This window comes from Octopus bimaculoides, chromosome 2 (genome assembly GCF_046866305.1).
Source record: "Octopus bimaculoides isolate indiv1 chromosome 2, ASM4686630v1, whole genome shotgun sequence".
NCBI lineage: Eukaryota > Metazoa > Mollusca > Cephalopoda > Octopoda > Octopodidae > Octopus > Octopus bimaculoides.
This window is the reverse complement of record NC_142929.1, coordinates 106,891,751-107,035,929: the sequence shown is the minus strand read 5'-3', so window position 1 is coordinate 107,035,929 and position 144,179 is coordinate 106,891,751. Positions and strand designations below refer to the sequence as shown.

General features: G+C 35.3%; 5 protein-coding genes and 1 long non-coding RNA gene across 16 annotated transcripts in view; 2 read left to right on the top strand and 4 right to left on the bottom strand.

The window, feature by feature from the left end:
• Positions 1-12,876: 12,876 nt before the first annotated feature.
• On the top strand, positions 12,877-15,628 carry LOC106870380 (uncharacterized). Of its 3 annotated transcripts, none has more exons than XM_089347428.1 (2): positions 12,877-13,015; positions 14,051-15,628. In XM_089347428.1, exons 1-2 carry the CDS (start codon positions 12,978-12,980, stop codon positions 15,144-15,146), a joined length of 1,134 nt encoding a protein of 377 aa, XP_089203554.1. In that variant the 5' UTR covers positions 12,877-12,977; the 3' UTR covers positions 15,147-15,628. The 3 variants fall into 3 exon arrangements, with proteins under 3 accessions (XP_089203554.1, XP_014771905.1, XP_014771906.1); XM_014916419.3 differs by lacking the exon at positions 12,877-13,015 and adding an exon at positions 13,043-13,222; XM_014916420.3 differs by lacking the exon at positions 12,877-13,015 and adding an exon at positions 13,043-13,228.
• Positions 15,629-27,602: 11,974 nt separating this feature from the next.
• On the bottom strand, positions 27,603-28,712 carry LOC106870381 (RNA-binding protein PNO1). Its single transcript, XM_014916421.3, has one exon. It carries the CDS (start codon positions 28,544-28,546, stop codon positions 27,818-27,820), a length of 729 nt encoding a protein of 242 aa, XP_014771907.1. The 5' UTR covers positions 28,547-28,712; the 3' UTR covers positions 27,603-27,817.
• A 12,669-nt stretch (positions 28,713-41,381) lies between these two features.
• LOC106870388 (uncharacterized) lies at positions 41,382-91,090 on the bottom strand. Of its 4 annotated transcripts, XM_089347444.1 has the most exons (21): positions 91,020-91,090; positions 80,153-80,264; positions 77,029-77,192; positions 75,658-75,795; positions 75,274-75,342; positions 73,016-73,159; positions 68,012-68,266; positions 67,214-67,403; positions 66,343-66,459; positions 64,626-64,734; positions 64,233-64,298; positions 62,902-63,085; positions 60,071-60,188; positions 58,935-59,095; positions 58,691-58,758; positions 56,170-56,320; positions 54,063-54,137; positions 50,070-50,210; positions 48,472-48,569; positions 43,546-43,609; positions 41,382-41,515 (listed from the first exon to the last, which is right to left on the bottom strand). In XM_089347444.1, exons 1-20 carry the CDS (start codon positions 91,056-91,058, stop codon positions 43,573-43,575), a joined length of 2,436 nt encoding a protein of 811 aa, XP_089203570.1. In that variant the 5' UTR covers positions 91,059-91,090; the 3' UTR covers positions 41,382-41,515; positions 43,546-43,572. The 4 variants fall into 4 exon arrangements, with proteins under 4 accessions (XP_089203570.1, XP_089203567.1, XP_089203568.1 ...); XM_089347441.1 differs by lacking the exon at positions 41,382-41,515 and having other exon boundaries at positions 41,561-46,834; XM_089347443.1 differs by lacking the exon at positions 41,382-41,515 and having other exon boundaries at positions 43,433-43,609.
• A 208-nt stretch (positions 91,091-91,298) lies between these two features.
• Positions 91,299-117,500, top strand: LOC106870382 (deformed epidermal autoregulatory factor 1 homolog). Of its 4 annotated transcripts, none has more exons than XM_014916423.3 (7): positions 91,299-91,968; positions 101,205-101,410; positions 103,487-103,613; positions 105,775-105,891; positions 107,446-107,549; positions 109,088-109,219; positions 114,968-117,500. In XM_014916423.3, the coding sequence occupies exons 1-7, from the start codon at positions 91,533-91,535 to the stop codon at positions 115,220-115,222; spliced, it is 1,377 nt and encodes a 458-aa protein (XP_014771909.1). In that variant the 5' UTR covers positions 91,299-91,532; the 3' UTR covers positions 115,223-117,500. The 4 variants fall into 4 exon arrangements, with proteins under 4 accessions (XP_014771909.1, XP_089203571.1, XP_014771908.1 ...); XM_089347445.1 differs by having other exon boundaries at positions 109,088-109,247; XM_014916422.3 differs by having other exon boundaries at positions 105,772-105,891.
• LOC149137187 (uncharacterized) lies at positions 112,507-125,933 on the bottom strand. The gene is made up of 2 exons (XR_016240710.1): positions 125,563-125,933; positions 112,507-114,040 (listed from the first exon to the last, which is right to left on the bottom strand). It is a non-coding gene; the product is annotated as an uncharacterized LOC149137187 (long non-coding RNA).
• Positions 125,934-133,047: 7,114 nt separating this feature from the next.
• LOC106870387 (tetraspanin-33) overlaps positions 133,048-144,179 on the bottom strand; it is a 176,815-nt gene continuing 165,683 nt past the window's right edge. For all 3 annotated transcript variants that reach the window (XM_014916430.3, XM_014916431.3, XM_052978563.2), the window contains one exon: positions 133,048-141,219. In XM_014916430.3, the coding sequence (XP_014771916.1) occupies positions 141,136-141,219 (84 nt within the window). In that variant the 3' untranslated portion in view covers positions 133,048-141,135. The remainder of the gene's footprint in view (positions 141,220-144,179) is intronic.

Genomic DNA, 144,179 nt, shown 5'->3' with positions numbered 1-144,179 from the left:
TATATTTAGATAGTGAGGTATCATTTTTCCTGTTTGGATTACCGAAAAGTATGCCTGAGTTGGTTGTATCGTGTCTTGAACTGGTTTGTTGAAGATCCTATATATGTGAATGTAATAGTTGGTGTAGCGTTTGTGGTTACAGTTGCGCTATAAACAATATTGCTTGTGAGACAGTTTCCTTTTGGAGGGCAGGACGAAGGGGTTCTGAAGTTGCAGTTGTTGCTGTTATGAGTGTTGTTTTGGTTTTCACTTTTAGGCTCATTTTGCTGGTTGGAATTGGCTGCAGTTTTTTTTTAAATCGTTAGTTCAGGAATATGAGAATTTTGTGTTGTTTTTATTTCTTAGTTTGTGATGTTTGTAGTTGGGGTGAAAGTGTTTGGAGAGTATTCTGAAAAATAATTTAGATATTAATGTAGGGGCTTGTATGTTGATGGGAGATTGAACCAGAAAATGTTCCTTCTATTCTTCTGTTTTTTATTTATTGTAGATATGGTATTGTTTATATACTGCACTTTTTTCTTGTAACCGCTATAATTGAGTTTTGCTGTATGGAGTTGTTATTTCGTTGAGTATTTATCATTGGAAGGTAAAGAAAGTCATAGCGATAAATTCCTTAATAGGTTTTAATCATGCTTTGGGATGGTTGGATTGTTAATGAATATTGGAGATTTTCGTTATCTTTCTTGTAGCGTTCTAATTCGAATGTAACGTGAAAGTTGACTGAATGTGCTTCAACTGCAATAGAGAAACTTATGTTTTTAAGGAAGTGATATAGTTCTTTCCTAAACTTATCGGTTTTTGTAGGTTGTAGTTTCTTAATAAGAGTAAACCGTTGTCCCTGTAGAGACCACCTGAGACGAATGGAAATTTGTTCTGTAAGTTTGCTAATGTATAAAGGCCGACAATGTTGCTTACCGCTGCTGAATCCTTTGATCCATGCTTGCGTCAAACGGTTCTTTAGTTTTTTTTTCTTAGTCTGGAAAGTATTGTTGTGCAAGGGGGCAGATTTCTTTGCTTATAATATTATTTCTATTTCAGCGTCATTTATTTGTGATTATAGTCTTTGCAATGTTTAAAGCAGCCATAAGAATAGGTCTTGCGATTGACGCATATATATTTATATGTGTGTGTGTGTGTGTGTGTGTGTGTGTGTGTGTGTGTGTGTGTGTGTGTGTGTGTGTGTGTGTGTGTGTGTGTGTGTGTGTGTATACTGAGGGTGATAAATTGAATATTAATTTAATTAACATCAATTTAAAACCAGTGGCCTAGCATATAAAAAATCTGAAAATTCAGAAAAATTGTACTACATGCGTATAAGGGATTACCACTAAGTGGACATCCGATATGCTAGAAAGAGGTCATCAACGACCCAACCACAAAGAAAAATAATGTTCTCCAGAAAAAATTCAGCAAACACCAGAACATAAGCGGCCAAGACAAATGAAAAATATACAAAATAAAGAATTAATTGTTGGTTTCTCCATCAGCTTTTTACTTACGTAAAAACGTCCGTGGTTCATCAGTACAATCGTTCTAAATTCAATATAATTTGCAGAACTAAACACGAATTGTCTTCATAAAATTTGACGTGCGTACAGTTCTACCGATGATGAACCACGGACGTTTTTACGTAAGTAAAAATATTGATGGGGGAAACCTACGATTAATTCTTTATTTTGTATATTTTTCATTTGTCTTGCCCGCTTATGTTCTGGTGTTTGCTAAATTTTTTCTGGAGAACATTATTTTTCTTTGTGGTTGGGTCGTTGATGACCTCTTTCTAGCATATCGGATGTCCGCTTAGTGGTCATGCCTTCTTATACGCATATATATATATATATATATATATATATATATATATATATATATATATATATATATATATATATATATATATGTATATGTATATATATATTCTTATTCTTTCTTTTATTCTTTTATTTGTTTCAGTCATTTGATTGCGGCCATGCTGGAGCACCGCCTGCCGAACCGATAGGTTGTGGGGACGTAAACACACCAACATTGGCTTCACGCGATGATGGGGGTACAAACACAGACACACAAACATATCCAAGCACACACACACATACATGTGTATCATATATACATAGACAGACAGACAGACGGACAGATAGATAGATAGATAGATAGATAGATAGATAGATAGATAGATAGATAGATAGATAGACAGATAGCCAAGAGGCAAATCAGTGCTCATGGCTCATTGTAGATCCCCCAAGACTGGTGGGACAGAGAATGAAGGTACCCGCAAACTGGCGACTTGTCTCGAATGCTCGTAACAGAGCAAACTCTGCTAAATGAACCCACGATAGCAGATGATTGTGTGAAAGTGGATGACGAATTTAGCCTACGATCCAAGTAGTCAATGAAGGGGTTTGAACTCATAAAAGAAAAAAGCTGGATTAAGTAATTATTTTGATGGACCACGAAACGATGGGAGTTGAACTCGGGAAGTCAGAACAGATACCGTGAAGCATTCTATACGGCTCTCTAACGTCTCCGCCAATTCTCTGCCTACTACTCTAGATTTCGTTCAGGTGACTGCAGTAATCTGCAATAAGAGGGAACGAAATGATACAGAGTAAGGATACTTGGTGTTTATAGCCTTTCAACAATATGGCCAGATATTACGACCTTCATATTTCAGAGAAATCTTTGAAGAGACGTGATTGGTAACATCTGGCCATGTTATTGTTGTTGCTGGCACTCCGTCGCTTGCGACGTCGAGGGTTCCAGTTGACCCGATCAACGGAACAGCCTGCTCGTGAAATTAACGTGCAAGTGACTGAGCACTCCACAGACACGTGTACCCTTAACGTAGTTCTCGGGAATATTCAGCGTGACACAGTGTGACAAGGCTGACCCTTTGAATTACAGGCACAACAGAAACAGGAAGTAAGAGTGAGAGAAAGTTGTGGTGGAAGAGTACAGCAGGGTTCGCCACCATCCCCTGCCGGAGCCTCGTAGAGCTTTTGTGTTTTCGCTCAATAAGCACTCACAACGCCCGGTCTGGGAATCGAAACCGCGATCCTATGACCGCAAGTCCGCTGCCCTAACCACTGGGCCATTGCGCCTCCACTGGCCATGTTGTAAGAAGACACTAACCACCAAATATACATAAGTGTGTGTGTGTGTGTGTGTGTGTGTGTGTGTGTGTGTGTGTGTGTGTACGCGCGCTACAAAAATAATTGGTGTTTTTAACCATTGACTTTAAAGGAGTGTATCTCAGCTCAGAAATTACATTGTCTAATGTCTTCTTTTTTTTATGATGGTATTAGGCGGCGAGTTAGCAGAAACGTTAGCACGCCGGGCGAAATGCTTAGCGGTATTTCGTCTAACTTTACATTCTGAGTTCAAATTCCGCCGAGGTCGACTTTGCCTTTGACCCTTTCGGGGTCGATAAATTGCAATAAATCGCGTACTGGGGTCGATCTAATCGACTGGCCCCCTACCCCCAAAACTTCGAGCTTTGTGCCTAGAGTAGAAAAGAAAAGCAAAATATACCTACTATTTCTAGCTCATCATGTAACCATGTAGAAGCCAGTTGAATATTTTATTTGAAATTTCTACCAGTATTTTTTAAAGGTTCAGATGTTAGATGTTGTTTGATAGCTCTACCCTGACAAACTTGCATTCAAAAACTTTAAAACCATGATGCAGTAGCACCTATTCATTTATTATGTACGTTACGTACTCAAGCATAGCATATTCAACGATTTGTTCTACTTCTTGATAGCACTGTAAGCGGGTCGAACAGTTGGCTTTAGACTGAACAGTCCTGCTTTTAACATTCTGTTTTCCAGCCATTCTGAGTTGTATCCTGTCGCTGGGTTTTTTGGGTTTTTTTTTTTTTTTTTTTTTTTAGACCAAAAAGAATTATGTATGAACTACAAAAATTGTTTAAACTATAGGGTATCAAAGATCACCGTAACTACTATGCTCTTCGTCATGAAGCTCCCTTCACCTCTTTACGCTCTGGTTTTAATTGCAGCCGGTGTTTTAATTCATAAATTATGCAAATGACCAGACAAAAAGAAACGATTTATGGGCATAGTTATTATCCATAAATATTCGTGATCATAAGACCACATATATCGATTTTCTTTCACCCCTTGTAGCAAGAATTCAATCATCCCTTATTAATCATTCTGTTTATCGGTACAGACACTGTAAAGGGTTTGTGATTAATTCCAAGCCTTCTTTTGGCAACCAAGTAAAACAAAAATTTATTTTTAAAAAAAGCCTTGGAAACATATTTCCAGTTGCATAACGTTGCAAATAAACAAGAGAAAAAGAAAACACGAGCATTAAATACTCAAAGAAACGTATAAACCAAAACCTTAGAACACGATTAGCTAACGCTGAAATTTCTATGCTTCATCTTAACCGACTTGAAATAGCAGACTGATATCCCTCAAACCACACTCTGTTGTCTTAAAATGGAATGGCACATTATATGAAGTAATCCTAGATATCCTTAACAGTACAGAATGGACAAGATCGGAAAGTCTTTGGTCATAGATTTGCGTTAGGTAACACAACCTTCGAACGGAGAAATTACTTGTGAAAGGAAATTTCTGTTTCACGCCGCCGGTGAATATTCAAATGACTTAAGAGATAACCTCAATGATGCGTTTTTTATAAGTACATGCGTTTGTTTGTTCGTTTGTGAGCGCATATATGTGTGTGTGTGCGCGTATCAGTGTTATGTGCTGCATTCTGCTCCTAATGGTATGTGTGTGTGTGTTAGTATGTGCGTGCGTGTGTGCGCGCGCACTTTTAAGCATTTTCAGTTATAAATTAAGTTTGTCTAAAATGATTGAAGATTCCACTTTGACTGCAGCGTTAAATTCTAAAATGAATTGAAAATTAATTTTATTAAACATAAGGAAACAAACAGTTGATAAATATATATAAGTTTTGCTTCCGGGTACTATTGGCTTTTCGCAGACCTAATTTTTATTTCCTCTGTGTGTGTGTGTGTGTGTGTGTGTGTGTGTGTGTGTGTGTGTGTGTGTGTGTGTGTGTGTGTGTGTGTGTGTGTGTGTTTGTGTGTGTGTGCGCGTGTGTGTGTGTGTGTGTTTCATTATTCGAAATATTGGTGCTGGTTTTGTTGTTTCTTGTCTTTCATTATCTAAGGAGTACATTTTCCATTTGTAATATTGGTGTTGAATTTTATGACTCATGTTCAGATCTTTGATTTATCTTTCAGCATTTCTAAATCAAAGTAATTTATAAAATAGAATCCCTAAATTTTACATACATCTCCATTTTCAAAAAGTATATTGATGTCATCTTTATCTCAAACTGTTAAAAAATCATGTCTTGGTTTCAAGCCATTCAGACGAATTTATTTGGCGAAATGGTTATTTAAGAAGCACGATGCATATTACATCATTTTACACTATTCTGCATGTATGATTCCATTTCATGTTTTTTGTACGTATCAAAATCTTTCGAAATTGTCAGTTAATAATGAAACTTTTTATATTTCCCATAATTTTTTCTACTATAGGCACAAGACCTGGAATTTAGTGGGATGTGGCAAGTCGATTACATTGATCTCAGTACTTGACTGGTACTTATTTTATCGACCCCCGGAATGATAAAAGGCAAAGTCAACCTCAGCAAAATTTGACCTCAAAGCATAAAGACGGACGAAATAACGCTAAGCATATTGTCCAGCGTGCTAACGATTCTACCAGCTCGCCGATTTATATATTTCTACAGAAAGAAAAACTAGAGCCGCGAAAAGTATACAATACTTTTGGATCTAAGGTTTTATTGGTCGCGAGCAATAGCAGAGAATGTGTATTCAATGAAGAAAATATTAGTAGAGTGCCATTTCACTTAAAATTTGAATTGCTGTTTTTTTTATTCAATTTTTTTGAAGATGAAATGTAATAATAAATGCAAACATATATTTACACATCAATATTAATATATATGGTCATCATTTGAATTGCAAACATCGTGAGTATATATATGAGTGCTTACACTTGTTTTACGTCGTCTCTTTACTTTTACTTTATTTTCACACACTCCCTTTCTCTCTTTAATCTCTCACACATTCTTACCCTTTTTTTTTATCTTTGCTCTGAGATAAAGGAAGGTGAATAGGTAAGGAAAGAAAAGAGTGTGAAAGACGTCCTCATTATTTGCTCGACATAAAGAAAAGTAAAGTAACTAGTATTCTTTTCTGCTACAGGCACAAGGTCCGAAATTTTGGGGTAGGGGGCCAGTCGATTCGATTACACCTACCAGTATACAACTGGTGCTTAATTTATCGACCCCGAAAGGATGAAAGGTAAAGTCGACCACGGCGGAATTTGAAATCAGAACATAAAGACAGATGAAATACCGCTAAGCATTTCGCCCGACGTACTAACGTTTCTTATTTCTTTATTGCCCACAAGGGGCTGAACATAGAGGGGGACAAACAATGCGATTAAGTCGATTACATCGACCCCAGTGCGTAACCGGTATTTAATTTATCGACCCCAAAAGGATGAAAGGCAAAGTTGACCTCGGCGGAATTTGAACTCAGAACGTAACGGCAGACGAAATACCGCAAAGCATTTGGCCCAGCGTGCTAACGTTTCTGCCAGCTCGCCGCCTTAGTAAAGTAACTACTATGTAAGATCAAATAACTCAAATACAGATATGGCTCTCTCAGTCTTCATTGGTTACCCAACGATTCATTAGGAAGTTATATAATCACTCTATATATAATAATTTCACTCTATATATAATAATAACTATATTTAAGATCTCTATGTATCAATATATGTGTTTGTGTGTGTTATGGAGCTATCCATTGACAATTGTATATAGGTCCATAATCTATAAATATAAGTGTACGTTGTGTTGGAGTAACTATCGACACGTATATAAGTTTGTACTGAGTCTGAAGTATAGTCTATTAATAGATACGGCTCAAGTCGTAGGCGAAACAATATATTTTGTCAAACAAACGATTATAGACGAAACATTTTTATTAGCTCTCAGACTTATCTTTCAGTACTTTGTTCTAAGTGACCACACACACATATACATTTATTTTTACACTTACTTTAGTAATATTTCTTTTATACTATATCAATGTGATGCGGGAAAATACAGTTCAATAAAATGCTACCCTAGATAAGCAAGCAGATAATTTCTAATCCTTTTTTTTTTACCCAAATACATCACCTAATTTAGGAGCTGTCTTTTCTAGAACTTTCTTTTGTGTTCCCAGGTACATTACCTAATTTAGGAGTTATCTTTTATCTGTTTCAGTCACTGGACAACGGCCATGCTGGGGCACTCCCTTGAAGGGTTTTAGTTGAACAAATCAACCCAAGTAATTTTTTAAGCCTTCTTATTCTATCAGTCTCTTTTATCGAACCGCTAAGTTACAGGGACGCAAAGAAACCAACAGCGGTGATGGTGACAGACACAAACATAAAGATACGCACATAGGTATGTACAAACAAGACAGGCTTCTTTCAGTTTCCGTCTACCAAATACACTCATAAGGCTTTGGGCGGTCCGTGACTGTTGTAGCATGCACTTCCCCCAAGGTGCCGCACGGTGAAACTGAACCCAAAGCCACATGGTTGGAGAACAAGCTTCTTAACCACACAGCCACGCCTGATGCAAAATTTTTTTAAATGCTTCATAGTGTGAAGCGCTTTTAAACTATACAGAAATATAAGTGTTGACTATGAAGTAGACTTCGAAAAAGACGTATACAATATTCCATCAATAGTGAAGTGTGCAGTATGTGGAGAATCTAAGCTAAAAAAAGATATGCTTAGAATATTCAGACATATTCTACACAAAAGTATGTGCGGTGCTGTTTTTAGATAGCAATTGTTGTCTATATACTTAAATGATATTTGAAGTCTACTGCAGAAATAAGGAATTATAAAATATAAGAAATCAAAGATCTGAATCTGAATGAATTATGTGTAATTATCACTGACAGTACAAGGGTTTCTTAATCACGTTCTTATTATAAGCAGACAGAATCGTTAGAGCATTAGACAAAATGCTTTGCAATGTTTCTTCTGCCCAAGGAGACGAGCTGGCAGAATCGTTAAGAAGTCGGGTAAAATGCTTTCTGGTATTTCGTCCGTCTTTACATTTTGCGTTCAAATCCCACCAAGGTCGACTTTGCCTTTCATCCTTTCGAGGGCGATAAAAAAAAGTGCCAGTTGAACACTGAGGTCGATGTAATCGACTTAGCGCCTCCACCAAACTTGTTGACCTTGTACCAAATTTTGAAACCAGTATTTCTTCTGCTTCTTTACATCTTTCATTTCATATCCCACTTTGCCTTTCATCTCTCCGGAGTCGATAAAATCAAATGCCAGTCAAGTACTGGGGTCGAGGCTATCGATTATCCTCCTCAAAATGGCCTTGCGCCTAAACCGGAAAACATTACAGACATCGAGTTGGCATAAACTTTAGAGTGTCGGGAAAAATGCTTTGCACCCTTTACATTCTGAATTAAAATCCCACTGAGATCAGCTTTGCCTTTCATTCCTCCTGGGTCGATACAATAAAGTACCGATCAAGCACTTGGTTCGATGGTATCGACTAATCCTCTCCCTTTTAAACTGCTGGCCTTGTGCCAAAATGAGACAATTATTATTATCATTATTATTATTATTATTGTTTCTTTTTATCACAGGTTTTGTTGGAACTTCTGGAGTCTTGCATGCGTAGCGGGTTTGCTACCTGCAGCCTACGGTACCATGCTATCCGTTCTTTTCAGCTACCTAATACTTTCATAAGGACCCAAACCTTTTGTAACAGTCCTTGTTCTTATTATTATTATTATTATTATTATTATTATTATTACTATTATTATTATTATTATTATTATTATTTTATATTTGATTTTTGTTTTGCATTTGTACAAGTTGGATCCAAGTCTCACCCAGAGACCTCAAGAGACAAGTTAGAAGTTCATGTAGGTGTTATGCCTAGGGTACCATATATTTGGATTTGTACAGTTTTGTTCAAGTGAATGTTTAAGAAACCATAAGAAAATTATGTGTTTGCTTTAAAATTTGAGATCACATAGACAGTATTTTACGTAGGATATGGGCAGTTCCCATGAGCACTATCTTTTGAACTTCAGCTATTTTGGGGTTTCCTAGTATCTGAGCTAGGTAGTAATCAGCCCGTTTTGCTGTCATTCCCAGGGCACCTATGACAATAGGTATTGTTTTCGTCTTCAGATTCCACATTTTGCTAATTTCTATTTCAAGATCTTTATATTTGCTCAGTTTTTGGTAGGTCTTGACAGATACGTTTATATCGATTGGGACAGTCATATCAATGAGGAGGCATGATTTTTGTCTGAAGTCTTTCAGTATGATGTCTGGCCTATTTGCGTCTATCTTTCTGTCAGTTTGAATGGTGAAGTTCCAGAGTGCAATGTGATCATTTTCAAGTACTGGGGGTGGTTTGTGTTCCCACCAGTTTTTATCATGGGACAAGTCCAGGTTTTTGCATATTACCCAGTGAATATATTGTGCAGCTTTATCATGCCTGTTGAGATACTCCGTAGGCGCAAGCATATTATTATTATTATTATTATTATTATTATTATTATTCAGTAGTTTTATTTTTATAACGTGCTTTCACTTCACTACCGAGCGCAGCTCTGTGCGCCTTGGGTATGTGCTGTGGTTTGCTGTGGTGCTCTTATGTTTACTGTATTGAAAGTGTTTTGCGTAGAATGTGTGCAGTACCCAGTAGTGCAATTTTCTGTATGTTATATATATTTGTAAGTCCTGCTATTTTTGTTATGTATTTGTCTGAATATTTTTTTATTATACCTAAGTCACCTACTATGATAGGAATTGTTTCTGTTTTTAGATTCCACATTCGAGTTATCTCTATTTCCAGGTCTTTGTATTTTGAAAGTTTTTCCATTTCTTTTAGAGAAACGTTGTCATCTGCTGGTATTGATACATCAATTAGAAAGCATTTTTTTTCTTCATGATCTTTGACAACTATATCTGGTCTATTTGCCTTAATTTCCCTATCTGTGTGTATTGGCATATCCCAGAGTATGGTTGCTTTCTCGTTTTCTGTGACCTTTTCTGGCGTGTGTTTATACCATCTTTTTTCTGTTGTTATTCCATAATGTTGGCATAGCTTCCAGTGTATATAGGTCCCAGCTCTGTCGTGTCTGTGGATATATTCCTTCTTAGCCAGGACTGGGCAGCCAGAGATAATATGATTTATTGTTTCTTGTCGATCTCCACATATTCTACAGTTACTTGTTATATTTCTTTTCATTATGTGTTTTTGGTAATTTCTGGTGGGGAGGCTTTGGTCTTGTGCAGCAATTAAAAATCCTTCAGTCTCTGCTTTGAGTCCTGAGCTTCTCAGCCATTGCTGGGATTTTTCTCTGTCTATTTCTTTCGCATTTAGTTTAGCCCAGTATTTACCATGTTATTATTATTATTATTATTATTATTATTATTATTATTATTATTATTATTATTAAGGCGATAAGCTGGCATAATCGTTAGCACGCAGGGCGAAATGCTTGGCGGTATTTCGTCTGCTGCTACGTTCTGAGTTCAAATTCCGCCGAGGTTGACTTTGCTTTTCATCCTTTCAGGGTCGATTAAATAAGTTCTAGTTACGCACTGGGGTTGATGTAATCGACTTTATACCCTGTCCCAAGCTGCCCTTGTGACAAAAATTTGAAATCAAATTACAGAAGATTGGTAAACGGTGTAAATAATTGAATATTGAAGATTTGCTTTCTGTGAGAGTACCAGTTTCGAGTCGGTCTACAAGACTAGAGACTAGAGAATGGTCGAATGATTAAGAAGTTTACTTCACAATCGTAAGAGCACCGATTCAATCCTGTTATGTGCCATCTCGGACAAGTGTGCTTTTACTAAGACCTCGGATCATTCCAAGCCTTATTGAGTGAAATTAGTAGACACAGATTGAGTTTACATCTGTGTTGCGCGATTCTGCGTTTGGATTATGTTTAGAGAACAAGTGACAGAGGAGTAAACAGGGAACGCTGTAATTCAATGACTATGCAGTTCAGTTGATCAAACAACTGGAATATACGACGTAGAAACCGAAACCCGATACATGTGTGTGTGTGTTTAAACGCACACACACATATACAGAAGGCCTCCCAGAGAAATTTGACAAGGTGGTGATAGCGAGGTCCTTTCAAAATTAAAACGGTGCTGAGCCTTTTTTAGGGAGAAGCTCAGCAGATAGTAATGAATCAATCCTTGCCTCTCCCTACCTTTTTATAGGCCATGCGCGCGTGTGTGTGTGTGCGTGTGTCTGTCTGTCTGTGTGCGGGGGGTGCATACAAACGCACACGTTTACATGCACACATTCATCAGATAGATAGATAGATAGATAGATAGATAGATATCGAAAATGAGCATATCTGGGAAAATAGGTAGAAAATAAATTAACAAATACAGGCTAGTGAGCATAAATTTAATTAGCTTCTATGACAAAGAAAAAATTGTTTTCTTTATGTAACAAATAAAAATCAGTTTTCCCAAATGTAATCACCTTATCTTAAATTATCAATATTTCTTGTATCGCTTACTGGATCTGATAAAATAATATTTTACTAGAAAATATTGGAAAGACTTCCGTCCTCCGTCCCCACATTTTCTCGCAAATTTTTTTTTTTTTTTTTTTTTTTTTCAAAGACCCATGTTTTCGGATACGGAGATTCCGGAAAATTGTAAAAGAAATCGGAGTTTTGAAATTCCCCGCCTCCAATTTCTTCATTTATATTTTCACTTTTTTTTTCCGTAACCCTAACCCTAAGTAGAAAAATTGGGGGAAATTTGTTTCAGAATCATAATCACCGTGTTTTTCCGCATATTTTGACAAAAAAAAAAATTATGAAAAAAAAAATTTTACAAAAATTTTCGGATACGGAGATTCCGGAAAATTGCAAAAAAAAATCGGAGTTTTTACATTTTTTGCACCCCTCCCCCTCCAATTTCTTCATCTTTTTTTTTTTCACTTTTTTTCCGTAACCCTAACCCTAAAACCTCAACCCTAACCCTAACCCTAAGTAGAAAAATTGGGGGAAATTTTTTTCAGAATCATCATCTCCGTATTTTTCTGCATATTTTGAAAGAAAAAAAATTCTGAAAAAAGTTTAAAATGAATAATTTAGGCGGGGTGGTAATTTCAAAATGCCAATTTTTTTGCAGATTTGTATCCTCCGTAGCCGAAAACGGGGGTTTGTGCAGAAAAAAAAAAAAAAAAGATTTTTAAAAAGGGGTGTTTGGCAGGGTACAAAAGGATATCTTGCCACAAAAGGAAGTTTTGCCAAAATATTATGTTTATTTGTCAATTGCTTAACCTTATGCAACTTTCGTGACACTCCAGTTGATCCGATCAACGGAACAGCCTGCTCGTGAAATTAACGTGCAAGTGGCTAAGCACTCCACAGACACGTGTACCCTCAACGTAGTTCTCCGTGATATTCAGCGTGACACAGTGTGACAAGGCTGACCCTTTGAATTGCAGGCAGTAAGAGTGAGAGAAAGTTGTGGTGAAAGAGTACAGCAGGGTTCGCCACCATCCCCTGCCGGAGCCCCGTGGAGCTTTAGGTGTTTTCGCTCAATAAACACTCACAACGCCAGGTTTGGGAATCGAAACCGCGATCCTATGACCACGAGTCCACTGCCCTAACCACTGGGCCATTGCGCCTCCACTTATGCAACTTTAATATCATATTATTCACCTCTATTATTCATTTCATTTATTAGTTACAAATTATTTGCATATTCCCATCAATTTAAAGAATTATTTGTTGTATAGAGAAAATAACATTCCTACTGTTTTATTTTATATATTTAAAAAATACTTCATGCTTCCTTTCTTAAAAAATCAAAGCCTTATCTCTTCTCATTGGAGGGAAGAGGAAAAGCGGGGGGAAAATGTTCTTTTTTTCAATTAATACGGTGGTAATATTAAGGTATATTAATAACTGGGTAATATTTTAGTCGACACCGTCAGTTTGTCGGGTTCTGTTTCACATGACTTACGTTTTCTTCGTATTTTTGCATCCTTATAAAACTATTTAAACATATATGTATATATATCCTAAAAGACCAGATCACTCATTCCACCTCAAAAAAAAAAGGAAGGCATAGAAAAAGCATATAACATTCCTTTGTAATTTGTGAGTGTGTGTATTTTTTGGTTGTGTCTGTCTACTGACTTATTGCTTTATATATTATATATATATATCTACTAACTGCCAATGCTGAAACAAGAAACAGCGTCGATCACAAATATATTTAAACAAAAACAGATTTAATATTTACAAAAATACAGACGAAAATGCTTCGTTTGAAAAGTGTTTCGATAAATTTCGTATAAACGGAGCACTGCCATAATCTATATTGTTGTTGTAGTGTTGCTTACTAACCGAAATTCGATTTTTTTGTTTGTCTTTTAGTTAGTTTTTGTTTTCGTTTTTATTTCGTAATGCAATCTATTATTGTTGTGTTGTTTGCTTCGCTTCAAACGTATCTTTACTATTAAAACTGTATATTTCCTTTGTTCCTGTGTTTGACTTTATTTTTTGAAAAGAAAGAGATTATTGTTTATTTCTACTAAATTTTCTTTCAAAGTTATAAATTTAATTCTGTCCAATCTTGCTGAGGGATTATGTTATTAATTCAGTAAAAAATAATTAATAAATAATAATTTGCATATAACTACCGGAAGAATATATTTTTTTCCTTCATATATTTCTGATAATATTTAAAATAGTGTTAAAAATTACTTTAGAAAACTATGTTATCCTATACTTCGAAAATGATAATATCCTAAATGAACCTTATTAACTGGTTTTATTTATTTATCTATTTTTTTAAATATTCATAATAATTACTCAGTAATTTTGAAAGAATTTTACATTCACCTTTATTATTATTATTATTATCATTATTATTATTATTATTTGCATGTAATGACTTGTGTAAATCACTGATTTACATTCTAGGAAAACCATTATCACAGGACAGCTCAGAAACATGGGTAATAACACATCTCAGTGGTACAGTTGTGTTCCAAAGCATGTATTAACATCGTGTACACTTCCAACGGAGCCTCCCTGGCAGGAACAACAGAGTTTAAATAATAATCACAAGCAACACATCCCATCAGATCAAGCAACAGATAACCTACTTCAAGCTATCGTAATGGATGATTGCAGTGAACTACAGCAGCTAATGGATACCAATATTGACTTGAATATACCACTAAATGACAACAATGAAACAGCATTAATACTGGCTGTTCGTTTGGGACATACTAATCAGGTGAAAACACTCATCAACCAGCCATCTTGTGATAAGAATAAACTGAATATAAAAAATTGTTCTACTTTTGATATTGCACTAATCTATGCCTACAATCAATGTACAGAAGTTGAAGATAATGTGAACTATTGGGAAATCATCAAAATTCTTATGTCAACTAGCTTTGATCCCATCTGCAAAGATGCCATGTTGTACGTGGTAAGAACTGCTTTGAAATATGGAAACACTGACTTCATTAACCAACTTTCTGAAATAGCAATCAAGTATTGCACATCGTGCAAATTTCATGAGCTTCTTCTCCTGCAGCTACACCGACACCAACCAGTTTTTGAAGGGCCAATGGATGATATTTTTACAACACTTTCCAAATTTACAATCAAACTATTATGTGAATGCAGTGGCTCAGAACTTGTACCAATTGTGAATTCCATGAAATATTACTTGGAATCTCATTGGCATGATAAACAAAACAAACTACATGTGTCTAAGAAATTAGCATTATATGCCACTGCATCTGGTTGGCATTGGTCAACTCAGTATATTGATTATATCTCTAGAGTGGACCCTTATCTCAGCAGTTGGTGTGTAATGACATCTAAAACTGTTCCTTCTCTACATCATCTTTGTCGCTGTGCCTACCGTAAAACACTCACATGTTCTGTAAGTATATCCTTTGAGAAGTTTCCACAAGCTATCCCTAGAGTCATTCAAGAATACATTTGTTTGAAAGATGTAGAGTTATTATGTAGAAAAAATCTTCAATCAATTACTTTCTAAATATTTTCCTCTGTGTTAATCTTTCATCCATCAATGCATGATTAAACTTCAATATTAAAGCAATAAATCATTACCCATAATCTCAGACTTTTATATAAAACATACTTACAAATGAGGCCTTACTACTAACATTTAGTAGTAAAACTGCACATGTGCATGTGTTTGTTAATATTACATGTATAAATTATCCAGGTATGCGTTTGTCCACTCACAGATGAGTGTATGTATACATGCATACATATATATATATGTATATATATATATATATGTATATATATATATATATATATATATATATATATATATATAAATTTTTATACTCCAGATGACTTTTGCTCATTAAGTGGTACTGTATCTTGCTATTTTGAAATTACTCTGGCTGCTATTCAAGAGGAAATATTTATCCAATTGAAGAAGTATAGCAACTGCTGTGAAGTTAAGTTTCTGTACTGTTAACCAAATAAACATAAATTCAAAACCTTGTTGTGTGTCCTTGGTTTACCTTTCCTTTTTTTCCATCTGTCTTGCTAACAAGTTCCACTCCTACTTCTTGAAGGAATGAATATTCAGCAATAGGAAGAGCATAGAACCAAAAATTCTTGCTCCTAAGAAAATGTGTAAATGTCTTTTAACAAAATAATGAAGAAATACACAATTCTCATTTAAATATTTTGATGTGACTGTACAGACACATATAGTTAATCAGGAATGAGCTAAATGGCTTGATTTAAATGTATAAATATAATAGTAATGATAATAATGATTATATATATACCCTAGAAACTATATGGTTTCCCTTTTAACAATTTACTATTCATGTTAACCTGCCAGAAAGGATGGAGTGGGTTGTATAGATATTTTCCTATAGTAAATCTTTTGTCATGTTCTTTAACAGCTGAGTGCCTGTCCTATTGCTAAACACTCAACCATGAAGTGGGAGTGGGACCTGTTGTTAGCTAAGCAGACAAAGGAACAATGCAATATCTGTAATATGCATGTAACTTCATGCCCATTGTACTTCTTTTCATATGTGTATGTATAATATATGTATCATCATCATCATATTATGTCCATTTTCCAAAATGGGTCAGAGGACTGCATTTCATTCTTAAGTTCCATTTTGGCCTGATGCCCTTCCTAACATCAACCATTTTACCAAGTGTACTTAGTGTATTTTTTTTTCATGGCACTGGTACTACTAAGGTTGCTATCTTCAAACAAGTCTGGAATCTCTCAACCCCACACCTGACAGTCAACAGGGTGCATTTTATTGTAGCACCAGCACGAGAGAGAAAAGATATTGAAGCATGATAAAGCAACAAGTGGGTAAATAGGGAGAGTGAAAGGTATCAACACCAAACAACCAGAGGAGGAGTGAAGATTTTACCATGAATAAATTTTAGTAATGTTTAACTAAGATACCCTAATTGAGAATGAATTCTTTAGTGAGGACACAAAAGACCAATAAGTAGTTGACTTAATGTATCAGCTGATTTTACACCACCACCTGGTTTTGAGGTACCTTCAGCAGAGCTGACTATATTGCAAACTTACCAGACAATTCTTCAGTTTGTGATTAACTTCCTCCCTCCTTCCTTTCATCCCAAAAGGTGCTAGTTTCCTTCATAGGTCATATGTGCTAGTTTTCCTTCTGAAAAAGATAATGTGTTATAAGAATCTCTATCGTACACATGCATGATATGCATTTTATCCCTTACGGTGTATATTTATTATTAAATTCTACAAGCAATATTATTTATATCCAAGTTGTACTTGTTTTGGTAAGTGGCTTAATTTGAGATTGTCTGTTAAAACTGAAACAATTACAGCAAGAGTCATTTAGCCACTTAGAAATACTCAAAAATCATATTTGAGAATGGAGGTGTAAATATGGATGTAGGTATGCATGTATGTATGTCAAGGCACAGTAAGGGTGAATAGTTAAGAAGTTCATTTTGCAGTCATGAGATTTGGTTTCAATTCCACAGCATGGCATCTTGAGTAAATGTCATTTTGTAATGCCTCAGATAAATTCATAGTCTGTGAGTGAAATTGGGTAGATGGAAACTGAATGGAAGCCCCAGATGGATTATACTTGTAATTCAAAATTCCAGCTTTGTCACTGACAAAATCATTAGCAGGCCAACAACATACTTAGCAGCATTTCATCTGAGCTCAAATTCCACTGAGGTCGATTTTGCCTTTCAACTTTTCAGGGTTGATAAAATAAGTGCCAGTTAAGCATTGGGGTTCATTGTAATTGACTTACTCCACCCCAAAATTGCAGGCCTTGTGCTAAAATTTGATGATGATAATGATTATTATTATTATTATTATTATTATGTTGTTGTTTTTTCTTTCTTCAAATTTTCTTCCATTTCTTGCCAAGTGTTTTCCGTACACCTAGGGCAGAGAAACTCATTGTATGCATTCCCAGTTGTTTATTATTATTATTATTATTAATATTAATATTAAGGCAGCAAGCTGGCAGCAATGTTAGCATGTCAGGCAAAATGCTTAGTGGCATTTTGTCCATCTGCACATTCTGAGTTCAAATTTTGCCATGGTCAACTTTACCTTTCACCTTTTTTCTGTGTCGATAAAATAAGTACCAATTGAGTACTGTGATTAATGCAATCAGCTTAGCCCCTTCTCTGAAACTGCTGACCTTGTACCAAACTTTAAAACCATTATTATTATTATTATTATTATTATTATTATTATTATTATTAACCCACTACCTACCAGTGATCTCATATGAGATCACTTAAAAATTACAAATTTCGTAATTATCTGTCAATATTTACACATATCTAACCTTTTTGCTATATCTACTAGATATATTTCTCTGATATTCAAATGAGGTTTGCTAATTTTTCACCCAATATCTTGCTTATTTCCATTTAAAATGTTATTTTGATCATTCCAGCATGTTTCTAAGGCTGTTTTATACTAGAAATCAAAGTTTCATAAAACAATTCCAGTTAATAGAATTATGGGAAGTAATGGGTTAAGGCAGTGAATTGGCAGAATTGTTAGCACACCAGGCAAAATGCTTAGTGTCTTTTCATCCGTCTTTACATTCTGAATTCTGAATTCAAATTCTGTTGACTTTGACTTTGCCTTTCATCCTTTGAGGATTGATAAAATAAGTACCAGTTGAGCACTGGGGGTCGATCTAATTGACTTGTGCCCCCACCCCCCAACCACAATCGCTGGCCTTGTGCCAAAATTTGAAACCATTATTATTAGTAGTAGTAAGGTGGCAGGCAAGCTGGCAGAATCGTTAGCACGTCAGGCAAGATGCTTAGCGGTCCTTCTCCTGTTGCTACATTCTGAGTTCAAGTTCCAGCGAGGTCGACTTTGCTTTTCATCCTTTTGGGATCAATAAATTAAGTACCAGTTGAGTACTTGGGTCGATGTAATTGACTTGAAACCTGCCCCCCCCCCAAATTTCAGGACCTGTGCCTATAGTAGAAAGGATTATTATTATTATTATTAGTAGTAGTAGTAGTAGTAAGAAAGGCAAAAAGAATTAAAACAGTTATAGTGTGACAGAGTGATCAATTTTGCCTTGCTTTTGAAACTCCATTAAAACTATTTCATTTCACTTCTCTTCCATATTAAGAAAGGCCTGAAAGCCACATAACTTCATTTCTTCTTCACTCGTAAGTATGAGACTTTATCACTGGCTGTCATGTGAAACAATTATCACCGTCGACGTCAGTGTCTATAGTCATGTTCTACCTGTTGGTCTTGTAGTCAGCAGCCCAGCACCATAACCACTCACCATAACCATACATCAATTACATCAGTGGTTCTCAAGAAGGATCCAGATAAGATTTTCTTGTTAAAATTTATGTGCAATAAATTGGTTATACTTCTACAATACACAAAATATTTTAATAATTTTTTATACAATTCGCTGTTTCAATATATTAGCGAGTTCGTTGCCAGTACCCCTGGACTGGCTCCCGTGCAGGTGGTACGTAAAATACACCATTTCGAGCGTGGCCGTTGCCAGTACCTTCTGACTGGCCTTCGTGCCAGTGACACGTAAAAGCACCCACTACACTCTCTGAGTGGTTGGCGTTAGGAAGGGCATCCAGCTGTAGAAACTCTGCCAAATCAGATTGGAACCTGGTGTAGCCATGTGGTTCACCAGTCCTCGGCCAAATCGTCCAACCCATGCTAGCATGAAAAGCGGACGTTAAACGATGATGATGAATAAATTAAGTATTAATTGTAGGATTTTATCTATTTAATTGACTATATCCCCCCACTCCCAGAATTTTTAGCTGTGCCACTATGAGAAATACAATTAAATCGTTGCGAATCCTATATACGTACATCTGATAAAAAAGTAATTTGTGTACTCTCTTTTATAGCGCGGGTAACAGTGCGTTATAAATACCCCCGAAGAGATATTTTAGATTTAATGTACATATTTTATTTCATATTTTCTATCGTTAAACTATTATATTCAATTTTTTATGAATTAATTTAACATCGAAAAAGAATATTTTTGAGTTCTAGAAGGAAATAATTTCTATGATAGGGAAAATCTTAACGTAAAAGTCTTACAAAATAATAGACTTTTCTATTTAACGTTTCCGGTTGCGGTCATCAAAAAAATAAGTGCCTAATATAATGCAAGGGAGATAACTCTTTCCAACACGGGAATTCGCAATTCCCTTTACTGATTGACAAATTCCTTCGTGGATATACTCTTTAATTAACGTCCCAACAACTTCAATGTAGTGCATGTTTTGGGGGTGGGGAAGGGCATTGGTAACAACGATGTTTAATAGCTACAACCGGAAATTCATACCAGGTTTCAAAACTCGACTCAGTGGACGTATCACAGAATAAAATTGGTTAAACTCACAACACTGGTGTGCATTGTATTTCCTTGAGATATACCAAGAGGAGTTGGCTATTAGATGCCAAGATGCTACTCTGCACCTAATAATTAAGTCAAATGGATAAGAAAAATCAAAAGCATCGAGAGTACAGTTCAGATTTCGAATCCTGCGTATCAAATTATAACCATGCCTTTCTTGTATTCCATAGTTGAAGGAAAGGTATTTGTGCTTATATATGCTTTAGGTCATTTTTTTCTCAACTTCAAAGTATAAATGAACAAATTATGAGAGAGATGGGGAGGGGATAATCAATTAAAACAACCAAATCATGTCCATAGTTGTCTCCCATACTTACCAAAAAGAATTATTTGCATTTCACTTTTTTTTCTTTCTTTCATCACAAATTACAACCAGTTCGATTAGTAATGCTCCTTGTATAAATTATATTTATGTTAATCTTAACTAAAGCGTCTAATTTTTGCGACAGTAACACTACGTTATTTAAAATGTATTTCACAAAAAATATCCTGGGTGCAGGTATGACTGTGCTAAGAACGCTCAACAAAAACGTGCTTTTTGGATTCACTCCCACTGCTCGGCATGTTTTCTAATACTTTTTGAATAAATTTCATAATTGGAAACTGTGTGGAAGCCGGTCGTATATGTCTTTGTGTTTGTTCTCTGCAACCAATTTGCTTGACTAAACACGTCAAGGCGGTGCCCCAGCATGGCCGCATTCCAATAACTGACACAGATAAAAGATCCGATGTGTAGTGCCAACGCTATGATTAAAAACTAACGTTTATATACTCCAGTCAATTACAATTCACTGTACAGCAACTCAGTCAAGGTAAGATGTAAATAGATGACGAATTGCGAGAGCCCCTTATGCGATGCATAAAATATTCTTTAATACAACTTTATCACCTTATATCACAACAGATATCACAGACGTTTAATCCCCTTTGATTTTTTAAAATTTCAGTATGATATATATATTAGAGGTTTTCCTGAACCTGTCCTACAACCAAAGGTCTTTAATTTCAAGTGAGTTAAAATTTGGATTAAAGATGTAGACAAGATATGGAAGACTCACAAAAGACGATATTATTTTACTTATTTTACGATGTTTACGTAACTTGTTCACTTACGCAGCACCGATAAACAACTTTGTGGTGTACCTATAAATGCTAATGTACGCGTTTAAAAGACCAACAAATATGGCTATCTGCCAAACTAAAATTTTCGCTAATTTGAATATTATTTCCCTAAAATTGCATATGGCCAGTTACTCAACAGAGACTTTGTCTGGCCATTTGACCTGCTAGAAATAATAGCCAAATTTCTCTTAAATCACGCCTTACTACCTTTAAAAAATAACATTGCAGAATGTAGCTGTGGATATCCAGACATTTTCTATTTATTCTAGATTTGATAAATTAGAGTTGACCTAGTGCTGAATAACATAACGTCACATATCTGTAAAACTACCCCGAAAACAAAAATCTGTTCATACATGGCTGTATGCTTAAGAAGTTTGCATTGCAAGCACGTAGTTTTGGGTTCAGTTGCACTGCACGGCACCTATAGCTCCAGACCTATTTATGCTTTGTCAATGAATTTAGTAGACGGAAATTATATGTAAGCCCATCGTATTCATATATATATAAAGGAGACCACTAGGTGGACTGTTATTGTGCTAGAAGAAGATCACAGTCCACCTAGTGGTCTCCTTTATATATATATATATATATATATATATATATACAATAATCCTTTGACATCTCAGATATTTTTTCTGAATCTCCATGATTCTTTTAATGTGCTTGTTCCCTGGTATTAAATTGATATTAATTAATATCCAATTTTTTTACCCTACTGTTATATATATATACGCTTTGTTTGCAATGTCCTGTACCCAGATATGCATCTATATATACAAGTAGATGTAAGTATGTACATACATGTACGTATATATGCATATACTCATTTATTATTTGTATTATATATATAAAGATATATATATATATATATATATATATATATGTCATTGTGTTTGTGTACCATCCCAGCTAGACAATCAGTGCTGGTTTGTTTACGTCCTCATAACTCACCGGTTCAACAAAAGTAACCAATATAACAAGTACTAGATTTTTGTTTTTTTAATAAAAATGTAAGTACTGGGAGCAATTTGCACAACTAAACCGTTACCCATTTTGATTTCTCAAGTTACATATTCAGCACAAAAACCATAATCCAATAAGATAACTGTTATGAGATTAGTCAAAAGTTTTGTTGTTGTTTATGTTTTGTTTCTTTTATTATTATTATTACATTGCTTTACATTAAATATCTGAAACTTAATAAGGACAGCTTCAAAATTTTCCGGGAGGTCAATTGGTCCAAGGGAGATAACCTAAAATAATCTAGAATATATAAGGAGTTTTTTTCGGCGATAGGTTTACTACTAAAACTAAATGGAAAACTGACTTATTCAAGTGATGCCAAACGTTTTGCTTTTCCATTTTTACTTTAATCTATATCTAAAATAATCTATGAACTTGGCGTGTATTTAAGTGAAATATTTATTTGGCACTTGGTCAGTTTTAGTCATAAATGAAGATAATTAATTTAAATACTCAACTCTGATACTCTTAATGTACAATCTTTACTGTCAAAATAAACTAATAAAAAAAAATTAATTGTGAGAGTGAATGAGTATGCATGTATGATTATTACTTCCACTTTACTTCGCTAAAGCGGAGGTATTGTTTTTCAGTTGTGTTTGTTTGTCCGTGGACAAGATATCTCAAAAACCGCTGGATTGATTGGTGAAACTTTCAGGGATGTTTGGTCTCATGACTGTCACGAACTGATTAGATTTTGGAATCGATTTTTGTATTACCTATGAAAGGCTACATAGAAATTGAGACAAAACAAACACAAACTCGGTGAACTAAAAATTACAAAAAAAGAGATAGAATCAGCAGAAAAAATACAACGAATGATAATATGAAAAAATGAAAATGAGGCGTAATGCCCACTAGTTTACGTATATACATTTTTCCTTTTTTTTTTTCTCAAAATTTACATTGGATTTTTCCATATATTTTTCTTAAAATTAAATGTCCGATGTTATTTCTATTCTTTTCAACTCTTCATATTCGATCACAGGAGGTGGAATCTCACGCAACCGACATAGTAGTTCTTAAATTCCTCTGTTATGACCTTGAGTACTATAAAGAGTAGTAGAGAATTGAGAACCAAGCCCTGGTGAACTCATATGAACACAAAAATTGTAGCTAACTCTTGCTTAATTGAAAGCATCTCTGTATATGGCTTGTTTTTGTTTTCTTTTTCCTCTCATATTGCCGTTCTCCAAAATCTTTTTTCTACATGACAAAAATAAAACGAATTTATTAAGCTGCTAAAAATATAAAACCAGTGTTCATTATGTTGGTTTGTGTACGTCCCCACAAGAGACCAACAGAATAAGCACCAAACTTTAAAAAAATTACTGGAGTCAATTCATTCAACTAAAACCCCTGCACGGAGGTATCCCAGCAAAGCTGGTGGAATTCTGACTTAATCACCCCATAGAACTCATTTTATTTTTCTGGAATTTTCAGAAAATTTTTGTGAAATTGTGTTCTACACACAGGAATTCATACAAAAATTTTCTGAAAATTGCAAAATATAAAAAAGTTATTGGGGACTACAGGTGGTGATTAAACCAGAGTTCCGCTAAGTTTTTTTTTTTTTTTGCTTAAATCCCAGCAATGGACCAACCTTGGACACATTATTCCATTCGATGTGTTTATGAAGAGAAAGCTATTTCTTTGCATAATCATATGAATTACCATGTGTAGAACACAGGAGTGGTTGTGTGGTAGGTAGGTAGCTAGCTTACCAACCACATGGTTCCGGGTTCATCCCCACTGCGTGGCACCTTGGGCAAGTGTCTTCTACTATAGCCCCGGGCCAACCAAAGCCTTGTGAGTGGATTTGGTAGACGGAAACTGAAAGAAGCCTGTCGTATATATGTATATATATATATATATATATATATATATGTATGTGCGTGTATATGTTTGTCCCTCCAACATCGCTTGACAACCGATGGTGGTGTGTTTGTCCCCCGTAACTTAGCGGTTCGGCAAAAGAGACTGATAGAATAAGTACTAGGCTTCTAAAAAGAATAAGTCCTGGGGTCGATTTGCTCGACTAAAGGCGGTGCTCCAGCATGGCCGCAGTCAAATGACTGAAACAAGTAAAAGAGTAGACATTTTCTGAAAATTCCAAAAGATAAAAGAATTTATGAAGAGTATTATGGGGTGCTTAAACCAGAATTCCACCAAAGGTGGACAGGGCCCATGACTGTTCAGGACCTCTGAAACAGATGAGAGGAAGTTATCTTCTGAATAGGCAGGACGTCAGGTGTTCATAGAATTAAGAGACCACTCAAGGAATATAGATGTAGAAAATATTTGTTGATGCAGCAAAGGTCTCTGCTTTTGTACCATCAGTGTGACTGAAAAGTAAAATCCATCATTAACACAACCACTAATATAAATTAGTTTATCATCATCATCATTTAGCATCTGTTTCCATGCTGGCATGGGTTAAGCAATCTGATCAGAGCTGGTAAGCAGCACCAGGCTTCAGTCTGTTATGGCTTGGTTTTCATGGCTGGATGCCCTTCCTAACACCAACTACCTCACAGTGTACTGGGTGGCCAACACTAGCCATGACATTTATTTCACTTAGCTTGATGTCTTCTCAAGCACAGCAAATTGCCAAAAGGTCTGTCACTTATCTTTGTGAGACTCAACATCCAAAAATCATATTTCACCACCTCATCCCACATCTTGGGTCTATCTTTTCCACAGGTTCCTTCCAGTTAGCAATCAGCACTTCTTTACAGAGTTATCCTCCTCCATATACGTTAGATAATCTCTTTTCTGAGACAGTTCTATATGATCTGAAATACTTTTAAGGAATTCTGAGGTGACAAGAATCCAAATTGGGGTGTGTGTGTGTGTGTGTGTAATTGTCTCCATGGAATCAGTTCCATATGGATCAACAAACGAGTTTAGTGCAATGTGATCCCAGCACTTATTTTTGTCTGGTACTTATCCTATCAGTCTCTTCAGATAAAGCACTAAGTTATGGGAATGTAAACAAACCAACACTGGTTGTCAAGTCATGGTGGAGGACAGACATATACATATGCAATGGGCTTCTTCCAGTTTCCATCTCCCATGTCCACTAACAAGGCTTTGGTTGACTCAAGGCACCACACTGAGACTGAACTTGAAACAATATTAGTTGGGAAGCAAACTTCTTACCCATACAGCCATGCCTGCTCTATGTAACACAGCTACACCTGGGGTCTCAGCCCAATGACTGAAACAAGACAAAAGGGCTGACTTCTGATTTAAGCACCCCATATAACACTTCAATTTTTTAATTTTTGGAATTTTCATAAAAGTCTTACAAATTTGTGTTCTACACACAGGAATTTTTTTTTTTTTCATCTTTTTAATCCTCACCCCATTTCAATCCTAAAATTTCAACTCTCTTCAAAATTTTGTTTTGGTCAATATAAAGATCCTCGCCCGGGAACAAAAAGAGAAATTAACCAGCCTGGGGGGGGGGGGTTAATAAGTGCGTGGAAAACGTATATGAAAACAAAAAATGTGCGCTGACGACCCTGGGAGTGGGGAGGGGACTTTCAGAAAATTTACAAGATCTGATTTTTCAGTCATAATTTGGGGTAAAATGGATATATATTGATTTTTTTTGTACGGAATCCCATGTTTTTGGTTATGGAGGATCCGATTCTGAAAAAATTTTCAAAATTTCATTATGTTATTGCAGTTTTGTGATATTTGGCTGTTATTTCTAGCATGTGGATAGCTTGCTTAAAGACCTGAGGGTATATATTCTCTCTTTTACTCTTGTTTCAGTCATTTGACTGCGGCCATGCTGGAGCACCGCCTTTAGTCGAGCAAATCGACCCCAGGACTTATTCTTTCTAAGCCTAGTACTTATTCTATCGGTCCTTTTTGCCGAACCGCAAAGTTACAGGGACGTAAACACACCACCGTCGGTTGTCAAGCGATGTTGGTGGAACAAACACACACACATATATATACGACAGGCTTCTTTCAGTTTCTGTCTACCAAATCCACTCACAAGGCTTTGGTCGGCCCGAGGCTATAGTAGAAGACACTTGCCCAAGGTGCCACGCAGTGAGACTGAACCCGGAACCATGTGGTTGGTAAGCAAGCTACTTACCACACAGCCACTCCTGTATTTTTTATTTTTCTTGTTGAAAAATTACAAACAAATTTTTTTCAGAATCGTAATCTTCGCATTTTTTCTACGTATTTCGCCAAAAGACATAAATTTCCGGAAAAAGTGAAAAACGAAGGGAAGGAGGAAGGGTTAGAATTTAAAAAAAACTTTTTCCAGAATCGGATCCTCCATAACCAAAAACGTGGGGATTCCGTAAAATATATATTGACCGTTAATGGGTTGTACGTCTGTTCTTGTGTGGGTGCGTGCTTGTTCTTTGATGCGACATATCTACATTCCACACACATAAATACATAAAAACAGAAGCAGCACACACACACAGAGTTGAAATTTTAGGATTTATTGGGAGGGAGTTTTAAAAAAAAAACTTGCACAATCGTATGAATTAAAAAGGCGAAGACGGACTATATGTAATCTGAACCTTCCCCCCCCACCTTATTTATTAATTTTTTTTTTTACGGAATCCCACGTTTTAGGCTATGGAGATTCCGATTCTGAAAAAAAATTATTTGAAAAATTTCAATTCTCCCACCACCACCAAGCAGGCTATTTACATGCTAGAAATAACAGCCAAATAACAGCCCGGAGATTATTCACACACTTCGATTATACATTTTGATGAGGTACAAATTGTCATCCCCCACCACTTTTTTCGCATCAAATTCCGATACATAATTGTAATCTACGACATGAAACGCTTTTTGAAAATGGTATTTAAAAATATCCAATTTTTTGCCCAGAGCTCTGCAGAGTCATTACATAATTCACAATACACCGGTTGAAAAAGACTGACACCGTTACGACACCGGGGAGGCTTTCTGCGGTGGGTCAAACTGCTGGAAATAACAGCTAAATCTCCATAAATGTTAATGTAAACCTGTATGCAGTCTTAACAAAAATGGGAAAATTTCGACTAGATTAGCTCTGCATATCAACAATTGGGATTCATTCCAACAGGACATTTAGGTTGCTTAGAAGTATTAGAAAACTAAGAGATGATGATGAAGCAAAAACTTCGAAATGTTAAAACCTAGTAAACGCAATTATTGTTTTCGTTTCAGTATTTCATGTACATCGCTTTCTTTTTCTTTCTTTCTACCTTTTTTGTCTTTTTCAAACAATCCCTATTTTTTGTTAGAAATTAGGCCGCAATTCTCACAATTTATATTTTAGTAACGTAACCTTACTTTCATTTATGTGGACACATATGTGGATACAAGTATCTTATTTGAACCGATTAAATTTTTGAATATTGAACAAAAGATTAAAATGACTTTGCAAAATTTAATGAAGCACTTTTAAATAAATAACTTGACAAAAATAATTTTAATTTTTACTGTTCTTTCATTTGTACACATCTGAATTGAATGTTCCAATCATTTATTGATAATTCATACAAGAATTTATCAATAAATTCCGGTAAAGTCTTGGGCATGGGATCTAAAATGATTCCATTTAAATCGTACTTGACTGTTTCAGTCCCCATCAGAAACTTTCAGATGTTCGTGAAGCTATAGTGCGTAACTTACCGTATATTTTTGAAGGTGGACTACCCAAAATCAAATTACAAATAGCTCTTCGTGCAGTTTTGATATTCTGAAAAGAACCTAACAAATGAATTTTTGTATCAGCTAAAACAATCCTTGTTTTGGTAACATTCTCGATGGTAAATTTAGTTTTGCCGTTCCGGCCAGCCAGTCGACCAACAGCACGTCCTAAATGATCTCCTTTTAAAGGTTTCACGTCAGTAACATCGAACGATTCCAAATAAAGTTCTTCCAGACGAAGTAAAGCTAAAGAATCATCAATGTCAAAACCGAGAGTAAACGCACGTACGAAATCCGCTCCTCTCTGTAGTGCTCCTATTTCTGTGGTGCTTTTACAAGTACGCAGTTCTACATTTCTCGTCTTTACATTGAATCGTATTTGTAATTTCAGCTGTTCAACTACAGGAGTGTAAATTTTCAACCAATTTTCCTTAAGAGGTGTATATCTATGTGGTGGAACTGGGATTTTACGCCTTTCTGATTTACCAGTTGCCGAAGCTGCTGATATTGGAGGATACTGTGGTTTCTTTGGCGGTGATATATCTACTGATTCATCGTTAGTGGTGCAATCTTTCATTTCAACATCGCTGTCTAGAGGTTTTTTCCGTTTTCTTGAGTTCACATCAACAGAGTCAACCTCAACATTAGCTTCCACGGGTTTTTCCATGTTTTTAAATCAATTCAAATTGACAAATATATATATATATCCACGTGTCTGTAAAAAAATAAGTGATATTAAATGAATCTGTAATAACACCACGTGCACATCATCAAAGTATTCTCATGAACTTCCGGAATACAAGCATTTCCTAAGGGAGATAACTCAACTGACTAAATGTATTAGCCTACTGCAAGAAGAGTTAGTTTCTCATCTCCCCATACGAATTCATATAAAAATAGAACATCTAATTTTACTTCACAAATTTAAGTTTTAGACTGTAAGAGTTCATGAAATAGTTACTTTAAAATGCTACAACTTTACATAGTTGTTAAGAATTTCGTGGAGGAATTCAATGATTAGGTAGAAAATATGTTTTTTTTTTTCAACTGTCCTCTGGATTTCGTTTTAATTTAGTGTTTTAGATTCTCTGAAGCAAAAATTTATTACAGAGTTGTACTTGCTTGTTAAGTACCTTGAAATGAGATTGTGTTGGTGCTTCATATATATTTAAAAGACAGACATATTTTCATATTCATATTTGTGATAATAACAGTGGGGTACCACCTTGAAGGTACACACACATCGATATATATACATAAAGATAGATTAACAGACAGATAGATAGATTGACAACTTGTTCCATATATATAAGCCTGGTACTTATTCCCTCAATATATAGGTCTAAAGAAAAAAGTGCTGGGGTCAATTCATTCCACCAAAGATTCTTCAAGATTGTGCCCCAGCATGGTCGCAGTCTAATGACTGAAACAAGTAAAAGGTAATATATATGTATGGAATTACTCTGAGTTTCCTGTCCATAAAGGATTCAACTTTATGGTATATCATCAGACCCCAAAACCTGTTGGCCTAAGACCTCTTCAAAATATGGAGGAGGAAAGGCCTCATTACGAATATAAATATGGGGAATATCTCTTTGCCATTGGCTATCGACTATCGACTTCTAGCTGTGCAGCCATCTTGCGGATTCCAAAACACTAGCAGGAATCTCCTAAAATGCAAACATGGTCCAAAAATTTCTGTTCTGGAGTTAAGGATGCTCCCTGGCTTGAGCAAGTCTTTTAGGATTCTCGTGGTTGATGTAGGGGCCTAGGTTTTCAAGGATTTTCCATGAGATCAAGTGTGGGATTCCGCCGTCTCTTAGTTGCCAGACATGACTGGTTAGCAATGTTACATATCTCTTTTCCAGGACCCTGAAGGAGGATTATGGTTGGAAATGCGTCGCTTGAGAGAATTCCCAGTACATCCAATGTATTTCCAAAAGCACATAATATTGGCACTGCACCTATTACTGTTGCATCTGTTGTTGCTGCCATCGCCGATGATACTGTTGTTGTTGTTGTTGTTGTTGATGCTGGAGCTGGGGCTGCTGGTGTTGATATCGCTGGAGATGGTGGTGGCATTGGTAATGTGTTACCAGTGGTGCACCTGTTGTTGTTACTGTTGCTGTCATTATTGCTGCTGATGTCGTCAATATTGCTGTTGTTGGAGATGGTGCAGGTAGTTGGAGATGGTGCAGGTAGTTGGTAATGCAATTGTCAAGACTTAATCAGCACGATTGCCTCCATCAGATTGAAGATCACCATAGAGACCAACCTAACAACAGCGGACTTCTTAGACGTCATGCTCGACTTGGGCTCCAGACCCTACTGCAAACCAAATGAGAGGCTAACGTGCATCAATACAGCCTCTTCTCATCCACCCATCATGTTCAAGAACCTGTTAAAGGATGTTAGTAAGAGGATTTTGAGCCTTTCCTCAAACCAAGAGGCCCTCGACGCAGTGGCCCTGTACTATAATGAGGTCCTAGTTGCCATCGGGTTTAGGGACCGCATCTCCTATATTCTGAAACCCAACAGCCACAGAAGGAAGCACCACAGAAATACAATTTGGTTTGCACCCCCTTCACCCTTAACACAATAATACCCACAGGTAGACTATTCCTTAAATTAATAGACAAGCACTTCATTAGGTCCCATTTTCAGCAGGTACAACGTTACTGTCTCATCTGTGACCCCAATATTAAGAGCATCCTAGTCAGCACCCCTAAGCCACGGGGAGAGGTAGGTTGTTCATGCAGTAACTGCAACAGTTGCCCAGTAGGAGGCCGTTGCGAAACCAAAGGGGTCATCTATCAAGCCAAAGTACTAGCGAACCCTGCCAATACCACCGGCAGAAGTAATAGCAGCCATAGAGACGAGAACAGAGCCAACAACACCGCCACAGTGGACACATTAACAACGTCAACAATAGCAGCACCAACGACTACATTGACACCCTCGGCACCATAACTAACATCAACAACAGTAACATTGCCATCAACACCAGTAGCAGACCTGACAGTGTCCACACTAGCAAACTTGACAGCCCCTATAGTAGCAGCAGAAACAGGTCCAGTGCCATCACCAGCCATAATGGCAACAACAACGGCTGCAGCCCTAGCAGAAGCACCAGCATAAACACAGCCATGTGGTCAGAAGCAAACTATTTACCATACAGCCACACCTGCACCTGTATGTGTGTGAAGCCTGATGGTGTTTATCTGCATTACTACCACCATATCAGCTCATTTTGGATTTCTCTTATAGCCACTCTTGACGCCATGGATGAAGAATTCGGATTCTAAGTTAAAATTCATCTGAGCACTACTACATGTTTTCCGTACTGAGCATGTCTAGCTCTCACCTATTGCCTGTGTGTGTGTGTGTGTGTATATATATATATATATATATATATATATATATATATGTATAATAGGACTCTCCAAGCTACAGACTTATCACACGGGACAATATCCATATTCATCAAATTACTAGATAAACCAGTGAAAAAAAAAAAAATAAGGATTTGCTCTGTTCTGTATTTACAACAACCTCACAAAAAGAAGACTTAGAGTACTGTGCATAATTGATCAAACAATATGTATTTTACTTTCAGAATACTTGGCATTGCCTAAGTAACTGTAAATAGCCCAGAATTGTTCTTAAAGAAGGAATATTCAGTTTCATAGAACACCACTAAATTTCTCTTGAAAAGTAATCTTCCATGTAGAAATTAAAATGGCTTTGTACTACATTTATAGATAGTCCCATATTTAATGCACTCAATATGTATAGTATATTTCATAATTATGCAAATGACATATACATAATTCACGCTTATTAAATAAGAACATAGGAGTGAAAGTGAACACATTTTTTTAAACTCTGAGCATAATTATTTTGCTTGTTATTCTTCATATTCTTTAAATCTCAAAATGAGAGGAAATCAGAATATCAAGCAGTAAACTAATGCTGTAAATAAAATAACCCCTAAAAGATATGGAAACCAAGGTGTTCAGGTGAAATTTACATGTGCAAATATTAGAACTGGCCCAGATCAATAAAGAAATGACATTGTTCCATGAAGCATAATTGGTATATATAATTTGAATTATTTTAATATACACTACCGGAGCTGAAATTACCGCAGCTGCTGGTATCAGACTTGCCCTCTGGTCGATCCTCGTTAATGGATCACTGGCAGGGTCTAAGGATATCATTTGACCCCTAATGTTACACAAATCCTCATTTCACCCCTAAGGTCACACAAATCCAGAGCTTTCTCATTGTGCATTCATCCCCAACATCTCTTGATCTGCCTACTTACTGAATTCTTGGCAATGTTGTAAGCAGGCACAAGAGCTTGAAAACTGAATGTTACTGTATGTCTCTCACAAAGAAGTATGGCAGTGCTACTTGAAACAACTGCAAGCTATGTTGATAGACTTGGGCAAGCAATAAATTAATCAAGAATGTCTTCTCAATACCACAAAGCAAGTAAATTCTAGCTTCTTGTTACCAAAGCCTGTCGAAAATAGTAAGAGACTAGGCTCTGGTCAAATGTAGGACTCAAAATTTCTGTTGATAAATTAACTTTGATGCAGTTAATTTGAAGGAAGGCATATTTTTCAAGTTCTTGGCCATTTAATGGCCAATGAGAGCTGCATTATAGATTTCATCTATGTAAACTATTTCCATACTAGAGTGCATCACTTGGGCTGGATTCTTCAAACACTTGCAAGGTCACAATACTTAGACCAAAATTGCAGCTGATTGGATTGGTTCACAGCATTTTAACAGCATAGCAAAAAGATTCTAGATTGTTTGAGATAGACATTTGAGACAGTGTTGCATCCTATTGGGGAACATTCTTTAATCCAAGTCAAAAAGCATGCCTCTCATGCAAGTGGTGAAACCATGCCAAAGCCAACACTGGAGCATCATGCAGATGATGGACCCATCAGATCCTGTCAAACAATTTTACCTGTGTTGGCATGGAACAAGAGCATTAAATGATCAATTTGAATTAATTCTATAAATTAAAATATTAATCAAGTATAAACTAAACCACACTTATATGAACTTCAAAGAAAAACAAACCATTTCCATGACTCAATAATTTTATTAAATTTATAACAAGGCATATAAATTGCTGTAATTAATTTCTGCTTAAGCCCCATCATACAAAATACCAGTATACAATTGGTGCAAATATTACAAGACATCTTAAGTGTACAAACTTATGCTTGCAATTCCAAAAATTTATCCACTTTACTCTGAAAATACTTTTACATTAATTAATTATTGAAATATATTGATATCAAATAAATTCCTTGCCTCAGCTTACAAGTTACTATCACAATTTTTCCATTTATTTCATCCATTTAAAAGTACCTTTAAATAGCCAGATTTGGCAATATTTTCAAAATTCAAAAATGATAGTCAACAAAAATAGGTAAAATGTCAATATTTGTATAGAATGCTGACTTGAACAAAATGAATGTGTGGCTACTCAGAGTTTGCTAAGAGTCAATTGCCTCTTAATTGCATTGCTAAGTTTAAATTTGTCATGCTGTTTTGTTTGTGGAGTTTATTTCATTATATTGAAAAAATTGTTTTAATATCCACCCAGTTTTAAGTATCAAAAACAATTCTTATGAATATCAGTTAAGTTTGGGGAAATGCATTTGTCAAATGAACAATACTTAACTTGGTTGGGTCATGAGTTAGTGGAAGTCATATACTTTGGGCAAGACAATTCGATAGTACTTGCTTAAATTACTGGTGCTCTCTTGTCAAGAAATTATCAAGTTAATAAAACCACTTTCAAGAGAGTTTTATTTTGTTCACTTTTCACTACAAGGTTACTACTTAATCTTGACAGAATTCGTTGAAAAATTCAAATTTACAAACACTTTCAGTAAATTATATGGCAGTCAATTCAAATATATTGAGTTATTGAAATAAAACATTCAAATTATTTAAATGTTTGATGAGAAAGAACAAACCACAGCTTTGTAGAATGTGACTAAATCACAGCAGAAACAATGCCAAGTCAGAAATTTATATAAATTTCAGACAAATTAATGTCTTGTATGCAAATAAATAATTTATTCAAAGTTAATATAGTAATAAGAGTCATAGATAGAGGAGTTGGCATGATGCTGGCTTACCAATAGAAAGATCAACATCTTTTGTTTAGTCACTAGTGCTGTGCATCTGAAAAGGTCAGTAGACTCTGGGCCAATTCAGTTGTCCTTTCATAGTGGGTGGTGAGAATAGTTCACTATTGTTAGCAACAAGGGTACTTTATAATTGGCTAGTGTTTTGTTAGCTTGCAATGATCTCAAATTTCCTCATGGGACTGGCAAAGGCAGTAGGAATCCTTTCTCCCCTGGAAGATGAATATCCCTACTAAAGTCAACAGGTTTAACCTGCCATGGATCAATATCACTGGTTAGGAATATTCAAACAATGATGTATTGCACACTTTCATGTTAAAAATAAGGTAATATGTGACATGTTGATCTATTTAATAAGTATTTGAAATTTCAGATATTGCAAACTCTAAAATTAAAAATGGAAGTTAGAAATCAAGGTATCCTAAGTAATATTTAGTAGGATGACCTTGATTATTTTACATGTGTTTATATGCCTCTTCATAATTCTGAATATTTTATGAAATTAACTGAATAAATTCGATGTGTAAATACCAAAGAATACATGGAGAAATATATCTGTCCTTAAAAAGGGATAAAATTTAAGTAAAAACGAGTATGAGTGTAAATTTGTTGGGTTCAGGAGTTGCATTTGACCAAGTAGTTTATGTCCTGTCACTGTGGTCATAGCAAAAATATCGTATTCTCACCACTAAATAGGTTGATACAGCTCACTACTTTAAGCAGTGAAAGAACTACATAAACATTTCAATAATTGCTGCGTTTAAATCATGAGTATGTTGGGAGGTATGGGTTTTGTTAGACTCACTAGCTCTTGTCACATTGCAACTCATACTTATGGATACTTAACCAGATGAAATATCAATCAAGTAGAAAAGATTAAGGTAACAGTATGAAAAATTTGTTAAATATTAATAATGATATTGAATATTTATATATCTCTGTAATATGAAACCTTTAAAGAAGCATCACATCTGTTAATTTACAAAATATGAAGCAAATTTTTATGAAAAATAATTTTGTAATAAAAATACACATTAATACTTCCTTTTGGATTAGCTAAAATACAATAAAAACCACTAGATCTGACAAGATTAGAACCACATGACAATGTCTTGCTAGAACAAGATCAATAAAAGTTGGATTACACAAGGGGGGGGGGGGGAACTCAACTTTTATCTTCCCAATACCAAACCACCTCTTGTTAAGTATTTATGCATAAATTAAAACCTCCAATTATAACTTTATGTAAGAACCTTTTGTTGTTTTTGAAACACCAAGTTAAAATGACAAAATTATTTCACTAAAGTCCTCCAAATTGTTGATTATATTCAAAATGAAGCACCATCAGTGTATTTCAATTAAATCATGAAAAAGGGTTAAAACATGGATTTGTTGTAAACTTGCAATAAAATTTCATTAAGAGAGATACGGAGTGAATTTTTAAACCAACTACCAATCAATTTACCCTTTTTCATTGCTCTTCTAAACACAGGAAATCTATACACTTAGAATGTCTAGCTTCTAAATATTCTGTAAGCCGAATATCAATTTTAGTTTTATATAAAGATTCCTTTCAAACATCTATGGTGTTATGTTTATTTTATTACATTTAATTTCACATAAACCATACTTGTTCAGTGTTCATCTGAAAGATAAACATTGTACGAAATTAAACAATAGCCATATTTGATATGTAGACTCATAAGTGAAACCTCTGTAAAGGTCCAATAATATTTAGAATTTTGTAATCAGGTCAAAGAAACACTTTATATGACAGATGCTTGAACAAAACCAAGGGGTGAAAACAATAAATACACAATCTAGACAATTTAAAAAGATCATTATATATCAGGTTATAATTTCAGCAGCAAATTGTTGACTAGATTAAATACTGACCACTCATCTCACCACCTTTTAGCTTTCAATTTGAAGTTGCTTGTAGAACTGAAGTATAAACATAATTGATGGCCACCTATTAATGTCGAAAAATCCTTCTTATATTATATGTATATATTTTTATAACTCATACAAAATTGTTACATTTTTGGGGAATTCATCAGGAATGTAGCAGTACTAGTCCTGTAAGAGTCACTAAATTAATATACCATCTAATTAATGTATTAAGTACCTGACTTTGTGGTTCTTTCCATTTTAAATGAAATCTCCAACTAGTTATATACATATGCAGGCATGCACGCACACACAGAAGACATAGCAAAATAAGGAGCACTTCTTTTGACAGGTAATCTCAAACCCCAAAATAAATCCTTGAAGAAATAACTTTATAAAAATACAATCCAAATCATTGACTAAATAGAAACCATCAACAGTGTTTTGGCCATACAAATAATATACAATGGAACTGTATTTGCAGAAAGAAGTAGATTTACTTTATCTGCTCCAATTCACAAAAGATTATCTAATGTAAATACTTGTCATTTGCTGAAAGGTAGAAATTCAACAATGCAAAGTATATTTTCAGAATATTTACTCATTGACATTAAAATGGTTTTAATATTTGTGAAAAGATTTGAAGGAAACAAAGTGTAAAAATAACTGAGATAATTAAGAAAATTTTTAGGAACAATACTTAATTAGAAAAGGATTTCAATACCATTTATCTTTCTTTTTTTTTTTTTTCAGAGATAAGAATTTTATATATTTCGATGATCTTATTTGAATTATTCATGTTAAGCTGCCAAAAATAAAAGCATGCATAAATGGAAAATGAGTTTTGGTGGATGGCTGAGCTTGAAAATCAACAAGTATAATAGTTCTGAGAAATGGATAATCATATGAAATGAGACTGAGAAAGTGGAAATTTATTATTGCGTTGAAATCAATGAATCAAAGCTTTATACAATGAAATATTGAATTCAAAGTTTTAAGGCATTAATATTTGATATAGTTTAGAGATTGTAATAGTGAGTTTTTTTGTTTTTTTTAAATCATGATTGTTCTAACTTTCAAGTATTGAATAATAACACTTATTTCTAACAGGTTTTATACATAAACTATTACTTACATTGAATATAGAACCCAAGTGGAAAAAAAAGAACAAAAAAAAATAATCTTAGTCAAATCAAGTCTTCTTCACAAAGTGTTGCTTGGAATCATAAATGATCTCAATTCCAGCATGAACTATTTAGGAATGAACAACTCCAAAAAATTCTATCCTAAAATTCACTGAAAGGTGTTAATAAAGCAGTGTATATCCTTGAAGCAAAGGATGATTATAGAATTTTAGTTTAAAGACAAAAATCAAAATCTCATTTCTTCCAACTAATAGCATTTACCACATTGAAGGACAAGAGGCATTCTGCTAAATATTCAACAACTAAGTTTCTGATCCAAACATCATTGCTATTAAATGGAGCCAAACTTTTAAATTTATAAAGGTCCAAGTCCAAAATATGAACAATGTATGGACAGAGAATTAAAAAGTGACAGCAGAATAAGGTTCATTATGTAGATGAAGATAATCATGAAATAGGGAAAGAGGAGAGGGATTCATGAAAAGGGTAAATACAAATATGTAGATCTATGAGAAAATGAAAACTAATTTATGTTATGAATAATAAAATTCCCAGCAGCAGCACTAGAAATTTAGTTATTGTGATTTATGCAGGGACAAACTGGATAGACAATATGTATATTTTCTATAGAGAGCAAATTGAGAGGCTTTTTTTAATAGTTAATTCAAACATGAAAAGAATGTAATCTTCTACTTGGAAGAAGTTAAAGAGCCATTGAAAATCATAAAATAAGAAACAATAACTAAAATTATTTCTTCTTTGTTTTATTTATTCAAAATTTTACATTTGAAATAATGGCTCATGCCGGCAAGACGACCACATCCGATCATGCATTTATAAATAGCAGTCTTCAATAACAGCCTAACCAGCTACTTCAGATCCAGAGGATAGAATCAGAGGAATGTAACGATCCAGATGATTCATACTAGAATCAATGTTATATGCTGCCATTGAAGATATGCAGAAAAGAAAAGAGTATCTTATAAAATCTATGAGGAATTGATACAAGTTCTTCAACCTGCCAAACTATGGTAGTTTAAGACTAATGATTTCTACAAGCACAGCTAATTTCTTTATTCTCATAATTTTGAAGTGTGAACAACTATGCATATATATTTATTTTAGCAAGATTCCACAACAGTTTTTCCAAAGTCAACATCACTTAAAAAGAGTTCCCAACTATCTTTTGTAATATGACTATACCAGTTGTAATTATTATAACTCTTCCAGAATTATATTTAAAATTTTGTGCCACAAATTATAAAACACACACATCCTAATCAATCAACAATGTGTTACAGAGTAGACAGGCTTTGAGTAAACATGACAACTAAGTTTGCTTTTTACCTTTAATTCAAGTTGAAGAAAAATAAAGCAAAAGACAACTTTTTGTGTAATTAATATAAAAATATGAAGATTTTACATATTTTTCACAACAAAAATCAGTTTTTATTTTTGTGACAAGAAAAAAATTTCAGAACATAATTTCAAAATAGCATTTCCCTAAGAAATAAAATTACATAACCAACAGTAATACTTTGAGGAGACAAAGCACTGATTAGAATTTTTGTGGACATTTAAAAAAAATTTTTCACATCCATTTCCCTTTTGCAACAATAAAAATAAATCAACTACTATATGCCTTTTATATTAATGATGAAATAATAGTTTCAAATTAAATGAGACTGGACATTTATTTTTTATACTAAGGCATTTTCAAGGTAAAACAAATGGGATTTAGTGTATGAATAAACCAACCAATAAAGCTGCTCTATTAAATGAAATGTTAAAGCTAACAAAATTATAACCAATTCTAAATTTCACTAAAAACAACTGTTGAGACCCACAAGATATCTTAAACTATGACAGGACATAAAATTTATAGGAATTTTATAAAATCAGCATTTATAACTTAATCCAATTATTCATAAAGCAATTTTTCAATATAAGTTTTCTCCAGAAGCTTAAAATTTAAAATACTAAGGGTCACACAATTATCTATAGCACCAATCAACTAAAATTTGACCAAAAAAAAAAAAAAAAAAAAAAAAAAAACCATCTATTTTGCCACTTACAAATATCACACAGTTACAACAAAAAGAAACAGAATGAGGAGTTAACATAATTGTCAAACTACTTTCCAATGACCTGTACAAAACAGCAAACAAAGTATTCAAACATTTCATTTTTTGGAAAGTGAGAAGGATGTTAAAAAATCTTATGATATACTGTCTATGTTTTAAAATGAATTTTTTTTTGCTTAACTGTGAAAATTGAAGCAAAAATCTCCATTTGGGCTTAACATATGTCACCCCATAGGCAATTGTATATTTAACAAAAACTTTTTTTTTTGCATAAAAATATTAAGGTGATGATAGCAATGAATTTTATTAAGGGATTATCATTTAAGGTTTTAATAATGAAAGGAACAATAATATTAAATTTATCACATGTAAATGTGGGCATTAAAAAAAATAGCTGGAATCCCCATTTGAAATAAATGTTGGGGGTGGGAAAAAAATTAAAATTACAGTAACATTTTAAATCTAAAATTTCCAAACCAATTCATTGTCTGAAACCCTAATTTTATACAGGCAAAATGGAAAGAAGAAATATTTTCATGTTGTTACTCCAAATTTATCAATGAAGTGGGGAAAAAAAGGAAATTATAAACAAAATAAAATTAAATTTACTCTTCTTTCAATCATTCAAAATCAAAGTTTTACTCGAGATAATATATATATATATTCTGTTTAGTTAAGTAATAAAATAAAAATATTACATTTGATAAAATTTTAAAAATACAGTAGTATCTTACAATCTTCATTTCAAACATTTTATAAAGCAATAGAGTTTATATATTTTGGAAATATACAAATTGCAAGTAATTTTCTTTTAGAAAAAAACAAAAAAAAAAAAACATATATATATATATATATATTTTACAACCATTTCATACTATGTTTGAGCTCTCCCTTTCCTGGTCACATCTGATATATAACTTTATATTTATCGCTTTAAAGTAATTCTAATGATTTACAATACATTTTTATTTGATAAATTCATTCATAAAGTTTCAATTTTCAAGAATTAAAGAATTTGTGAATCAAATATTTTGTTAAGAGAATGAGATAATTTGGAGTAGTTCATAAGCAAAGGTAAATTATATATATTATGTATTTTTTCACCATTTGAAACCAAGGTAAAACTGGTTTATTAATAATAATAGTATCAGTGATTATCTGTAATCAAATGATTCTGCAGTTTAATTTTTTCAGAATTTCATGGAAGTTAAAAATGTACTCCAAGGTTGTATTGAAAATTCATGAAACGTAAGGGTTTGATCTTTTAAATAAACTATAAACGAGATTTTTTATATATATATATATATATATATATATATATATTACACATACATACACACATGGTGAGACAGTTTTTCCATGAAAGCGGTTAAGTGCTCAATATGCACTCACAAAGTGTTTAGTGTCTGTGCATTATATAGTGCTTACAGCTATTTCTATTTCATGGTTTCTTGTTAGTACCAATAAAAGCTTTTGCTTCAATAATTATGAATGTCCAATGAAAATCATCAAAATTACTAGATAGTAGTATAAAATCGAAGTACAGAAGTAGCTACAAGCACTATACAAGATTAATTACTCAAACAAAAATAAAATACGTGAGTAAAATAAAAGGACAGTCCCTTATAGAAAATCCATTTTAACTGAGTTTCATAGGAATTAATCAAGATAATTTACACTGGTCAACAATGAAGTATTTGAAGTAAATAATGATTCACCAGGGGCATGCTGAGTACAAATATTAAAAGGAGGTACAACTCAACATTTAAATGACTTGTTTCACAGAACCATAAATGAATGTGTGTGTATGTTAAACTAAACCTAACTAGTACTCAAGGATATCAAAATAAAAGTAGTGAGGTCAGCTTCATTTATGGGTATGATGTGAAGAATGAGTGAATATGGAAGGCCAGTCAGTCCATGGTGGTAATAAATTCCAGACTTTCAGTAGATACTTATCCAGAATGACAACATTTTATAAAAGTTTCAGATCATACTGAGGGTAACATCTAAAAGAATTAATATTTCATTTCTATTAAATAGCCATTGACAAGCCAAATTTATGATGGAATTAATGAGGTTTTATTACATCTGAAGAGTATCCATCCATTGGCATATAGTCAATCCATCTTTAGACCAAAGTTTATACAATTTTCATACTTAGTAGTCCTTCAATAACACACAATTCAGCACAATCATATGACCCCATACTTACAGTGAAAGAACCTTTAGATCTTATTTTTTTCAAATCCAGACAGAATCTTTGCTAAACAGTGGATATTTCCCAGCAAACAATTTCATTATCATCCATATATCCTTAGTGAATTCTACAGATCTGATGGAGAAAGATTTAGATATAAAGGAATAAAAATCAACAATATCAAATTGGATAAATCTAGAGTAATTTTTACTAATACTAAACCAACTAATAACAGTTGGTATTGTTCCAATTTTTAAGGTTGACGGCTTTCCTAATAGTACTATTAAGATTTTGTTCCCCGATTTAAAGAAGTTAACTATATTTGGGGTTAGAAGCAAAATTGTCTTTGTGGTCCTTAATGAGATATACAACTCTCATTTAATAAAACATTGGAATCGATTAGATAATCGATAGAATTAGATAATTCTTAGTAAGTTGTAATTTTTGCATCATGTTTATATTATTCAAATATGCACACTAGTTGTCTTATAGTATTGTTAATATTATTTAGATGATGAAAAGTACTATTTCTTATTTCATAGAGGATTTTACTTTTAACAGCATATATTTTTTTCCTTTAGACTTCTTAAATGTCAGAAATCATGTATAAAAAGTTGAATTCAGAAGGTTTTAGGTTTGATGATTACTTAATTAAACACTAAGCTGAATAGTTATAATGTACTTTCAATAAAGGACCATACCATATGTAAGTATATGTATTTTTAATTTACAAGTATGAATTTTAGAAAATGTAACTGGAGAAAAAAAACACTGTTCAGAATAGGAATATCAGAAGTTGACATCCACAAGGATGTAAAGTGATATTTTAAGACAAAAAGAAAAATTAAGTAAACATTACAGTGTGTATTTTAGCATATCTTATATATATGCTAAAAAAGCAAGATCACACATTTTACTGCATCAACTTAATCATGCAAAAAAAAAAAAAAAAAAAAAAAAAAATGTTAGCATTTAAACAGGCTTGTTTACATATATTCATGTATATTGTATGCACACACAATTTCATGCCCCTCATCATACAAGTTGTTTGAGAGTATTGTTTTTATTAGTATCTCCAAACATTAAATACGAGTGCAGGAATAGGGAGGTGAAGAATATTTATAGAGAGAAAAATGGATGGCTTATTACAATTCAGAAACCATTTCAAAATTTTATTTTCTGCTGTAAGATTGTATGCCTCAATGTCTAGGATAAAATGTTTCTTGCCCTATAGAAATATTAAGTAAACTGTAAGATGTTGACAGAAATCTTAAGCTCTTAGAAAATTAGAAAAAACTAATTTCTACACTTTCAGTTTAGAAATTGATATCATACCCATAAATCAGTTTAGAAATTGATATTGATTCATTTTTTGTAACTCAAGGAAAAATTTGACATCAATCAAATATCTGCCATAAACTATTTTTTATACTTTTTTATGAGTAGATCAATAAATAAGTATAATTAAAATGGCGTTTTAGATGGTTAAAAAAAAAAATGGAATTAACACTGCTCTTTCCACCAAATAAAATATTTTGCCCAATTTTCTTGAACTCATTCCCTCTACATGTTTTCTTGTCCAATTATCTGTCAGAATGCACAGTGAACATACAGTATATTAACCTTATTGTTATCTCCCTGTCTACAAAGGCCTGAGAAGGTCAGAGACATTTGCTGCTCCACTGTAGCCTGAATGACATTTTAAAAAATATAATTGTTTTAATTTCTTTCACTTAAAGTTAATAAAATAAGAGGAATATTTACTTGAGCATTCAATTTTTATTTTTAAATATATATATGTACAGACTTTCAAACTCCTCAATCTCTAGTCTTTTTTTTTTTTCTTTTTCAAGAATATATCTAGTGTTGCCATCACCAAGAATTGAACTGGGGAGGGGAACATTAATATCTTAATCTGCTAGGCTAAAGACCAATATGGTTTACCAGTTAAGTGTAAAGAGGAATAATTTATATATTCCTAAATTTTTACTGATACATGAAACTATGGTCTAGAGTCTAGCGGAAGCAAGTTAAAGACTTGAGATTAAGCAGTTGAAAGATTGTATGTAAAATATCAAATGCAAATGAAAATAGTCCTAATTTCTTTTACTACAGTTTAAGAATAGTTCAAATATTGTTTAACAGTAAGCTTTTTGTCTTCATACCTTAATATAGGCCAACATTTTAATCTTCTATATACATATTTGTCTTGTTGTTTTTTCCTTTACCCTGCAATGTATATTGGTGGTTAATGAAATATTTAATACAACTTTGGAAGCTTGCTTTAAAACTTTAGAAGTAAAATGATGGAACTGCATTTAAAAATTTTTTGTCATGCAGCAGATTCACTTTTTAACAAACAAAATTTAACACAACCCAGATATTTTATGAAATGAATATATAATTATGTAAGGCAATTTGTCACTGTTTTTAGCAAATATTCATTCATTTGGGTAGAAGTGGTCAGTTTCACAATATTCCTAATTAACATTGGATTCTTAAAAATGTAACCCAAGATTAAGGGAAGGAAAACGGATATTAACAAGAGCATATGCAAAGCATAATTGATTTAGACTGAGAATCTCCTGTTTAGATACAAATCCCTTTATATAAAATGTAAAGGTTCAGGGTCAAATAAACCTCAAAACATTTACTGCTAGAAGAATTGAAAATGAAGTTACCTCCCAGCTGGACTACAGCTCAGTGAAGCATTAAACACGATGTTATAAAGTATCTCGATTAAATACTCAAACATTTGCACCAACTCAACATTCTCATACTCACACAAACTATTTTGTGAGCAAATATATACTCGCACAAAATGCTGGGTTTCAACTCCCAACATTAATTATTGATGCTAGAAAAACTGATTAAGATCAATAGCAAGATATGCTTATTAAGGTGCATGTCTCATTAATAATTGTTTTGCTTTAATTGATGAGATATCTCAGAACTTTTGTTAATCCAACAAAACTATTCAACAAAAGAAATAACATTTGAAATCAACAGCTGAATGCCTAAAAGCATTTGAAATATAATTTTGTAAATCAGTAAGATTAAAATTGAATAATCCAACCCTATTATACTTTGGTACTTTCAATTCTTGAAGAATGAAGGGTGAAATCAACACCAACAGTAGTTGGGCTCAAACGTCACACATGAAATTATGTGTATCATATCATCTAGGTTTTTTTTTTCTTTTTAGCACATACTCCACCTCCCTAAAAATAATTTCATAAGCAAGCATAAAGTTTCACAATTGTAATAAATGATATATGGGAATCTGTAAGAAGTGAGCCAAAATAGGAATAGAAATGCAGTCATACCAGCAACCCATTTCTGAAACAGTTTTATTGAAACTTCATGTAATCAGCTGTTACTTAAGTTGTATATAAAGATTTTTTTTTTAATTAAGCACAAAGCCTCAACAATGTAACAAGAGGATGGAATTAGGGAGCTGAAGCTTTGATTCCAAAAGACATTAAATATGAGAGGCTGAATGAAAACTGAAAAATCAGGTCATTGGTAGTTTGAAAATGTCTCACTTCATACACCCACTCAACAAAAATTTATCTTTTTACTCTTTGTATTGTATTAGCAAAGAGCTCTTGAAAGAAAAAAAAGAAAAAAGTCTGCTTAAACCAAATTGAGAAAATAAGGTTCATGAAAATACATGAGAAATGACAAAAAATTTCATCAGTTTCTGAACCTTATTTTAACTTAATATTTTTTTAAATATTTCATTAAAAAAAATTTGACTTGTTCAACACACATCTTGTATGTAGAAATATATTATCACTCCATTTCATAAACATTTGTAATGTTTATATATGTGAATCTAAAGTATATATTTTGTTGGTAATCTTTAATTCTCAGAGATTTAAAAAAAAAGAAAAAAGAAAAAAAAAATGGTACCTTGGTTTATTCTATCAATGTTATAAAATAACTTATGATTATAGCTTTGGCACAAAGCCACAAATTCAGGAAATGGAGAGTGGTTGGTTGAATCTATCCCAGTTTTAGACAAGTATTTTAACAACACTGAAACATGGATGAATGGCTAAGTCAATATTAACAGGATTTTAACTCAATGTAAATGGATATAAACAAAATAATACCCTATAATTATCTATCACCTCATGAATAGTTTAAGATATTTTCCTACGACTCAGCCCTGTTATTGTGTACAGTGATAAGATCATTATTGCTATATAAACATTAATGACTATAAAGAATACATTTCACTTGTAAACAACAACTGTGTTTATATATCGGCCTGATATTAAAAGGACCAGAGAAATAAAAGGAGCTTCATCTACTTCAATACAAAATGCAATTGTAAATGTTACAACTGGACAGTGTAAACAAAGATCTAAACTAAAGGTAAATTTATAACAAACAAAGCCATACTAAATAGAGCTTAATAATTGGAATTTTCTCATCAGAAGTGACCCCCGCCAAGATACAAAAAGATATTGGGAGAAGAAAACTGGGTAAAAAAAAAAACGTTTTTTGTAAAAAGTAAGGAAAGAAAGTCTAAGGTTAGAAAAAGATTTTTTTTTCTTCTAAGACTGAAGAAATCTACAGTACTGAAACTTCATAAATGCATTTAAGAGTCATCAAGTTAAGCAATGCAAAAGTTTTTAAAAATCAAAATTTTTTTATAAAGTTTCATAGGTAGAATAAACTTGCTACAGAACTTAAGAAAACTATAAAACCTTAAATGTAATAATTCATCTTCAACACAGCAGAATGTTGCTCTAGTATGGAATAAATAAATAAAAAGGAAACCCTGAGAAACATTTAAGAAACTGCATGCACACAGAAACACACATGCATACGTATACATACACACTCAGGAAAATAAAGTTATGAATTCCCTTTATCTTTAAATGAGATATTTCTAAAGACTGATCACTTTTATTTATACGCATATACATCTGAAAATTAAATCACTTAAGTTTCTCCTCAAACTATTACAAATTCTCTAAAATATTTTCACAGTAAATAATTTTTAACTAAAAACGGGGGAAAAAAAAAAAAAAAAAAAAATCTTATATAGTGATCCCCCCCCCCCCCCCGCCCACAAAAACTTCAGAGTAAAGAATTCCTTCCAACAAGATATTCTTGGCTATCGATCCTCAGATGCCTTTGCTCAGGGCTGTTGCCATCGATTTACAGCAATAGCATTAAAGTTGGAAGGACGGAACATTTTGAGAGATATTAAGTAACATTCATGGTTGCTTTCAGTTGACTAATTCAAAACTAAATGATTAATACTTTTGTTTATGAATCCCCAATAGAATCATGGCATCTTTAAACAGCTATGGCTAATCCTCTAAATACACTGGTTTTTTTATTGAGCTGAAGTTGGAATTCTGAAAAAAGGGTTTAGCAATGGATGACATTTCCATAGAGTTCAATGTGTCAACAAAAGTTTGAGCAAATTGGGACCTGAAACAAAGACAAAAAGGTTCATATTTAATATAATTAGTATTTAAATAATTCAATATAAACACAATGCAATTTTCATAAGATCAATTAGTATGACTTCAAAATTATGGAAATAAATGAAACTATATTCTAATTTGTTCAACAACCAACTTACCTTCAATAGAATTTGTATGAATTCAATCAGTATAAATAATTTCAGCCAAGTTTCTAAACTAAATTAACAATGACATATTGGATGACTGAATGCAAAACTGAGATCAAACTTTGGTACAGCTATTACTTTTTCTTATGGTAAATTGCATTAACCCAAATGTCTTAATTTACTGAAGTAAACTATTTAAGCAATAACAAAGGTATTTAGACACAAAAATATTTCCTACAACATCTGAAATGTCACTTAATTTGATAGTAGCCAAGTCTCACTCAAATCACAAAACACCCTAAAATCTTGGAACAAGGAGACATTTGCTTACGTAATCCTAAATATATTATATAAAAAACAAAAAAGATGGGAAGATCATGGGAGGGATATCTTTGATCAGGTCCTTTTAATCAGGATTATGTAGTATAAAAAAATTAAAATACAACTGATATAATTAACTAAAAAATATACAAAAATGACAAGCCAAATTCCAAGTGAAAACATTTGACACTGATGTACTGGTTAATATATTAAGAATGTGAGAACAAAATTACAGTTGTTAATCCTTCAGTAGAATTTTATCTTTATTATTGTTACTGCTTTCCAAATACATTTAAGTTTTAATTCTTTGTTTAAGCTATTCACCTAAGTGGCTTGATGCCTTTGAGAAATTCAAAACTGTCAACTTTACTATTCACTAAAAATATCATATTCTTAATACTTTCTTTGAAATTAAAATTTTATCTCATTCACATTGCCCTTATTCAATGTGTTCATAAGCTTAATTACCAGAGAGCCAAGCTGATGAGAGAGCCTCTATTTTGTCATTTAAACTGCTAAAACTAAATCTCCCTCATTGCCCTCCACTGAAAAAATTCAAAGAAAAATCATGGGATACTATAATCCATACATACAATAAATCTGAAAGAAAAAGACCAAGATGTTAGGAGTGGCTGTGTGGTAAGTAGCTTGCTTACCAACCACATGGTTCCGGGTTCATTCTCACTGCTTGGCACCTTGGGCAAGTGTCTCCTACTATAACCTCGGGCCGACCAAAGCCTTGTGAGTGGATTTGGTAGATGGAAACTGAAAGAAGCCCATCGTATATATGTATATGTGTGTGTGTTTATGTTTGTGTCTGCGTTTGTCCCCCCAGCATCACTTGACAACCGATGGTGGTGTGTTTACGTCCCCGTAACTTAGCAGTTCGGCAAAAAAGACCGATAGAATAAGTACTAGGCTTACAAAGAATAAGTCCTGGGGTCGATTTGTTCGACTAAAAGGCGGTGCTCCAGCATGGCTGCAGTCAAATGACAAACAAGTAAACGAGTATAGTCTTTGAATTATAGTTCTTGCTCGATTAAGTCAGACCTGAAGGTGAAACAAGATAGGCTAGTAGTTAATTCTGCTTAACTGAATAGTTTACCATGGTTTAATCAACTAGTTAAACTAATAGGAAGTGTGTAGGAGGAAGGGTAATAATAAAACTATTTACCATGCACTTCGGAGTTGGTTATCAACTTCAACATTTGAAGATGGAAGGAAAAGCATTTCTGCTCTGTTAAGAAGGCTACTAATCACAGAACAAGCAAACTGGAAAATAAAATAATTTTGTTAAAACAAATAATTTACCACATTACTGACAGCATAATCAATCTAATATCACTACTTGATTTCACAGGCATTCCAATAATCTACATCATAAGATAAAGGACCTTTGCATGGTTGCTTGGCCTGCTAGAAATTGCAACCAAATACCCCATCTTTAACCCTTTCGTTACTATATTTCTGACCAAAATACACCCCTCATGAGTTTCAATTAAATTCTAAAATAATCATGAATTTAGACTAGTCTCATTAAACACCTGTAACTTTTTTATTTATGAACATATTAATGTGATATTTGGAACATAATTAAAGAAAGGGTTCTTAATTCTATTGCATAATTTTTGTCTGAAAGTTCTCCACGTACTGGGGTATTGCTAGTGTCTCTCACATGTAAATATTGGTTCAGCTTCACGAATCGTACTCGTTCATAATACTGGAAATATATTCATCGCCAAAAGGTTCCTGATCGCTCCAGTAATTTGTTATTCTGGGTAACTGTCTAATACCCATAATAATATTTATGGCAAAAAATGCCCGTATTTCATCTACAGTTGCAGGAAACCACAAGATATCTTTTTTTTCCGGTTTGTCAACATTCTGCGTAACGGTTTGTTTCCGCAGTAATCATTTCAAACAAGCATGAAAAAGAAGTCTAAAGGTTTCGCTTCCTGAGAAAGACTATGGGTAGACCCTGTTTCCTCAGAAAAATTAACAAAAATATTTTTTTAATCTTTTTCTGGAGTAAAATCATCCTCGCTGTCGCCGTCGCTGCTTTCAGTTTCGGATACAGAAATATCCGATTCATTATCGTTCACCAAGTGCTTTTGTAGCTCAATCATTCTTTTCTTCGATATCTCCATACTTCTGTTGAAAAACCTTCAAATTCAGAATCACTGCTTGATAGCATGAAACTCCTCTCCATCTTCAAAGTTGAAAAAAATTAACGCTGCAAAAAATGTGGAAAAAAATCTTCCAAAATTCACTGAGTTCAAATATCACGCCAAACAATGTCGGAGACAATAACTCAACTGTTTGCAAAGTGAAATCAGGTGTTTTAACGAATGTACTAAGGAGATTTGGGTTCAAATATACATTTAAATAACAATGGGTACGCTCAGCCGGCTAGTCTTATGAACCAAAAATTTTTTCGGCCAGGTTAGTAACGAAAGGGTTAAAAAACAAAGACAACCAGCATCCAGAATAATGTAGTCCAGAATGCAGTATGCCTTTAAGAAAGATTGTATGATCACAGGTTGTTCAACTTGGCCTGTCCTGCACTAAAACAACACAAACTGTCACCTCAATCACCCCCAACAGCTCATACCTCTCCATACCAAAAGAATACATGTATGCAATTTGATTTCTAATTTTAACATGTAAGGTTAATAACTCATACCCATAATTATGTCAAGTGAATCAATTAATATACAGTCAATGAATAATATAGTCAATTACGTATTTTATTGCAAATATTAAGTTCATTACCTTGTTTTGTAGGGCAAGAACCAATGACTTATTGGAAAGACTTGGAGTATCTTTTAACAACAACTGACTTAGTTCTACAACTGCTTTAAAATTACAAACACCAATTTGTTGAGTCACAGTCTCACTTAAAACCATTAGACCCTGGAAAATGAAGAAAATAATGTAAATGAAAATAAATATTAACAATTAAATGAGAGTATCTTTACAAATTATTACACACTGATTATCTTTATGCAAGTTATCTATGCTAATTGCTTTATAACTGGAAGGTGGGGAGAATGATCTTCTGAAATTAACATTTACAATTAAAGCCCAAACCAATAAACTAAAGATTTTCATATAAACTTTTAATGTTCATTATCCTTTAAAAACAAATATGGTTTCATTATATGGATAATAGTATTTATATCTAAACTCACTCGCAGGAGTGGCTGTGTGGTAAGTAGCTTGCTTACCAACCACATGGTTCCAGGTTCATTCCCACTGCGTGGCACCTTGGGCAAGTGTCTTCTACTATAGCCTCGGGCCAACCAAAGCCTTGTGAGTGGATTTGGTAGACGGAAACTGAAAGAAGCCCGTCGTATTCTTTATATATTGGCGTTTTCAAACTTCTTTATAAATATATATATATATATCTGTGTGTGCGTGTGTATGTTTGTGTTTTTGTGTTTGTCCCTGCAACATCGCTTGACAACCAATGCTGGTGTGCTTAGGTCCCCGTAACTTAGTAGTTCGGCAAAAGAGACCGATAGAATAAATACTAGGCATCCAAAGAATAAGTCCTGGGGTCTATTTGCTCGACTGAAGGTAGTGCTCCAGCATGGCCAAATTCAAATGACTGAAACAAGTAAAAGAGTAATAGCAAAAACAATAAAGAATATGTGTTACACAAGAAGTATGGCATAAAAAGTGTCCCAATCTTTGACACTATTATCATGAATGACAGCAACATTATGTAAAACTCAGGTAATCTAGAAAAATATTAAACGTATAATTATGCTAGCTGAAGTAGCCACTATCATCATTTTAACATCCACTTTTCCATCTTGTATGGGTTAGATGGAATATGTTAACAAAAAAGAGTTGTCTCATGAAACCAGTCTAAGCTCAAATTATTTTAGAATTTAATTGAAACACATAAGGAGTGCATCTTCATCAATCATCATCGCTTAATGTCTGTTTTCCACGCTAGCATAGGTTGGATGGTTTGACTGGGGTCTGGGAAGCCAGGAGGTTGCACCAGGCTCCAATCCGATCTGGTAGAGTTTCTACAGCTGGATACCCTTCCTAATGCCAACCACTGTGAGTGTAATGGATGCTTTTTATGTGCCACCAGCACAGGGGCCAGGGGAGGCTAGCAACGGCCACGATCGGTTGGTGCTTTTTATGTGGCACCGGCATGTAAGCCAGTCAAGGTAGTATTGGCATCGGCCACGTTAGGATGGTGCTTTTTACATGCCACTGGCACGGGTATCACAACTACAATTTCCATCTTGATGTTGCTGATGTACTTGACTCAATAGGTCTCCTCAAGCACAGCAGGTCGCCCTACAATCCAAGGTACTTTTGAATGGGCTGGGGTTAGTTATACGAAACTGGTGTAGGATACAACCGTGAACTCACTTTATTTGCCAAGTATTCGCAGTCGCAGCATACCTCCAGAGGTCCCGATCTTTCGTCATTGCCTGTGAGGCCCAACGTTCGAAGGTCACGCTTCACCACCTCATCCCAGGTCTTCCTGGGTCTACCTCTACCCCGGATTCCTTCAACCGTTTGGGAGTGGCACTTCTTCACACAGCTCTCCTCATCCATCTGTAATACATGAGCATACCAGCGCAAACGTCTCTCTTGCACGCCAAATCCGATGTTTCTTATGTCCAACATTTCTCTCAGGGTGCTTACACTCTGTCGTGTGTGCACACTGACATTACACATCCAGTAGATCATGCTAGCTTCATTTCTTTCGAGCTTACGCATGTCCTCAGCAGTCATGGCCCATGTTTCATTGCCGTGAAGCATGGCAGTTTGCACACATGCTTCATACAATCTATCTTTCACTCTGAGAGAGAGGCCCTTTGTCACCAGTAGGGGTAGAAGCTTTCTGAACTTTGCCCAGGCTATTCTTATTCCAGTGGTAATACTCTCTGAGTATCCACCCCCACTACAGACTTGGTCACCTAGGTAGCGTAAGCTGTCAACTACTTCTAGTTTCTCCCCCTGGAATGTGATGGAATCTGTTTTCCGAACATCTGTGATGTTTATTGCCCCTGTGCATCTGCCGCACATGAAAGCTACCTTCCCGGTTAATCTTCCTTTGATGTTGCTGCACCTTTTATATGTCCATAGCTTACACTGGGTACATCTTATGGAGTTTCTACCTACACCTTTTCTACAGATCGAGCAGGGCCACCTACCTGAAGGAGTGTGTGATGTGTTCGCTTTCCTACTTGCTAGAACTTTTGTCTTTGCAACATTGACTCTAAGGCCTTTTGATTCTAAACCTTACTTCCACACCTGAAATTTCTTCTAGTTCTGGTAGTGATTCTGCTATGAGGGCCAGGTCATCAACATAGAGAAACTCCCAGGGACAACCTGTCTTGAATTCCTTTGTTATAGAGGACTACGATGAATTAGAGGGAACTGAGGGCTGATCCTTGGTGGACCTCTCTTCTACCCGGAATTCTTCACTATACTCATTGCCAATCCTAACCTCACTAATGGTCTCTCTGTACAGCCCTTACTAACCATTTGTCAATCCCCAGTTTCTGCATCGCTCACCAGATAACGAATTGGGGGACCCTGTCAAAGGCTTTCTCCAAGTCCACAAAAGCTAAGTATAGGGTTTTATCTTTGGCTAGGTATTTCTCCTGCATTTGACGCACCAAGAATATAGCATCAGTGGTACTTCTACCTGGCACAAAACCGAACTGCATCTCATCTAAGCAGACTCTCTCCCTAATGAGATGGGCTATGACCTTTACCCTTGTAGCAGTTGACTATGGTGCTGCTACGCCAGTCATTGGGTATGACTCCATCATGAACTACCTGGTTTACAATGTGGGTGACTAGGTTAGCAATATAGTAATGAAAGGGTTCATTTAGAAAAAGCTCTGAGGTAGACAGCATTTCTTTGTCTGTGGTTCATTACTAAAAGGAAAAGATGTCTGTTTGGCTCAGCATGTGAGCATGCAACAACAAACTGGAAAACATAGATGTGTCAGTTCAACTCTAGTAACCCTGTCAGATTATCACTGAGACTTGTTATGGCTTTAGAAAAAGAGAGTGTTCTTGGAAACTGTAGATGCGTGAACTCACACAATGTATTTGTTGAGATGATAGAGATGTGTAGAATGAAAACACCTCCTTTGGCACAGTCAGTCATAATGGTCGCTTTCATTACATGTAACTTCAGAGTTTTAGTGCATCTAAACTTTATACCAAATTAATGGTTGCTCTCACGAATTGTGAGAAGAGAACCCAGTGAGCTGATGAGAATTCTAAAACTTTTAGATAGTTAGCAGCATCATTAATATCAACTGTTGTGTTAAATGACCTGTATTATCTCCATTGGCTTGGTATTTGTTGAATGAATCTAGCGGTGATACTTTGCTCAATATTTTTGAGAGCCAAACTCACATATAAGTATCATTGTATGCAAGATTGAGTGATAGCTAAAAAGCAGAATACGCAGTCCTGCCACTTGTGAGCAAAACCACATTAAGTCCAGATCATGTGTGAGAAGATTAAAGAAAGACTGAAGGAGAAAGGAAAACAGAGTGATGTGACAAACTGACACCAGTTCTGTAACTCCCACTAACACTTCAACTCAATTACTACTCCATTACAACTTTCAGCCTATCTACAGCTTTCATGCATTATTCTTGATTGCACTTGGTTCTCCCTCTGAAATTTGGTAAAGATTTATTGAGAAATGACAACAGTGTTTCAAACCAAACAGGAAAATAATACTTATAAATACAGCATTAGACGTACCTCCTCTGGTTGATCTCTTTTAATAAAATGCGTCAAATTTTTCATTATTGTAACTAGAACAGCTTTTGAATGTTCCTGTTGAAAGTAAAAAAAAATAGAGGCATTGAGAACCAGTGAGAGCCAAAAACAGCATTTACATCAAAAGATAAAGAGTCCTGATTAACCCTTACAAATGAAATCCTATTAATATACAAAAGATTGCAGAAGGCCATAAAAAAATTTTTTTAACTTCTAAGATCATGTAACAAAGATGCTAAAATATACAATAAGTTATAATTGTCTTATTGACCATGAACTAGTATGGTGAACTACGAGTCATGATAGCATCCAACCAGCTGAAAGAAATGCAGAAATTTTTCAGAGACCCAAAACATCTTACTCTAAAACCACAGAATTAACATCCAATCAACAAAGAACACCTCTGTATCAAATGGAAAGCTTCCACAGGAAACAAAATTCTCAAATAAAGCCAATAATACTGTTTTGTCAAATTTGTAAACAACATTCATTTACACTATCTTGAGTTTAGATTGCCTGCCTTCAACAAAATCTAGAAAAAAAAAATTCTAAACTGAGCCTTAAATATGTGATTAAATTATGATAAAAAAGTAGAAAAGAACCAGTTTTGGTGAGCAGGTAACAAAATCTTACAAAGTGACCAATAAAGAATTGCAAAGGCTAGGAAGTTTTACTCGCATGAAGTAAAACAACTTATCCTTTACAATTATCTGATTTAAGCTGATATTATAACTATAGCTCAAGTTTTGACCAACTGCCTAAAGAAATCCAGTAAAATTTATTCCAATTTATGCACATGGGAGCTTATACTTTATTTTAAAACTTAAACTTTCAATTACAGAAGTGTCCATAAACTGAAATGACAATGTATCTCTGAATGAATACCTACTGTATGATAAGTGCATTCTCCAAACTTATGAATATTTTTCCAAATCATCGTTTTGCCTTTAGTTCTATAACCTTTTACTTTTTAAAAGTAAGTAAATTTTCAGATTTAGTAATAGTAACAGATTTTCAAATGCAAAAACAAAGTTGTTGGTACTCCGTCGCTTACGACGTTGAAGGTTCCAGTTGATCCAATCAATGGAACAGCCTGCTCGTGAAATTAACGTGCCAATGGCTGAGCACTCCACAGACACGTGTACCCTTAATGTAGTTCTTGGGGATATTCAGCGTGACACAGTGCGACAAGGCTGACCCTTTGAATTACAGGCACAACAGAAACAGGAAGTAAGAGTGAGAGAAAGTTGTGGTGAAAGAGTACAGCAGGGTTCGCCACCACCCCCTGCCGGAGCCTCATGGAGCTTTAGGTGTTTTCACTCAATAAACACAACGCCTGGTCTGGGAATCGAAACCGCGATCCTATGACAGCGAGTCCGCTGCCCTAACCACTGGGTCATTGCGCCTCCACGCAACAACAAAAAGGAAAGAAAAAAAAACCACACAAGCATAACAGCTGATGGACTTTGAACTGAACCTATTAATTTCTGAGTTTGTAAACAATAGAAGACAGCAATAATTTCAATCAAAATTTCACTGAATATTAATTAAAACACACATTCTGTTTTATAGTCCCTGTGTAGGAGTTCAAAAGCATCAGCAAACATATGCAACAATGAAACTGATGTTTGTAGCTAAACCTTACATGGTGCATAAAAAATTTTAAAAACCCTGATCTAACACACAAACCCAAGTCATCTTGATTATTTGAAACAAATATTTGTTTTAGCTGATGATTACCATCTAAGTGTCCGTTTTCCATGCCCTAGCATGGAAAAGACAGTTTGACTGGAGCTGGTAAGCTGTACCAGGTTCCAGTCTGTTTTAGCTTGGGTTTTTTTATAGCTGGATGCCCTTCCTAATGCTAACCACTCTACAAAGTGCAATGAGTGTCATTTACATGTCATCGGCACAGATGCCTTTTATGTGTCACCAGCACTGGCCACAACAATGATTTCACTTAGCTTGATGGGTCTGCTCAAGCACAACAAATCACCAAAAGTATCAGTCATTAGTCATTAGATCTTAATGTTCTAAAAAACACAATTTAATGCTGAGTGACATTTTAAGTAAACCAATGAGTACAAACCGAATTAAATATAGGAAGACACCGAGCCACAAGTTTCCTTCCTTTCCTGATGGACATCATATAGAGAAAAGCATCTGCATTATTATCTTGAGTTCCCAGATTTAAAAAGAGCTGATTTATCTTCTCAGTACGGTCTTCATATAATTTTTTTCTGCAAGTGAAATAAAAAAAAATAAAGATAAACTAGAATTATTGTAAACATTTTATATAGTGTTTTTCTTAGCAAAATGAGAGCAAGGAAAGTTCAATATGTGATATCAGGTTTATTTCACAATGATGTCAAACATCTCAAATATTTAATGTGACTAAGCAGCTGAAGCTGCCAAAGAAATGGTGAGTAGACAATCTCAGATGTCATCATCATCATCATCATCGTTTAACGTCCGCTTTCCATGCTAGCATGGGTTGGACGATTTGACTGAGGACTGGTGAAACCGGATGGCAACACCAGGCTCCAGTCTGATTTGGCAGAGTTTCTACAGCTGGATGCCCTTCCTAACGCCAACCACTCAGAGAGTGTAGTGGGTGCTTTTACGTGTCACCCGCACGAAAACGGCCACGCTCGAAATGGTGTCTTTTATGTGCCACCCGCACAAGCCAGTCCAGGGGCACTGGCAACGATCTCGCTCGAAAATCCTACAGGAGCCAGTCAGGCGGTACTGGCAACGGCCACGCTCAAGATGTGACCTAAATAATTTTGACACTGATATCGGACTGACAAAGACAAGAATGGTACAACCCCTTCTGATCTAAATGTTGTCCAATTTTTGAGCATGTAACAAAGTGCAATAGAAACATTTACATTTTCTTTTAAGGGGAGCAAAGTTAGTTTTGAAAGATAAGAATTTATAAACAAGATTCTCTTTAGTAAACTGCAGTACAGACAAGAAAACTAATTTGAATGCAGAAATATCAGAGAGCATAACAATATATGGCATTCAATCAGTTCAACTGTTTTGTGTGTCTCATAGTAATCAACAAACAAGCCAAACAAACTGTCTTTACACTAAACAGCATTTGCTGTCATAATTACATTTCAATAGTGTTTCGAAGTAAATATAATCAAATCAGATTCATATAACATTCAGCATGGCAACTAAAATATTCAAATATTTGTGAAAAAAATAAAATGGTTAAACCAAATTGTTAAATGGCTGCCAACATGTTTAAAAGAAATAACTAAAACATTCACAAAAATAATGAACTCTATATTTACAGTGCAACAATGTGGAATTGAATGGCATCTTGACCAAGTGTCTTCGACTATAATCTTGGGTTGTGAATGACATTTGGTAAATGGAAACAGTATTGAAGTCTGGTGCGCATGTGTGTAGCTATGTGTGCTTGTAGTATTAATGCTCTGTTAACAGTAGTAATATTTGTTCCATATGAACAAAAAGTCTAGCAGTTCAGTGGTTTGCATCAAGTTATACACTGAAGTACCTTATTTATGAGAAACAAGTGAGGGTTGACACCAAAAAGGGCATCCAATTGAATAATACTACCTCAACCAGTCTTGTCAGTATAGAGAAAGTAAATGCAAAAACAAAACTATAAAAGTGAGTATCAAAATATAAAGAGTCTCTTCACATCTCTTTTCAACCCTGGTTTACAAAATATCCACTACATGTTCAGTTACAAGTAATTTCTGTAAGTCAATGTCAAAACTATACTGAACCAACAAAGACCAATTTGAAAATGTAAGTTATGAAAGTGTTCAATGATTAATAAACCAACTTTCTTTCTTGACAAAATATATTCAAAGCAATATTACGACCAATAAACACACTAACAGCAATATTCTTTAAAACTGATTTAACCAGCTCGATATGAAACCCTATTATTATATAAAAAATATAGTAGTTAGATATACTATATTAGAAAATAAGATAGGATTGTCATGGATGCTTTGGCTATAAGTTTACTCAATTATTACGAATAATCAGGAGATAAACAATTTAGGACACTGACAAAATTTAATATATAGCAACATCCAACTGAAAAATATTAACTAAAAGTAATTCAAAATGGCCATTTTTGACAGCTATGATATGTCAGTTTCTAATAAAAACTAGGACTGGTAAGATTATAGGGTTCACTAACTATCAATTGTAATATAAGTACAAGCATAGATATGGTTAAGAATTTCCCTTTACTATCATGTGATTTTGAGTTTGGTCACATAGCACTTTAAGTGCCTTCTACAATAGCCTCAGACTGACCAATGTCATGCCAATACAGTGTGAAGAAATTTTGGTAGACAAAAACTGCAGGAAGACCCTATGTATTTAAGCGTGAGTGTGTGTATGAGAACGTACATAACAGTATTATATTCCACACTATTATCACTGAAGCAAAACAGTGTTAACGTTGACAATATGACCAGGTGCTCTGCACTTTTAATGACCTCTTAAATATCTTTTCCTTAAAAACAGACATTAAATGAATGAATTATCAAATAAATTCAAATTACAAATATTGTTCTTAATAATAATAAAATATCAATCCAAAATTCACAAACCTTGATTCTTCTGGTAAGGCCAAAACACGTTTCTCCAGGTCATCAATGTCCAACAAAATAACATATGCCTGCAGAAAAAGCGAAAATAACCAAATGAATATCAAGTACGACTTTGAAATTAGCTCTAATAAGAAGTGAATCAAATATATTACCCCAAACTACTACCACACATTTTCATTTTTACAAACAAAAGATAGAGAGAGAGACAAAGCTGTTATGCTTAGTTAAAAAATAATAGACATACTTTTTCAATTTCCATTAACATTTGTCGATATCTGTAAACATCTCTTCCTGATGATTTTCCACCTTGCTCATCATTGTGTGCCATTGAAACTAAGTCGATAACCTGTCGAGGATTGTGGACACTTGATGTGGAAACTCTTCCTAAAGATCCTTCAAAATGTGCTTTAATTTTAAAAAAAAAATAGTAATCTTAATACAATTTTGTTTTTTAACAAGAAATATAAAGCAATTACAAGTCTTGTGACCAAATGGTTTAGAAGTTCGCTTCGCAATCATGAGGTCCCAGGTTCGATCCCACTGGGTGTCATCTTGGGCAAATGTCTTTTACCATTGCCTCAGGTCAACCCATCCCTTGTGAGTGAAATTGGGTAGATGGAAACTGTACATAAGCTCTTCAGAGAGATTGTACCTGTAATTCAAAGGTACGTCGTTGGCACTCTATCACACTCATTTTACTTGAGAATTACGTTAATGGTACACATGTTTGTGGAATACTCAACCACTTCACATGCTTATTCAACAAGTAGGTAATTGGAATAACTGAATCCACAGCATCAAAACCAACAGATCAATTTATCAAAAACTGAGAAATTTCCTTAAAATTTACAACTAATAATTTTACATCCAATTCTATATGAAAATGGTGAGATTTTTATAAATTGAGGATATTTACATTTGGTCAAGTGATTTTGCAAGCCACAGAATATTTTAGTCAGATTTTAGTTGCAGACAATAATATAAAATAGAAGTGAGACTAACATATCAAAACAGACAGTGGTCTTTCCTAGATAACTAGTTGAAGAATAATACAAAAAATTAAGAAATATAGGGCTAAATATCTTGCCAAAAATTTTGAAATGCCTACATGATATCATCCACTTGATAATATTTAGATCTCCAGTCACATTATGTTGGATAATTATTTTTACAGTTAGACACTCTTTCAATGGAAGAGAACGTTTTTGATATAACATGCCTTACAAAATACAAAGTAGTACAGAACATGATAGCAGTCAGAAGTCCAAAACCAGAGCTAAATCACATCTTTCAGAGCGATAAAAAAAAAAATTTCATACTATGTCCATTAATACAGCATTCTGGTTAGAACCAAACAGAAAATCCAAGACAACTATTTACCTGGAGTATAAGCTTTTGTTTCAATTTTAGCAAGTGCTGGAATAATAAGTTTTGGTTCATCCTTATTTTCTTTGTTCTTTTTCTTCCTCTCTTCAGCTGATTTCCTTAAAGTGTAGCGCTTTAATAAGAATAAGAAAAATTTTTTAATGTTTAAAAAAAAAAAAAAATTAAGGCTTTATATTTAAAAATAAATTAAGGCTTTATATTTAAAAAAAAATTTCTAGATTATCAGTTTCAAAGAAAGTCAATAGCCTTGAAGCAAATGGAAAGGCTAAGGGTTTAAGAACAACTGATAGTTTGATACTCGTTTCTTTGAGAACATTAAGAAAATATCGTGAAGTATATTTGCCACCTAAATAGGATGATGCTATTGTAGTTTATAATCCCAGGAAGACATCTCCTCCAGCTGTTTCTCTTTTTTCAAGATCAGCAACTGTTTGTCACTGGAAAAAGCATATAGTATTTTGTGTTCGGGATCACATCTCATCCCTAGTCAGTGATTGTCACACGCTAATGATGGGTTACTACCCAGAAACCCAGGTCCATGTGTATCACATCAGGCTAGAGATGGGAACAATGGTTTCCCTTTGCAAATACTGATCAGACACAGACAGTGTTCGTTAGCCAGCTGGAGGAGATGTCTTCCTGGGGCTATAAACTACAGTAGCATCGTCCCATATGGGATGGCCACATTTAGGTGGCAAATATACTTCATGATGTTGTGCTGCTACTGTTTACATCTCACTCAGATTTATTATATTAAGAAAAATTTTTGTAAAACATAGATCATGGAAGCAAAATTAGACTGCAGATTAAAACCAATTTGCTTACAATTTTCTTTCAATACCATAAAAATCATGGCCTAGAATTGTTTTATATGAGGCATTTTCAATTGAGGTTTCTTAAGTGCAGGAAATAAAAGAATATAGTAACCATCAATGTATTCAATGCATAGAGCATAATAAATGCCAACTAGGAATAAATAAAAGTGACAAAAAAAAACAAAAAAAAAACTAACATTGGTATTCTTCAATGACTAATATTTTGGTTTTTACAGTCATATACATGATATAATTTGAGTTTCAGTCTTATTTTAATCTCATTAGTAAAGCATGGCTTTTATTATAAATGCCAAACGAATAGCAAATGTGTCACTTGTGCTTGCTGCAAAAATGAAAATATTAGGCAAAACACTGTAAACAAACAGGAAACAACTTCTATCTCATTCCAGGGAGAAAAACTAGAGGTAGTTGATAGCTTCCGCTATCTCAGTGACCAAGTTAGTAGTGGGGGTGGGTGCGCTGAAAGTGTAACTGCTAGAATAAGAATAGCCTGGGCCAAGTTTAGAGAGCTCTTACCTCTGCTGGCGACAAAGGGACTCTCACTCAGGGTAAAAGGCAGACTGTATGACGCATGTGTACGAACAGCCATGTTACATGGCAGTGAAACATGGGCTGTGACTGCTGAGGACATGCGTAAGCTCGCAAGGAATGAAGCCAGTATGCTCCGCTGGATGTGTAATGTAAATGTGCATACCCGTCAGAGTGTAAGTATCTTGAGAGAAAAGCTGAACATAAGAAGCGTCAGTAGTGGTGTGCAAGAGAGACGATTGCGCTGGTTTGGACATGTGGTGAGAATGAATGAGGATAGCTGTGTGAAAAAGTGCCACTCCCTAACAGTTGAGGGAACCCGTGGAAGAGGTAGGCCCAGGAAGACCTGGGCTGAGGTGGTGAGGCAAGACCTTCGAACATTGGGCCTCACTGAGGCGATGATTACTGACCGAGACCTTTGGAAATGTGCTGTGCGTGAGAAGACCCGGCAAGCCAAGTGAGATCGTTGCCAGTGCCCCTGGACTGGCTCTTGTGCGGGTGGCACATAAGATGTACCATCCTGAGTGTGACCGTTGCCAGTACCGCCTGACTGGCCTTGTAGGGTTTTCGAGCGAGATCGTTGCCAGTGCCCCTGGACTGGCTCTTATGCGGGTGGCACATAAAAGACACCATTTCGAGCGTGGCCGTTTTCGTGCGGGTGACACGTAAAAGCACCCACTACACTCTCTGAGTGGTTGGCGTTAGGAAGGGCATCCAGCTGTAGAAACTCTGCCAAATTAGATTGGAGCCTGGTGTAGCCATCCGGTTGCACCAGTCCTCAGTTAAATCGTCCAACCCATGCTAGCATGGAAAGCGGACGTTAAACGATGATGATGATGATGATGATGATGATTAATCAGCTTTTTTTTCACTGCACGTCATCACCATCATTTAATGTCCACATTCCATGCTGGCATGGGTGGGATGGTTTGACTGAGGTCTGGAGAGCCAGCAGCTGCACCAGGCTCCAATCTGATCTGGCAATGTTTCTATAGCTGGATGCCCTTCCTAACGTCAATCACTCCGAGTGTAGTGGGTGCTTTTTACGTGCCACTGGCACAGGAGCTAGTCAGGCGGGCCTGGCATCGATCATTTTCAGATAGTGTTTTTTATGTGCCAGTCAGGGGGTACTGGCATCGGCCACATTCGGATGGTGATTTTTACAGGCCACCGGCATGGGAGCCAGTGAGGGGGCACTGGCCACAGCTACAATATTGGTTTTACTTGATTCAACAGGTCTTCTCAAGCATATCATATTACCCCATGCATCAAGGGTACTGGACCGGACATGCATGGCTGTGATATTAGCAATAATTCAATACACTGATAGAAAACAAAAGCAGAGCCAATAACCTGATGCATAGAGCATTAAAAGCTATAAGCACTACTTACTATTCTCTTCCATGCAAATGAGTGAGTTATTTAATTTCTAAGAAAGAGGAAAAAGCTCTGAATACTTACTACATAATAATAATCATCAACATAAGGATTATCGGTGTGTAACTGCAAAAGCTGAATTTTAATAACCCATTCTTTTTCCTTCTGTGTCATAATCCCAGCATATTCATCAACAGGATGCCGCGTGTCTAAACGCTCCCGATAATTATCGCGTCCTCGCTGCTGCTGATAATTATTTTTGTTTTGGCTGTAAATAAATGAACATTTTCGTTTCCATAAAATATAAACAACAAAATAAAGTCTATTTTAAATTAACTATCTCTAGAGTATGCCCACATTTTTTTCCCTTTTTTACCATGGATCCATGGCATGTAAACAAAAGGTCAAACATGATTTGAACTAAAAACATTTTATAACTGAAAAAGAGCAATGACTTGATCCACTAAGCTACTGGAATATATGATTTTTTATTCTGTATCTAAATTAACAGTCGAGACACAAGACTAAACATCTTATTACTATTTCTACAAACAAGATTCACTGTTGAACTTATTAAACTAAGATAATTTTTGGATTCAGCCATTGTCTCAGGCTCACCAGTTCCATCTGATTCATATATATAATACGAGAATCACTACCATTAATTCATATAATTTGTTTCATTTCTGCACATAGTGAAGTTAACCTGGACAGATTTTATAATCATCATCGTTTAATGTCCATTTCCATAGGTGTCCAGATTCCAATTGTCTGTTGTGGCATGGTTTCTACAAATGGATGCCCCTTCTAATGCCAACCACTACACAGTGTGCTGTGTGCTTTTTATGTGCCACCGGGACAGGTGCTTTTACACAGCACTGGCACAAGTGCATTTTATGTGGCACCAGAACCTGTGAAGGACAAGTCTGCATGTATGGATGACAGTAATTTAACTTAGCTTGATGTGTCAAGATTTTATAATATAAATGTGAACTACTTAAATTATTACTGACATCGTTACTTTGAGTTCATTCATTTTAAATTCATTTTTTCACACTTAGACATGTATTTAAAAGCCACACACTTCTAACCACTAACCGATATGTTTTTCAAGTATGGTCTCTCATTTCCCATGCCCTTGAAGGCACAAACAAGTGGACAAGGTCATAGAATAAAAGCAAACAAATGCACTAACACATACACACACATGCAACAGGCTTCTTTCAGTTTCCACCCACCAAATTCACACAAAGCTTTGGTCAGCTTGAAACTATAGTAGAAGACACTCATCCAAAGTGCAATGCAGTGGGATTGAACCCAAAACCACATGGTATGGAAGAAAATTTCTTAACCATGTAGCCATGCCTGCACCTGTTGTTATTTACTGAAACAATATAAACACAAATAAAACTCACTTATTAAATTGACGCATTTGATGAGGTGGTCTGTGAATCCTGACATTGTCATTTGGATGAGGAATTCTAAAAAAAAGAATCAGGAGTTAGAAAAGGAAAGAATTTAACATGCAAACAGCAGAGGCTAATTTGACATTTTGGTTTGTTAAATGAAGATACTAACGAACAATAACCAAATTGAAACCCAATAAACAAGTCTCGAACATTTTAATAATCACAACAGTTCTATGTAAAAACATCGCCTTGCCTCCACCAAACTTCCTATTTCCACCGCCACAAGGTCTGCTCTGATTAAACAAACCTGGGATTCAACACATCATTGTTATCAAAGCCTTAAAATTGTAAAGATTAACTGACAAGATTTTATCAGAACGTAATAGGAAAAGAACTTACCTTTGTCCATTAATATTAGGAACTGATGAGCCAACTATTCTCATTAAATTTGGAGGGTATATCAAATTTGGTGGAAATCTGGGCACAGGATGATTCCTTGCAAGGTTTCCTAAGAAAATAATCCAAAATTCAAATTTCAAAATAGTTTCTTTTAGATATTTCAGTTGGTTTTAATACAAACTTCATAGAAATAGCTATACTCGTTATTGCTGCAAAAGTCAACGAAGTTCTTGCAGAAACAACATTTTTCTATTTACACCATATTAAAGAAAAAAGAAACTAAGTCTCATCACTATTTAATGTCAGTGTTCCATGCTGGCATGGATTGGACTGTTTGACAGGATATGACAGGTCTGACTACTGCATCATGATCCAATGTCTGTTTTGACATTGTTTCTATGGCCAAATGCTCTTCCAAGTGCCAACCACTTTACATACAGGGTGTCCTAGAAATATTTAGCCATGTTTAAAACTCTTCCTAAAGAATATCGGTTCATGTAATACTACCTATATTTTACATAAAGATTTGCATATATGTCTATTGTTTTGTTCGTCTATAATAGGTTTGTAAACAAACATGGCGTTGAAAGCAAAACGTGACCAGATTGTTGCTTTGAAGGAGTGAGCAAGAAGGACATAATAAAACAGTTGAATGTGTGCCGTAAAACAGTGTTCAATCCCTGAAAACAATATATGGAGTCCATTACCTCTAGTAAGCCAATTCCTGCTAGGAAACAATCAATTCATACCAAACAAACTGTTCAAGCTGTTAAGTGAATGAACTGAAATCCCTACAGAAATGCAAAAAAAAAAAAAAAAACTGCAAAAGCTCCTGATATTTTGAACTTGTCAATGCACAGGATTTTTAAAGAGGATTTAAAGCTAACTGCATACAAGATTCCAGGAAGAAACAGCTTGACGGGTAAAACCAGGTTAGCTGAGATGAGCAGGGAATTAGACAGGAGACCCAATTACACATCGATACAAACACACACGCTGCTTCCAGATTCTCAGTTTCACCGAGATGGGGAGGTCTTCTTGAAAACTGCATATTGCCAGTCATCCCAGCTTTTTTGTATTCTTCTTTATGAGCTTCAAGGTTCTAAGATCAACCTTCACCACTTCATCCCATGTCCTCCTGGGTCTCCCTGTTCCACAAACTCCATTCATATCAAGCAATTGACATACAGCTGCCTGCACACTATAATCAAGTCCCCTTCTCTCAACACATGCACTTTGTTGTTCATGTTTACTTACACTGCACATCCAACAGAGTATATTAGCTTAATTTCTTTCCAACTTACTATATGCCTGAAATTTCCTTTCTAATTCCACTACAGATTCAACTATGAGAATAAGACCATCAGCATATAATAGCTCCCATGAACAGCCAGTAGGATTATGAAGAACTCTTAACTTCATATTAAACGGTCATGAAAATCATTATTGACTCACTGCATCAGTATAAATAGCTTGTAGAACCTTCACATGTCATTCATCTGCACCTAGCTTCCTTAAGGACCATCAAGAATAAGAAAACACAGGCAGGTTTCAGAGAGCACAAGGACTGCTAATAGGTATGTATGCACAAGCATACAAGAGATAGATGGAGCATGAAAGACAGACCATGAATGTGAGCATTTCAATCTGCTGGGCAAGCATGAAGAACAATATAACATACATACTGAAGACAACATATGAACATAAAGTACTTTACCAATAAGCGAATTGCAGGGATAAGGTAACCTTTGTTTAGTAAGAGCATCAATTGCTGCCTGAGATGGCTGGGTGTGACCAGTTGGTGTTGAATTCCTATTCATACCAAGATGCATTCCTGAATAGAGAAATAATAGAAAAGGTCTTAACCAGTCAAAGGATAATGGCTTTTGTTTTTTTACTTCTCTAGCTACAGACAATCTACACTCTTGAATTGGATTCTCAAGGAGGATCTAAATTCTGCTGGTGTAGAAAATCCAGATATCACACTGCTACATCCAGTGTGTGGGTCAAGTGAAAAGTACAGTATAATCCAAATAAGAAAGAAAGAGTTTAGCACATTTTTAATGACCAGTTACAATTGTTTCAGTACCACTCAGTTTTTAATGCCATAGCAAAGTTCCATGTGAAGTTACATAATAGTTGCAGTTTTATGCATTAGAGTGGCACGTCATCAGATTTGCATCAAAAGGTGTGCTGTTACATTATGCAACTGTCAAGCATAGTATGTTGCTTATATTGAGAGGAAGCAAGAAGTATAAAATAGGTTACACAATGTAAGAGCACACCATCATTACGCAACTTTTCACATGGAACATTTGCATGAAATGGTATTAAAAACAGTGATGACGAAATAATTGTAACTGGTCATTAAAAATATGCAAAATTCTTTCTTTGCTCTTATTTCGATTATATTTTTAGATACACATATTTTATATACATATACTTGGAAGTCTTTGTGAAAAATTAGTAGTTTTTAACTATAAAGGGGAAATCTTTTTATTTTTCAAAAGAAGTTATAGACAAATGGAATACAAAAAATAAAAAAACAAAGATTTTATGCACATATACATACACAGCTACATGCTTACCAGGCATAGGTGATGGGCCATGACCATTGCTAAGTCGTGCTTGCATTCCTTGCAAGAGTTGTGATGATGGTCCACCATTTTGTAACAGATGCTGTGATGGAAGGATTCCAGGTGGTAAACATGGTGAACCCCTGCCATTCATAGAAGCAATAGTTGGCATCGAATTTAAGCTTCCGGACATTTTGTTTGTCTGATAAAATAAATGTAAAAATAAGTAACAATCATTGTTGGAATTAGTTTGGTGTGTATGTAAATAAATTTACTTAAAAACAATTACAACCTTTTCAAATTCAGTTGCATTTTCAAAAATAAATTTTCCATTTTTTCCTGCATGGAAATACACCCCTTCTTTTCTTATTATAATCTCCATGTGGCTAGACATTTTTGCAGAATATTGGAAATGAATGACACTACCTGTATGACAATGACACTCTTTTACAATTATCACACAATGTCCACACAAGGAGATGCATGCACACACACACAAACCACCAAATCCACTCAGAAGTCTTTGGTTGGCCCTGGGCTACAAAAGAAAACATGCCCAGAATGCCATGCAGTTAGACTGAACTTGTTGGGAATCAAACTTTTCAAGCACATAATCATTGTTTAATATCCATGTTTAATGCTGGCATAAGTTGGATGGTTTGACAGGAACCAATGTGCACAAAGATGCATTGACTTCAATGTCTGCTTTGGCATGATTTTTGCAGCTGGATGCTCTTAAAATCAACCATATTACAGCATGGATTGGATACACATGTAAAAGAGACAAAGATAAAAAGCTTGTTTACTTACATCATGTGCATTATTAAACACCTGAGATGTAAACGATGAAGGCGCTGAACCAACAGGAGGAATGGGCGCAGCCATTGAAAATGGAGACACATGATCCAAATTTTGGTTACTTGATGTAGGAACATCCCCTCTCATATGCCTTTCCAATTCTTCTGCAGTTACAACATTAGCATTTGAGAAAAGTTTCTTTTCCACTTCTGCCAGTGTATGAGGTCTTGTTATGCTGCGAGATGACTGCATCATTTGTTTTGAATTCTGCAAGTGAAGTATTATATGACAGTATCGAAACAAGAACTATTAGAATACAGTTTATTAACCATTTAGCATTCAGATTAATTTATCAAAAGTAATGATACACCTTTTAAAAAAATTAATTATGCATTATCTTGCAGCTTCTAGATCTCAATGATATGATTGTTTATTTTTAGGATGACATTGTAGGGTAGGTGTGAAAGGCTGGATCTGGTTGATTTGGGCTGAATAGGACTGGTTTAAATGCTAAAGGGTTAAACTGTTTAAGGCAACAAGCATAAAAAGGATAATTTGGTTAAGAATGTAAGTCACTAGACTATAGATGAATGGAGAATATGTTGAAATTGCAGTACCATTATGTCATTAACCTTTTCATTACCAGCCTACCTGTAGATGCCCCATAAATATTTTCATTAATATTACCAAATTGTCATACCCACTTGAAATGGCCTATTCATATTTCAGTGAAAATTTCAGTGCAAATCTCATTAGTACATTTGTGAAAACACACAATTTCCCTATGTAAACAATTGAGTTACAGTGTCCGACATTGTTTTACATGATATCCTAGTACTGCAAATTTCTGGAGATTTTTTTTTTCCACTTAGATTTTCTGAAATGTTTCACTATGTTTCAAAACTGAAGTGAATCCTTACACACAACATAAAGATGAAAAAAAAATAGTTTGAGGTTTCCTACATACTTGGTAGAAAGAAATCTGAACACTTTCAAGAATGTTGTGCATGTGCATGTGTAAATTCAATTTGTAAATATTTTCAAATTTATATCGTTTTTATTTTTTATTCACCTGCAATCCTCTAATTTTAACCTGTAAGGCATGTGACACATTTTGATTAACTTGTATTGTAAATCATTAGTGTATGTGTTCCTGTGTATTTATGTATGCATGTGAATTAATTTCATTTAGTTCATGGTCATCATCATCATCATCATCATCGTTTAACGTCCGCTTTCCATGCTAGCATGGGTTGGACGATTTGACTGAGGACTGGTGAAACCGGATGGCAACACCAGGCTCCAGTCTGATTTGGCAGAGTTTCTACAGCTGGATGCCCTTCCTAACGCCAACCACTCAGAGAGTGTAGTGGGTGCTTTTACGTGTCACCCGCACGAAAACGGCCACGCTCGAAATGGTGTCTTTTATGTGCCACCCGCACAAGCCAGTCCAGGGGCACTGGCAACGATCTCGCTCGAAAATCCTACAGGAGCCAGTCAGGCGGTACTGGCAACGGCCACGCTCAAAATGGTGCATCTCATGTGCCAACCGCACAAGAACCAGTCCAGGGGCACTGGCAACGATCTTACTTGGCTTGCCGGGTCTTCTCACGCACAGCCCATTTCCAAAGGTCTCGGTCCGTAGTCATCGCCTCGGTGAGGCCCAATGTACGAAGGTCTTGCCTCACCACCTCAGCCCAGGTCTTCCTGGGCCTACCTCTTCCACGGGTTCCCTCAACTGTTAGGGTGTGGCACTTTTTCACGCAGCTATCCTCCTCCATTCTCACCACATGTCCATACCAGCGCAATCGTCTCTCTTGCACGCCACAACTGATGCTTCTAATGTTCAGCTTTTCTCTCAAGATACTTACACTCTGACGGGTATTCACATTGACATTACACATCCAACGGAGCATACTGGCTTCATTCCTTGCGAGCTTACGTATGTCCTCAGCAGTTACAGCCCATGTTTCACTGCCATGTAGCATGGTTGTTCGTACGCATGCGTCATACAGTCTGCCTTTTACTCTGAGTGAGAGTCCCTTTGTCGCCAGCAGGGGTAAGAGCTCTCTAAACTTTGCCCAGGCTATTCTTATTCTAGCAGCTACACTTTCAGCGCACCCACCCCCACTACTAACTTGGTCGCCCAGATAGCGGAAGCTATCGACTACCTCTAGTTTTTCACCCTGGAATGAGATAGAAGTTGTTTCCTGTTTGTTTGCAGTCTTTATTGCACCTGAACATCTGCCACAAACAAAAACTAACTTGCTAGTTAACCTGCCTTTGATGTTGCTGCACCTCTTATGTGTCCATAGCTTGCACCGGGTACATCTTATAGAGTTACTACCTACTCCTTTTCTACATACTGAGCAGGGCCATCTACCTGAAGGGGTTTGTGTTTTATCTACCTTCCTACTTATTAGGATTTTGGTTTTAGCTAGGTTGACTCTAAGGCCCTTCAATTCTAGACCTTGCTTCCACACCTGAAACTTCTCCTCTAGTTCTGATAGTGACTCCGCAATTAGGGCAAGGTCATCAGCATAGAGGAGCTCCCAGGGGCAACCTGTCTTGAACTCCTCTGTGATTGCCTGGAGGACTATGGTAAATAATAGGGGGCTGAGGACGGAACCTTGGTGGACCCCTACCTCTACCCGGAATTCATTGCTGTACTCATTTCCAACCCTCACCTTACTGGCAGCATCTCTGTACATGGCTCGCACAGCTCTCACTAACCATTCTTCTATCCCAAGTTTCCTCATTGACCACCAGATAAGGGATCGGGGGACCCTGTCAAAGGCTTTCTCCATGTCAACGAAAGCCAGGTACAGAGGTTTATCCTTAGCTAGGTATTTCTCTTGCAACTGTCTCACTAGAAATAAGGCATCAGTAGTGCTTTTACCTGGCACGAACCCAAACTGCATCTCATCTAAATTGATTCGCTCCCTAATTAGTTGGGCTATGACCCTCTCTGTAACTTTCATAACCTGATCTAACAGCTTGATGCCTCTGTAATTATTTGTATCTAAAGCGTCCCCTTTACCTTTGTAGCAGTTGACTATGATGCTGCTACACCAGTCATAGGGTATGACTCCTTCGTGTATCACCTGGTTCGTAATACGGGTGACTAGGCTATAGCCAACACTGCCAGATATTTTGAGCATCTCTGCAGTGATTCCTGATGGGCCGGGGGCTTTCCCGGTCTTCATACTCTTAATTGCTTTATCTACCCTGGTACTATCAACTCGGATAGCTGGTCCCTCTATTGGGTCGACATAAGGCAGGCTCTCTTTCTCCCATTCATTCTCTTTATTAAGCAATCTATCGTAGTGGCATCTCCAGACCTCTTTCTTTGCATCCTCATTTAATGCAAGCGTACCATCATCCATGCGAACACATTTCTCTCCTACAACATCACTATTCTCTCTCCTACACTGTCTTGCAACACGAAATACCTCGAGTTGCAACACGAAATACCTCGAGTTGCAACACGAAATACCTCGAGTTGCAACACGAAATTCCACTATTTCATTGTTTTACTTGTATGGTACACGTGTCCTTATGTACATTAAATTCAAATGATAGATAATCCAGTAATTTTCACAATTCTTCTATATTAAAATTTTGTTGTATATTCATTGAATATTAGCTAATAACTTATTTTCTATGCTGGTGTTTATACAAAACTTAATTCTATATTTCATTGTATTTACCTGTAATTAGATTCACTTTGAGACAAAAACTATGAAATTGATTTGCTTAAGGACCTTTTGTTAAACTGTGTTCCAAAAATCACTATGCTGATTAATAAGAGTTATGAAACGAGTCTAAATTCATGATTATTTTAGAATTTTACTGAAAGACATAAAACGTGTACTTTGGTTAGCAACAAAGTAAAGAAAAGGTTAAACAAAATACCAGACCTGTATAACATGTTCAACATACCGAGATTTTAAAACTTAATCAGCAAAGAAATGCAGCAGATGACAAAAAAAAAATCTTCAAATTAACTCTGAACACTATCCTTTCATAATTATACAATAACATTCTTGGCTATTGCTAACCATTCTTATATGAATCAGTATAAAACAATCAGAGCTGGAATGTGTCTATAGCCAGTAACCATTAAATGGTATATCAGACATATCAGCCATTGTCTAATTCAGCAAGATAATTTTTGGTAAGATGACCCCCCCCCCCCCTATTCAATCACTTGACCTACAAGTAATAATCAGATTCCTACAAATGACATTTTACTATCTTACAAGATGGACACATTAAATAATGTAGTCCTAGATGCACAAAGATATGCAATGGTCACAGTTGTATTCCCTGTAGGCCTGCTCAATTAGATCTATGAGCAGAACCACTTACCTGAAAGGGGATAAGGTCTTGTCTGTTTTCTTGCTTACTAAGACGTTGGTCTTTGCCAAGTTAATCTTATGATTCCAGGTTTTGCTTCCACACCTGAAATTTCTTTTCTAGCCCTGATATAGAATCTGCTATGAGGGCAAGATCATCAGCATATAGTAGCTCCCAGAAACTGCCAGATTTGAATTCCTGTTATGGCCTGGAGGACAATGATGAACAGGAGGGGACTGAGAACTGAGCCTTGATGAACACCTGCCTGTACACTAAATTCTTCCTTGTACTCATAGTTAACTCTCACCTTACTGACCTGTACAGTTTTCAATGAAATTGTTTGGTTTTAATTTAATTCACTTTGAACAAGAAGTTTATATCATAGAACCAGGGGTGATGTTAGACCAAGAACTGAATAGCTGTCTTATTAGAATACATTCAATGACAATCACTGGATGTTCAACATTCCAGAAAACATGTAATGACCTCAGTATGTGAATGTTAAAATTATGCTATGAAAAGATACATATCCAGATTTAGGAGGATTTTTCTTTTTATAAAATTTTCTTGTTTAAGAGTTGTAATTCTTGGATAACAGACTGCCTAAGAGTAACAGCATTAGCCTGCCTTAACTGAAGATACCTACAATCTGCTTACCTGAAGGCTAGTTTGCCCAGTCGATTTGGCAAAATTAAAGAAAGACTGAAGACTATCAGGTGGATTTGGTTTGGGCTGTGTGTTACCAGGCTGCAAAATCTCTGCTGGAGGAGACCACCAAATACTGTGGCTGTTTGGTGATACCTTAGAATACAAAATATTTAAATTCAAGTTTCTCTACCAAAATTCTTAAAAAATACAGTATTAATTTTTCCCTATGGAAATAAATTTAATTCTTTCAATACCACATTTTACATTAATTTTTAACAGATTGCATCTTTTGGTATGAGTAGATTTAAAACTTTTTCTAAAGTGCTCACTACAGCACTTTATATATTTCAAAATACCTTTTAATGATAGTCAAAATTTGGTTCTATCATCCAGTGAAAACAAGATTATGTAATATATGAAAATTAAGATAATTAGAAAACTAGATTATGTAATATATGAAAATTAAGATAATTAGAAAGCTGACACTTATCTTCTTAGAACTTAAATTTAACTTGACAAACCACTTGAACTACTGTACCATACCTACTTACAACAGTGGACTGTGTCACTCCACAGTAACTAATCACAAGAAATTTTAGCTTTAATAGTTAACAGACAATGAAGGGCAGCACACATGATCTTTTTCAGGACTTCCAAGTGAAGTAAGGAAAGTTATCCTCAAACCAGTGGCCTGAACTGAATGCTTGCAAATAAATGGACAGTCACTCTGAATAAGATTAGTTTCATTCATAGCTTGCCAGTTTCTATTGACTAAAATCCAATAAAGTGGCTATGGTAGCAGACACTTGCCCAGGATTCTATGCAGTGTGACTGAACCCAGAAATGCATAGTTGCAAAGTGAACTCAAGCACACAACCATGCTTGTGCTAGTGATGTGGCTGAGAATACAAGATGCACTTGAGAAAATGTTATTCCAGTTATATTCTCTGTATACATTACTCATTGATGCTCAATTTACATTTATATATCTAACTTAATATAAAAAAAGACAATTCTGACCTGTTACTTCATTAAAATTAAATTTATAACCGATTTCTACATACACAAAAGATTGAGTTACACAAATTAGAGCAAGAATAAAATTCAGTCAGTTAAGTTTTCGACTTACAAAGTATATGAAATATACTTTAGCTTTTCACACTAGACATAGAACCTTAAGTTTTATTGGAGAGGAATTCAAAACATTATGCTTTTCGTGCCTTTCATAAAAGGAAGTAGATCACTTGCACTTTGAAATTGATCGTAAGTTCATTGATCTTACCACCACATTTTACATCAACAATGTTCATTTCTACATTAGAAGTTAAGATTTACAATTCAGGGAGGAGAAATAAGAAGGTATGATATTCATATTTTTTCTATAAGCAGAGTTGAAAAACAAAATGGCGGAGTTCCAACTAGAAATAAAAATCTTATGAATTCAGTTTCTTCTTCACAAGCCTACCACTGAGCACAAGCACTGTAAACATTTCATTATTACAAGGCGTGTAAAAAAAATAAATTTTAATTTATCCAGAGAAATGTTTTCTGTAAGATGTAAAATCTCAACTTACCATCACCAGACAATGTGGTTGATCAAATGGCACACTATTTACATGTTAAAAAGGAAGGGGCAATCCCTAAGAAAATATATACATTTGTCTCTAGAGATTTTCTTGTTTGTGTTTCACAAAAATGTTCCTGCCTTCATTGCTGTAGCAGCAGGAGTAGGATGTTGTTAAAGGGTTCTAATAATGATTAGGTGAGAAGCTATTCCCAACCAAGATTTTATAAGCAACTCCAGATACCTTTTGCCAAAATATTAACACTTAATATAAGCCATAAGAGATGAGCAGATGGTAACTTGTTGTCATGACTCTTATGAGAATCATCACAGTAAATGAAGATATTTCAGCTGAAGAGTTACAACTACCTAACTAATAAATATAGTACCAATAATGAGCAAACATTGGCACAGACCACAAACTTCAGAAACAGGGTTTGCCAATGCAATCAATTCCAGTATTTGACTGGTGGTTAATTTATTAACTCCATAAGGATGAAATGCAACAACAAATTTGGCAGTTCATGAACTTCATTTGTAGAAGAATGTGATTTAAGTTTTTTTGTTCAGTCCTCTACAAATTCCACAGTCCACTGCCTTTGATACTACTAATAATAATAAGAGTAAAATAAGAGTAATAATAAGAGTAAAATAAGAGTAATAAGAGTAATAATAAGAGTAATAATAATAATAATAATCTTACCAAGTGCTCAGTATCCAAAAGTCCAGGAGGAGATGATGGACCAAACAAATGATTAAGATTAATAGGTTTCTAAATTAAAAAAAATTAAATATTACTATGTAAGATAACATGTAAACAGTTCATAAGAGGAATTTTTTTGACTTATTCAATGAAACAATTATAGATACTATTATAAATCATAGATTCTATTATTTACAGATTTCAGCTTCTCAAATTCAGAGTCATAATCAGAACCATCAGTTTTGGGGAAACCTAGGATCTTTATCCAATGATCCTTTGTTTCAAGACATTATCTTTCCAAAGCGACTGACCCTAAAAACGTTCCCTACTTAGAATACTACTTTGGACTTTTACATATATTATAAAGGTCACTGTCTTGCTTACTTTTGGTACATCTTTAGCATAACTTGAATTGGAGACTGATGTATTGGCATTAAATCTCTTATCAGACAAATCAAGCCTCTCATCCTCCTCCTCATCATCATCAACCACAAGATTGTAAATACTTTCTTCCAGAAACTCCTGAAATAGAAAATAAAAAAGCCTTGGTTTAGACAGAGTTTTCTTTTTTGATGCTGACAGTAATGAATCTCACCATTTTTTAATATTGATTTTTAAGATTGTGAGAAGGGATACACATTTTTTGGAGAAAGATATAACTGATTAAATCAACCTAAGTATTTAGCTGTTCGTTTTATTGACCCTGAAAGGATGAAAAGCAATGTTGACCTCAGGTGGGATTAAACTGAGAACATAAAGGATCATAACTAAATATCTCATGGTATTTTGAAAATAGGGCATTCCTATTGCTCAATACATAGAAAGAACAATCAAACGTAAGCTCTAACATTTCAGTCGAAACCATAACAGATCAGTCAACTGATTTAAGTTCTATACTGAAAAGTAAAGCAGAACATTAACAATTTAAAGAGATAATAGCTATACACAGACACACCCTACCCAATACAATGATTCTTATACTGAATAAGCCATTGCACAAATTAAATATTGTTATCAGAATGAAAAATTGACAAGAGAAAAACTTTGTTCAACATATAAGTTTATATAACAATTTAATTATATATGAGATTAATACAAAATAAGTCATATGCACTATATTGTCAGGTAATGTAACCACTTATGATAATTTCCAGATTTCTATAGATGCCTTTAGAATCTGCATGTATAATTCTAATGGCACTAAAGTGGAATACTTAACTAGGTTTAAAAAATCATTATTCTTCTGTTGTCAAACATGCAGGTTCTGGAAATTTTCACTGCAAAATTATTATTAGGGAAATCATTAATCTTATATATCCTTAACGAATGCCCACATTTCCATACAAGAATGGATTTGATAGGAATTAATTTTATAATTATTTAATTTAATCAGAGGCTCTTCATATTACCAACCCTAACATGTTTTTCAATTAAAGATTATTTTTATGTATACAATCATGAATCTAAAAACATAAAACTACACATTTTCACAATATACAGTAAGTCTGCAAAGAAACAATAAATGTTGAACTAAAGACTGGATTGTTAATGAAATGAAATGCTTTATTTTAACACCATATAAGAGATAATAATGTCACTGCTAAAATAGATGTGTGACATTGCAGAATCAAGACAATATTCCTTTGTTGGACAAACTCAGTATCCTTAGTACAGTTTGGCTATGATTAAAGAAGATTATGCATAAGTAAACAAAGTCAAATATAAAGAGAAATAGCTTCACATGAAAATAAATACCTCCTGTATTCGGAAGACATCCTCGAAATTCTCATCTAGGAATGCTTTGGGGGTGATCTCCTGAGACAACTTAGATGATTTTTCAAGACCTTGATTTTCAATTGGTCTGCTATTAAGCGGAAAACCTGCCTGTAATGGATTATGGTCTTCCTGCCATTCATATGCTGGTAAATGAAAAACAATATTTATTAAAGTTTTATTTTTAATCTACCTAGCAATAAAACAAGACATAAGAGTTCATATCAATATCTTAATTTCTTTTTCTATCCAATCAATATATGTGTGTGTGTGTGTGTGTGTGTGTGTGTGTGTATATGTACGTATGTAAATATATGTAAGTATGTATATATGTATGTATACAAGAATTTTATCAAGAAGCTAGCATGAAAAAAAGTCTAGTGTTTGGCATTATTCTGTAGTAATGCCCTTATATAAATATAAATAAATAAATATATTCTTGGGAATAAAAAATGATAGTTTATTTTTCCCTTAGGAGTTTTTTCACGCTAGCTTCTTGATAAAATTCTTGTAAAAGATTTTATCTTATTGAATTAATTAAATATATATCCAGAATATATTCAGTGCTGAATTTTATTCCGTTTTAAACATGTGTACCGAGAGCAATTAAAAAAATTCCTGCTTTTTACATAGATGTATAAGGATAAACATTATTCTGTTTGCTATGTCGGATACATAAGGTGTTTGTTTTGGTAAGTTGAGGATTTTGTTTATTTTTATATATTTGTACCATACTATACTGATGATCGAAAGTTAGATAATATTCTAATAATCGTGAAATTGTTCGATATATAGTGGAGTTTGTTTTTAAAAGGTTCGTTTTTTTTAAGAGTTGCTTTTCCTCGCATTTGGTAAAAATTTGTTTATTATGGAAGTCTAGTGTGTGGCATTATTCTGTAGTAATGCCCTTATATAAATATATATATATAAATGCATGTGCATTTTTTCAATATGCACAAATAACATGGAAAAAACATATGCAGTTATCACATTTGGTTAAAATGGCTTATTGATGTACTTTGTTTCTCTTTTTTTTTCCCCTGATGAGAAGACAGCATTGTTTTACATCATTTTATTCCCTCTGGAATAACACCAATGTTTTCTTCGAAACATGTTGGAAGTATAAAGATTTGAATAACACCTTTATTTAACATTTCTTTATTTTTATATATATATATATATATATATATATATATATATATATATATACATACATAGATACAAACACACACACACATATATGTAGACATGTACATGTATGTGTATATATATGCACATTTTATTATTATATGATCAAACGTCATGCATCCATTTCCAAGTAAGTTTTATCCTAATTCTGATGTGCACTCTACAACCTATCTCCCTCTCTTGTTCTTCTTCCTTTCTATTTTTCTCTCCCCTTCACTGTTCCCCCTCTCTCTCTCACTCTTCCTCCTTGACTCTCATTGCTCACACGAAACCAATGGCTATCTATCTTTCTTCCACTTCCTTCACAAAGACGTGCTTTTGCTTGTCTCTTCTCAAAGCTCATTTTTCCAGCATTCACCACTTCACCTCGTTATGGCTTAACAGCCCTCACTGTTTGTTTTAACTGTTTTCTTCTTACTGTCCTGTTTTTTTTAACACTTTAACCCTCTGCAAAAAATCTCAAATTTTATTTAATTTGCTCTGCGGGAAGCATTGTTTTAACAAAGTCTCGTCTTGTCCCTACCTTCAAAATGCAGAGTAGATAAAACGGGACAACTGATGAAGGGAAGGTTCTTCATATTGCCTATCTCGTTTCTGTAGTTGTTTCTTTCGTTGTTCGAAAAAATGTTCGTTTTTCATGCTTTTGTTTTTTATGTTTTCGTTTCTCCTTTTGTTCACATTTTTTTGATATCTTGTACCCATATATGTATGTGTGTATATATGCATATATTATTTTATTATCATCATCATCATCATCGTTTAACGTCCGCTTTCCATGCTAGCATGGGTTGAACGATTTGACTGAGTACTGGTGAAACCAGATGGCTACACCAGGCTCCAATCTGATTTGGCAGAGTTTCTACAGCTGGATGCCCTTCCTAACGCCAACCACTCTGAGAGTGTAGTGGGTGCTTAGGGCCTCATGGAGGAAAAGTGACAGAGTTCCTTTCGAGTGCTGGGCCTTACAGAAGCAAAGTGACTGAGTTCATTTCGTGAGTTGGGTCTCATGGAGGCAAAGTGGCGAAGTTCTTTTCATGCATTGGGCCTCACAGAAGCAACGACCAAGACCTTTGGCCTTACGTTGTGCTTGAGAAGAAGACTCATCAAGCCAAGCAAAATCGCAGTTGTAGCAGATACTCGTGTCATGCAAATTGTCACCCTTGCCGGTGGCACGTAAAAGCACCTATTACTCTCGGAGTTGGCATTAGGAAGGGCATGCAGCAGTAAAAAACCATGCCAAATAAGACTGGAGTTTGGTGCAGCCTCCCAGCGTGCCAGCCCGGTCAAACTGTCCAACCCATGCCAGCATGGACAACAGCCGTTAAATGATGTGTGTATATATTATATATATGTGTACATATATGTGTGTGTGTGTGTGTATATATATATGTGTGTGTGTGTATATAAATATATATGTGTGTGTGTGTGTGTGTGTGTGTGTGTGTGTGTGTGTGTGTGTGTGTATGTATATATATATATATATATGTGTGTGTGTATATATATATTTTATAAGGTTATATATTGAAACAAATTTTTTTTTTTATTAAATGAAATATTTCACTCTAAGATTGCTATGTACCATGCATAGAAAACCCAGTACCAAGTTGGTCCCAACTGAATAACCTATTAAAAGCTGTCCAAGTTGTGACCACCTATTTCTTTTCCTCAAGAATGTTTAATTAAAACTACATTATACCGTCTTCATATCTTAAAACAGCAGGATATGATTTGGCTGCTGTCTCAAGATATTCAAGCAACAATTTTAGGTTCCTCTTTGGCTCACTTCACTCAGTGTTATAAGAACTTAAAATCTAATAATAAATCAGGCAAAATTTGTAGGAAAAAGCATAAAGGTAAAATATATTGAGATAACATAGGTTTGAGTGTGTCAACAACGAAATAAATTTTTTAAAATTACCATCATCAGAAAGTCCAAAAGTTTCATCATTTCGGAGATCATTGTCTTCTTCATCTTCTGGGGCTTCAATTAGTTCATTGTCATATTCTCCAAGTTTCCCTGCTCCAAGAGCCTGCAGCAAAAAAAAAAAATTTTTAAATAAAAATTAAAAAAAAAAAAAAAATACCATTTAGACTATTAAACTTATTTTCAGATATCCAAGACTGAAATTAATATTATTTTCTGCTTCATGCTCACATGTTCTACATTTCTTCAACAAGGGGAAAGGCTAATCATTATTTTACAGCATAAATTGTACAGATTGCCACAGTACTAATCAGTTTTTGTTCAAAGTTATGCCCTCCTAAGTCAGTCAAAGGATCATATCTTGTTCATACGTCCCAATTTTGGTATGATTTCTATGGCGGGATGCCTTTCCTAGTACCAACCAGTCAGTGCATTTTTATTATGGTACCAACATCAGAGAGGCTTTCATGTCTTGAACAAAACTAAAGGACCTTCATTTGGAGGTAGCATGACCAAAAGTGTGGCCAATAGAAGAGAGCAATGACAGTGGAGCTAGAGTAAAAGTAGAGATATTGTGGGGAAACAGTGTGAAAGTGGAGTGATGTAAGAGTGAAAGTATTGAGAGCAAGTAATACAAGATGCAACACTGGCAGCTACATGTTTGCTGGTCTGATAAATTCAAATAGTAATAGGGTTGAGTGATGGCAAGAGAATGATGAGCAAAGGAACAATGGTTTCATATACAAAAGAATTTTCCTCCTACAGGTTCAAAACTAATATTTAGATTAAGTTGAATTATGTTGTACAGTTACTCATCTATGAGGCAATGGTTTCAATAAATCTGAAATATTGACCCTCTATAGAGCAGAGGAGTTGAATATAAAGGATAAAGAAACACCAGAAACTTCTCAAAGTAACATCACTTGCAGAAAAAGATTCAAACTATCAATAAGATACAATGTAAAAGTGAAATAAGTAGATACTTCATGAGAAAAAGAAGCAAGACTAAAAGATTAGGCTAAAATATATACTGCAATTTCAGACAAATAGTAGACACACTGGTACTGTGTCACCTTCAACAAAACAACAGTTATGGGATAAGGAACCAGCATTTCATTAGACATGTCATAAACTTAGCTATTTTTAGACAAAACACAAACCCTTTCAGGTAGATGGCCCTGCTCGATCTGGAGAAAAGGCATAGGTAGAAACTCTATAAGATGTTCCCAGTGTAAGCTATGGACACATAAGAGGTGCAGCAATATCAAAGGAAGGTTAACTAGGAAGTTAGTTTTTGTATGTGGCAGATGTTCAGGAGGAATAAACACTGTAAATGTGCAGAAAACAACTTCTGCCACATTCCAAGGAGAAAAACTAGACGTAGTTGATGGTTTCCGCTGTCTAGGTGACCAAGATAGTAGTGGAGGAAAGTGTGCTGAAAGTGTAGCTACTAAAATAAGAATGGCTCAGGCAAAGTTCAGAGAACTCTTACCTCTGCTGGTGACAAAAGCCCTCTCACTCAGAGTAAAAGGCAGACTGTATGACGCATGTGTACGAACAACCATGCTACATGGTAGTGAAACATGGGCCGTGACTGCTGAGGACATGCGTAAGCTCGCAAGGAATGAAGCCAGTATTCTCCGATGGATGAGTAATGTCAGTGTGCATATTCAACAGAGTGTAAGTACCTTGAGAGAGAAGTTGAACCTAAGAAGCATGAGTTGTGGTGTACAAGAGAGACGATTGCGCTGGTATGGTCGTGTGGCAAGAATGGATGAGGATGGCTGTGTGAAAAAGTGCCACACCCTAGCAGTTGAGGGAACCTGTGGAAGAGGTAGACCCAGAAAGACCTGGGATGAGGTGGTTAAGCACGACCTACGAACATTAGGCCTCACCGAGGCGTGACTTGTGACCGAGATCTTTGGAAATATACTGTGCGTGAGAAGACCCGGCAAGCCAAGTGAGACCATAATCCGCGGCCTCTACCAGCCCACTTATGCGTACCTTTCCTTCATTGGACACTAAACTCGGCTTGCAAAGACCAGTTGAGGCAAGTGAAATCGAAATTGAACTAAATTCAACGACTGGCACCCGTGCCAACGTCTCCTTCATTGAACACTAAACTCGGCTTGGGAAGACCTGTTGGGGCAAGTGAAAGCGAAATCGTGATGGCACCTGTACCAGTGGAGCGCTAAGAGCACTGTCCGAGTGTGATCATTGCCAGAGCAGCTGTCTGGCTTCTGTGCCAGTGGCACGTAAATAGCACCATTTGAGTGTGACCGTTACCAGCGTCGCCTTCCTGGCACGTGAAAAGATATTCGAGCGAGGTCGTTGCCAGTGCCACTGGACTGGCTCCTGTGCAGGTAGCACATAAAAAACACCATTTTGAGCATGGCCTTTGCCAGTACCTCCTGACTGGCCTTCGTGCCAGCGGCACGTAAAAGCACCCACTACACTCTCGGAGTGGTTGGCGTTAGGAAGGGCATCCAGCTGTAGAAACTCTGCCAAATCAGATTGGAGCCTGGTGTAGCCATGTGGTTCACCAGTTCTCAGTCAAATCGTCCAACCCATGCTAGCATGGAAAACGGACGTTAAATGATGATGATGATGATTATAAACATATTTTACTTTTCTTCCAACTTGTAGCTTAAGCACAGTTACAGCATGGAGCAATTGTTTGATAAACATTTTAACTATGAACATCTTACATAAAGACAATAGATGTTAATAATTTAAAGACAGCAAAGTTTCTTGAACATTCAGCAATTACAGAAACTTGTTACCCATCCTGCTCATCAAGCATGTCCATTTACTTAGTCATGAAATAGAAAGGAAAATCCACAACAATTTCTTTGCATTTATTATTGTTAGTTCAAAGCTTTGAGTATCCTTTTAATCACTACCATATTGTTCTTTTGCTTTTTTTTTTTTTTTAAACTTATGAGATCAGATTTACGAAGAATGCCTGCTAAATTTTGTTTTACCAACTTACTGTTTTTCAATGGAAAGTTCTCGCATTCCACATTTTTAAATATTTTCTATCAAGTGCAATTAAAAAATATCCATACTGTCCACTACTCAACTTAACCACCTACGAAATTCTCATACATTGAAAACTGTCAAGCAGTCAGCTAAATTTGCATATTCAATTATCACAAATTATCCATTAATAGTGTTTATGTGCAGTTTGAATAGGCGTATTTTTGTTTCTTTTTATATAATATATATTTACTATTTCTTGTGGTATACTTATTTAATAGTTAATTGTCCATATGCTGCACAGACTATCAAAAATACAGCACTAATAAATCAAGACTTTTCTAACTTGATACCATGTTGCAACCACAGAACTTAAGGAATTTATACAAAAGAGACTTACTGGCAGCATGCAACCTTTAAGTTAATCTATTGTAATTTCTACATTTTATGTCTGCTTTTCCATGGTTGCATGGCTTGAATAGGTCTAGCAGAACATCTCGCCACTTACTGCAGTCTCTTGTGAGATTCAGCCTCCCAAGATTAGCTTTCACCATTTTGTCCCATGTCTTCCTCTTCTGTAAGTTCAGTGCATCACTTATATGCATCACTTATATGCATCACTTATCTCATTCCAGTTCAGTTTCTAGATCCAATTCTTCCTTCTTATGCATCCAATGCTTACATTTCACAACCATGCAATATCACACTTCATTCACAAGTATCATACAATCAACTCTTCAATCAGAAAGAGAATCCCTTTGTTGTCAGGCAGAGTAATCACTTCCTAAACATTTTTCACTTCTTACTCTAGTGCAACGTTTTTGAAATGCTCTTATCCACTTGAAAAGGTAACATACTATCAGCTACCCAGTGAGCTACTGAAAACTAATTACAACTAATTATTCTTGTATTTCTGCTACACACGAAGGCCTTCTGTCAGGCTGCAATTCCACTACCTCACTTGGACATCCATACATTACACCAGGTACAGTATTTATTCACCTACTCCTTTTCTACATACTGATCACATCCAGTTCTCAGAAGGCAGTGAAGTTTTTGTTTTCTTTCTTGATAACTAAAATTTTTATCTTTGCTAGATTTACTTTTAGAACTTACAATTCTAGGTTTGCTTCCATATTTCAAATTGCTTCTTTAATTTTTCAAGATTCAACAGTGAAAATTCGATCATTGGTATACAAAAGTTCCCACAGTCAGTCAGTTTGAAACTTATGGCCTGCAGAACTGTAACAAAAATGGAGCCCTGTTGGACACCTGCTTGCATGTAAATTTATCATTGAACATGCTATTCATCTATACCTAGGTTTCTTGGTAGCCACCATCCTACAGAGTACAGCACTGTCAAATTACCTTCTCCAGGTCAAAATTGCTATGCATAGTGGTTTGTTTTCTTTTTGCAAAGAACTTGTCTCACTAAGAAGAGGATATCAGTAGTCCTCCATCCTAATACAAAGCCAAACTACATAACATCTAAGCTAATTTTTTGCCTTTTGGTCTGTTAATGTGATGGCTCTGTAGTTTCTGTCCATCTTTCTAGAGAGACTTCACTCTTGTAGCAGTTGGTGACATTGACATAAAATCACTGCATATGGTATGTTCCTATACTACCTGATTATCACCATCGTTTAAGGTCCACTTTCCATGCTAGCATGGGTTGGACAATTTAACTGAGGACTGGCGAACTAGATGGCTGCACCAGGCTCCAATCTGATCTGGCAGAGTTTCTACACCTGGATGCCCTTCCTAACATCAACCACTCTGAGAGTGTAGTGGGTGCTTTTACGTGCCACCGGCATGAGAGCCAGTCAGGTAGTACTGGCAACGGCCAGGCTCAAATGGTACATTTTACGTGCCACCTGCACGGGAGACAGTCCAGCGGCACTGGCAACGACTTCGCTCAAATGTTTTTTCACGTGCTACTGGCACAAATACCAGCAGAATATTTTCAGTATCTCATACATCTTTAATGGTAATTTCAACCATAAAGCAGTTAATTTCAATAGCAACTGGGTATACTTAGAAAAGACCCAGTCTCTCACTTTCTCTTCATTCAGCAACTTCCTTACAATAACATTTCTATGCCACTTATGTCAGTGCACTGCTATGATTGCATGCACATTTTCCCCTCACTACATCTCATTTCACACCAACACACTACTTTGCAGTGGAACACTTTATCCTCTAAACCTCTTATCACAAATATTGACAAACCTCTTACAGCTTCCCTCTTGGCTACACATTGCACCCATCTATTTTCCAACTGATACTGCTCTTTGCTCTGCCTTTAATCTTTTCAGGCTTGTTTTTTAGATTTTAAGGCTTTATCTACAATACCAGTCCACAACCTCTTCCACAGGTTCCCTCAACCACTAGGGTGTGGCACTTTTTCACACAGCTATCCTGATCCATTCTTGCCACATGACCATACCAGCGCAATCGTCTCTTTTGCACACCACAATTGATGTTTCTTAGGTCCAACTTTTCTCTCAAGGTGCTTACACTCTGTTGTGTATACACACTGACATTACACATCCAGCAGAGCATACTGGCTTCATTTTTTGCAAGCTTACGCATGTCCTCAGCAGTCATGGCCCATGTTTCACTACCATGTAGCATGGCTGTTCGTACACATGCGTCATACAGTCTGCCTTTTACTCTGAGTGAGAGGCCCTTTGTCACCAGCAGAGGTAAGAGCTCTCTGAACTTTGTCCGGGCCATTCTTATTCTAGCAGCTACACTTTCAGCGCACCCTCCTCTGCTACAGACTTGGTCACCTAGGTAACGGAAGCTATCAACTACTTCTAGTTTTTCTCCCTGGAATGTGGTAAAAGTCATCTACCTGAAAGGGTTTGTGTTTTGTCTACCTCCCTACTTATTAGGACTTTGGTTTTAGCTAGGTTGACTCTAAGGCCCTTCGATTCTAGTCCTTGCTTCCACACCTGAAACTTCTCTAGTTCTGATAGTGACTCAGCAATTAGCGCAAGGTCATCAGCATAGAGGAGCTCCCAGGAGCATCCTGTTTTGAATTCCTCTGTTATTGCCTGGAGAACTATGATAAATAGGAGGGAGCTGAGGACTGAACCGTGGTGGACTCCTACCCGGAATTCTTCATAGTACTCGTTGCCAACCCTCACCTTACTGATAGCGCCCCTGTACATGGCTTGCACAGCTCTCACTAACCATTCATCTATCCCTAGTTTCCTCATTGACCACCAGATAAGGGAGCGGGGGGACCCTGTCAAAGGCTTTCTCCATGTCAACGAAAGCCAGGTACAGAGGTTTATCTTTGGCTAGGTATTTCTCCTGCAGCTGTCTTACCAGAAATATAGCATCAGTGGTGCTTTTCCCTGGCACGAACCCAAACTGCATCTCATCTAAACTGACTCTCTCCCTAATTAGTTGGGCTATGACCCTCTCCGTGACCTTCATTACCTGACCCAACAACTGGAGACCTCTGTAATTATTTGTATCTAAAGCGTCACCAGTTACCTTTGCTGCTACACCAGTCATTGTGTATGACTCCATGTATCACCTGGTTAACTATATGAGTGACTAGGCTATAGCCGACACTGCCAGATATTTTGAGCATCTCTGCAGTGATCCCCGATGGGCCGGGGGCTTTCCCTGTCTTCATACTCTTAATTGCTTTATCTACCATGGCACTGTCAACTTGGATAGCTGGTCCCTCTGTTGGGTCGACATTTGGCAGACTCTCTTTCTCCCATTCATTCTCTTTGAGCAACCTTTCATCGTGGCATTAAAGGCTTCGAGTAATATGTCTAAATCTCTGTCCATTCGCAAGATCTTTAAGCTTCCAGACCCTTCTCCTCCCTCCAGACCCACTTTTCATTGTGCCCAAGCTGATGGTGTCAGCCCTCAAGTTTTGTACCTACCAGTGAAGCAGGGAGTTTCTGGTGGTGGATTTTCTGCATCAGAAAGGGAAGAGAGGTGGTGAAATCATTTGATAATGGTCAAGTTTTCATCTGACCATTATGAAATGATTGCACTAAATCTCACCGTATGGCCAGGTGTTTGCAACTGGCTACTCACCCACTATTGTGCACAGTTCTAACAAATGTAGGCCCTGTATATGCAATTAGGACTTTTCACTGACTTGACAATCATGCTGATGTGTTCTTAAATAGCTGGATACACTTCTTGTTATAAACCACTTCCCTGGATGCATTTTGTGTTACTGATAAGACTGAGACCCCTTTACACAATTGTGTCAGTTCTTACTTGGATTTGCAAAGTGCATGCCAAAATTTCAAGACTTTATTTTAGGAGAGGCAGTTATGTGTCCGAGATTATTGTAATTTTAGTATATCATTATTATACATCCAATAAGCTGACTTGGAGACAACTGTAACAGCTCTTTGAACACACCCTACTAAACACTGCTTGTCACAACTGACTAGTTTTCTGAATGCAATTGGAACAAGAAGACTATTTGGAAGCTCATTATACAATAAAGTTGTTAATCTGAGCAAAAATGTTGCTTATGAAATGCTCCAACTTGTATGAGCTGAGCATGTTTCTTAAATAACTGTGCTAATGTGAATCACTGGAGGTAGAGTGAGTGCTTCCATAGTGGCAGTTTTCAAAAGGAAAAAGGAGGTAGGTTACTATAGTGACAGATATCTCAAGCTAGACTAAGAGGTAAATGTCTGAATAGTAATGTCGTAAGGCAGGAAAACATGTAGAAGACGTTCACATCTAGCGAAAGTGTTGTTAATGATAAATAGAAAAGATTGAGAAAGAATACTGAGCAACAAGGATTTATATGTCAGCCATAAGGTTGAAATGCATGGAAAGATGTGGCACAGAAACTGCTGAACCAAACAACTCAAGCCAACACGGGAAAATAGACTAAAAATGGTAAAGTAATTAAAAATTATATTTTGTGTAGTATACTTTACCCAAATTATTCTTTAACTCCATGGTAAAGCAAATTTGAGGATATAAACCAGATTTTAAAAATACTTTTCCTGAAATAGTTTTTTTTTTATTAAACAAAGACAGGATCTCAAAGAGAATAGAGATTCTGATAATCCAAGTTCATGTTTCGCTGTTCCTATGATTACAGAGATTGCTCTTGTGTGCATATCCTACATCTTCAATATTTCTATTTTCAGTTGTATGCGAACAGACTTTTATTGAAATATCTGTTGTACAAGATACATTAATAATGCGATTTAGACCTAACTCGTCTTTTAATAGCAGACCAATTCATTCCTGCTGTTTCAGTTTAGTGTTAGATGAAAAACAATGCTTATGACTTCTACAAGTTAATCTAGACTGTAGAATAAGACTAGCTGAATGGTACCATCAACTGTAGTTAACAATTTTCGATCTTAATTCAGAGAGGGTATACATGGATACAAAGCTAATGGTGCAGGAAAGATGAACCGAGCGTAAGTATCAAAAGCCTAGCGACAACAAAGGGAGATAAATACAATAGTCAGATTTTATCAAGAAAGCTTAAGACGAAGCAAAAGAAATAGAACACGTCTTGTTTGTGTATGTTATATGAGTGAATCACTTTGAATGCAGAGGCGGAAGTGTTATTTTTAATAAGCTATTTTCCAATTTTGAATTTTGGCATATAAAACGTTAGGTTAGGAAACTGCTTACACATATGTATGCACTTACAACCAGTTAAACAGCGCAGTTTGTGCTGAGAACATAACAACTGTTTCATGGGATTTGGATCCAATGAGATCTCAAAAAGAATCGAAATTGCTTATGTTCACACTTTGTGCTTTAACGAAAAAAAATTTTCATAATGAGATTAAGTGTACGTAAAACTGAAAGCTTCCAAATATATTTAATTCCTCCAAATCGCAGTCATATTTTATGCTGTTCAATAACTTCAGTACTTGAGCAGGTCATTTCACTCACACACTGAACTATTGAACTCTCGAGAGCAAGTCAATGTCCAGGATCCATAACAATGCAAACAAACCAATAACTATGTGGGTATTCAACCTACAAGAAATAACAGCTAAATCTACAAATTACAATGTACTACCGTTTTTTTTTTAATGCGGGGGGGGGGGGTCCTGTCCGAGGAAAGATAAGACCCGAGGCCAAACAACGATATGTAAACATAATATTGTCCATTGAAATTCCTCCTATAACAGAGCATCTTTTGCGTCAAGTATTATGGCCTAAAATTTAGTGTTGAAACATGTCTATTTTATGACAATGAAGGTGTTAGTTATTTAAACTCGGATCAGCCCGCAGATCAAAAAGATATTCCAGCTTTAAGCATATCTTTTTTTTTCTTTCCCCAAACAAAATATTTCAGACAAATTGCAACTTTTTTCTTAAGACAGGGTGTAATACGAAGGTTTATCTGCTGGAATTATGTTGGCTTGTTTTTGTAACATGTAGTGCTTTTGAATAATAATATAAGTTCATTTAATGTTGGAAAGATAAACACGGATAGGTATTTGTCACTGATACACATACACTAATTAAAGAAAAATTAATACTAAATTGTTTCTTATGAAACAAAATTCTATGCTTTATTCTTTCTTGCATTCACAAGGGCTTTTTGCAGGTAGAAATAAATGTGTAGTATAACCTAGTCTCTTACTGAACCTCTAGAAAGCCTAAATGCAAGTATGTTTATCGAAGAGATTTATAGCCATGTGGAAACACCCGAGCCCATTCCAAGGAACCTAGTCTTTCAAATTACTCTTCCTCTTCAAAGTCGCGCGCTTGTGCATATATTTGAAAAGGCATGTGCGCGTTAAGTTTAAGTGCTTAATATATTTCATTTGAGAAAATGTAGACACGTACAAATATAAGTACGTAAATAGAATTCAAAACTAAATTCATATAGTATCATAAAATGCTAAAAGGTTTTTCTTCCTTTTTATTTTTTTCCAATAACTCCAAACTTGGAAATATTGAAGTATTCCTAGCTCAAAGTGATAGCTAAAACATTAGAATCAACAAAATAAAATTTTCTTAAATGTTAGTACACTGATAATTTGGTGGTACACAGCGAAAAACAAATATACATATCAGACGAAAAAAAAAATATTCATACAGTTTATCAATTTTGAATAGGAAACTGATTGAATAGTGATAACTAATAGTAATCCTCTCCAAAAATAAAATGAAACAAGAATATCTTTAGCCATTATAGAAACTTAAATGAGGCTCATTTAGATAGAGTTTAGAAATAATTCGTTCTGAAAGCTCAAAATACGGAATAGTTTCAGGAATTTTAGAAATAAATAGTCGAAATTAAAGACTTTGAAATATATTTATCATATTTAATGTAAAAATCTAACAAATATAGTTGGTGTTAAGTTAAAACGTAATGGATTGTCATCTTTGAATACAGATTATTGACGGTGAACCGACATACAGAGTATTGTTAAAATGATATAAAATATTAATATTTCGAATTAATATATACTATTACACGTCTCTAAGTGTTTAAAGCATAACATATTAATAAGTTGTATGTTTTATAGCTAAAGAAATGAACAATAAATCCTACGTAGGTCCGTGAAGAAAAGAAAAATAAGAAACATATAGTTAAAACCCAGTTTCTCAACTGAAACATGCATTTGTATATTCAGACTAAGGAAAATGATTAAGCTATCTTGTGAACTAGAATAATCGCTCACGCAGCAAAACAAAAATAATATCAATAGAGTTATGTTGCTATTTATGTTTAACACGCATTTCTAAAGGAAGCGCGCACTTGCTGCTCATTGAAATCTAAGATAATTAAATTTTGAAACACATACAATGTCAATATCTTTTATCCGTAATACATTTGTTCTTCATCAAATAGCATTATATTATAAGTATATTTTTTAAAATTATCCACTATACTCACAGAAAACTCGGATTCGTAGTCCAAAATTGAACCTTCCATGTCAAGTCATTTTTAGTTTCTTTTCCTTCCGTGACTAACTCTAAAAATATACTCTTGACGCAGAGATGTTTATTAGACAACGTACAGATATATGCTTTTGAATTTAAAAAGAAATATAAGTATATATTTTAATCGTATTTTTATTTGTTTTAATTAGAAATTCATTTTATGTTTAGAAATAAATTTCAAATATTTTCTGTTTTAAAATAATAGCATAGGTTCGAGAGTATCTATCTTACTAGCTACGAGGACTTCATTTTTCCGCCATCGTTCGTCCTTCAATGCGGCGAACAACGGAAATTTCCGAGCAAAGCTTATGGCAAAATAATTCAGGTTTCACTGTTTCCGAAAGACTCAGAAATTAATGTGCTTTTCATTTTTTCAGTTACCTTCATTGTTATTTATGCCTGAACCCAAATCAAAATTAGAGAATCCGACTGAAAAATTTGTCGACTGGAGAGTTTCTTTACTGTTATGTCTGAAGTCGATATTTCCGACTCGTTACCGAATGGTGACGATCCCGCCTTCACGGAGGAGGAGGACCCACAGCAGACTGCCTCCGACCATCCAGGTACGGACAGTGGTGCTGGTACTGTCACCCCATCCGTGGTCACTAACAACGGTACCATTCCAGCAGATCAAGTGTTTGTTGCAACATCTCAAGGTATACTCTCTGCAGAGCAGCTTCAGGAAGCAGGTATCAAGACCACACATATCGTGATTCATGATCAAACCTTAAGTGTTGCTGACGAGACTGAATTGAAACCTCCATTAAGTACCCAACCAACTCCTCTTGATAAAGATATTAAAGGGTTCAAGTATCAATGGGACGAATCAGTTCATTGCATGATTTTGCCTGTCAGATGTAAACACACTAATGGAGAACTCTACAAGAACAAATTTGGATCAGGTAGGAACTGCTCCAGTCATTTTCTCTTAACCTGTTACGGTTTATAGTTTTGTCCTTCATTTAAATGTTTATAATTGTTTTATATCCATTCAAAACTCAGCGCATTTTGTTTTGTTTTCTGTTAAACAATAATTGCTAATCAGATGATCTTCATTTGTTTTGCTTAGTAACTCTTCCCATTATATTGATTGTTTCTTTTCCTTTATTATTATTGATCAGTTGATCAATTCCTTTATTATAATTGATCGTATTTAATTCCAATCAAAAAATTTCCTAGTTTCCTCCTAAATTGTACAGGAATGAATGAAAGTTATAAAAACACTAAAATCGCTCACCCTTCTTGGTAACAGACTGTACTTTTAATTGTTTTATAAATCCACTCAAATGAATTATCACACTATTCAGCAATATTGTTTGTTATATGCTATAAGAATGAAAAGAAACGAGATAATTTATTCGAATATTGAAAAGTAAAAAAAAAGAAAAATACTATCTGAGGTTTATTAAGTCATTGTTGTTCTGTGGTAGAACATCTGAGTGAGAAATATAACTGCTACAAGTTGTTTTTCTTTCGAAAACAAATAATTTATCTCAGTTATTTCGGTTACAAATAGTAAAAGATGAAGATAAATATATTAACCGAATTGCTTGTAGTAGATTGTTTAATGCTAAAAATTCTTTGTGGTTTTTACATTTAGTATCTAGTTGATTGTTGATGGAATGGGAGATGTCAGTTTCTGTATACTTTCGTAATCTCGTTGCACAGCTTTGTAAGATCACAACTATTTAGCATTGTGATTTGCGAAAGGAGACTCGTGGTAAACGATACTTGATTGTTTGTAAACTTTACCAAACACGTAGCTGCTGGAGCATTTTTAAAACTATATTTCCATCCATACTTTCATAGCTGAAAGAAAAGATTTCTAAACAACCCTTTTCTGTTCATTGCATTAAATATACTCCGATCTGACAATTGTAGCAAACGTATTTAAACATTAAAGGACGTACATCAAAATAAATATATTTGTGTATCATTACGTAAACATAAAAATGGCGCTGTTCTCTCAGACTGGCAGTTTCTAAATAATGAATTAGCTATTATAAATTACCTGAAACTTCTTATGAGTCATTTGGTTATTGTTGTTTCGTTCCAAGTCGACCTTGATTCAGTAAATTTGTGATCAAAAACTCTCCAACTATGACCATCCTACCTTGTATATCTAGGACTACGTTTTTCTATATGCCTTTCCCTTTTTCTTTAAAATATTGAGATGTGACTTAGGGGTATATTTGGATCTATTTCTTGCTGGTCGAGCAACTGAAGCTTCTTCAGTAGCAGTACAACGATGTGTTTGTGTCGCATTTTTCATATATCACGCCGTCAATTCTGATGTTCTTCAATGATGTCATATCTTTGCATGTCTTCCTCATCAGGCGTGTTTTTCTCGTTAATTTTTCTACTTGTGGAGATGACATTCTATCTCTCGACCTACTAGAAACAGCTGCCAAAATCTCCCTCAAATCACGCCCAACCATCTAGATATACTACCCTTGAAAAGTAAATACGGCGCGACCATGACTGCAATGATGTCTTTGGTAGATTATGGAAGATAGATAGATAGCTCTTCGGAGGAATGGACTGCACCATAACCTAAGGACCTCTGAGGTTGGCCAAGTTATTGCTGTTGATCAGTTTTAAACCATCAGTTTGTCGTATTATAGTATCTACTTCATTGTCTCCTCACTACATCTCGCTACAAAATTCCTCTAAACACTTTTAGACTTGCATAATAAAATTTACATGTTACCTCAGACGCTATGCAGAAATAATACGCTTTACATACTCACTTGTCGAAAACTGTCTACTAAGTAACGGAGGCGTTTTATATACGAAATCACTAAATATTTAAAATCAACAACCTCTTCTGAATGGTTCACTAGAGTATGTGAAATACAGCTAGAAACCTGTTCTGCTCTGGCCCCTTCTCCCTTATTTTCACCCCCCCCCCATTTTCTAATATAAAGCTACCCCATCAGGGTTCATAGTCTTGCAAACTGCATGGCAACCTCATTAGTGCTGATTGCATGAAAAAAAGCACCTGGTACGCATTGTATAGTGGTTGGTATTAGGAAGAGCATCCAACCATAAAAACTGTGCCAAAACAGACATGAGAGCACAGTGCAGTCCTTAGGCCATTAGATCTTGTCAAAACCATCCAGCCCATGCCAGCATCGAACATGGATGTTAAATGATGATGATGATGAGTTTCTCATATGCCCAACAAAATGCAGAGCTTATTCCATGTTCACCTATGCTTTATTCCCATACATTTACATGTTTCGTCTAGTTTCACTAGAAATGTGTGATTGGATATCTAAGCTCTGTCATTCTCAGTTACACTTCTGCTTCCTGGAAAAGGTCTGAATTGTACAACTGCAATTTCTAAATGATGAGACATTCGTGCATTGCTATATCGCAATAACCCACAGCTTCCAACTTAGCCACAGCTATATATCATACACAAAACAACACCAGCCATATATAAATATATGGAAATACTTGTTCATCATCATCGTTTAACGTCCACTTTCCATGCTAGCATGGGTTGGACAATTTGACTGAGGACTGGTGAACCAGACGGCTACACCAGGCTCCAATCTGATTTGGCAGAGTTTCTACAGCTGGATGCCCTTCTTAATGCCAAAAAGATATTCTGGAGATGCTAGGGATCGAACCCGGGGCCGTTCGCATGCAAAGCGAACGCTCTACCACTGAGCTACATCCAAAACTTTAATAGCTGCATTACTTAGCTCTTCTCTAACAACAGTAAAAAACAGAATATATTATATATCCTTCATTTTCAATGATTTTAAACTTAGTAGGGAGTAGTTTGAAGGAGATTTGACTGCTAATTCTGACAGATTTGAGTGCCCATACTGCACCTAATATGATTAATCACTTTTTGCTTGAGAAGTGTACAGTTTGTTTTTGAACCAGGCAGAGGCAAGCCACATCTAGATTTCACTTAATTGTTAAACCAACTGCCAACCAGTACATCTTGTATCTGTACAATCAGCACTGATTTGGACTATTCAACACATCTTCGTATAATATTCATTGTTGGAATATCATTCATACAGCTCATGGAAAACAATACCAGAACAACAAACTAACTAAATACTTAATGAGCACAACCAAAATAAGGAAAAATCTGGCACTTTCTACAAATAATACCAAGTCTTTCATGAATATTGATCGTCCTTCTGAAATTCTTACCAGTATCCTTCCATTGTTATTGTCAACTCCCATTCATATTTATTAATTAGTCAATATAATAGAGCATATATTTGTTTCTATTTTATTACATATATTTTGTTGTGTTTATAGCCACTATATGCAGCATTAGTTATTTTAAACAATTAAAGAGTGTCTAGTTAATATACTAGACTAAGGATTGTGGCTGAATGAGGTACCATATGAATCATTTCCATATGTTTAGTCAGTCTATGTGGAAGCCTATAAATAGCAGCAAAATCTCCTTTAAATCAAACCCTACTATATTGTTGTTGTTGTTGGCACTCTGTCGCTTACGACGTCGAGGGTTCCAGTTGATCCGATCAACGGAACAGCCTGCTTGTGAAATTAACGTGCAAGTGGCTGAGCACTCCACAGATACATGTACTCTTAACATAGTTCTCGAGGATATTCAGCGTGACACAGTGTGACAAGGCTGACCTTTTGAATTACAGGCACAACAGAAACAGGAAGTAAGAGTGAGAGAAAGTTGTGGCGGAAGAGTACAGCAGGGTTCGCCACCATCCCCTGCCGTAGCCTCATGGAGCTTTAGGTGTTTTCGCTCAATAAACACTCACAACACCCGGTCTGGGAATCGAAACCACGAGTCCACTGCCCTAACCACTGGGCCATTGCGCCTCCCCTACTATATTAATACAAGGACATTGAACCGGCACTCTGTCAGTTGTGATGATGAAGGTTACAGTTGATCTGCTCAGCAGAACAGCTTGCTCGTGAAATTAACATGCAAGTGACTGAGCACTCTACAGACACACATACCCTTAACTTAGCTTTCAGGGAGATTCAGCATGGCACAGAATGTGACAAGGCTGGTCCTTTGAATTACAGATGCTGCCAGGAATTGATCTTAAGACTTTAAGATCATGAGCTGAATACTTTAACCACTAAACCATGTGCCTTCACTAAGAAGGATATTAAATTATGTAATTCGATTTCCCTTTAAAAGTTTGAAGTTCTTTGCATATAATTGGAGACTCTTGCCAAAAATGTTATTGTATTTCAGAGAACTGGGATTGGTGCAGCAACACAATAGTTACTTAGCTGGCAAAGGTTATCTTCAGACAATCACATTACTCGAATGGGGTCTGTAACTGAAGGTACATGTCTCACATGTGTTAATTATATTAATACAAGAGCATTCATTACTTGTCATATGATTTGTAACTTTTGCTACCATGGGTAACATCACAAAATAATACATACATACATACATACATACAACAATTATTTTTGAAATCAAATTTCAGGGTGCTTGTACAAAATAATGAAGTTAATATTAATTTCCAAAATGAAAATATTTATTATCTTAAAATATAAATTGAAGAAATTTATATTTTTAACTTGATATCATTTACTCCCTCTCCTTCTCTTCTGTCTATATGATTCTTTCATTCTTATTGTCAAGTGTAGTATATGCTCTCATACTGCACCTCTTATGCTGATTCTCTCTGTATCTCATTTACTCTCTCACTTTCCCTCTCTCTATACATTGTAAAGCATGACTAGAAATCAATCAGCCAACCAACAATTCTATTGACTATTATTATATTGAAGTACTAGATCGCATATAATCTTACATATTAAAACTGAAAATGTCTGTCTGTGTGTGTGTGTGTATGTATCTATATGTCCTCATTTTGCACCAAAACAGCTCAACCGATTTTTCTTAAACTTCACATCCACATTGCTTATGTGTTTAGGGAGGTTTTAAGTATTAATTGATTTCGAAAAAATGTTTGGGTAAACGGTAGGAGGAATAACATTTGGGCGTGATTGAATGGCTGGCATAATTATTTTTAAGCGTCCAAGGGAAATAACCCATTCCCTCCTTTGTAAATTATTTGTAAAAATGAAATTGAGTATGCTTATTTCATAGTATTTGAACTATTTTAGTTATTTTCTCAATTTATCCAGTACAAGGCTTGAACAAGTAAATAGTATTCTCCTAAACAATAGATCCACTTATTTCAGTTAGTGACTTATTCACAAATATACCAACACTAGCGCTGCTGAGGGTAATATTCTCTGGGAACACACAAAAGCTTTTTCCACAGTTATTTACTTTGAATTGTTATTATCTCATATCTGATTAGCCTGTTATTACGTAATGTTTCACGATTTTAGTATTTCCTCCTAAGATCTATATACTCTAGGAACATATTAAAGCCCTTTTTGGGGCTACTTTATTTGAATTGTTACTATAGGGTAATTAATTTCATGTTATTACATAACTGACTCCACAATTTGGGTATTCATAACTTATTGGGAATTCCTAAAACAAGATCATTTGTAAGACAGTTCAGTATTCTCAATAGATACACAAAAACCGTTTTAAGGGCTACATACTTTGTATTGTTACTGGATTAGCGAAACAATTTTGAGAATGGAACCAAGGGATAAGCCCACCTTCCCAGGAATTACTGGGCAGGTCACCTGGTATATATATATATATCCACCTATATATATGGATATATAATTAATAATATCAGGGTAAGGAAAAATTTTAGAAATTTTTTACTACCAGTGGTCTCGTGTGTAGAAAAATTAGTCAATAGACTATATATTATTCATATAAATACAGTGTATTTAAATGTACACTGTATTTATATGAATAGTATATGGATATATATATAGAGAGAGATGTGTGTGTGTATATATCATCATCATCATCATCGTCGTTTAACGTCCGCTTTCCATGCTAGCAAGGGTTGAACGATTTGACTGAGGACTGGTGAAACTGGATGGCAACACCAGGCTCCAATCTAATTTGGCAGAGTTTCTACAGCTGGATGCCTTTCCTAACGCCAACCACTCAGAGAGTGTAGTGGGTGCTTTTACGTGTCACCCGCACGAAGGCCAGTCAGGCGGTACTGGCAACGGCCACGCTCGAAATGGTGTCTTTTATGTGCCACCCGCACAAGAGCCAGTCCAGGGGCACTGGCAACGATCATATATATATATATATATATATATATATATATATATATATATATAATCCAAGAAAGTTAGGGGTTGTGAATCCAACCCACTAAGGGATAATATTTATCCAATATACTGCCGGAAGGATACCCAATTACTATTACACTAGTGTTTTTACCAAGTGCAATAAATGGGTGCGGGTAAGATGAAATTTTACCCTTAATTTATATAGCAATAAGAAAATGGAGGGGAATATGTGGTACTCATCAACTTGCACAGATTGTATTCTGTCAATTTACCTGATTATTTTTCAACTAAGAGGACAATAAAAACAATATACAAACACATGTGACATATGTCATATGTGTTTGTATATTGTTTTTTATTGTCCTCTTAGTTGAAAAATAAACAGGTAAATTAATATAATACAATGTCTGCAAGATGATGAGTACCACATATTCCCTTCCATTTTCTTATTGCTATATATATATATATATGCTTTTGGTGCAAATGGCTTTGTTGTATGGTGCTGTATTTTACATTCCTGTAAATAATAATAATGGTATTTTTATATAAGCTTAAAGTTTATGGTGTACACCGTGCAATGACTAAGGAAAATAGTCTAATAACAAGGCATATAAGCCCTCAACAGACAAAAGAAGGCTTTCCCATCCGTGTGTAAAGGTAACACACTTAGTCATGTTAACAAGGGGATGTGGGCTCATGTCCCACGTGGATGGATAAGCCTTCTTTTTTCTCTCGAGGGCTTATATGTCCCATCATTTGACTATTTTCCTTAGTCATTGCACGGTGAACAGCATAAGCTTATATAAAAATACCATTATTATTATTTACAGCATTGTAAAATATGGCACCGTATAACAAAGCCATTCGCACTGAAAGCATATATATATGCTTTGTTATACGGTGCCATATTTTATGTCCCTGTACATGGCTTGCACAGCTCTCAATAAGCATATATATATATATATATATATATATATCATCATCATCATCATCGTTTAACGTCCGCTTTCCATGCTAGCATGGGTTGGACGATTTGACTGAGGACTGGTGAAACCGGATGGCAACACCAGGCTCCAATCTAATTTGGCAGAGTTTCTACAGCTGGATGCCCTTCCTAACGCCAACCACTCAGAGAGTGTAGTGGGTGCTTTTACGTGTCACCCGCACGTATATATATATATATATATATATATATATATATGCTTATAGAGAGCTTTGCAAGCCATGTACAGGGACGCTGTCAGTAAGGTGAGGGTTGGCAACAAGTACAGTGAAGAATTCCGGCTAGAGGTAGGAATCCACTAAGGTTCGGTCCTCAGCCTCCTCCTATTTATCATAGTCCTCCAGGCAATAACAGAGGACTTCAAGATAGGATGCCCCTGGGAGCTCCTCTATGCTGATGACCTTGCTCTAATTGCTGAGTCACTATCAGAACTAGACAAGAAGTTTCAGATGTGGAAACAAGGATTAGAATCAAAGGGCCTTAGAGTCAACCTAGCTAAAACCAAAGTCCTAATAAGTAGGAAGGCAGACAAACCACAAATCCTTTCAGGTAGATGGCCTTGCTCGATCTGTAGAAAAGGCATAGGTAGAAATTGTATAAGATGTACCCAGTGTACACTATGGACACATAAGAGGTGCAGCAATATCAAAGGAACGCTAACTGGGAAGATAGTTTTTGTATGTGGCAGATGCTCAGGAGCACTAAAGACTGAAAATGTGCAGAGAGCAACTTCTGCCACATTCCTGGGAGAAAAACTAGAAGTAGTTGACAGTTTCTGTTACCTAGGTGACCCAAGTCAGTAGCAGGGGTTGGGTGCTCTGAAAGTGTAGCTGCTAGAATAAGAATAACCTGGGCAAAGTTCAGAGGGCTCCTACCTCTGCTGGTGACAAAGGGTCTCTCGCTCAGAGTAAAAGGTAGACTGTGTGACGCATGTGTACGAACAGCCATGCTACATGGTAGTGAAACATGGGCCATGACTGCTAAGGACATGCGTAAGCTTGCAAGAAATGAAGCCAGTATGCTCCGATGGTTTTGTGTAATGTCAGTGTGCACACTTGACAGAGTGTAAGTACTTTGAGAGAAAAGTTGAACCTAAGAAGCACCAGTTGTGGTGTGCAAGAGAAACGATTGCACTAGTATGGTCATGTGGTGCGAATGGATGAGGATAGCTGTGTGAAAAAGTGTCACACCCTAGTGGCTGAGGGAACCTGTGGAAGAGGTAAACCCAGGAAGACCTGGGATGAGGTGGTGAAGCTCAACCTTCGAACATAGGCAATAACTAGTGACCGAGATCTTTGGAAATATGCTGTGCTTGAGAAGACCCGGCAAGCCAAGTGAGACCATAACCCATGGCCTATGCCAGTGGTGTAACCAGCCCACTTGGACGTACCTTTCCTTCATTGGACACCAAATTCTGCTTGCGAAGACCTGTTGAGGCAAGTGAAATCGAAATTAAATTCGATGACAGCACCGCATGACTGACATCCATGCTAGTGGAGCACTAAAAGCCCCATTCGAGCATGATCATTGCCAGGGCCGCTGACTGGCCCCCGTACCAGTGGCACGTAAAAACCACCATTCGAGCATGATCGTTACTAGTAGCACATGAAAAACAACATTCGAGTGAGGTCATTGCCAGGGCCGCTGGACTAGCTCCTGTGCTGCAAAGGTTATTTAAATTAAAACCTAAGTTGATGATAAAGAATTGTTATCAGACATGATTAAGAATTAGATTATTGTGAATTTAAATCTTCATAGACTCTCCTGAGATTCTGCAGTCAAAATTATTTTAATGTAACTATAGAAAGGAAACTTTCTATCAGGTCCTTTTATAGGTTATCATTCCTCCTTCATGTTATGTCCTGATATATTAACCTATATAATTTCATAGAACTTTAGGCCTTGCAAATTTCTTCTCCCTTGTTTAAAATAATGTTGCAATGTATCAAATGTATAATCTCTAATTTTCAGGTGGTCGTGGAAAATGTATAAAAAGTTCTGAACAGTGGTTCACTCCAAATGAGTTTGAAACCTTTTGTGGTCGTGCCAGCAGTAAAGACTGGAAACGCAGTATCCGATATGGTGGCCGAACTCTACAGTGCTTAATTGAAGATGGCATTCTCCGAGCACATGCTACTTCTTGTACATGTGCAGCCTGCTGTGATGATGAATCCGTCGTATGTTGATTTTGTTAATTTTGTTTACTATGGCTTTCTGTAAAATAAATATCTTATTTTGTGCTTCTTGTTGGATACCTAGAAGTACCATTGTAAGACCAAATTAAATTATGAAAGAAATGATGTTGACTTTTTGTTTAATCTAATTGTACTTAGCTTTGTTTGGATAATGGACGTTGGGATGGTAGTGTTATGGAAAAGATAAAGTAGAGTTATTTTGTAATTAATGTTGAAAATACCAGATTAATAATGAAAACTCAGTTATTTTATTAAACCCCTCCAAGTTCTTGATTATTTCTAAAGTAGTTAAACAATTTTATTAGAAATATGGTCACAAAAGGGTTAAATACTATTAAAGGTTATCATTCATTACTACTGGTTAAAATAACCCAATTTCATTAATAAGGCTGGGTGAATACAAGCTTCACTAATGAAACTTGAATTCAGAAAATTGAGGGATTGAGCAATTATGGAAAGCAATTTAGTCAAACATATAACCTTTTTCTAATAAATGAGTTTACCAATCTGCTAAATCTAGAATGAAGTCTCTCACAAATTCATCTTGCTAAATTTAGAAAATATCTTAAATTGTAACTTCCTACTTGAAAAAATACTCATGACATAATAATGCTAGACTAAGTCAAGTTTAATCTCAGTCTCTATTGTGGCAAGAGTCATGACACCCCCTACAAGAATAGACTTGACCGAATGACTATAAATAGTGGTGGTTTGAGTGAGAAAGGGAGAGTAGGTGTTAATTGCTGGAAGTTGTAAGGTGTCGTTTTGGTAGTTTGTCAGAATATCATTAGTTTGTTTGTGTATAGTTCGTGGAAAATTTGTTGGATTGTTACATTGTTGTTATCCTGCTTCGTTGTATATTTTATTGTTACTGCATGGTTATAGTGTAAACAAGTTCATCATAAATATTGGCAATACTACAATAATTGGCAATGAGTAACTACGCTACAATACTCATTTAACTGAATAAAAAATCAGCATTATAATAAATTGGGATTCACTAGAATTTTGAAGAACATAGGAAATCGTCATGGCACCTGTGCCCAGCATCGCCTTCCTGGCACTTGTGCCAGATGGCATGTATAAAGACATTCGAGCGAGATCGTTGCCAGTGCCGCCGAACTGGCTCCTGTGCAGGTGGCACGTAAAATACACCATTTTGAGCGTGGCCGTTGCCAGTACTGCCTGACTGGCCTTCGTACCGGTGGCACGTAAAAGCACCCACTACACTCTCAGAGTGGTTGGCGTTAAGAAGGGCATCCAGCTGTAGAAACTCTGCCAAATCAGATTGGAGCCTGGTGTAGCCATCTGGTTTCACCAGTCCTCAGTCAAATTGTCCAACTCATGCTAGCATGGAAAGCGGACGTTAAACAATGATGATAGGAAAATACGTGATGTGTTCAAAACTCTTAGGCATAAAAAAGACAATTTTGTACATTTCACAAATTTTATTTAATCATCTTCAAAATACTTTCACACACTTCTCTCAGCAGTTCTGTCATTGCTGGTAGCACATCTGGGATGCTATGGAGCTCTGGTGTTGCTTTTCTCAAAATTTCCTCTGGCATCGTCACCAAAGGCCTGAATCTTCTGGATGGTTTAAGCTTGAGTATCACCAAGCTTTTGGAAAGACGATGCATTATTCTACTTGCTGCTTTCAGTTATCTTGTGTGAAAATGCAAATCTGACAAGCACACACAACATGTCTATACTCAACAGCCAGGAACTGATGTGACCTTCCAACATGAAAATGTTCACGTACACACAAGAAGGGTGGCATTACCTCCCATCCAATGGATTTTGCCTATGCAGCATTAATTTTGGTGGGAACAACTAGTTGGATGCCTTTTGAACACACCTTGTATAGTTGAAGCATAACTACTTAAATAATTTGTATGTCCATAATAGTTTGTGACTTATTTAATGATTTGGTGCTTCTCTTGAATACATTTTTCATCACATAAAAGAAATTATTGAAACTATAAAATTGTTGGTGAAATTTGTTTTTAATACTTTTATTTCATACATTTCTTTATAATAATCTTTATATTTTTACAGACGGGGCCTGTTCGCTTGTTTGTACCATACAAACGGCGAAAGAGAGACAATGAAAATGGATCTCCAACAATGAAGAAAAGGACTGGTGAGACGAAATCTATAGTGCCTTCTGGAATGTCTAAAGAAGGTTAATATTACATTTTCTTGTCTTGTTTTTCTTTAGCTTTAAACAAGATATAATTGAATTTATCTGTTTTGTTTTTTTTTAATTTTCTCTACTGTGTTGTTATGCCTTTGTTTTTCTAGTTATTTTCATAGCCCTCTGAAAAAGAAAAAATTATACTGAAGGGTTTCTATGTTGAGGATTAATCATAGAGCAAGAGCTTGATGAAAAATATTGCCCTCCTAATTGTACTAAAGTGCTAATTACATTGTAAACAGTTTTTCAAGTGAAACAGTATCTTGAATAATTCAGAGAACCAAGTTATCCTGATGCAGCCCACTGAACATAGACTGAACACTTACACTTGTCATGTATTCTGAAAATAATCTATGGCCTCTGCCAGAAGTGTAGCCAGCTCACTTATTTGTATCTTTACTTCATTGGACACTAAACTCTGCTTGCGAAGACCTGTTGAGGCAAGTGAATTATTGAAATCGAAATCAAACCAAATTCAACGACTGGCACCCTTGCCAACCTCTCCTTCATTGGACACTAAACTCTGCTTGCAAAGACCTGTTGGGGCAAGTGAAATTAAAATCGTTACTGAACCATATTCGATGACCGGCACCTGTGCCAGTGGAGCATGATCATTGCCAGAGCAGCTGTCTGGCTTCCATGCTAGTGGCACATAAATAGCACCATTTGAGCATGATCGTTACCAGCGTTGCCTTTCTGGCACGTTAGAAAATCATTCGAGCAACATTGTTGCCAGTGCCGCTGGACTGGCTCCCGTGCAGGTGGCATGTAAAAAACACCATTTTGAGTGTGGCCATTGCCAGTACCGTGTGACTGGCCCTCGTGTCGGTGGCACATAGAACCACCCACTACACTCTCGGAGTGGTTGGCGTTAGGAAAGGCATCCAGCTGTAGAAACTCTGCCAGATCAGATTGGAGCCTGGTGCAGCCTTCCGGTTCACCAGTCCTCAGTCAAATCGTCCAACCCATGCTAGCATGGAAAGCGGACGTTAAACGATGATGATGAATTGTACAAAATGCCAGAATGTTCAATTAACTTATGCGTTTTATGCTACAAGACATAGATTACCATGAGATAAGATTAGTATCAATAATATATTTAAATACTTGGTATTTCGGTTTGTCATGAGCTGTAGGACTCATAAGGCCAGAGCTTAATCCAATTTTCATAGCATATAAGTGACTGGGGTTTCAACACTTTCCCCTGTGTGGGACATTGGTCTGTTGCAAGGTTAACTTTCCAGCTCTTGCTGGAGCTCATTTACAGCTGAGTGGACTGGAGTGATGTGAAATGAAATGTTTTGCTCAAGAACACAACACACCACCTGGTCTGGGGATCAAACTCACAATCTTAGAATCATGAGTGCAGCTCCCTAACCATTAGCCCACATGACTTCACATTAAATAAATTGTCAAAAATGTAAAACAAGCAGTTGAAACATTTGATACCTTGATTTTTGGAGGGTGCGTGTATAAGTTTCACCAGTCATCGACCATCATCTTTTTCATTTGTTTGTTTCAGACTAGCAGGAGTTAGACAGATCTCACAGCATCTCACCATACTTCATGTTTTTCTTCTTGTAGTACATGCATACACAACAGAGAAAACTGGCAAATTGCTATTGTGTATGTTATGTTATTTTCCACATGGTTGGATGCCCTTTCTATTATCAACCATTGCATCAATAACTTGAAATACAACCTAACAACCTTCAATAGTATTCAAGTAACTGAAAGTTAGGCTTCTATAATTCTACTGCTACTATCCCAGCTTTCATTATCCAAACACTAGATGCATTTTAACATGTCACCAGCTGTAGATATTTTGTTTATACCAGAGTTAAAGAATCTTATCTACCCTTCCTCTCTTCAGTCACTATTAATATAGATGTTTTGTCTTGGCTCTCATATTTAAATATTGTCTCTGTCATTGTTGTCATCAGTGCTCAACTTCCAGACCAATTCTATACTGTACCAATGAAGATTTTAATTAACTAGCTTGCTTTCACACTTATAAAGAGAGAAAATTGATGTTGGGTATTAGTGATGTATATTCCATAATAATTCCCAAAATTATTGTTATTTTATTTAATTGTTAAGCTAAGATTTTATTATTTCCTTCAATTTTGTATGTATAATTTTCTAGTAGTTGTAACATTACCAAGTGGTCCTGCTCTTAGCCGTCCCATTAGTGTGAATAATACAGAAAATGGAGAAACTGTTCACATAGTTACAACAGATCCTCAAGGCAACTTTGTAACTGGAGGTAAGTGGTACATTTCAATTTTATATATAATTAAGTGTTGTTAATTTCATAAAATAAACTTTATGGAGATGGTTTATATTGTAGGGCTGGGCAGATTAATTCCAGAGGCTTAATCTGATTAAGAAGTCCTTTGAGGAAATTCAGAAATTCAGGTCTGTTACTTTTATTGGTGACAAAGGGCTTAGAAAAACATTGTTTGAAGCATGATACTAATTCTACTTGTTAGTGTCACATAGGCACTGAATGTAGATCTGTTAAGGCTATGAAAAAATAAGGTAAGCAGGATGCATTGGTTGTGTGATATTAACCTACATGTATAGTGGAACACAGTTTTTTATAGGAATCAAATTAATACAAGCCAGAGTAGTTAAATGAGTTATTTAAAAACATTCATGAAAACTTTTATAAAATGCCTTGCAACAAACCATAAACTGACACTGAAATTAAAAATCTCCTGCTCAGTAACAAACCCCAAACCTGTGAACCTGCACACAAACTACCAATGACCAGTATGATTTATAATTTGATTGCAGACACGAAAGCTATGAACTTCACAACTCTAACGTCTGTGTGTGTTAAAGCAATTGCATTCTAGTTTCATTTTTTTAAGGGCTTTTTTACATATTTGTGTATGAGTTCCATGCAGTTTGTAAAAATCAATCACTATTTCTAGACTTTCACAGTCTCATCTTCTGGATGAAGTGGTGGGTGTTGGTGTTCGTTGTTTTTAGCCTTGTAAGTGTATGCTAACCTGCCTGAAAGTGTCTGACTTGCATTTTTACCATTCATATCTCTGACCTTTATAATAAAGTGATAATCGTAATGCTCAGTATACTTATGTACTTGAGCTTCATGTGTTTGTTCTTCCACACTTACACTCTCAACCCTCTGTATGCTGAATTGGCCTTGCTCATCTTGCAATCATGTAAACCAGTACCATCTGTACATGACTTGACTGTTTAACAACTAAAATAGCAACCTTTGGTCAAAGGTTGGATTTTTGGAAGAGCCATGAGACAAACATTAAATCTCATCAAAAAGAGTTGTTTAATAGATTGTTAAAGTAAATGCCAGATTGAAATACATACTGGGTCAGTATGATTGACTACAGCCTTTAAAAAGCTGGTGCCCTAGCATGACCACAGTCCAATGATTGAAACCAGTAAAAAAAATTTAAGCCAGAAGACAAGACTTTAAGGGTCAAGAAAGGACATGATTTGGAAATGTTACTGATCCAAATAAAGGAACTCCTAGAAAATTTGGAAGAAACCTTAATAAGAAAGATAAAACTAGAATGCAATCATGCTTTTAATACAGCACACACACAAATATGTATGAACGTGTGTGTGTAACTTGGATATAAAAGTATATTGAAAATTTTTGCTTACAAATAATATATTACTATTACAAAATGAAAAGTGAATATAACAGTGTGGTTATGTGTTTTATCACAATGTAATATTTTTAATTAACAACACGTGATCTCAGATCAGTTCCCTTGCCAAACAGGTTCAACTCCTTTAAATACATAATATATATTTTCTGATCTTTCAGATGCTGTTGTAATGACATCTTTGACAAATGCTTTAAAAGCACCAATTCCTAATGTATTATCAATGGATGTATCAGAACAAAAATATTGGTGGCAACTAGAAGAGGTGAAAAATTAAATTCATTTTAATTTTTTTTTTTATTCATTCTCATTATATATATTTTCATAAATAAATCTCAGTTGTTCATCTTTGACACTTCACTAATAATACCCAATATTGGTTGTTGTCTTACCACCAGAGACTTCATCTTCAATGTATCAAGTGCAAGTCAACCTCACAGTCATCTCTCTATACAATATTGAAAATGTAGGTACAAAAAGAAGGCGAAGTGAAATGGCTTAATCAGGAGTTGAACCTGTATTCTGGATTTGGCTCACCAAAAGTTTGCCACTAATTCATGGTGTTTACATAAACATATTTTAATGATTGTACCGATCTGATTGGTACAATCATTAAAATATGAAAAGTTTGCCATGAATTAAAATATGAAAAGTTTGCCATGAATTAAAATATGAAAAGTTTGCCATGAATTAGTGGCAAACTTTTGGTGAGCCAAATCCAGAATACAGGTTCAACTCCTGATTAAGCCATTTCACTTCGCCTTCTTTTTGTACCTACATTTTCAATATTGTATAGAGAGATAACTGTTAGGTTGATTTGCACTTGATACATTGAAGATGAAGTCTCTGGTGGTAAGACAACAACCAATATTGGGTAGTTTTCATTTCACTCTGTGTATAGCATGAAATTAAAGCTGACAAATACCTCAACATGTTGTTTGACCTGATAGCAATAGCAACCACATATTTGTTTAAATCAAACCCCACCATCTTAAAAAGTAAAAATAACATTTTGGATAATGTAATTCTAGATACATTTGTATTTTACATCAGGTTTTTCATACTGGTATATGTTAAACAGTTCTCAAAGCATCTTACCACTCATCACTGTCCTTCATTATTAGGCATGCACAGCAACAGAGAAAACTACTTGAAGATGGAATGGAGCACTTTTATTCTGGTTTAGAATAGATACACCATATTCCTGGGTGTCGTAAGAAGTGACTTAAAAGGGTTGCATCCAGCTATAAAACACTACCTGAATAAGGTCCTTCATGCATGTGATTATATATCAGTGAATTACAGTACAGACTAACCTATAGGGGTCCGAAACCTAAGGTTGGGATCCCAGCTGAGGTAAGGAAGGAATTCTGTCTATTTATGACGGCTAAGTGCTTGAATGTCTGTTGTAAAGACTTGTACATAAGATTTTGGAAGTTAAGGAGGGGAAGACTGAGAAAGACATGGTCTAACTATGATGCCAGTGCAAAAATGGAGGAAATGAGAGCAAAGAAGGTATGGGAGGGAGTGCAGAGGATAGTATAAACTGGAGAAGATTGTCATAGGTTTTCAGAGCTAGCCTTTGCTTTAGCAGAAAAAAATGACCGTAGAATGCTTTTTGGTGGTGGTGGTAGAACACTTTGGTTCTTAGGTCTACTTTATCAGGACCGAACTGAGTCCAAACAACTTGAATTGAAAAAAAAAAAACTCTCTTGAAAGGAATAATTATTGCATATGTTACATCTGTCTCTTCTTTTATAAACCCTTCTTATTTATGTTGCTATTCACTTTCTCTCCTTTTAGATGGCCAATTCTCTAGTGCAGCAAACACAACAGCTGAAAAGTATGATAGAGCAAGCAAAACAGCAGAGCTTAATTGCCAAAGAAAATGCTCTCCAACAACTAAAGTTGCAGATGGAGAAAGAAAAGCAGGATGTAAGCAGCTTCTGTTCTTATTATTAGTGTAGGTTATGGTTTGTTATTTGTTTATTTTATATTTGGAATTGTTCTTATATGTTTTTAATAAATGGTTTTGAATTCTGGCCACTTTTTTTCTCTTTCTTAAAAGAGTTGCTGATGGCTGAGTTGTTAAGTTGCTAACTTATTGACTGAAGGATTGACATTTGCTTGTCTCTACAAAAAAAAAATGATAATAAACAAGTGACTTAATCCACCTAATGGGGAGAAAAGTATCCTTGTAAGCAGTGAGAGCTCTACACATAATATTTTTTATTAACTTTTATTTTCAGTAGAGTGTATTACCTTCACTCTACTCAAAATAGATGAGAGATGTCAGTAAACAGTACTATTCTCTAACAATTAATTTGAGAGTTATTTGAAGAATCAGTTATTCAATCATTATCCTTTCTACTATAAGCACCAGACCAGAAATTTAGGGCAGTGGGCTTGTTGAATTCACATAATTTATCAACTCCAAAAAGGATGAAAGGCAAAGTCAACTTTGGCAGCATTTGAACTCAGGACATAAAGAACCAGAAGTGCTGCTCAGCATTTTGCCTGGTGCAATAATGATTCTGCCAGCTCACCACCTTCAGTTCCTCAATAATTACGCAAGTGTTTTATGGCGAGGTTATCCAACCTCATACCAACTACAGAACCATTAAAGTAGTATATATTTGTTAGCTAACTACTCCAAAGCAATAAGGATGTGTCTAAAAGCACTGTCAAAGAAAATGTTATTTGTTGAACCAGTAATCCTTGAGACTATAATTTAGCTCTTTGACCACTCAGCTTATATATTCGTGTTCATTAAATTACTTATCTTTAAATGAATACTAGCAGCTAAGCCTGGTTTCACCCAGTCGGTTTGGATGATGTGGCTGTAAAACCTGCTCTGTGTAAGCATTCGACTTGTTTGAGCACGCTTACGTTAAAAAACAATTTTAGAATGACTTTTTTTCAGTCAGAATGCTAAAACTAACTGACCAACAAAAAAAAAAAAACAACCAAGATTCAACCAAATCAAAAAATAAATCCAAATACTAAGCGAACAAAAATGAACCATCCCACTTCCATTGCGCGCGCATATGCACACATACAAACACACACATATTCACATCCCCCCTCCCTTTTACATACACACATATATATTCACACAGAGTTGAAACGCTGTTTGATTTATTTTTTTCAGCATTCAATTTTCATCATCTCACTACTAAGTATGACTTCACCCCTTCCTTTCTCGAGTCTTATTATAGTAGATTATCTCGGTAACCATGGGAGATATGAAAAAATATGACATCACCCCTTCCTTCCTTATTCATCTATCACCCCTTCCTTTCTCATAAACACAAGAGTATTATTGTAGATTATCTTGGTTACCATGGGAGCTATGAAAAATTCAAAGCCCAGCATCACCACTGGATCATTCTACACATCTGTGTAATTTTTCATGCAATTCCACCCAGCCATTTGACTGAATCCCAAGACAAGAAAGAATTGCCCATGTCAAATTTATATGTATAGATTACTACCTTTTACAGCTCTTAATGTACTAACTCATTTTTGTAATCCTGTTTATATTATAATAGTTATAAAAGAAATATTACTGTTGGAAATTTGAACTTCAGGATTAAAGTCTTAGTTATTAGCATTAACTCTTACATGCAGTTATGATAGCTCTGCTCAGTAACAATCATTATTTAGTAATATTTGTGTGTGTGGTGAGTAGCTTGCACATGGTTCTGGGTTCAGTCCTACTGTGTGGCATCTAGGGCAAGTGTCTTGGGTCAACCAAAGCCTTGTGAGTGGATCTGGTAGGCAGAAGCTGAAAGAAGCTTGTCCTATATATATATATATAAATTCAATAATAGGACGAATTCTTTTACAAGAATTTATCAAGTAGCTAGCGTGAAAAAACCTCATAAGGGAAAAAATCCATCATTTATTCCCGAAATATATATTTATATTTATATAAGGGCATTACTATACAATAACGCCTCACGCCATGAGGGACTCTAAGGTCAGACTACTAAGGGGTTGGCTTTGAGAGTTGCATTTCCTCGCATTTGGTAAAAATGTGCTTTTTATAGTAGTCTGACCTTAGAGTCCCTCATGGCGTGAGGTGTTATTGTATAGTAATGCCCTTATATAAATATAAATATATATTTCGGGAATAAATGATAGATTTTTTTCCCTTATGAGGTTTTTTCAGGCTAGCTACTTGATAAATTCTTGTAAAAGAATTCGTCCTATTATTGAATTTAAATATATTACCAGAATATATTCAGTGCTGAATTTATTCTGAGTAAGAGGCATATTTACCGAGATGCAATTCAAAATTCCCGCCACTTACATAGGGAAATAGCGATGAACAGTCGTCTATATGCTATGCTGGATACACGGTGTTCGTTTGGTATGTTGATTCACTGTTTATTTCTATTTTTCTTGACCATATTATACTGACGAGTAGAAGTTGTATAATACTACAATAACTACGAAATCATGATCTATAATTTAGTCCGTTTTTAAGGGGTTGGCTTTGAGAGTTGCATTTCCTCACATCCAGTAAAAATGTGCTTTTTATAGTAGTCTGACCTTAGAGTCCCTCATGGCGTGAGGCGTTATTGTATAGTAATGCCCTTATATAAATATATATATATATATATATATATATATATATATATAGATCTGTTTGTCTGTGTTTGTTTCCCCCACCAATGCTGGTGCTGGTGTGTTTACATTCCTGTAACTTAGTAGTTCAGCAAAAGGCTGATAGAAAATAAGTACCAAGCTTATAAAAAGTAAGTAGTGGGGTTGATGCATTCAACTAAAGATTCTTCAAGGCAATGCACACACACACACACACACATGATTGTGTGGTCAAGATGCTTGCTATTCAACTATTGGGAATATATATGTATGTATGGATTAATTTGATGATTCATTCAGTTATTACTTGGAGCTTCATACACTTAAGATTCATCTGCAGTTAATCAATGGTAAATGATTGAAGCTGAGTTCACAATGTATCAGCTAATCTGATTCTCATTGATCATAGGTGGGTCTTGGTGAACAAATGTCTAACTGATATTGCTAGCTAGACTTGTGTGGTTAAGGAAACAGCCTAGTACAGACCTCTAATTTTCAAGGGACAACTACTCTGCAATGCTTGTTAAACCTAATATCTGTGGAGCTTTGGAAAGTTTTGGATTTTTAAGCATGTAGAATCTTTCCAAAAAAAATTTTTCAAATGGCTGTAATTAGATTATATATCTGGTTAAGTGATATCATTTGCTGTTTTAATATCTGGAACTTTTCGGTTAGACAAGACCTGCAGTTTTGTGATCCATTTGACGGGAAGTAACTTTATTGACAATGCTCTGTGTTGGAGAGCAATCTGTTCCTTGGCTCCTGACTGCCCACATATTTTGATACAAGGATGTGGTGTTTCCTTTGTCCTTTAATCTAAAAGAGTGTAGATGTTGGTAATAGTGGTTTTTGAAAGTGCTTGATGTAAGTCTCATGGAATACTATCTATGGCTTTTACAAATGTTAAATATATATGCATAAGCTTTGAACAGAGTCTCTTGAGTTGGCTGGTAGTAGGTTTTCAGAAGTTAAAAGTTGCCTATTGAGATGAAGTATATGTGGCTAATGGTTTTGGTTGTGGTGTGTAATCTGGAAAGCAGTATTTCAAGTTAGGAATAGCTGACCATAATGAGTGTTGAATGGTAATTTTTGTGTATTGATATTCATGTGTGCATGCACACAAACAGACACAAATTTCATTTATACAGTACATTAATGTACTAACAGTTGGACAGTTTAATTATATATGTAGATTTTTATGTAGTGGTATAAAAAATTAGACTAAAATTCCGTTTACAAAGACCATAGAAATAGCAAATAGGGAAGCTAATTAATGCTGGCTTTGGAATCAGAATAAAATTATTTTGTGGTGGAAAAAATGAAGAGAGTTTTCATATTTTGACATCTCCTTAGAACTCCTTCACTGCCAAATTATTAGCCTGAAATTCATTAGCAGCACAAACAGTCAGTCAGATTATCTCTGTCTAAGAAGGAAGACTAACAAATAAACAAAAAGAAGGAAAGATTTCAATATCATTTGTTTGAACAATAGAAGTGGAGAACTTCTGAAAATAATAATGTTCTAAACATATCATTTATTGAGTTGAAAAAACTGCAAGAATTTAGGTAGATCTAGCCATATATCTTTCAATGGTTAATGTGACTGAAAGTATTTTGTGCAATTTTATTCTATGGATTCACTCCTAAGATGCTAATGTAATTGGTATTAGACACTGTAAACACAAACTCTGAGGTGTAAGAGAGTAACAAGCCCACTGAAACCAAGGAACAAAATGCTCTTTAATAACACATAGCATTGTTGATAAATCTACTTCTTTTACAAGTTCGCAGAACTTCAGGCTTTGCCTAACTGGAAAGTTCCAGATACTAAAATAGCAAGTGATGTCACTTAACACTTTTATTACCATTTGTGCAGGTGGCACATAAAATACACCATCTTGAGCGTGGCCATTGCCAGTACCGCCTGACTGGCTTTCGTGCGGGTGACACGTAAAAGCACCCACTACACTCTCTGAGTGGTTGGCGTTAGGAAGGGCATCCAACCGTAGAAACTCTGCCAAATCAGATTGGAGCCTGGTGTAGCCATCTGGTTTCACCAGTCTTCAGTCAAATCAGTCAAAGCGGACGTTAAACGACGGCGACGACGATATCTGTTGAAATACACTGCCTTTGTTACAGTTAATTCTGAAAATATAGAAAAATTTAGTATAAAATAACATTGTCATTATTGAGCTGCTGTTTGGAACATAAATTAACACGAAATTCTGACACAAGGTTTTAACCTAGATCCCTTTAAAATGGGAAATTTGTATCATAAAACCAGGGGCAATATTGAGCAAGATGGTATTAAAAGGGTTAAACAGATATGTAATCTACTTGCTGTTATAATAGCAAACCTACATATTCATTGTTTGCCATGCAACTACATTACCAATTACATGGGGAAGTGCCTGTTATTCCATCCTCTCCAAATTGAATATAATTTGTAAGTTATTTAGCAAGATAGACTTATCTACTAATCTCCAACATAGTGAAGGGTCCTACCTGAGTTTGATGTTTGTGACAATAAACAACACAATGAATTAAATTGTGAAATAACATCAATTTTATACCCTCAATTATATTGTAATTGTGAAGATGACCCACATTACGGCTCACTGCACAAATATTTGATTTTGAATTCAAATTTGGTTAGTCAACTCTGCTAGTCCTTCATATAGCAATATGTACCAGTAGTATGCTGATATTCTCTTCTTAGCTTTAGTTTTCGTATACCTCTACCTTAAAAAATGTTATCTGCTGCTTATTCAAAATGATATTTCTGTGTGCATCTATTTATCTATGTGCACACGCACATATATGTATATACTTATTTCCACCGTATATTAGCCTTATATGTGCACTTTTATGAGTTAGGAACTATTGAAACAAATACATTGTTAAATAATAATTTTTTACAGTTATTTCCTGTAAACACAGCTTTTTTTTACGTTGTTTGTACTTGTAAATAATAGTAATTTGTAAAGAAACTAAAGATACATTATATTTATCCAATTAAAATCCAGTACCATATCAAAACATGAATGCTGACTATGTTTTATTTTGTTTCAGGCATTACAAGCAGCAAGAATTGAAAACCAAATTAATCTTTCCCGTGCTGTTTTGGAATGTCAAGCACAAAAAGACATTGCTATTCAAAGTGCACTTGCTCAAGCACGAGCTGAAATGCAAGATAAAATTGACAGCGTAACTTTAGTTGCTGGGGATAAAGTTACATATGCTGTGACTTGGACACATCAAAATTCACAGGGTAACATGGACAGTATCATTGATGATGTAGAGGAGTTAGACAAGGAGAAAGATTGAAATAAATTATATGTGATTGTCATTTATTTAACAAACCCGGTTGCTCATGGTCATAAAATCTCTTTCTTTTCATCAGTTTTATTAATCAACTCTGTTGATTCCTCTTCTGGATATTTGATGTATATGCAATTATGTAACAACCATGTGCATGGGAATATGTAAGTTCAAGCATAATATACTATCATCAATATCCAAACATCTTAACATTTTTATTAGTATGTACGTTAAAACTCTTCTATTTTTTTTTCCCAGCTACAACATTTGATAAATATTTTCAAAGAATGGATTGATGATTGAGCTGTTGATGACTGATCAATATGGTCAAAAGTTCAAACTCTACTACAACTATTGTGTTACGTCCTTCCTAATTAAGGTACATAACTTTGCTTGATCTGGTTGGCCTGACTAACAAAAACAGGCTTCAGTCCTATTTCACAGTTGACGTGTTCAAGGTAACAAGAGTACCAGGCAATACGAAGTAGTTGTGTCAACAAAAAGCTTCAAACTAAGCATGGAAAAATGAATATGAAACTGTGAAAAGCATTTAAGTTTATTGTATCATATGGCAGGCTTTTATTTAAAATACTTCATCTAATTTTCCTTTTGATCATTATTTAAAAGTCTGAAGTAAAATTTTCTATCATTCCATATCTTTCTGTAATTTATTTTGTATTTCAAACTAGTATTAAGTCCAATAGTATTTATAAAAATAAGGCTGCTATTCAGTTTTCTGAGTATTCAACTATAAATATAACACCTTTTTTCTATAATTGTTGAGATAATCTTACTAATTTGAGTTTTCTTATAGACTACTAGAAGTGAGTAAACAACTGGTTTTCAATAGAACTTGCTTTCACATTGCATTTTATTACATTTCATAAGTTTTGTATCTTTAAAAAGAAATTCATGTCCGACAGAAAGGAACCATTCATTCCCCAGCTGAATCATTAATTAATATTAGGAACATCATCTAGTTGTGTTTAAAAGGAAACCACTTCTCCATCATCTGCAAATATACACATTTGATTAATCATCCCACGTATTGGTAAAAAAAAAAAGACAAACATGTAAAGCCATACATGAAAAAAAAAAATTCTCTTTATACATACATAAAAATTCATGTACCAATGAATGGGTTGTAGTGATATCTGCTGCAGACCTCACCTACAGATCTCTTGAACTCCTGTGTTATTTCAGAATGAAATTGATGCATTAAGTAATGGTTTTCTATATTTGTATATGTACATATGTTTTTTATTATTCAGTTGGATTGTTATTGACGTTAAATTATGTTGATAATTACCCCTCAATTGTTCAGATGTTTAAAGTAACTTGTCTCAAAACATTTTATGAAGAAGAAAAAATGAAATCAAACATCTTAACAGGACAGTGAAAAAATTTTACATTTTTGTCTCAGTCTAATGGAATTTACTTATTGCAGTCTGTAAAAACTTTCAAAATTGCATGTTTTATTTAATGTTTAACCATATTCTATTGTTTGTTTGATTTCATTCAACTCTCATTCTGACATTCAAATCATAATTTTTAACTTTGACTTTCATAACCGTTTTTTTCATACTCGCACAAATGGAATGACTTTCACAAATTTTATACAGTCTAGTATTATAATTACATTGTGGCTGTGAGGTTAAGGTGCTGAGACTACATACTACATGGTTGTGAGTTGAAACCTTGTTAGAGATATTTATTGTGTCCCTAAGCACATATGTGTCTCTGAGAACAGATATAACTCTTCACAGTTGCATGGTTTACTGATAGGAAGGTCAACTTGCTCCAAATTATGTAAATATCAGTTTGTAACATCATTCCATCTGCGCTAGAATTAAACTGGATGGTTTTTCTGTTTTCTTTTACTCATGAAAAAATAAAATTCTGTCACTTCTCAAATCACTAATAAAAATTATTCACTTTCAGGTTAACCTAAATATAGTTATATTGATAATAATGCTATGATAGTGACAAGGGCAGGTGGGATATACTTTATATGAAAGGTGCTGAGTTGGAAATTGAGACATTTTTTTTTACCTTCTGGATTCTTGTTTCAAAAAGAAGACAGTTTTTATGTCAAATTGTATTTTAAAAATGTATTGTGTGATTGGAGTTGAATGAAATGTTTTTGAATCTGTTATGTTTGTTGCATTATTTTATCTTTTGTGAAGTTAGTTTGGCATTTCAAAATATGTTCTTCAATCTGTATTACAAGAAATGATACTTTTACACAAAAAATCTATGCAATATTAAATTAAATCCTAAAATATTTATTGTAATATCTTCATATATCAATTCTTGTTTTAAGAATATGTTGGGTGCTTATATGTTTGTTTCATAAATATAGAAGGTAGTCAGACATGAATTATATTATTTTCTGTTTGAGAATTGTCATATTTGTGCTTTCCACATGACATTAGCAAAATAAGGGAAATAGATACAATCATATCTCGGTCATAACACATCACTTGTCTGCTCTTCCCACTTGATGCTCCTCCTACTTTTCACTGCTAAAGGAACATAAAACTTTCTTAATTAATTTTTGCAATTTTTAATGTTTTGTTTTAGCTGAAAAAGGAGAGGATGCTCTTAAAATTTTAGCAGGCTTTCAGAGGTAGTGAGATTTAATATTGTGGATGTTTTCAGCATGACCTATGCTGATTGATGTTCCTAAGTGGCAGGACGGACATAGATAAGAAGAATTGGGAAAACAGTACAGATTTGAATAGAGGGGGAGAGGAGAGAGTTTGCTTGGGTGATGATGGTATTCACAGGAGAATCTTTTTAAGTTGTAGCAGGGAAGAAACTGGGCCAATGGTTGGTTAATGGTATGTGAATCAGTAAATTTTTGTCAATGTGTAGAATTACTGTTTTTGTTGTTTAACCTAAAGTTGGCACTGATTGAGATGTACAATGAAAATTATTCCAGCCATCATTCTGTATCAAGAGCTACATTGCCTAATGCATCTTTGAGATGGGATGATGTGATTTAAGGGCATTTGTCTAACAGGATGAGTGATAGTACTATCAGTGCTCAAATATGTTCTAGTAAAGGAAATTTAGGCCATTTCTGCAAAGTAGTTTTAACATGTGAAATCACCTACTGTGGGATATCATCATTGATTGTGAATTCTAACTTTTGTTTGGGGTATAACTGTGTATGTAGTAATTGCTCATTGCGGTTGCTTCCCTTGTCAAAAGGTTTTCGACAACTCAGTTCATGGGAGTGGTGCAAGTTTAGGTTATATGCAGAAGGCTAATGCAGAGTAAGGGAGTTAATGTGCATAGAAGTGAGTATGTAATCGAAAGAAATATGGAATTGTTAAAATACAGAAGGAGTTGCAAGAGACATAACTAGATTTTGTGATAGAGATGTCTGATAAACTTTGAGTCCAAGATATAGATTAAGGCCATCAGTGAACAGTTTGCTGATGTCTTGGACAACCACATTGCTTTTGCTGGGACCTACAAATATGTAACATTGAAGAACAAGTCTATAATAGGTTGGTCTTTATTGAGAAAGGAGAGGCTCTTGGAGTGATAAAGAGGTGCTTGGTTGTTTCCATTACTTTTGAATGTTGGAAATGGGGTTCGCATTTTAAGGTATATGAAGAACTTATTATTTTCATAAATTGAGTTGATGCTTAGAAGGAGAAAGATTGAAGTGTCTGCGAAGGATAGAAACTATTTCTGGAGAACATTGTGCAAGAGCAGTGGTTATAGCAATTCCACTTGAACCTTGCAAACCTAGAAAAATGGATACTAAACTGATGAGAGCTAGAACTCTTGTGTATATATATTTGTCTTTATATAGAAGGGAAGCTAGGTGTTAGGTATACTTAGCTAGGGGAGAAACAGAAAAGAAAAGATTTGCACATGTTCTATGGCATGCAGATCAGGTGTTCAGTCTTGTTGGACAGAAGTGTATTTGAAATGCTTGTCTCCTTATCACTCATAGCTCTCCATCTTCCATCTCTCCATCACCTTTGCTGATCACATCATCTTCATCACTGCCCATTTGTCCTTCAGTAAACATATGTGTTTGCATTAAACCAGTCAGCCCTCTCTCGACACTCTCTAATTGTTGTATAGAAACAACTGTAAAGTTTCCATGAACAAATTCTATAGTTATGCAGTGCGTTTTACAATTTACCTCAACTTATAACGGCTGAAGTCTATATCATAGCTCAGCCTGCTGGAAATCACAGCCAAATCTCTCTTTCTCAAATCACACACTATTGTCTTTTGAAGGCTACATACTCCTCAAAAGATGGAATGGCAATGACTGGAATGTCTTTGGTCATAAATGTCCTTGGTCAAGTTTGAGTTAGGACAAAACATCAAGTACGATCTATGGATGTTTTCCCAATATTTCATAAAATGTTTTATACTTATGAGGTCTGATCAATAAGTATCTGAGCTGTTGCCATATGTTGTTGTTGGCACTCCGTCGCTTACGACGTCGAGGGTTCTAGTTGATCCAATCAACGGAACAGCCTGCTTGTGAAATTAACGTGCAAGTGGCTGAGCACTCCACAGACACGTGTACCCTTAACGTAGTTCTCGGAGATATTCAGCATGACACAGTGTGACAAGGTTGACCCTTTGAATTACAGGCACAACAGAAACAGGAAGTAAGAGTGAGAGAAAGTTGTGGTCAAAGAGTACAGCAGGGTTCGCCACCATCCCCTGCCGGAGCCTCGTGGAGCTTTAGGTGTTTTCGCTCAATAAACACTCACAGCGCCCGATCTGGGAATCGAAACCGCGAGTCCGCTGCCCTAACCACTGGGCCATTGCACCTCTGCTGTTGCCATAATAATGAAGCTAAAGCACGTATAGTGAAACCTCTTGGCACAGATTGACCTTCAACTCTGCTGTGCATGTACAGTTTTAATGTTCTAGCTCACTTCTGCTGTTTACAGCAGTGCTTGGAAGTAATGTGTGATTGTCGCATTGAACATGAGAGTGAAAGTTGTCATGGCGATATCTGCTCAGAGGCCTATGCAAAGTTGCAGAAAGTGTATGGAGAGGAGTGTATGAGCTGCACAGAAGTGTACAAGTAGTTCAGACGTTTCCAAGATAGCTGAAAAAATGTCAATAGTGACGAACATTCTGGGAGACCTGCAACTAACAGAACTGAGAAAAGCATTGCAACTGTGAGTTATCAGAGGATGTGCAGATTAGTTACAGTTCAGTTCAGTCCATTATCACTGAAGATTGGGTGTGAGAGACATGTCTGCCAAAATTGCTTTCAGCTAACCAAAATGACACTTTAGTTTCAGTTGCACAAAATCTTGATTGTGTCAAGAACAATGCAAACTTTGCATAGGCCTCTGAGCAGATATAGCCTAGCTTTTGGCAAAATTTGATGCAGATTCTCTGCTCAACTTTCTCTGTCATAGTCAATGCAATGAACACATGTTACTTCCAAGCACTGCTGTAAACAGCAGAAGTGAACTAGAACATTTAAACATTGTGCACATGCACAGCAGAGTTCAAGGTCAATCTGTGCAAAGCAGCTTTAACTTCGTTACTGTGACAACAGTCTGGATACTTATTGATCAGACCACGTATATCAGTCCTCAATTTTATCATCATTTTTGCATCCACTTTTCCATGCAGGCAGATTTTCTACAGCCAGATTGCCCTTTCTGTTGCCAACCCTCACCTGTTTCTAGGCAAGTAATATTTACCATGACCAGAAATTTTTCCACGGAAGTCTGGAATCAACATCACTTGTATGACAGTGATGCTTGTTTACAGCCATCATGTAATGTCAGGATAAGTGTGCACACATATATACATGTGTATAACTTGTTTTGCAAGTTACGTGGTGATTGTGCTGGTACCACATAAAAAGCATCCAATTCACACTAAAGTGGCTTGCATTTGGAAAGGCACCCAGCTATAAAAATCATGCCAAAACTGTCCTTGCCTGGTGCCATGTAAAAAGCACTCGGTCTTCTCTGCAGAGTGCCTGGTATTAGGAAGGGTATCCAGCCCTAAGAACTCTGCCAAAACACACAGTAGCCTGGGGTAGTTTCTACATGGCTGGCTCCTGTCAAACTGTCCAACTCATGCCTGGATGGAAGGTAGAGATTAAACAATGATGATTATATAGACTTCTTTTCAATATTCAGTAGAGTTCTTTCAGTTTCTGTCTACCAAATCCACTCAAGACACATGCCTAAGGTGCCATGAAGTAAGAGTGAATTCAAGACCACAGGGCTGGAAAGCAAGCTTCTTAATCACACATTCACTTATTTTTGTATCCTAATTTTTTTTACGTGCCGAAAAATCTGCATGCCTACACTTAATATATTAAATAAATATTTATGCACAAAATTTATATGCTTGAAGAAACAGGACAGTCACTAGATGCTCTCTGAAAAAAACGTGTATATAGTTATACTGGTGTAGTTTATATTGTCCTTCTATTTCTTGTAACTTAACAGAGTTGATAAAATAACTAACAAACTGAAATTGGCATTATGGTTGATATGATCCACTAAAGCCTCATAGGTAATGCTCCAGCATGACTGCAGTCTAATAACTGAAACCACATAATAAATCACTAATCCACTTCCTAAAAGGCATTGTTCTTCCACATAATATGACTGACAGTTTCCTATCTTCATATATTGCATATATGTTACTATGATTGCTAGTGTCAAAATTAGAATTCCCTCCCCTACCTTGCTAATTTATGAAGGTGAATAGTTTAATGCTGGCTTTTCAGCTGAAGAATCAAGATTTCTCATTCTGTAAGTCTCTACATCAGCAGTTCACAACTGGAGTCCACATGAACTATTAAAATTTATGTGCAACAAATTAGTAATACTTCTGCTATACACAAAATATTAAAAAAATCTTTTTTTTTATAGAATTCCTAATATCTAATCAAAAATATGATGGGACTTTTTAAAATATCAAATACTTTTTAGGGGCCAGCAGAGTACAATAGGAATCAAGGACCAAATTAAGAACCGCTGCTTTACATGACCACTTGACTTGCTAAAAATAGCAGCCAAATCTCAACTTGTATCTCAAAAGCTTTAAAAAAGATGGGGAGGGAAACACACTTGATACTGTAGTCTGAGATGAGCAGATGGGATGGTTTTGGCTGGAGCACCATTGGTCATCTGCTCAATCACAATTGATATAAGGCTAAATAACTACAAGTAACAATAATGCATCCTGATCAAGACATGAAAATACTGAACAGCTTAGTGACAGAATATATCCTTTTCTACTCTTGGCACAAGGCCCAAAATTTTGGGGGTTTATCGATTAGATCTACCCCAGGAAACAGCTGGTACTTAATTTATCAACCCCAAAAAGATGAAAGGCAAAGTCAACCTCAGCGGAATTTGAACTCAGAACATAAAAACAGACGAAATAACACTAAGCATTTCGCCCGGCATCCTAACGTTTCCGCCAGCTTGCCACCTTTGGTGACAGAATATATCAAACTAGAAATAATGTATCTTAATGATCTCTGTAGAGCTGTTATTGAATGGAATGGCAATCTGTAGTGTTCATGACTTTTGTAAAGACAATAATGTTATGGACGTGAAATAACCACTACTAGGAATCAAAACAGTTTTGAACTTCCTCCTTTGGAAGCTTATTTTTCTCTAATGTGCTTGCTGTTATCAGACTAAACAGATTTCTCAAACCTTCTTTGTGGCAAACATTTCAATATGTGATTTGATTAAATATCTTAAGGAACTTGACTTTGTGAAAGATGGAAAAAGACATATAATTATTTTGTATTTAGGGACCCCCAAAGACATGGAGTGTATTTTAAGGTTTTCGCAAAAGTCAAATGGGAAATGGTAGGTTTAACTACTGAGCATGTAGTCAAGAATTTAAGGCCCTTGCTATTGTCATTAAATACGGCTAGATAAGGTAGATAACTCTGTTGGCTTCAGTTTATATGACGCGCTGTAACACGTCAATCACGATCATCGTTTTCGTGTTGTGCTTATATATTATCCCTACTGTTGCTAAATTACTTTTGTTATGTGGTAGGATATTTTTGTGAAAGATTCTAACAAGTAAAACGTGATTTTTTTTCAAACATTTATTGTTTAAGAGAAAAAGAAAACGTGCAATGAATTTAACATAATCTAAACCTAGTGATGACATGATAACCACTATAAATTTAATATTCTGTATACATTTTCATATTCAAGACAAACCGATCACTTGGGTTCTTCACAATAATAATGATAAAAAAATCATTTTTAAAATGGTTTTCTTTTGATAACAGAATGTGGACTATGCTGGGTATCATTTGATATTTAAAGAGAATTGAAATTTCTTAGATGTTTTTTATACTGTTTGGAGTGGTGTTAAAAATTAGAAGACAGTGCAGTTAATATAGTTGAAGTGTTAAGAATTTTAAGATAGTGTAGTTGATGTTTACAGGTATGTAAGAATTCTGTGACAATGCAATTAAAATCGTTAGTTGTTGTTTAGCTCCAGGTCATCTCTAACCAAGTAAACCTATGATAAAAGATGTTTCAGTTTTTATTATCCTCTTAAGTATCGCATATCAAGTACATTATGCAATATGTCCATCCTTAAAAAAAAAAAATACAGTGTGTTGAGATAAATTTTTATACTATTTCTTGCAAATTGTTCAGGCTCATTTGTTGGCTTAAATTTCAGAGATTAGTATTTGATAGGGGTTTATGCGAGTGGATACCAGAGAACTGCCTGAGTTGATAGGTTTGGGAGATCAGCCCAAGTATTATGAGTTTCATTAATTTTACTTTCTTCAGTTTACATGGCTGTCTGAAACAAATTAGTCTTTCCATGAAAGTTCTTTTTTTTTAATGTCTGAATTAGAAGAGGAAGGGCAGTGCTTATAATTTTTTCCAGAACCTCAGAGACTAATGAGAAAGAAAAAAAAAGGAGGAAGTTATCTTTAGACTGGAAATCTGACTTGAATGTTTGCATTCAAGTCAGATTTCCAGTCTAAAGTGGATTCTGCTAAAGGTACCTAAGGGTGAAATAGAGATGTTAATTAGGGTGGCAGAGCAAGTTTCCCCAAGAACAAGAAGAATCCTTCCTGTTGACATTCACACAATTTCTATATACCAAATTTCATTCACAAACCTTGGTTGAAGTCATCTACCCAAAAGGCCACACAGTTGGATTGAACCTAAAGCATGTTGCTGCAAAGCAAACTTCTTAATCCACTGACATGCCTCTGCCCATTGTCCTACCCAAAAGAACTGTTACTCTTCTGCTTAAAATTTAAGAAACCAGTTTCTTGAAACTTACATTCTCTGAAAGCATTAACTAATGTGAGAATTCAAGTGAAGTTGTTAGAATGAAGTATTACATGTGTCGTTTAATAAAGCAAATTTTTTTTTAAATGATACAGTTGAAAAGCACTCATGGAATAAATGCATCAAATTGAAATCCAATACAGTCTAACTGATCAGAAGAGTAGAGTCTATTGTTGCAGAAAAGTGTCAGAATGAAGAACTGTACAAGTTTGTTTCAGTTGGTTCTCACCACACCTTCCTGGGTCCTCTTCCACAGGTTCCCTCCACAGTTAGAGATTGGTATTTCCTTATGTAGCAGTCATCTGTTTGCATGACCATACCAGCACAGTCTTCTCTCTTGCATGCATCTGACACCTCTTATATGCAATTTTCCTAAAACATTACATTCTGTTAAACATGCACTCTGATATTGCACATCCAGTGGAGTATGCTGGCTTCATTTCTTTCAAGCCTTCACATATCCTCTGCAGTTGCAGCCCATGCTTCACTGCCATGTAGCAGAGCTGCTTATACACAGGCATCATACAATAAACCTTTCATTCTGAGGAGAAGGCCCTTTTTTTTTTTACCAACAACAGTAATAAGGTCTTCAGCTTGCCTAGCTCATGTCAAACTGTCCAACTCATGCCAGCAGGGAAGATGGTTGTTAATGATGATGATGCTATTCACTTTTGCATCTTGTAAGGTTATCGTCAAACAAAATCATGCCTGCTAAAGTGTACTTTCAGTTTCAAAGGATTAACAGTCTTCTTAAATGTGTTCTAAATATAGCTTGAATAGTCTGCTATGCCATAATATGTTGGCTGATGTCTTTGAGAATAACTGCTACAATCAAAATTCCTATCTATAATTCCATGCATGATCCAGTTCACCAAAATAAATTATGGCTATCAAATTGACCACATCACAAGAAAGTATTGTAGAGTTCACAAATGAAGTTTTAATGAATCACATGAAACAATAAAATAGAAGTTTACTCATTAGTGGAGGCAGAATATTGTGGTTAGGGCTAAAGCAATGATAGCTTACCTGGATTATATTGAACTCACAAACTCACAAAAGTAGCAGAATGGTTATTATTTGTTGTGGTGAAATCCTGACACCCTTGTGGGATAGCAAGTCAACTGTCCTGAACCATATAAAGGTGCATGTGCACTGTCGGTGAAGCACAGTTTGTTGTGTGCAGGTGCTTTGTGAAGACAGTCATAGAGGTCGTTGAGAAGAGATATTGTTTGTTACATGTTGTTTCTGATTTATATTTGTATTGTTATAACCTTGTTATAAGCCCACGTTATAAAGTGGCATATACAGTGAGTTCAAAGAAGGACATAACAGTGGCGATAAAACATTTGAAGCTCTCAGTGGACGTTCTTAGCATGGAAGACCTTGCTATTATCATTAAATACTGCTAGATAAGGTAGATAACTCTGTTGGTTTCCATGGTTCAATTGCAGCGGCAACTACAACAACAACAACAGCAGCAGCAACAGTTGCAACGGCAACTACAACAACAACAAAATCAACAGTTGTTGAAATTATTGTTGCAGTCAAAAAACACTTTGGTGTATGCCGGTGCTTTCTGAAGACAGTTGTAGAAGTTGTTGAGAAGAGATATTATTTGTTACGTGTTGTTTCTGATTTATATTTGTATTGTTATAACCTTGTTATAAGTCCATGTTATAAAGTGGCATATACAGTGAGTTCAAAGAAGGACATAACAGTGTCAATGAGACACAAAATTAATGAATAGATTAATCACAAACGGCAGGTCATGGGTGGATGTTATTTATCTCCACATGACCAAAGCCTTTAATCTTGCACCACACAAATGACTTATAGTAAAGCTCTGCAGTGGGCATGATGATCAATCTTTATGACTGGTTAGTTGTGCATTCTTCATTGAAAAGAAATAGTCACTCATCATTATCATCACCATCATTTAATGTCTGTTGTTCATACTGGCATGGATTGGTCGGTTTGACCAGGGCTGGTAAGCTAAGGGGCTGCACCAGACTCCAGTCTGATTTGGCATGGTTTCTACAGCTGGATGCTTTTCCTAACACCAATTACCCCAAGAGTGTAATGGGTGCTTTTATATGTCACCAGCACGGGTGCCAGTTGCATGACACAAGTATCTGCCATGACTGATTTCACTTGGCTTGATGGGGCTTCTTCTCAAGAACAGCATATTGCCCGAAGGTTTTGATCATTTGTCATTGCCTCCATAAGACCCAATGCTCAAAAGGTGCTCTTTATGTCCCACTAGCACGGATACCAGTTACGTGACAGCAGCATTGGCCACATTGCCTCCATGAGGCCCAACACCCGAAAGGTGTTTTTTATGTGCACTGGCACATGTGTCAGTTGCCTCCATGAGACCCAACACTCAAAGGGTACTTTTTACATGCCACCAGCATGGGTGCCAGTTACATGAGACCAGCATCAGCCACTACTACAATTTCACTTGGCTTGACAGGTCTTCTCAAGCATGGCACATTACCAAAGGTCTCAGTCACTAATCATTGCTTCTGTGAGGCCCATGTTTAAAGATCATGCTTCACCACCTCATCCCATGTTTTCCTGGGTCTACCTCTTCTACAGGTTCCTTCCACAGTTAGAGATAAGCACTAGATTAATTACAATAACATTCATACTGGAATAACATCTGGTATCCTGCATGGATCTGTTTTTGGTTCCCTGTTATTTGTTGCATACATTAACAAAATAGATGGCAACTTGAAGCATGTTACTGTGTTAGAATATGTTGATGACAATAGGCTGTGCCTTGAAATAAAAAGAACAGATCCTATGTACTAAAGATCTTACCTGCAATCTGACATGGGCACAATGCAGCAATAAATTTCTAACTGACAACTCGAGCTAACTCTAGATAAGTACACCTCTATACATTTTTGGGAGAAAAAATTCAATTGGTAAATACCAGCTTTATGATATCTGCTGGTGAGCAAGACCTTGACATTATTGTCAACAATGATCTACACTGGACAAACCACATTTCTAAAATTGTAAAAAGACTGAAGGTATCTTAACATCACTCAGTTAGACATTTATCATGCACTTACCAGTTATCTATATAAAGCTATATATGGCTCTAACCCATCTATACAGTTTGCATCTCAAATCTGGAAACTCCATCTTGGCCAGAATATTGAACTACCAGAAGTTGTCCAAAGATTTACAACCAGATGAATGCCCTCTGTAAGTCACTTTATCTTCAATGTATTGCTTCTCTGGGCATTGGCACACTAAAGTTCAACATCTAGCAGCTGACTTGGTAGAAGCCAACAAGATTATTCACCATCTTTCCAACAACAGCTTTGACCACCTTTGTGAATTCAATACCTCTACCAATTGTGGATATGCATATAAAATTAAAAAAGAAACAGTGCAGCAACCATGACTTCTGGAAACATTTTTCATGTTCAGAATTGTTGCAGTGTGGAATAAACTACCCATGTCAATTGTTTGCTGTCAGGACTCTGCATCCTTCAAAAATTCCATGCCTCCTGACATGCCTCTGCACCCTTTCTTCTCTATGAGTCTTTTAATGTTCCTTTTTCTGTCTTCTACTGTTTTATTTTGTGTACTATAAATGTATTCTTTTAGCTTTCATTACAGTCTTTCTTCATCTGACTTATGACTGCTTTATTTCCTAATTTTTAACCCCTTTTTATGATGAGTTGTAGTCTAGTGCAGGGGTTTTCAAACTTTTTGACTTGCGGACCCCTTTATATTTCAGGCTTTACCTTAGGGACCCCCTTATAAACGCTTATGAAATTTATACACAAATATTTGCTTAAAATAACATATATTTTTACATTTATTTATTTAACAGTATTTAACAAATAGGTTTATTGTCAATTAAAAGACTTTGATTAAAAAAACATATATAAAATCAAATTGCCCATAAAAAGTATTTGCTGTCTATGGACCCCCTGTCTTGTCCTTGCGGACCCCCTGTGGTCCGCGGACCACAGTTTGAAAACCCCTGGTCTAGTACACCACAAATGAAGACTCAATGGTTAAAGTACTGGCCTTACACACTGTGAGTTTGATTCCTGGACTGAGCTGTCTGTTGTTTTCTTGAGTAGGACACTTTATTTCATGTTGCTCCAGTTCACTCAGCTGTAGAAATGAATAGCAACATCAGTGCTGCCAAGGAGAGGGGAGACTGGTATGTATGGGCAACTGCTGGTCTTCCACAAACAATTTTGCATGGACTTGTGCCTTGGTGGTGAACTTTCTTTGTGCAATTCTATGGTTATTCATGACTGAAGAGGGTCTCTACTCTTAACCCTAGTGCACCTCAGTATTGTATACAATTAGTCATTATTTTTAGATGACATTGAATTGCTTTTGTTGTTGTTGTCTTTGCTGCTAGTATGTTTTGCTTGTTGTTGCTGTTGCTTGGCTGCAGGTCATCTCTGCTCAAGCAGATGTATGATCAAAGGCTTGCAATATCAGATTGTATTATTTTAATTCAGTCCATTCAGTCCAATCTGCTGGGTGGTTGGTGTCAGGAAGGGCATCCAGCCGTAAAACAATGCCAAAACAAACACAGAAGTCTGGTGTAGTCTTCTGCCTGCCCAGCTCCTGTCAAACCATCCAACCCATGCCAGCATGGAAGGTGGACATTAAACGATGTTGATGATGATGTAATGCCTTTAGCTTTACATTAACCAATCTATCTTTCCTTTCTATTTTTTTAAGATGGTAGAATGTAATTTGAGATTGATTCAGCAGCTAGAAATTCTCAAGCTGGCTGACACTAATGGGATTTTGTGCTTTCTGTTACTCTTAGCCTCTTAGTTTCTCCAACTCCTTATGAAGTAGGTAGCGGGTAGGGACCTCAGTCATGACAACAGAGTGTGATCGTCCCGCCTTATACCAGTCCCATGCTCATCTGACTGTGGCTGACTGTACTTGGAGTAGGTTCCTATCCTAGGTTATGAACCCCATCCCTCAGCTTCAAAATCCTGGATTGGTATCCAACACAGCTAATCCTAGATCTGTAATTTGCATTGAGAAAGGAGGAAGATTGAAAATTAAGGTGAGCAACTTCGTTTTCAGTATTCAAATTGCTATGTTTTGGGTTCAGGCTTTTATCTCCAGTTAAACTGAAGTCACAGTGGTGAAGTCACAAGTTGGTTGCTTAGTATGTGGTTTCTGAGAAGGTTGGAGATGTATGGTTGGTGGAAATGCTGACATTCACAAGAAGCAATGGTAAGTAGAAGCTAATTAGTATGTGTGTCAAAAGGGTTCAAGTGAGGAAATAAAGCAGTCATAAGTCAGATGTAGAAAAACTGCAATGAAAGCTAAAAGTATACATTTATAGCACACAAAATGTTGTTGTTGGCACTCCGTCGCTTATGACGTCGAGGGTTCCAGTTGATCCGATCAACAGAACAGCCTGCTCGTGAAATTAACGTGCAAGTGGCTGAGCAATCCACAGACACGTGTACCCTTAACGTAGTTCTCGGGGATATTCAGCATGACACAGTGTGACAAGGTTGACCCTTTGAATTACAGGCACAACAGAAACAGGAAGTAAGAGTGAGAGAAAGTTGTGGTGGAAGAGTACAGCAGGGTTCGCCACCATCCCCTGCCGGAGACTCATAGAGCTTTAGGTGTTTTTGCTCAATAAACACTCACAACACCCGGTCTGGGAACCGAAACCGCGATCCTATGACCGTGAGTCTGCTGCCCTAACCACTGGACCATTGCGCCTCCACAGCACACAAAATAAAACAGTAGAAAACAGATGTGTGTATGTGTGTGCACATGCATGTTGTTAATCAGCATAAGTATGAATTTATCCTTTCCTCGTGACATATTTAACAACCACATGATGGTGCCACATAAAACACACCCATGGTTGACATTAGGAAGGGCATCTAGCCATAGAAACCAAGCCAAAACAAACTATGGAACTTGGTGCAGCCCCTGGCCTTGTCAATTCCTGTCAAGCTGTCCAGCCCACACCAGCTTGGAAAATGTTGCTGCTGCTGCTGCTGCTGTTGTTGTTGTTGTTGTTGTTGATGATGATGATGTCATATTTCCTTTTGATTATTCGTTGATGTAACACAGACCATCAAGGAAGTTTTTACAAGTCACTGACCTAACCTTTAACAATAGTGTATTGTATTATTAACACCAAACCACAGAGTGTTGTATTGTCAAAGGTTTTCTTTAGCTTGAAAAATGCAAAATAGAATTGTTTATGCTTAGCTAAGAACTACTTTCTGATTATCCTCTTAGAGTGTGGCATATATGGTTCCATCTGTATCTTTTATCTTTTACTTGTTTCAGTCATTGGACTGTGACCATGCTGGGGCGCCACCTTGATGGGTTTAGTCAAACAAATCAACCGCAGTACTCATTTTTAAGTCTGGTACTTATTCTGTCAGTCTCTTTTGCTGAACTGCTACATTATAGGATGTAAACAAACTAACACTGGCTGTCAAGCTGTGGGTAGGAGAGACGAACACAAAGATACACACATACACATATAATTGTGTGTGTGTATACATATATGTGTGTGTGTGTGTGTATCTTTGTGTCCATACACACATGCACACACACACACACATATAGATGATGGGCTTCCACAGTTTCCATCTACCAAATTTACTCACAAGGCATTTGCCAGTTAAGGACTATAGTAAAAGACACTTGTCCAAGGTGCCATGCAGTAGGGATTGAACCTGAAACTACATAGTTGCAAAGTGAGCTTCTTAACCACAAAGCCATGCCTGTGCCTAAACTACAATCCAAACTAACCCTATCTTGCATTAACTTTTCTCTGACTTTCTCTTAACACTTGCAGACTGGCTCCCATGCAGGTGGCACGTAAAAAACACCTTTTTGAGCATGGCCGTTGCTAGTACCGTGTGACTGGCCCTCATGCCGATGGCACGTAAAATCACCCACTACACTCTTGGAGTGGTTAGCGTTAGGAAGGGCATCTAGCTGTAGAAACTCTGCCAGATCAGATTGGAGCCTGGTGCAACCTTCTGGCTTGCCAGTCCTCAGTCAAATCGTCCAACCCATGCTAGCATGGAAGCCGGACGTTAAACGATAATGATGATGATGATGATGATGACTATTTTTCAGTGCATTATTGACTGTAAAAGTCATTAATGATTAACTATGAGTCAATTGTTGGAAACAGCAGCCAAAACCCCTGAAAATCACACTACACAATCTTAAAAAAGTGGCAAAAGTATTAGACAAGGTAGCATTAGATACCTCTAAAATTATGGGATGGTCATGGCTGGAATGTCAGGATTAGCCAGTAACAACATATTGATTAATTATAAGCTGATGAAAAAGCCTGTATGTGACTGTTTAATGTGCTAGAAATGACTGCTAAATCTCCTTTAACCCTTTAGCATTTAAACTGACCATATCCAGCCAAAATATTCTACCTGTTTTATGCTCAAACTGGCCAGGTCTGACCTCTCACACAAAATCCTACAATATCATTCTAAAAATTAATGGTTAGCCCATCAATATCTGAAAGCTACAAGTTTATGCATGATTAATTCAAAACAGTGTGAATAAATAAATATTACTTTTGACAGAATAATGTCCCAGAACCCCCTAAAAAGATATTTAGAATGCCTTTGATCATAAGTATGCTCAATCAATAATTAGTATTGTAGGGATATAACTTAATACTTTTCATAATCCAGAAAATATTCCTGATAGATTTACAGCCTTTTTATTGTTTTGGTTGTCTCACAATCTGTTGTTGTTCTTGTTGTTGGCACTCCGTCGCTTACGACGTCGAGGGTTCCAGTTGATCCGATCAACGGAACAGCCTGCTCGTGAAATTAACGTGCAAGTGGCTGAGCACTCCACAGACACGTGTACCCTTAACGTAGTTCTTGGGGATATTCAGCGTGACACAGGGTGACAAGGCTGACCCTTTGAATTACAGGCACAACAGAAACAGGAAGTAAGAGTGAGAGAAAGTTGTGGTGAAAGAGTACAGCAGGGTTCGCCATCATCTCCTGCCGGAGCCTTGTGGAGCTTTAGGTGTTTTCGCTCAATAAACACTCACAATGCCTGGTATGGGAATCGAAACTACGATCCTATGACCGCGAGTCCACTGCCCTAACCACTGGGCCATTGCGCCTCCACAAGTCTCACAGTCTATGCTTGTATTAATCAAAGAAAGCAACCAGATCAACTGAGAAGCTTCTCTGTAAAAGAGCTGCTGCAGTGTAGAGATGATGTTCATACAGTCAGACAGTCATTTTCATGCTGATACAATAAATATACTCCAATCCATATTGTTGACCATAGAAAATGTCATAACCTCAAATGTACAAAATATGAAATCAAATATGCACAAACATACAAACACGCATGTGCATATGGGTATACACACACACACACACATACACACACCCACATACACACGCACATTTAAATATATGTGTGTAGGTATTTGTAAACCTCACCAAAAAGATAATCTCAGAAGTCATATAATCATAGGGTACAAATTTTATTTGAATGGAAAGAGTTAAATGCAAATGTCTCTCAGCAATTCAAGAGAAAAAGAAGATATGCAATTAACTGCAATGAAAATCAACACCAAGTTCCATACAGGCCTAGTGCTTTTGTTTACTTTTTTTCTATTTCTTTTTGTTTATCTTTTTCTTTTCATTTTTCTTTTTCTTTACTTTCTTTTTGTTTTTTGGTTTCAGTACTCTTCTTTTGATATATACTTAATATTCATTCCTGCTCAAGTATCCATTTTTATGGTACTTACTATTCACTTTATGAAGCCTGCAAAAATGTAGTTTAATTTCCAATGACAAGATAAATTGGTATAATTTTTAGTTGAAATTTTGTTCATTCTTTTGTTATCCTAGATTCCGTAATTGTGAAAAAGTCTCAATTTAGGTTTCTTTTTATGCTTTTATTTATTTTTTTCCTGTATGCAAATATTTTAATGCATAATTTGTTCAGGGAATGAAAGTACATGTGAATTTAAATTCTCATAGTCTTAAAAAAAAAATATCCAATTTCACTTATTATTGTAAATTCCATCACCAAAAGTTGGAAGAAGTTTTAGTAATTTTAATGCTTAAATGTTGAAATATTTGTAGCAAATATTTTAAAATTCTTTTTCAATTAATTATTTTGGTTTCAGTGAGTTAAGCGCCATATTTCTTGCTAAGGAAATCTATATAAGAATTGATTTTTCTCGTTTGCACATTAATTAATTTTAATAAGTTACATACAAATTTACAAATGGAATTTTCTTTCTATGAAGTATAAAATCATTTCCAAAAAGGAATCATTTTCCTTGGAATATATTTGATAGAAGCAATTACAATGGTGTTTCCCATAACAACTTTCATAAATATTCTGCCTCAAATGATAGCAAAAAAGCGAATCCATAATATTTGTTTTCATCAGCATATTGAATTACGATCGTCATGGTTACTTCTTACAGTGAAACAAACATGTAGTTGTGGTATTAGAAAAAAGTTTTGGCAAAATTTTAATGAAAATATAGCAAGTAGTGTCATTTATTTTTCAAATGAAAATTGACCATACAAACCAACCCTCCAGTTCCCCAATATATATATATATATATATATATATATATATATATATATATATATATTATCCAAAGTGTACAGTATTATATATTCATCATGGCTGATCTTACCAATCGGTTTCACACTAGGGGTACAATGGAGTGCTAGGTAACAATCCGGTTATATAACCCTACGCTCATCAGAGGTCGCCGATATGAAATGAAATACCTATATATATATATATATATATATATATATATATATATATATATATATATATATATATATATATATATAATCCATAAAACTGGAACTAAGCATCATTCTTTTTTGAGCCCTTTGGACCTGGAAGGTGTTAATAAATATATGTTTGTTAAAATTATTGTATTTATTAAACAGACAACTAAACATAAATTCTAAAATTTGGCCATTTAAAAATGAAGGGTGAACAACTATTTTTATTAATTTTTTTTTTAATCAATTAATAAATTAATGTCTATCAAATGTCAATGAAGGCTGAAGAACTGAAGATATCAACTACAAAAGCTGAATCCCAGATGAGTGGTTCTGCCTCATCATCATCATCACTCCAGTTGGGCAAAGCTTCTAAAAACTGAATTTATTTTTGTAAATATAACAATTAAAAATTACTACAAATTTTCATTGTTTACATGTAAACTTTGCCCCGTTTGAAAAGAATCGTTTCAATCAGTTAAAATCAATACTTCTTGAGGACCCAGGATGCTTTTATTATTATTATTATTATTATTATTATTGTTGTTGTTGTTGTTGTTGTTGTTGTTAATATTTTTTATTTTTCAAATCAGCATTTTGAGAGCATTCTTATCATGTTAAAGAAAAATACCCGGGATGTTAATAAAATATTCTGGAACATATATTTGAGAATATTTTATATCTTTGATTTTTAAAAGAAATATTATTTCGACAGATCATCTTTTAATGCAATCTTCATATCTCAACCAATGACAATTATCTTCCTGTGATAATTTACAACTCATATTTGATTTATGGTAAAAACTATTTTTTATGCCTAATTAAGCATTGAAATATTACTAGCTTCTTTAATGTGCGTAAAGTGGTAAACAGAATTATGAATGAATTTTTTTTTTTTAGTTTTATTTTAATTTCTTTTTGTTTATATATGCAATGTTGAAAAGAGAGAAACCAACTTTTAGACAGAAAGCTTCACAGTTGATTTAGTAGTGCAGAAAACGGAAATGTATGCACACAGTCAATATCACCAGATATGTATATATTAGTTTCTTAAGTATGTATGGATGGATGTATAAATGGCAGGAAAATGGCAGGCTATGTGTGTGTTGTGGGCATCTTGCACCAATCCAGCTGGCAGAGAATTAAATCATTGAGGATAATACATTGTCATCAGCAACAATAGTAAATTCTTCTTCTTAATATTTATATGCTGTTTCATTCACAAGAGAGTAAAAGCAGTTAACAAAGGGACTAGTCTCTTTTGTTGGAACTAAAACAGTATCAAGAATCTGTAATCATTTGTTGCTAGATATATATATTTGATTTTGTATGCCTGTCTGCATGGATGTGTGAGTATGTGTGTGCATGCACATAGGTGTATATGTACATGTGTGTGTTTGTTTGTGCTTTTTCTTTTAGATGTTTCATTAAACTTTGTTACATTTCATATAAGTTTGTTGGTCTCTATTAGGAGTTTTTAAAAGGTTTGTAACTCATATTTTTTCATGTACTCTGTCTTCAATTATTTCCAAATATTTTAATGATTAATTACTTGTAGTATGCAAACAAAGCATTAGTACATTGTTTCATGTTATACAGAACAAATATTTCACTCCTGATTGTTGAGCGACCTGTGTATGTCTCATTGTTTTAATAGAATATTTCCCTGGTGTAATTTTTTTATTACTAATACTCTGGCCTATTGCTTGTTGATTGATTATATATTTAATTAAGAATTGCTTTTGTTGCTTTTCACTTTCATCAATAATTGGTATGCATTATCATATCTTTATTATATTTTGTTATTAATATTTATCATACATACTTACTTAAAGAAATATATAAATTTTCTAATCTGAGAGAATGCAGCCTCTACTTTGACTCATACAAATGTTAGCAATACATTATTACTATAGTATGTAAAATTATACATTTTATTAATATTTTTTATGAGTATTTTTGTTGATATGGTTCTTTCTCTAGATGTTGACAAAAATTATTGCTTTTAAAAACTGTCTAGTTTATATATAAATTTGATGAATAACTACACTAAACCTGTCAGAATAGTCAGTTGATTATTTGGAAGCAATCCAAAACGTTTCAACAAGTAATATATAATAAACTTATTTTATACAGAGGTCAGGTGCACTACAACTCATCAGAAAAATCAGCCAGAACTGCAAAAACAGTACATAAGATGTGCACAGGAAGTGAACAGTGAGTAAAATATTAAAAGAAAATAGGCAGGGAATATCAAGTGTACTGTTGGTGAATTTCAGGAATCTTGGAAGTTTTGAAAGATGTAGTGTCCCAACAGATGACAACAGCTGCGGGTAGTTTATTCCATGCTTCAGGAATTCTGAACATGAAAAAATGTTTCTGAAAGTCATGAGTGCCTTGTCGTTTCTTGATTTTGTAAGCATGGTCCTTGAGTGTTAGTTGTATTATGGAATTCAAGGTGCTCAAGGTTGTTGTTGGAAAGATGATGGATAATCTTGTGAGTGTCTGCGAAGTCAGTTGCCAGACATTAGAGTTTTAATGTATCTAGGCTGCCCAGAGAAGCAAGACATTCAGATTATGGTAGATGCCTGATGGTGAGTTCTCGTCTGGTTGCATGTTTCTGAACAGCTTCCAAAAGATTGATATGCTGAGTGAAATAAGTGTTTCAGACTGGTGATGCAAACTCTATATGTGTATATACTAGATTCATATAAAGGCCTGAGTGATGCTAAAACACCCTCAGCAGTTTTGACAATTTTAGAGATGTAGTTTGTCCAATGCAAATCACTGTTGCCAATAATATCCCAGTCATGTTCACTAAGAAACTTCTTAAGATTGGTAATTTGTAAAAGCTGGATTTTTCCTCCCAAAATGCATGGTGATACACTTGTCCATTGCCAGCTTGAGTTGCAAGTTAGTAATCCATTGTTGCTTGTGTCCAAGTTTGTTTGTAGGAAAGATTATAGCATATAGGGTTTGTTCTTTTTCTCCCAAGGTACAGCTTGATATCATCTGCATATTTCAACACTGTAACATTCTTCAAGTTGGTATCTATGTCATTAATATATGCAACAAACAATAAAGGTCCAAACGGATCCCTGTGGTACACCAGATGTTGTTTCTTAAGGTGAAGAATGATGTCCTAGAACTGTGACTACCTCTTTTTGACCAAGAATGAAAGACTTCAACCAGTTTCTCTGATACAAAACTCCATCAGTTCAGTGATGCAGCTAATAAGACTGACTGGACAGTAGTTGACAGGTGATGTGTGATCACCCTTTTTGAATAGGGTAATGAAGCTGGCAATTGTCCACTGTTCTGAAGATACAGTCATGAAAGCAGAATTGGAAAGAGAATGAAAACTGGTGCAAAAGAAAGAACCCACTGCATTTGAGAAGCAGATAAGTAACCCCATTAAGACCATGAGAGGCATAGTTGCGCTTATTCTTAAGGTGACATAGCAGCATTGCAGGTGTAAATTTCACAGTTGTTATAGAATTTGATATCAGAGGTGGTGATGGTACATTTGGATTTTCAACAGTTAAAATGCCAGCATAGTTTTCAGCAATAAGTTCTGCACATTCTTTGGGATCATTAGTAATTTGACCTGTGTGGGGATTGCAAAGAAAGCCAACTGGAGTGTGAGGTTTTTGCTTCAGATGTACATGTTTCCAGAACACATTGCTGTCAGGGTTGGTTGTTATATATTGTTCAAGTTCAAGCAATGCCTATTTTTGTCACCTACTTGAGATGGTTAGATGATCTGTTGCGTCTTTTTCTATTCCCTCTTCTATGTAGTCTATGTTCCTGTTCAGCATCATGACATTCTTTCCTGGCAAGTTGAACTGCATCAGTTTCCTAAATTGCACTTTTGAGATTTTTAAAGCATTTGCATGATACTGATGCATCCCTTGTGGTCCAAACTGAATTGAAGATGTTCTGAAGTGCAGTACTGACATCTTCAGAATCGTAAAATTCAAGCCAGTTTGAGCATGTTTTAATGTGAACTCATTAAATATTTGGTTGCTAAGACTACAGTATGAGATGGTTGTTCTAACATTTAGCTCCTTAACTCCTTTTATGATTGCATTTCTACAAAATATTCTGCTTATTTTATTATGAAGTTGCTGCTTGGAACCTAACTTTTACATAAAATTATAAGGCATACATGTTTGTGCATGTGTATGTATGTATGTATGTATGTATGTATGTATGTATGTATGTATGTGTGATTGTATGTATGTATGTATGTATGAATGTATGTATGTATGTATGTATATATGTGCATGCAGCTTTGTGTTTGTGTTTGTCTCTCTCCACTTGACAATTGTTATCGGTTTATGTCCTCCTAAAGCCACTTCTTTTGTAAGTTATATTAATTTGTTGTAGATTTTGTATAAAGAGTGGTTGGATTATTGAATATTGGAATGTTTGTATTTTAGTATCTTTTCCAAAAGACTGACTAGCAGAATACTGACTAAAAAACCTGACCTAAGTCTTTATTTGTATATAATTTCTTGACCAATATTTTAAAGTTAAGTTTAGCATCTAACATTGCTGATGTCTAAATTTTTTGTTTTTCATTTGTAAGGATTGGTAAAATAAATACTAGTAAGATAATATGGTCCTGTCATTTGATTTACTAAAATGTTTCATTGGCACCCATGACTAGTAACAAAACTCAACAAGGCCAACACAAACTATAAAACATAACACTTTAACATAATGATTCTATTTGGGTTTAGTTAAGTTAAGGTGATCAATGTAGTCATAGAAAGCCAGTGAAACTTTCTAGAGACAATGATGTTACTGGTTTTCAACTAACTGATGAAACTTTATATGCAATACTGAAAAATTCAATTATGTATGAACATGCAGGCAACATGTGTGTGAGTGTGTGTGTGTGTGTGTGCGTGCTTGTGTGTGTGTGTGTGTGTGTGTGTGTGTGTGTGTGTGTGTGTGTGTGTGTGTGTGTGTGGCGGTGTAAGAAGGCTGATCTCATGAAGTGAAGCCTCATGGAAGAGATGACAAAAGAGGATTGGTGACGTGCAATACTTGAGATGACCTGCCCAGCTATGCTAGCACTTCCTGACCAAAGTTATCAAACCATAATGTGTATGGACATATATATATATATATATATATAAATAAAAAAATGCATGCCTTTTTTAAAAAAAAAACAAGCATAGGTAAAATTCTGTATAAATTCCTGTGTTTGTGTATATGCATATATTCCACTTGTATACGATATTGTTGACTAAAGTTATATTTAAAATTCTTGAAAAAAGATACGACTCAGAAAGATATAACCATATCTTGCACCTGTCTGTGAAGCATCCTGTTAAATATAAGTTAGTTTCATTGAAGCTTGAAACTAACTAAAGAAAATAAAGTCCAGTTGCATTTTTTTACAACATGGAGTAGATCATTACATTAAGCACCATATGAAGCTAGTAAGCCCATAGACTAGCAACAAACACAGCCTTTGATGCTAAAACTGTAATTATAACACTGTAACCTTGATAGAATAAAATCATTTAAATCCCTAAAATGATTTTTTAATTAGTAATCTATGAAAGACTCAAATATGGCAAAGCATATATCAGAATGAATTATTTTTTACTATTATCATATATTATGGGAATGTTTAATTCACTTTTTTTTTTGTTTTTGCACAATTTGATTAAATTTTTTTTTTCTCTCAACTATAGCTACTATTTATTGTCATTGGTAAACTTCTTATATTATGCTTTGGAGTAGGAATTGTGTTTAAACTTTAAGCATTTATTTAACATTAACAATTGGAACTTGTTATCCATCATTAGTGATAATGGAGAATAACTGGATAGAAATGGAAACTTAAATTCTAGACTGCTGAAATAAGTGTGACATTTTAGATAGAAATACAAAATAAATAAATAAATGTATTAAATATACTTTTTAGATCACTGTCTGAAGTTATTCATTGAGTATCTAGCTACTAGCAATAATTTGTCTCTAGAAACATTAAAATTCCCATTATTGATAGTAAATCTTCATAAAATATTTAAAATTCATAAAAAGAATTCTATTTGCAATGCCAATTAAAAACCATTAATTCAAGGAAAAGCCCAGCAAAAATTCTCATTTCGGTCTTACTCTATTTGCACAAGTACACACACACGCGCGCACGCACACACGCACACACACACACACACACACACACACACACACACACACACAGATTTAAAGATAAGTGTTTTTAGATACATAAAAACCACAAACATTGTCTGGATAAAGGACTCAATATGTGTGTAGAACCTATTATATTATATCATATTATATTATATATATTATATTATATTATATTATATTATATTATATTATATTATATTATATTATATTATTGATAAAATCATTCACAATTTTCCCATTACATTCTCCCTAGACAATATCACATATTTGTTTTTAAAATAAATTATACATCACTTTGAAATAAATTCAAGTATTGACTTCAGTTTTCCTTCTTCTCTCTGTAAGGTTTTTAGAATTAGTTGTTACAGTAAATGGAAAAATGAACACCAATTTCAAACAAAATTTTTGGAAGATTTGTAATTAATATTAATTACTTGGTGACAGAAAATGTTTTGCTGCTTTTTATTATTTACTTTAATAAATATCCCTGTTCCTAAATATTCCCCTTTCTTATTGTCTTCACACAGAACGTGCATATTGGATTTCAGTGTTAGTGCCCTCATAATATCACTTGCTTTTTAATTTGTTACTAGTTATTTTGTTTTTCAAGCGTATATCAAAGCTGTGCAGGTGGTTTAACTGTTGATATCTTATATCTCATGAATTTGACTTGAGTTCTTGCTAATAAAACAATGGCCATCTGCAAAGAAAAAAATTGTGAGATTTTAATGGATTTTAGAATCTGGAGAAACTGTTGTTAATGAAAAATTGTTATACATACATACACATATATATATATGTATATACATACACACACACACACACACACACACACACACACACACACACACACACACACACACACACACACATATATATATATATATATATATATATATGTATGTATGTATGTATATATGTATATATATATATATGTATATATATATATATATATATATATATATATATATATATATATATATATATATGTATATATATATGTATATATGTATGTATGTATGTATGTATGTATGTATGTATGTATGTATGTATGTATGTATGTATGTATGTATGTATGTATGCAGGTATTAAAAATACAAGTTTTATAATTCCAAATCAATCTTAAATCATTATTATCATTATTAACATTCATGTTTCATATCGGTATGGTTGGATAGTTTGACAGATCCAGTGGGCCGAAGAAATGCTTCATGCTTCAGTGTCTGTTTTGGCATGGTTTTTATGGCCAGATGCCCTTCCTAAAGCCAACCACTTTACAGACCGTATTGGGTGCTTACAACCTGTACCAGCACTAGTGAGGCCATCATATGGTCTGCAAGACTATGAACTCCAAGGAGGCAACTTTATCCTTGGAGAAGAGTGGCAAAAGATGGGTAACAGTATAAGAGAAGGAGCCAGAGTAAAACAGGTTTCTGGCAGTAGGGGAGCTCCATGACTACTACATTTTAGAAGCGAGGGTGGGTATATTGAGAAGAGGGGAGTAGAAGATGGCTGATAGCATTGAGCAGCTGAATAGTAAATGAACTATGTTAGAAAATAGTAATTTGAAAACAGTGAGAGGTTTGCATATATATGATAAAACATAGGTTTGGTGTATTCACAAGTGTTGGTTCAGAAACAACACATCCATATAAACATATAATAATCCATGCATCTCTTTAGATTACATACATGTCAGAAGTGTAACTGACTAGAAAGATAAGATGGCAAATTTCTGGAACATGGCCATGTTGGGGCAGGCATGTAACTTCAGGTTCAGTTCCACTGCACGACACTTTGAGCAAGTATTTTCTACTGCAGACCAATGCCTTGTGAGTGGATCTTGTAAATGGAAACTGTGTGTGTGTGTGTGTGTGTGTGTGTGTGTGTGTGTGTGTGTGTGTGTGTGTGTGCGTGCGCACACACATGTGTCTTTTCTTGTCTTTGTGTTTGATCCTTCTCCAATGCTCAACAACAGATGTTGGTTTGTTTGCACCCCTGAAGTAGCCACCACAAGGTGATATAATTTACTGCTGAATTAGTGTCATCATCATCATCATCATCAATATCCACTTTTCCATCCTCACATGGTTCACATGGAATTTGTTGAAGCAAATTTTTCTGCAGGCCGTTGTCCTTTTTGTCACCAACACTCACCTGTTTGCAAATAAGGTAATGTTTCCCGATGAGCAGATATGTTTACACTAAAGATTGGAAACAAAGGACACCACTTGCATGACAGTGACACTTGTTTACAACAATCACACCGAATCAAAGTAACAAAACAGCAATACACACACACACACGCACACACACACACACACATACACATGTGTGTGGCACGTAAAAAGCACCTTTTGAATTTTGAGCCCCATACAGGCAATGACAAATGACCAAGACCTTTGGCAATATGCTGTGCTTGAGTAAAAGACCCATCAAGCCAAGTGAAATTGTAGTCATGGCAGATACTTGTGTCATGCAACTGGCACGTAAAAGCACTCTTTACACTCTCAGAGTGGTTGGTGTTAGGAAGAGCATCCAGCTCTAGAAACCATGTCAAATCAGACTGAAGTCTGATGCGGCCCTTCAGCTTACCAGCCATTGTTAAACCATCAAACCCATGCTAGCATGGACTACAGACGTTAAATAAGGATGATGATGATGACATATATGCACATACACACACACACACACACACACACACACATACACACACACACACACACTAGACTTCTTTCAGTTTCTGCCTCCCAAATCTACTCACAATGCCTGGGCCAATCTTAGGCAATAGTAGAAGACACTGTGTGGTATCTTAGGCCACACAATAGAACTGAACCCAAAGCAATATGGCTGGGAAGCAAACATCTTACCACACAATACTGTGTGATTGTTGGTTTGCTGTGGTTAAGTTTAATTTTCCCCTTTGAGAATTGTCTTTCTTCTAGTCAGTACAACAGAAACAAGAGATGAGCATTGGCTTTGTCAATTACTAATGTGAAAGGAAAAAAAGACTTATAATGAAGTTATTATTGTAGCAGTGACCCAGAGTAGCCACAGACCACTGGTTTGAACCATAAAGGAGTTTAGTTTAGCAGACTCTAATTTCTCTGACCCTAAAAATGAGCAAAGCTCAAGCCAATTTTATACTTATTAGAAAATCTATAAACCAACATCATTGACTGAAGAGCAAATTATAAAAAGATAGTGCAGATATAAATATTGATAAGTTTATATTTTATAAAGATGAGGCTAATAGTTCAATAAATTATAGTCACTGACTTTTAGTATAAGTGTAAGATCACTGATTTGGAGAAATGTATAGTTGATTAAATCAATCGCAACAACCTCAGCAGAGTTTGAACTCAAACTGTAAAGGGCTATAAGAAAATATTTCAAGGAATTTTCTGATGTTGAAATAATTATGCAATTCCACTATAATCATTTAAACTGTTTCAGATATTGGGAGACTTTTGTTTTAAGGATACTGATTTTAGGAAAAGCAGAATGATGTCTGAACAAAAACACTAACATTTCAAAACAGTTGTTAATAAAATTGGCAAGTGGGAAACTGTGGCACTAACCACAAAAATGCATGAAAAAAAAGCACAAACATGGGAGTAACTCTCCTAGGTTGGTTTTATTTAAAGTAACATATAAACT

Bases quoted from the DNA above. Each gene is read 5' to 3' on its own strand.
- LOC106870381 (XM_014916421.3), bottom strand. From the start codon at position 28,546: ATGGAAAAACCCGTGGAAGCTAATGTTGAGGTTGACTCTGTTGATGTG.
- LOC106870388 (XM_089347441.1), bottom strand. From the start codon at position 91,058: ATGGAAGGTTCAATTTTGGACTACGAATCCGAGTTTTCT. The intron at 80,265-91,019 runs GTGAGTATAGTG...TTTTTGCTGCAG, and splicing joins ACTACGAATCCGAGTTTTCT to GCTCTTGGAGCAGGGAAACT. The intron at 56,321-58,690 runs GTTTGTGAATTT...TTTCACTTGCAG, and splicing joins GCCTTACCAGAAGAATCAAG to AAAAAAATTATATGAAGACC.
- LOC106870382 (XM_014916422.3), top strand. From the start codon at position 91,533: ATGTCTGAAGTCGATATTTCCGACTCGTTACCGAATGGTGACGATCCC. The intron at 101,411-103,486 runs GTATGTTGATTT...ATATTTTTACAG, and splicing joins GCTGTGATGATGAATCCGTC to ACGGGGCCTGTTCGCTTGTT. The intron at 103,614-105,771 runs GTTAATATTACA...ATAATTTTCTAG, and splicing joins TTCTGGAATGTCTAAAGAAG to TAGTTGTAACATTACCAAGT.
- LOC106870380 (XM_089347428.1), top strand. From the start codon at position 12,978: ATGTTCTTTTTTTCAATTAATACGGTGGTAATATTAAG. The intron at 13,016-14,050 runs GTATATTAATAA...TTTACATTCTAG, and splicing joins AATACGGTGGTAATATTAAG to GAAAACCATTATCACAGGAC.